A 124465-nucleotide genomic window follows, 5' to 3' on the forward strand; every position below is an offset into this window, starting at 1 on the left:
TAATAATAATTATAAAGCTAAGTATATTTTTAAACTTTATTTATTTAGCTATTATAGCTTTTTATACTTTCTTTATATTATTATATTTATAAAAGGTATAATTAAGTTTTTTAATATAATAAATATAATTAATGTAAATATTATTATAAAAATTATATAAGGAGTAATAATTAAAAAAGAGGATTATAATAAGAATATTTTTATTTATAATTAAGGAAAAGTTATAATTTATATATTTTAAGCAATACTTATAAGAAAAAGCATTTTAATAGTTATAAAAGGTTATAAGTAAAGCTATTTAATAATAATAATTAAAGTAATTATATATTATTATTATATACTTTTTATAAAAAGCTTTATTATTTCTTTTAATAATAATAATATTTATATAGCTTTTAATTAAATTCTTAATATTATTTAAAAATTACTTTTTTTATAGCTTATTAAGAAACTTATTAAATAATTCCTTAATTGCCTTTTTAAAGGTAAGATTAATAAGTTGTTAAGTAAGATATTAATTTTATTTAATATTAATAATTTTATATATATAAATACTTTTTATAAAAGCATTATAAAGAATAGTTTTAATAAATTAATTTTTATTAAGGATGCTTTTTAACTTAAAGAAAATATAAATGCTTTTAATTAAAACTTATTTAGCTTATGGGTTATAATAAATAGCTTAAAAAAGGGAAGGGGAATTTTCTTATATTAAATTCCTTAATCTTAATTAAGAAGGGTTTAATAATAAAAATATTATTATAAAAAGATATTTAAGGATAAAAGGATTATAATATTTTGCTTTAATTTTAGCTTAATTTAAAGGCTAATTAAAGTTAAGAAAATATTAAAAAAAGGAAAAAGAAAAAAGAAACTTAAAAAAAGAAAGGAAATTTATATATATAAAGTTATTATAATAAAAGAAAGTAAGTAATATTAATAATAAGCTACCTTATTATTAAAAGAAGTAATTTATTACCTTGCTTTTAATTAAGATTAGTTTATTGCTAAAAAGAAGTTATTTACCTTTAATTCCTTACTTATAAAAAAGTTATTTATCTTTTTATTATAAAGAAATTTTAATTAAATAACTTATTTTAATTTATACTTAATAAATTTATATATTAAAAAAGGAGTATTTTATAGTTAGCTGCTATTTAAAAAAAATGAAAAATTGCATACCCTTTTATTTTAATTATTAATAAAATAATAAATTAATGGCTTTTAATAATAACTTATAAGCCTTTTTATTATTCTTTTTTTTTAATTAATGCTATTATTTAATTTAAGGGTAGTAAATTATTAGCTTTTGCTACTTTAGCTTATATATATTATTATACTTATTTATTTATAGCTAAGCCTTTTTTTTTTTTTTTTTTTTCTTCTTTTTCTTTTTATTTTTATATTATTATTAATTAAAAGTTAAAGGTTAGCTATTATTTAATTATCTTAATAATAATATGCTTTTAATATATTAACTTTTTTCTTTATTTAATTTTTATTTAAGGATAAGTAATAATTATTTATAAAAGCTACCTTAAGCTATAATTAAATATTAATTATATTTTTTCTTTATTTTTAATCCTCTTTACCTTAATTACTTATATAGCAATCTTTAAAAATATAAGGCTTTTTTATTGCTATACTTTCCTTCTTTATTATTTAATTTTTATTACTTATTTTTTACTTTATTATTTATTTCTTTTGCCTTTTTTTCTTATAATTAAGAGCTAAGATATTTTTTAGCTAAAAAGGTAAGGTAAAGGAGTAATCTTAATTACCTTTATATTATAAAATACTTTAAAATCTTAATGCCTTAATTTTAATAATTAAGCTTATTAATTTAAGAAAGAATAATTTAGCGTTAATAATTATAAAACTTTCTTACTTTAATAACTTTAAAAACTTACTTAGCAAAGCATTATAATTCTTAAATATTATAAATATTTAAAATTAATAAAACTTTGCTTAAAAAGTAAGTATTAACTTTTTTAAAAATCCTTTTAAAATAAGAATTATTATAAATAAGGTTTATTTAAATAATATTTAATAATTTTAAATCCTTAATTAATTATTATTTTTTAATATAAAATAAATAATATTTAATAATAAGCTTATAAAGATAATATAAGAATATTTCTTAAGTATTAATTTTTATCTTAAGTTAAGAAAATTAATTAAGTTAATAAATTTAATAAAATAATATTAAGCTTTCTTTGCTTTTAATTTCTTTAATATAAAAGGAATGCTTTATAAATGCAAAGAATTAAAAACTTAATATATTATAGCCCTTATAATTTAATAGCTTTTTAACTTTTAAAATATTATATTTTTATTTAAAGAATTATTATATTATAATTATACTTTACTTAAGAAATATTAATAATATAAATTAATAAAGAATTATAAATTTATTATTATTTTTATTTATATACTTAATTATTAAATAATGATAATTTTTAATAAAATGGAAAATTATTACTTATTATAAAATAATTTTATATTAAGAAATAAGAAAAGTAAGATAAATAAGGATGTTAAAGCGCTTATTTATAAATATTTAATGGCTACCTTAAAAAATAAAATATAAGATTTTAATAAGGAGTTTATATTAAAATTAAAATAAATTAATAAAGTATTTTATAAATAATATATTATTAAGTTTATTAAAAATTACTTTAGAAAAAACTAAGGAAAGAATAATTAAAAAATATAAGATTAAATTAAGGCTTTTTTAATTAAAATTATATATTTTAAGATACTTAAAGCTGTTATTAATATTATTACTTAAATATTTATTATTTAATTAAAGCTTAATAAAATTAATAAAGCTATTTAAATATTTATATTAATTCCTTTTATTAAAATTAATAATATAAAAGTAATTAAAGTAAGAAATAAGCTTTTATTATAAAGAAAGATTATTTAGCAGTAATTATTTAAATTATAATATATTAAGATTGCTGCTAATTATAAGAAGGGCATAAGGGAAATAATACCTTTAATATAAATTAATTTAATAACTTAATTTTAAATATTTAATATATAATAAAATATAAACTTTTGCATAGTTTAAAATTAATTAAGCAAAACTTTAATTAAATAAGCTTTTAGCTTAAGTATTGCATTATAAAATATTTTAAAGCTAATAAGAAATGCTTACCTTAATATATATAAGGATTTTTTTTACTTATTTATTTTAATAATAAATATAAATAAAACTTAAAGTATATTAATTAACTTAAAATAATTAAAATAATAATAAAGTTTACTTAAGGATAATTTAAAAGGCTTATAAGTAAGCTAGCTAAGTAATTAAATGCAAGGCATAAATATTAAAAGCAAAAGTATTATAAAAAGCAAAAGCAAAAGCAAAAGTACTATAAAAAGCAAAAGTAAAAGTTAATAAAGCTAATATGCTATGCTTAATGCAATAATTAAAAGGAAGAATAAATTTACTTTTTATTTTATAAAGATATTTAAATCTTTAATAGCTATATTAATATTAATTATTAAAGTAAACTTTAATAGCTAGGAGGATATAATTAATAAATATATTATTAAGTAGGTTTTAAGAATATTTAAAGCTTTTATAAAGAAATAAAAGCTATAATAAGTAAGTAAGGAATTAAAAATAATAATAATAATTAAAATTATAATAAAGTAAATTTTAAAACTTAAAGGCTTAATTAAAAATAATAAAGTTTTATTTTAATGGTTTTTATAATATTATTATAAAGTGTTTAAAAAGGGGTATATTAATGGGTATAAGGAAATATATAAGAAATAATATTGCATTAAATTTCAGCTAGTTATAAAAAGCTAGCTTTTATGCTTATTTTAAATATTTTTTTAAGAAATTAATTCTTTTTTTTTCTTATATATTTAATGCTTTAATTAAGCTTTTTTTATTTTTAAGAATTTTTAAAATATTTATCTTTTTTTTTTTTTTTAACTTTCTTTTATTTTTATTTTTCCTTTTTATTGCATTAAAGCTTCTCCTTAAGTTATCCTTAAGAGGGTTTAGCAAAACTTGTCCCCTATTTGTTTGGGTAGCTTGTTTTCACTATTTAAATAAAGCTATAAGGTAAGCCCTAGGTATTTATTATACTTAAGTAGGGCATAATAATAATAAGATTTAAACCTATAACTTTATTTATATATAAATGCTTTTAATTAATTAAAACTTATTATATATCCGTTTAATAAATAAATTAAATCCTTTTTTTATAAAAATTAAGTAATATATTAAGTTAAAAGAAAACTAAGCTATATAATTAGTTTTTTATAAAGCGGGATTATATTAAGCATATTACCCTTTTAAAATTTCTTTATTATTATTTATTTAAGTAAGTATATTAAAAATGTTTAATTATAAAATTAAAAACTATAAAAGTTAATAATAAGGTTATAATAACTTAATAATAATAAAAATTAAACTTATAAACTTTTTATTTAAAAATAAAGCTTTTAATTACTTAAACTTATTATAATTATAATAATGTTGGCGGGTATAGGGAATTACGTAAGAAATGGTACTGCGTTAAATTTTAGCTAGCTATAAAAAGCTAGCTTTTATGCTTATTTTAAATATTCTTTTAAGAAATTAACTTTTTTTTTTTCTTATATATTTAGTATTTTAATTAAGCTTTTCTTATTTTTAAGAATTTTTAAAATATTTATCTTTTTTCTTTTTTTAGCTCCCTTTTATTTTTATTTTCCCTTTTTATTATATTAAAGCTTTTCCTTAAGTTATTTTTAAGAGGGTTTAATAGAATTTATCCTTTATTTATTTAAATAGCTTATTTTTATTAATAATTTAGCTTAAATATAATTTTAATTTTATATATCTTTAATTAATAATAAGAAAAATAAAAAGTTAGCTATAAGTTAGTTATTTATTAATTTTATTTCTTTTTTTATTTTTATATTAAATATTATTAAATTATTTTATATTTTATTTTAAAGCTTTAATTAAAGCTTACATTTATTTTTATCTTATTATAAAAAAAAGTTAGATATAATTAAACTTATAATAATATTATAAGTATCTTAAGATTATTTTTTAATTTTAAAATATTTTTTATACTTTTAAGGTTTAAATAAAATATTACTTTAATCTTATATTTATATATTATTAAGCTTTAAACTTATTTTAAGTTTCTTACTAAAGATTATATTTAAATATAATAATAATATAAACTTAAGATTAAAATAATAAATTTAAACTTTATGGATATTACTTAATATTAATTAAAGATGCTTTAAACTTTTAATTAATATTTATTATTATTATTGCAACCCTAAGTTTAAAATAAAAAGGGCTATAATATAAAATTAAGATACTTACTTTATTTACTTATAAGTTTAATAAATAGCATTATATTATACATTTTTATATTAATTAAATTATATAAAAGGCTTAAACTTAAAGTATAACCCTATTTAAGCTTTAATTAAACTTAAATTTAAATTGCTAAGAATTTAATATAATATTAATAAGTAAGGCATTAAATATAAATTTAAAAGACTTTTTTTATTATAATTTTATAATACTTATTTTTTAATAAAATATCCTTTTATTAAGTTTATTTTATTTATTATATTTATTAATACCTTTATTTTTTAAGTTTTAATTTAAATATTTTATAATAATATTAAAAATAAATTTTTTAAAAGTAATTATTTTAATTAAAGATATTATTGCTTTTAAGTTTCTTTATCTTTTTATTATTTTAATAAAAATTATTATAATATATATACTATATTTTTAAGCTTAAAGCTCTTTTAAATTTACTTTTATTTTAAGAATATCTTTAAACCTTAAAAATTATTTATTTTTTTTTACTTAAAGTTAAGAAAGGAATTTTAAAAAACTTATTAAAAGAAAAGGGAAATTTAATTTTATTTATTATTAATTAAAGCATTAACTTTATTTTAATTAAACTTTATAATTTATTATTAATAATAAGTTAAGAACTTAAATTAATATTTTAAAAGTTTTATTTTTTATTAATATAATAATTTTATTATAAATAATTTTATTTATAATTTATAATTTAAATATTTTAAAATTTAATAAAATTAATATTATTAAAATTTTAAATAATCTTAAAATTATTATTTATTAATTTTCTTACTTAAATAATTAAATTTTAAAATTACTTAAATAATGCTATATTACTTTAAACTTAATAAGAATAATTAAAAGCATTATTATTAAATAATTTATTTAAAAAAATTAAAAAAAAAAGCTTTTTACTTTTTATAAGTTTAATAATTAAACTTATTATATAAATTTAACTATAATTATTAAAGATATTATTTATAATAATCCTTATAATAACTTAAAAATATAAAAAAGAAAGATTATAAAATATAATTAAGAACTTAATAATATAAATAATATTTTTCTTATTATAACTTAGCCCTTTTATAAGGCGCTTTTATTATATTTAAAAAAGTAATTAATAGGGAAAAAGATTATTTATAAATTAATAAGGAATATTCTTTAGCTAAACTTTAAGTATATTTTATTAAAAGTTATTAATTAAAAACTTAAGTATTTTAAGTAAAATAAGTATTTATTTATATAAAATAATTTTAATTAAAATTTACTTAATTTAAAAAAGCTAAATTTTCTTTAAAAAAGTTAAAATAATTTTAATTTTTTAAATTACCTTTAAAATAAAAACTTATAAGCTTTATAATCTTTATTTAAATTTAATTATATTAATATTATTAAAAAATATAATTAAAATTTATAAAATATAAATAAATTTATTAAAAGGTTTATAAAATTAAAACTTAATTTAATTAAGTTTAAAGATAAATTTAAGTTATTTTAATAAAATATTAAAGCTTTTTTTTATAATAAATAAAAAAGTAATCTTAAAATAATTAAGCTAAGAGCTATAAATTTAATTTAATAACCTTTAATAAAACTTAATTAAAATAACTTTAATAATAATAAGGTATAAGCTATAATTTTAATGCTTTTCTTTAAAAAAAATAAGTTACTTAAAGTTTATTATAATTATACTTTTTAAAATTATAATATATATTAATATAATAAGCTTAAGTAACTTTCCTTAAATAGCTTAATAATAGCTTTTAAGCTAAAAAAGTTATTAATATTTCTTAGCTTACTTAAAAATACTTAAGCTAACTTTTTAAAATATTTAAATCTTATTTATATTTAATTATATTATAATTAAAGTAGCTATAATTTAAAAAGATATATTTATAGTTAATTAAAGTTTTTATTTAAAAAAAAAAGATTTAATTTACTTTATATAATTAAATATTATAAGTTTATTAAGGTAAATTCTTTATTTAAAAAAAAAGCTTTATTAAAAGCCTTAAAAGTAATTTAAAAGCTTAATAATTAAAAAAAAGTTAACTTAATTTTAATATTTATAAATTTTATAAATTATATAATTTATATTAAAGAAAAGCTTATAATTATAAATAATAATAAGCTTTTTTAAATAAATATTATTATAATTAAGAAAAAGTATATAACTAAAAATATTAAAAATTAAAATAAAGTTATAAAAATTATAAAAATTAATTATATTTAATTTAAAAACTTAAAAAAAAAAAAAATAATTAATCTTAAATTATTAATAATAAGTTATAATTAAAAAATAAAAAAAAAATAAGGAAAAGAAAAAACTTATTTATTAATTAAGATTAAATTTAAAAGGAAAACGCTAAGTTTTTTATGATAAAAGTAAGCTTAGCAAGTATAATAAACTTAAAATTAAAAAAATATATATAATAACCTTTATTATTTAAAGAAAAAGTAATTTAAATAATTTTAATTATAATTATTAAAATAAATATTATAAATATCTTAATGCTTAATAATATTAATTTAATCTTAATTAAGTACTTATTAATAATATAATTTAAGATATATATTTTATTAAAGGTATTTTTTAAGCTAATATATTTTAAGAATTATATTAAAAACTTATTTTTTAAAGTTAATATAATTACTTTCTTAAAAAATAATATTAAAGTTAATATTTTAATTAATTTATTATAAATTATTTAATATTAAGTTAACTTTATTATTATATTTATTATAAATATAATTAATTAAGAATATTTTAATTTAACTTACTTAATAATTTATATAGGAATAAATAATTATTTTTTATAGCTTATTTTTTTAAATATTAAAGCTAAAATAAATTTTTTACCCTTATTATATTATAAATATAATAAACTTTTATATACTTTATTTAATAATATAAACTTAATAATATATAATAAAAATTCTTTATCTTTAATTAATATTATAAAAAAATAAATTTATATTAATTTAAATAAAATTAAAGTTATATTCTTTATTATTAATAATAAGGCTTTTAATACCTTATATTATATTTTTTTAAAAATACCCTTTTTTTTAAATATAAATTTAATATTTAAATAATTAAAGGAATATTTTTATATTTATTTTATTCTTAATAATATTAAAGTAATATATAATTTAAAATAAAAGAATTAAAAGCCCTTTAAAGTAGCTTTACTTAAAAAAGCTTAAATTCCTTAAAAGTATTTATTAACTTTTAAAAGCATTTCTTTACTTTTTTTAAGCCTTAATTAAAGCTTAATATTAATTAATATATTAATTATATTAATTTATTTTAATATTAAAATAAAAAAAGGTAAAAAGGTTTTAAGCATCTTTTTAAATAAGAATATAAAAAGTTTAATTTTTATACTTATAAAAAACTTTTAAATTAAAGTTTAAAAAATTTATTAAGCTAAAAGAAAAGTTTAATAAATATTAACTTATATTTATAATGCTTATTTATAAAAAAAAACTATATATATTAAAAAATAAGTTAATAAAATTCCTTTTACTTTAATTATTATTAAATTAATTAATAAAACTATTTAACTTTTAATTAAAACTCTTTATAAATAAATAAGCATTAAAGTTTATTTTATAAATAACTATTCTTTTAATAATATTATTTTTAAGGGCATAATTAATTAAAAACTTATTTATAAAGAAGAAGTAAAATTAGCTATAAATAAGAATTATAAAAATAAATATAATGCTTAAATTTAGCTAAAATTCTTTTTAATTAATAAGAAATTAAAATTAATGCTTAATTAATTAAATACTTTTTTATAAAAAAACTATAACTCTTTTTTAAAGTAAGAAAAAGAAATATTTACTTATTTACTTTTTAATTAAAAAAAATCTTTAATATAAAATTAATCTTATATTATTTAAATTAATATTAATATAGCGTTATTATAGTTTATTTAAATAATTTCTTATAAAGCATATTAAGCAAAAATAATTTAGCTTTTAAAAGCCTTAAGGAATATAATTATTAAAATGCTTAAAAATTAATAAGTTAATAAAGTTATTAAGGAATCCTATATTACTTATAGGAATTAATAATTTCTTATAAAAAAGAAAAACTTTAATTATTAACTTATTAATAATATTTTAAAAGCTAATAAAGTTATAATTAAAAATACCTTTATCCCATTATTAATAAATAAGTTTACTAAAAAGTTTATAATATATAAAATATTATCTCTCCTTAACTTCTTCTTAAAATATAATTAAATTAAGTTAAATAAGAAAAGCTAAAATATTATAATATTCTTTACTTTAATTAAATTATTTTAATAATATAGCTTATTTATAAAAGCTATAAATTTCATTACTTAATTTATATAATATATAATTTAAATCTTTTATAACTTAATTCCTATAATATATAAACCCTTTCTTAATAATATTATAATTAAGAACTTAAAAATAAATTATAAAAATAAAAAAGTATTTACCTTATTAAAAGTTTAAAAATATATAGCTAAGTATATTAAGAATCTTAATAATATTCTTTATAATTTTAAGCTAGCTAAAAAGGTAATTAATATTATTAAATTAAAATAATATAAGTAATAAGTTAATATTATTAACTATATTTATAAAATATTTAATTAATCTTTATTAAATAAAAAAATTATTAAAATTAATAAATAAAATACTTATAAGAATATAATTAAGCTTAAATTCTTTTTAAGCTTATTAAACTTTTATAAAGCATAAATGCCTTTTTATAAAATTATTACTAAGCTATTATTTAATTTTTTAAGAAAAAATATACCTTATTAATAAACTTTAAATTATTAAAAAATTATAAATACTCTTAAAGCTATAATTACTTTAAAGCTATACTTAATTAATATTAATTATTTTAATAATAAAATTATTTTTATAATAAATATAAGTTTTAAAAAATAAAGCATATACCTTATATAAATTAAAAATAAATTGCAATACTTAATTTAATATAAAAGTAATATTTAAATAAGGGCTAAAAAGCTATATAATATAATAAAGTAAAAATATAAAGCTATTTTATATATAATTAAGTATTTATACTTTTATATTTATAGCATTTACTTTATTTTAAAAATAAATTTAAATATCTTAATTTAATAATTAAAGGGATTTACCTTAAATATATTAAGTACTTATATTATAAGGTAATTAATAATAATTAAAATATATAATTTTACTATTTATTATATTAAAGGCTTTAAAAATATTATTATAAATATACTTTTTAAAAAGCTATTAAAGCTATTAAATAAAATAAATTATAAATTTAAAGGAAATATTAAAAATTAATATAATGCTTTTCTTAATTAATTATCTTAACCTTAATTATTTAATTAAAAATTATTATTATTTAATAATTATTTTTAATTAAAAGAATTATTTAAAATTACTTAATATCTTTATTATAAAATTTATCTTAAAAACTTAATATTATAGCAATAATTATTTTTTTATAAAAAGGCTTATTATTTTTTTATTTATAAAGGAATTCTTTAAAAATAATTTAAAAAGGATTTATTATAATAATAAGTTATTAATAATTTTAATTAAAAATAAAAGATTATTAAGAACTATTATGCTTCTTTTAAGCATTATAAAAGGAATACTACTTATTTTTAAATTTAAGCTATATATTATTAAAAAGAAATATATATTAATATTAAAAAGGCTATTACTAGCTATTCTTATTATAATAAGTAAGATATTTAAATTTATAATAATAAAATTATTTTAATTATATTAAATTAATTATTTATTAAGATTTATATTAATATTTAATATTTACCTTTTAATTAAGGATATAATAAGCTAATTAAAAAATAATATAATTTAATAAAATAAATTAAAGCTATATTTTTTAAAATAACTAACTTAAAAAATATTAAAAAGTTCTTTATTTAAAAATTTCTTTTTAAATAAAGGCTTTTAATAAAGATAATAATAAATAAGGGATAAAAGAATATAAGTTAATTTACTTAATATTTCTTAATAATTAAAGTTAAAAAGATTATAATTTTAATATATAATCCTTATGCTAATAATATTATTAAGCATAACTATTTTATTATTATAATTATTATTAAAAAAATACTTAATAAAGGGATTAAAGGCTAAATATAAATATTATTTTATACTTTCTTTATTAATTAAACTTTATTTAAAAGATTTTATAAAAGAAATTCCTTTTATTTTTTTTATAGCTTTAAATTAATTATTTTAATTAAAACTATTATTCTTATATAATATATTTAAACCTAAACTTTAAATATATTTACTTAAAATGCTTTTAATTCCTAGCTTTAATTACTTTTTAATTTTTTATAAAATATAAAGATAATAATTAAATTAATCTTAAATTATAAAAAGAAAGCTATATAATAAAATATATATTATAATTTTCCTTAATTTATTCCCTTAAAAAAAAATAACTTAATTTTATTTATTAATAAATAAAGAAAAGTTAATTATTCTTTATTTTAAAAATTAATTTATTATTAATTTAATCCTTTTATTATTTATAAAATTTATTATAATAATATTTATAAACTTTAAATACTTAATAATATTTACCTTTTAAGCATATTTTTATTAAAATAATTAAAAAGATTTATTAATTATTTTAAGATATAAGAACTTAAACCTTATTTATTTTAAGAAATTAATTTTATAGCTATTATAAATAATAACTCCTTTTTAAATATTTTAATGAAATTTAATTCATTTAACCTTATCTTAAATAACCTTAACTTTAATTATTATTAAAATTAATTAAATATATCTTTATTTACTATTTAAATATATTAATTATTTATAAGCTTAAATTTATTAAATTTTTTAAACTTTAATATTTAAAATGTTAAACTTATAATATGCTTATATATAAAGCAAAAAAACTTAAGAAATAAACTTTTATAATTTATTAATATTCCTTTGCTTTAATTAAATAACCCTTAATATTCTTAATATAATTAGCTTAATAATACTTTTAATTTTTAGCTTAGGTATTTATTTAAGGGGGAGGGTTATCTTTTCTTATATATATATATATATATATTTATTATAATATAAAATTTCTTTTTATATATATTTATTTACTTAATTAAATTTAGCCTTGAATTTAAATAAGAAATATTGTATTTTTAAAAAATGTATTGTAAAATTTATTATATACTTATTTATTATTTTCTTATTAAAATTAAAAACTTTCTTTTTCTTTTAATAACTTAATTTACTTTTTTCTTTTTCCTTTTATTTTAATTATTATTTATATTTTATTAAAAAGCTTATTTTTATAATTAATATAGTAGGAATTTTATATTATAAGGTTATAATTATTAGCCTTAAATAATATTAACCTTTTTATTTTAAATAATATTAAAGCTAATTATTCCTTTAAGCTATGCCGTTTTATTAATAATAATTGTAAAGCTAGGTATACCCTTAAACTTTATTTATTTAACTGCTATTACTTTTTATACCTTCTTTATATTATTATATTTATTAAAGATATAATTAAATTTCTTAATATGGTAAATATAATTAGTATAAGCATTATTATAAAAATTATGCAAGAAGTGGTAATTAAAGAAGGGAATTATAATAAAAATGTTTTTATTTATGGTTAAGGAAAAGTTGCAATTTATATGCTTTAGGTAATATTTATAAGGGGAAGCGTTTTAATAGCTATAAAAGGCTATAAGTAAAGCTACTTAATGATAGTAATTAAAATAGTTATATATTGCTATTATATACTTTTTATAAGGAGCTTTATTGCTTTTCTTAATGATAATAATATTTATATAGCTTTTAATTAAATTCTTAATATTATTTAAAAACTATTCTTTTTATAGCTTATTAAGAAATTTATTAAATAATTCCTTAATTACCTTTTTAAAGATAAAATTAATAAGTTATTAAGCAAGGTATTAATTTTATTTAATATTAATAATCTTATATATATGGATATTTTTTATAAAAGCATTATAAAGGATAGTTTTAATAAATTAATCTTTATTAAAAATGCCTTTTAGCTTAAAGGAAGTATAAATGCCCTTAATTAGGATTTGCTTAGCTTATAAGTTATAATAAATGGTTTAAAAAGGGAAAGGGGAATCCTCTTGCATTAAACTTTTTAATCTTAATTAAAAAGGGTTTAATAATAAAGATATTATTATAAAAAGATATTTAAGGATAAGAGAATTATAGTATTTTATTTTAATTTTAGCTTAATTTAAAGGCTAATTAAAGTTAAGAGGATATTAAAAAGAGAAAAAAGGAAGAAAAAACTTAAGAAAGGAAAGGAAATTTATATATATAAAGTTATTATAATAAAAGGAGGCAAGCAATATTAATAATAAGCTACTTTATTATTAAAAGAAGTAATTTACTACCTTGTTTTTAATTAAGGTTAATTTATTATTAAAAAGGAGTTACTTATCTTTAATTCCTTATTTATAAAGAAGTTATTTATCTTTTTATTATAAAGGAATTTTAGTTAAGTAACTTATTTTAATTTATGCTTAATAGATTTATATATTAAGAGGGGAGTACTTTATAATTAGCTATTATTTAAGAAAAATAAAAGATTATATATTCTTTTACTTTAATTATTAGCAAAATGATAAACTAATAGCTTTTAATAATAACTTATAAGCTTCCTTATTACTTCTTTCTTTTAATTAATATTATTATTTAACTTAAGGGTAGTAAGTTATTAGCTTTTGTTACTTTAGCCTATATGCGCTGCTATACTTATTTATTTATAACTAAGCTTTCTTCCTTTCTTTCTTTTTTTCTTCTTTTTCTTATCTTTATATTATTATTAATTAAAGGTTAAAAGTTAGCTATTATTTAATTATCTTAATAATAATATACTTTTAATATATTAATTTTTTTCCTTTATTTAATTCTTATTTAAGAATAAGTAATAATTATTTGCAAAAGCTGCCTTAAGCTATAATTAAATATTAATTATATTTCTTTCTTATTTTTAACCTTTTTTATTTTAATTATTTATATAGCAATTCTTAAGGATATAAGGCTTTTTTTATTGCTATATTTTCCTTCTTTATTATTTAACTCTTATTACTTACTCTTTACTTTATTATTTATTTTCTTTATCTTCTTTCCTTATAATTAAAAGTTAAAATATTTTTTAATTAAAAAGGTAAGGTAAAGAAATGGTTTTAATTACCCCTATATTATAAAATACCTTAGGACCTTAATGCCTTAATTTTAATAATTAAGCTTATTAATTTAAGAAAGAATAATTTAATGCTAATAATTATAAAACTTCCTTACTTTAATAATTTTAAAAACTTATTTAATAAAGCATTATAATTTTTAAATATTATAAATATTTAAAATTAATAAAACTTTACTTAGGAAGTAAGTATTAATTTTTTTAAAAATTCTTTTAAAATAAGAATTATTATAAATAGGGTTTATTTAAATAATATTTAATAATCTTAAACTCTTAATTAATTATTATTTTTTAATATAAAATAAATAGCATTTAATAATAAGTTTATAAAGATAATATAAAAATATTTCTTAAGCATTAATCTTTATTTTAAGCTAAAAAAATTAGCTAAGTTAATAAATTTAATAAAATAATATTAAGCCTTTCTTACTTTTAATTTCTTTAATATAAAAGGAATGCTTTATAAATATAAAAAATTAAAAACTTAGTATATTATGGCCTTTATAATTTAATAGCTTTTTAACTTTTAAGATATTATATTTTTACTTAAAAAACCTTTATATTATAATTATACTTTATTTAAGAAATATTAATAATATAAATTAATAAAGGATTATAAATTTATTATTATGCTTATTTATATGCTTAATTATTAAATAATAGCAATTTTTAATAGGATGAAAAGCTATTACTTATTATGGAATAGTTTTATATTAAGAGATAGGAAGAGTAAAATAAATAAGGATGTTAAAGCATTTATTTATAAATATTTAATGGTTATTTTAAAAAATAAAATATAAAATTTTAATAGGGAGTTTGCATTAGGATTAAGATAAATTAATAAAGTATTTTATAAATGGTATATTGTTAAGTTTATTAAAAATTACTTTAGGAAGAATTAAGGAAAGAATAATTAAAAAGTATAGAATTAAGCTAAGGCTTTTTTAATTAAAATTATATATTTTAAGATACCTAAAGCTATTATTAACATTATTATTTAAATATTTACTATTTAATTAAAGCTTAATAAAATTAATAAAGCTATTTAAATACTTATATTAATTCCCTTTATTAAGATTAATGGCATAAAAGTAATTAAAGTAAGAAATAGGCTTTTATTATAAAGGGAGATTATTTAATAATAGTTATTTAAATTATAATATATTAAGATTATTATTAATTATAAAAAGAGTATAAGGGAAATAATACTTTTAATATAAATTAATTTAATAATTTAATTTTAAATGTTTAATATATAATAAAGTATAAATTTTTATATAGCTTAAAATTAATTAAGTAAAACTTTAATTAAATAAGCTTTTGGCTTAGGTATTATGTTATAAGATATTTTAAAGCTAGCAAGGAATATTTATTTTAATATATATAAGGATCTTTCTTACTTACCTATCTTAATAATAAATATAAATGGAATTTAAAGCGCATTAGCTAACTTAAAATAGTTAAAATAATAATAAAGTTTGCTTAAAGATAATTTAAGAGGCTTATAAATAAGCTAGCTAAGTAATTAAATGCAGGATATAAATATTAAAAGCGGAAGTGCTATAAGAAGTAAAAGCGAAAGTTAGCAAAGCTAATATATTATACTTAATATAATAATTAAAAGAAAGAATAAATTTACTTTTTATTTTATAAAAGTATTTAAATCTTTAATAGCTATATTAATATTAGCTATTAAAGTAAACTTTAATAGTTAAGAAGATATAATTAATAAATATGCTGCTAAGCAGGTTTTAAGAATATTTAAAGCTTTTATAAAAGAGCAAAAGCTATAATAAGATAAATAAGTAAAAAATTAAAGATAGCAATAATAATTAAAATTATAATAAAGTAAATTTTAAAACTTAAAGGCTTAATTAAAGATAGCAAAGTTTTATTTTAATAATTTTTATAATATTTATTGCAAAGTACTTAAAAAGGGGTATATTAATAGGTATAAGGAATTATATAAGAAATGGTATTACGTTAAATTTTAGCTAGCTATAAAAAGCTAGCTTTTATGCTTATTTTAAATATTTTTTTAAGAAATTAATTTTTTTTTTCTTATATATTTAATGCTTTAATTAAGCTTTTTTTATTTTTAAGAATTTTTAAAATATTTATCTTTTCCCTTTTTTAGCTCCCTTTTATTCCTATCTTTCCTTTTTATTGCATTAAAGCTCTTCCTTAAGTTGTCCTTAAAAGGGTTTAGCAGAACCTATCCCTTATTTATTTAGGTAGCTTGTTTTTAATAATAAGCTAAGTTAGTTAGTATTTATAATGCAAAGCATTATAGCTAAAAAAGGGTAAGTTTTTAAAGTTTTCCTTTTTATCTTTTTACTTTTCCTTTTTAAACTTATTATAAGTATAATAATAACTTATATTATAGCTATATTATTTAATGCTAAAGACTTAATTAATAAGGGCATTTAAGGCATTAATTATTATATTAAACTTCTTATAATAATAATTTTTAAATATATTAAAATGCGCTTAAGGCTGGGTTAATATAAATATAAAAAAAGGATAAGGAAAGTACTTATATTAAGAGTATGTATATTATTAATATAATAATTAATTTTAGCTTTTTAGTTATTATTAAGGGTTATAAAGGCATTTACTACTTTTTAAGTAAAGTAAGTTAGTTAATAATTATTAATATTAATATTATTAATATAATATATAATTATATTAATATTAATAGGAAATAAAAATATATTAATAAGTTATAATAAAATTAAAGGTATATTCTTAATAAAGTTAATAAGGGTATTAATTAAAGCTATGTTATAAGAATAAGCATAGTTGCTTAAGTAAATAATAAGGGTAATAAAAGGTAGCTTTATTAATATAATGTTTATAGCTTTATGAAAATTAATAATAATATAATTAAAAGCTAAAATAAATATAGCTATATTATTATAAGTAAGAATAATAAACTTAATTTACTTAAGAATAAGGATATAGCTATTATTAATAATAATTACTTTTTTTAAATAATATTATATATTTTATAATAATGATAAATTAATAAATATATATATATATTAAATATATTTATACTTATAATAATAATAATTAATATAAAATATATTATAATTATTAAGAATATAAATAAGTAGCTTATTAATTTTATAAAAAGTTATAATGCATAATTTATAAGGAAAAGGCAGTTACTTAGCAAGTTGCTAATCCTTATTATTAAAATCGCTAAATACTTAATATAATCTTATAATATAATATTCTTATATTTAATTAATAATTATAATAAACTTATATTAAGTAAGAAATAAGGTAATCTTAAGGGTTATATTGTTAAGATAATAAGGCGGCTTGTTATTATTATTATTATTAATAGTGGCTATATTAAAGCCGCTATATTAATTATTAAAACTTATAATAAAAGCTATTTCTTATTCTTCTTTTTATATAATAAGAAGGGAATAAATATTAAGGAAAATATTAAGGGATTAAAAGAGTATTAATAAGCTAAAGAAAGGATACTTAATAAGTATAATATAAATAAAAGAGGATATATTAAGAAATTATTAAAAAATTAAGAGGATATTAATATATTAAGGTAATAATTTCTTAATAAAAAAGGGTAGTTGCAAAGAAAGTATAATAAGCATAAGAAAAAATAGCTAAAGGATTAAATTATAAAGAGGTTAAGGGATTATATAGGTATTAATTATATTAAGGAAGGCTTTTTAGCTAAGGATAAGATAAAGTTAAGGGGGGTAATTAATATAAATAAAGAAATAATTGCAAGGATAGTAGAAAGATTATATAAAGGTAATAAAATAATGCATGCAATAAGTATATTATAGTAATAATATAATATTAAAAAGAAGGAATTATAAAGAAAAATGTAATTATAAGGAAGTTATTTTAAGTAATAATAATAAATATAATGTAAAGGTAATAGCTATAATAAGTAATATTAATACATTAATAAAAATACATTATAACTTAAGGCTAATAATATATATAACTTATATATAATTATAATATATTAATAAAAAACTATATATATAATAACAATATTACTATATTATAATAGCTTATAATATATATAATATATACTTTGCATTATATTATATTAAGCATAATATATAAATATAGCTAATATAAGAATGAAATGAATAATTATTGCTCCTTAAGTGGATAGATATAGCCTTAAAATAAGTATATAATAAGGGTAAATATATAATTAACATAAAATTATAAAAGCCCTGGGTTTAATCCTTATTATATATAATATAAAAGTAAAAAGGGAGTTATATAATAAGCTTAAGTTATTGCTTAAGCTATAATATATGCCTATATTAAGCTTATATTACACCTAACTTTTTTATATAATAAGGCATATACTTAAAAGATAGATTTAAAGTTAAGCCTTTTTAAGGCTTAATTTACTTCTTAAATATTATAATTTATAACTCCTTTTAAGTACCTTTTAATAAATGCTTAAGGCTAACTTATAATAATTAATAATATAAAATTTTTAATTTATTAAATTTTATAATATTATATTAAATAATTAAAAGTTTTTATAAATTTAATTAACTTAATGATAAAAAATATATAAGAAATTTAAAACTTAAAGAATTATATATTTATTATTAACTTAAATTATAAAAACTACTTAATAAACTAAGGTTTTCTTTAATATTTTATAAGAAATAATAATAAAAAAAAGCTATATATTTTTTTAAGAAATTAAATTAAAAACTATATTATTTAAGCTTAAAAAAAGAGAATCTTAAATAACTTTTAATAAGTTATTAAAAAAAACCTTAATTTATTAAGCTTTTAATTCTTATATTTAATTATAATTAAAGATAATATTTTAAGTATTTTTTAAAAATTTAATTAAAAAGTTAATAAAAAACTTATTATTTAAATATTAAATCTTTTTTTTAAAATTATTTAAATTTAATTATTATTAAACTTTATAAAAAGAAAACCTTATTAACTTAAAATAAAAAAGCTATAAAAAAAATAAAGATAAGTATTTCTTTATATTATTTTAATTAAAAAAATAATTTAAAAAAACCTTATATAAATTAAAATAAAAGAAAAGCTAAATTAAAAAGATAAAATAAGTAATGAAAATTATTATATAAAGAATATATTACTTAAAAAAAGATTTTATAATAATAACTTAATAATATATAAAAAAAGTAAATTAATATTAATAAAATAACTTAAACTTAAAAAGTATAATTAACTTAATTAATAATAATTAAAAGAAAAAATTTAATTTAAATAATAATAATAATTAAAATAATTAAAATAATTAAAGCATTAATTAAAAAAATATATTAATTAATTATATAATTAATAAAAATAAAACTTTAAAATTAAAAAATAAGAATAATAATAACGGCTTAATCTTTATTTAAATTTATATTTAATATTTTATTATTACCTTAATTATTATTAAATATAATAAAATAAATAAAAATAAATAAACTTATAACTTTTTAAAAATATTACTTTAATTAAAGAATTAATAATTAATTAAAAATGTTATATTAAGTTTATTAACTTAATATAATATTTAATATAATTTTAAAGTTATAAAGGGGTTAATAAAAGTTTATAATAATAATAAAAAACTTAAAGAAAGATTTTATAGCTTTTTATAATAATATAATTCTTTATAATTATTTTTTTTTAAAAAAAATTAAAATAAAAATAATTATTAATATTTATTTATTATTATTAAAAACTTAATTTAAAATAAATATTTATAAAGGTTAATATAATAATATAAGCTTTTATTTTATTTTAATATAATAAATATAATAACTTATAATTTAAATTAATATTAACTTTTTTCTTAATTTATTAATAAAAGTAAATTAAAAATAAAAAATATATATATTTATAATAATATTATTATAATTTAAGCTTAAGGTTTTGCTATTAAAAAAAGGGGGTTTATATAATATAAGCAAGGGTATTTAGCCTTTAAGGGCCTTAAATAAGTAATTTTTAGCTTTAAAGGTAAACTTAAACCTATTTAAGCAATACATACCCTAAATCTCTTAATCTACTTGCATTATTTCCAGTGCGATAAGTTTTCTTATACGGGTTATAGAGTTTCATAGTCTGCCTTATGCCTGTAGAAAGCCTCACCCCTGTCCTTCTCAGGGGGGCTCGTGCGCAGAGACGGTCCAAGCTGCCTGGCTGCCAACCTTGGGGGGCATGTTTCCAACACGTGCCAAACCGAGCGTCTCCCACGCAAAGCTTCTACTGTATCGCGTCTCGTTCAACAATGGGTATCACCAGCACTGTAAATCCACCTCGTTGCCATCTCCGGACCAACAGGCTTGGAAGCACCTGTAATTGCGTCCACGACATAGAGTGATTCTTCTTTGAAGTTTTGCCTTGTGGCCTGGGACCCTTTCAAACGATGAGGCGGCGCAGTTATCCTTCACAAGCAAGACGCAAGATGCGGATGAGACAGTGAACTTGGTAGCTCCAGCTCCAGCTCCAGACTCAGACCGTCGTGCCAGGTATCCTCCAAAACATCCTCCCGCCATCCCACCATGCGAGCGGGTTACCCTCCCCCCTCCCCACACGCCCATCTTCGAGGTTAAAGCCACACTTCAGGTAGAACGGCTCCTTGCCCTTGGAGCTGATGACAGATGCGCACACCCTTTCCTCGTCCGCACGGTCCAGCCCCCACTTCACGATCAACCGCCCGACCCCTCTGCCCTGGTGCTCCGGGTGCACGGCCATGATCTCCAGATTCCAGCACTCGGCCCTGTCGCCTGCCCACGAGTCTGCTACCAGCGGCATCGCCCGCTCGATGACGTCCTCCTCGGCCGGGTCGGCGGCGCGGTTCGGCCAGATGCGCGCATGGATCTTCATGGCTGCTGCCATGAGCGGACGGGCGTATCTTCCTGGTTGCGAGCGAGAGGTATCAGGGTCAGATGAGCAGATTGAAAGCGGGTGAATATGTATGCATGTGTGTGAGAAGTGAGTGTCGCTGACTTACGAGGGTCGAACCAGCCGTATCTCATGCCCTTTCCGCCGTCTCCCATCCTTGACCACTGCCCGCACCCAGCGATCACCTCCTTGCCCGCCTCGTCCTTGACCACGGCGACGATGAATCGCCACTTGGGGTCAAAGTAGTGAGGTCGCGCCATCCTCACCCAGTGCAGGTCGAAGTCATTGGGGTACTTCTGGCGACTGGGGTGCATTCGTTCGCCCTATCAGCTCATCATCCCAAAAGGCCAGGGAGTTCAGGCGGGCTATTTCGGGTATCTCGTGGAAACGAGCTTCACGAACGTGGGGATATAACATGGCACCGAAACTATTGCCGGGCAGAGCTGGAAAGAAGCATCTGGGTTACTGAAGGCCCTTTAAGACCGCTCTCTGCTGAGTGGAGGCACACTCAAAAGCAGAGCACAGAGAGCCTTGGGGAGCCACTCGAGGCGTCGGCGGAGCATGCATTAATATGGAGGCGAACGTGTGGGATTGAGACCCGCTCAGTGAAAAATGCTGCATAAAAATAAAACAGCAGACAAAATCGCCCCCGTGCCTCAGGCCGGTACGGAGTATGGCACCACTTCAAGCAGACCTCCCCGCCGGTCGACTCGCCGGTGGGAGGGAAGGACATGCAAGAAATAACGGACAACAAGTGCAGGGCCCACTCAACCGCATGCAGGTGTGTTTGCTCCGCGGGCTGGGCAGAAGAGGAGTTGCATTCTCGTCGTGTGGAGAACGGTGTGGAGATCTCAACAGTGTGCCGTTGGTTACCAACAGGTGCAGAGCTTTCCCTGTTTCGACGGTAGAGACCTTGCAGCCCGTCCCCAGCAGCACCTCGGAACGGCCAGGCTGTTGCAGCTGCGTGTGACGCGAGATTGCTTATCAGGGGGGGGGAGGCTTGCCTTCTGCTCATATAACAGAGAATCTACTCGGTCCACCGGGATGTCATTTTTTGAATTCCGGCATTCACATGTTCCTCACCCTCGGTTCTGACAGCCTCTCCTTTCCATTCAACGACGCCTCCATCTTTCGCTCGCCGTCTCTTGTAGAATATGTTTTCCAAAGATGGCGCCAAACCCGACATGCACGTCGGCCAAGTGCCAGTCGATGCCGGAGATGCCCATCGAAGTAGCAAAGGGGGGACCGCTGACGACCAAATCGACATGTTCAGGATGGGCAAAGTGCAAGAATTGAAGGTCTGCTTCGATCATGGCAAAAAGTCAAAAAGAATAACTTGTGAAATTGGCTAACGTCTTCTTTCAGAGGAACTTTCGATTCGTCACCATTTTTGGATTCACCATGATTACCATGGCGACGTGGGAGGCTGCTTTCTCGTCAGTTCATTCATTGTAACCATGCCTCTTGTTGCCCCTCCTAACAAGTGATCAGCGTCTCTATTACCGGTCTGGTCAACGGCGGCACAGCAGGCCTGATCTGGATGTTCTTCATCACTTGGATGGGCTTCATCCTAGTCAATACCTCCATGGCAGAAATGGGCTCGATGTGAGTAGATGCTTCAGTGTCTGCGGCGTCGCGGCTGGCAGGACGTTGACATTGGCGGGACTCTCAGGGCGCCCACCAGCGGTGGCCAGTACCACTGGGTGTCAGAATTCGCCCCAAGGCAGCACCAGAAGTTCTTGAGCTATGTCATGGGCTGGATTTGTGTGCTGGGGTGGCAGGCCTCCTGCGCATCCACTGCCTACATCTCCGGTACTATGATACAGGGGCTCATAGTCTTGAATAACTTGGACACCTACGTCCCAGAGCGCTGGCACGGCACTCTCCTCACCATGGCAGTCGCTGCATTCTCCGTCGTATTCAACACCGCCTTTGCCCGAAAGCTCCCGCTCTTCGAGGGTATTGTCCTCATCATCCACATTTGGGCCTTTATCGGCATCCTCGTTGCGCTCTGGGTCCTCTCCCCCACTGCGGACGCCAAGTCCGTCTTCACGACCTTCACAGACGGCAGTGGCTGGGGTAATACGGGTGGGAGCACGCTCATTGGTATCTCCGCCGCAGTCCTTACCTTTTTCGGCGCAGATGCTGCGGCCCACATGTCTGAGGAGCTGAAGGATGCCAGCAAGACCGTCCCCCGGGCAATGATCTCCACTACCGTGGTCAACGGCCTGATGGGATGGGTGATCGTCATCACCTTCTGCTTCTGCATAGGCGACACTCTGGCCGAGATCGTTGACTCACCTACCGGGTTTCCGTTTATCGAGGTCTTCTACAAGGCTACCGGCACCGTCGGAGGCGCCACTGGAATGACGGTGTTCATAGTCGCAATGAACATATCCGCCAATCTCGCCGGCGTCGCGACTGCTTCGAGGTGAGTGTGGTCTCCTTGCGAGCTCAGTGCTTGCCCACGACTAAATCTGACATCTGCCCCAGACAAATGTACGCCTTTGCTCGAGATGGCGGCCTCCCAGGGGGTCCATGGCTGGCTCATGTCTCGCCCACTTGGAACCTTCCGTTTAACTCCATCTTCGTGACGTTCATCACCACATCCCTTTTGTCCCTCATCAACATCGGCTCAGTCACCGCCTTCAACTCAATCACGTCACTTGCCACCAACGCCTATTTAACGTCATATATAGTCTCCATCGGCTGTATGATCTGGAGGCGGGGGACGGGCAGTCCCTTGCTCCCGTCAAAGTTCAACTTGGGGAAATGGGGCCTTCCGGTGTACCTTGCCGCCGAGCTTTTCCTGGTGTCTGCATTTGTTCTCTGCTTCTTCCCCATGAGCCCGAATCCAGGAGCTGAGGCGATGAATTACAACATTGTAATCTATGGTGGGGTGGTCATCTTTTCAATGATCTACTATGCCTTCCAGGGAAGGCACCAGTACGATGGACCAGTCGAGTACGTTCGCAAGTTAGAATAAGGCCTCCATACAGGCGGCGAATGGAACCAACTCATTCAGCTCGGGCACTTTCCTTCGTCCGGTCCCGAGGTCGGGTCCTGGGAAGAAAATGAATTACCGATAGGATCATGACCAAACACAAGTGTCTCATAAAAAAAATGACTACAGGATTTCAAATGCCGAGCCCCTGCATGTTGATGCCACCAGGAGAAGAATCCCCGTAAACTTGAGATGCAAGGTTCGATAGACTTCTGACAAGCCGTGCATCACCCCTGACACTTGAGGCACAGGCGGTCCACGGCCCATCTCCTTCGATGGGGACCACATACAGAGATTCAGCAGTTGGATCAATATCAAGAGTATGTTCCGCCATTGGACTACACCTTCCCCATAAACACTGCAAAAGATCGGGAGGGACCGATGAGGCACGTAGGCGACTCGGGAGGCATCCGGAACAAGGGGTTTTGACGATCATATCCACACAGTGAAGCCGACTGTGCTTGAATATCCCGGTGGTGCACCATACCGCATTGATATCCCGCCGAAGATTTATGGTTGTTGGCTCAGGGGTCCTGATAGTCATTCGCGGGTTGTCTTTGCGCTCTCCCCGGATATCTTGTAAAAGCTGTGCGGTGCCTTTGGCTTTATTGTGGGTCATCGCCTCTACGACCTGCCTCTCTCAGTACCAACCAGGTTGAGAAAGGCGACCCCCGCACGTACTTTTGCCCATGTCTTCCAGCGCGGGATCCTGTCACCCATGCATATAATGCCCAAATTTCGGTGAAGAACGGTCGAAAGGATTTATTCCCGGGTGTTGCTATGCCCACCTAAGGGGCACAATCACTTAGCGAGTCTCAACAATGACGAGAAATACACCGGTTGCTGGGGCCTGTTCGGTGGCGTTGTGTTGCGTTGAAAATCAAACACTCATACAACCCCGACCAACGACAGCAATCGTACATGTGATGTATCACTGGCATCAAAATTATTGAACAAGTACACGCGGAAAATCACCGTATGTTTTTTGGTGCCAAAGGAAGCAGGAGACCTGGTGACCATCGTGCGTCTCGAGCAGGGCGATTGAAGGTGCACGCCATTCCACGACCTGTGGTACCACTCAGCGCTGTGCTTGCCCAGCGATATTGACCGAATCAGCATTCTGAGCTGCCGCGAAGCATTTTGAAGAAGATCCACTATTTAAATTGAGAAACCGCTCGGTATTTCGATTGTCATCTCAACTGCAATCGCCGAGAAAGTTGAACTGACGCAGCCGTCTCTAACCAACACCTGCAAAAGTACCCTGTTTGACACAAGCCCCTTAACTTTGTTTTGATCAGGATGATGCCATATGCCCGCTCAGTCTAGATAAATAATCAATTTATGGGTCCATAGTCGACTGGGCCGCATCGCAACTCACCACTTAAGCCACGACTTCCGAGACAAATCCCTAAGCGTGGAAATCCTGATCCAGCCTCGTTGCCATTCCTCAGGCAGGCTCCTGTAATCGTCTTGAGAGCACCGAGCCATCATGCAAATCACCCCTGGCTTCTCCGCGATCTCGTCAGAAGACCATGCGGGGTACGTGTGGATCGTAACAACACTGGGGGCTGTTTATAGCTGCATGACAGTTTTGGTCCGAGGAAGGATCAAATGGGGTTTATTTGGCCTCGACGACTACCTCATCGGCCTCGCTACAGTACGTTAATCCATCAATGCAAACATGTATCATTGAATCTCATCTCAACAATGTCCGCATGTTTAGGTTTTGTACCTTGCGCAGTGTGGTGCCGTCTTCTATGGTCTCAAGAATGGTCTTGCGCAGTCAAGTCACACTACGCCATCAGAAAGACTTAGAGAGTCCGGAAAGGTAAGCATTTGGGTACTATCCCTCAACGCATCCAAACATATGGGATTTCTCTATCTTACCACATGTAGGCATTCCTTGCCTCTGAGACACTGTCCATACTGTGTCTTTGCTTGTCCAAATGCTCGTGTCTCGCCCTCATCATGCGCGTCTTGCGGCCGGCCAAGGTTGGGATCAATATAGGATGGAGATTCTGCATCGGCGCTTTTGTTCTCAGCGCAGCTTGGGGAGTCGGCTCCGCAATCGGCGTCGGTGCTGGATGTGAAGGCAGAAGTGTATTGTTCGTCAACAGCAGTTTGGAATGTCCGGAACAGGTAAGCCAGCCCGATACCTAAGATTTCAAACTCCACGTCCTCTGACATTGCGAGGAAACACCCCTCAGCACCTTCGATGGCAGATTATCACAGCACTCGACGTCATCACCGACGTGTTGCCCTCCCTCATTCCTGCAGCGCTGGTCATTCCTCTCAACATGCCGCTGGGAGACAAACTTCAGGTCTGCGTTGCATTCGGGTTCCGCCTGATCGTCATCCCCTTCTCGGTCCTGCACCTCTCGAGCATCGCGGATTTTGTGCAATCTACGGACCCGCCACTGGAAAGCACCGCGGCTCTGACCATGCAGCAGATCATGCTATTCAGCTCGCTCCTCACATCCACCATCCCCAACATGAAAGGCTTTATGAGTTCCTTTTCGATGGGCATGGGCGTCAAGCTGTTCGAGTCTGAGGCAAAAACAAACCCGTCGCAGCAGTCATATGCGCTACAGACGATCGGTGGCAGCTCAACCATCAAACCGCCCCGCAAAAGTGGCTACGTGAGCAGGGTGAGACCAGCCAAGAGCAGAACAGACGTTCACATATTGCCAACTGATGGATCTGCCTACGAAATGGGCCGCGCCGATTCCGACAGCCAAGCAAATGCTGATGGGGGCAGTAACGCTAGCCGCCGCGGGAGCCAAGAGCGGATCATCGGGAAGACGGGTTCATAGGCAGTTATCTTCTCTTTAAATTATCATTCTCAATTGAACTGGCAGGAAACTCTCATTAATTCCAGGAGAATCTGCTGCTGCGAAAGGACAGACTCTCACGGAAACCAAGAACTCGCGCCGATTTTGACGCAATAGGGGGAGCCAGAGTACGCCCACCCAGCATCCAGCGTTAGCCCACCCAGTATAAGGAAATTAGCTATATGCATTATAAAATATTAGTATTATAGGGTTATTAATAAAATATAGTTATAATTATCTTTAAAAGGGTTTTATAATTATTTCTTTATTTATAACTTTAAAGTTACTTTTGCCCTTTTGCCCTTTATGCCTTCTTCTACCCTTTACCCTCTTGACGCCCTCTGCCCCCTTGGCGCCCTTTGCGCCCTCTCTGCCCTTTGCCGCCCTCTGGGCGCTCTGGGGGCCTTTAGGCGCTCTAGGCTTTTTAGGCTTATATTTTTAAAGTATTGCTTAAATTAAAAAATAGCTATCCTAGCTTTTTATATATAGGGTAAACTTTATGCTTATTTAAAAAAGTACTTAATCTTATTAATATAATATTAAGAAAAGGAAGTATTAAGTAGGCCAACGCTGAAAGCTGGGTAGGCGTACTGTGGAAGCTGGGTGGGCGTACTCTGGCTCCAATAGGGGAAGCGCTCATCACCCCCCCCCCCAACCCTCCCCGGTGGACCTTGATCAAATTCAATGGAGAAAACCAAGTGTATCTGCAGGTTACGCATGACAGCATTTTAGGGTCGAGTCCATATGAGTGGGAGTAACATAGTGGTAGCATCCCCTGCATGGTCGATCCGGTTGAGCCCGGTGTGGTACGACAAGGTGTCGCGCACCCAGAGGAAGTAGATGTAGTATGAAGAGGTCACGGCTCATAATATGCTTGATCGTCGATTCGCATGTCAGCGCCCACTTTCGCGTAATCTCAGAACGGGCGATTTTCTGAAGTTGATCCATGAGCATCCTCTCCGGCCGGTGAGCGTTGTACTTCCTGTACAAACCGCCCAGCTACCTCGAGTGCACGCGGATGACATCCTCGCTCCCAAGCGGGTTTTCCTGCAGTTCTGCTTGTCGCATGGGGAAGCGCATGAACGGAAAGACTTCTGTAGCGTTAAGTTGTTCGGTATCTGAGAGAACAGTAGTCTAATTCCGGAATATCAAATACACGCAAGTCGTCGGCGTTGATCACAGAAATGGGCTACTATGGAACCCCGCGCGCGAAGAGGCGTAAAGATGTAGCTATATTGCCCAGCGGGTATTATATAATTGTTGACCGCTGTAATAAACATCTCACAACACCTTCTGCAGTTGTTCGCCATGCGCCCTCTTACCCTCGATAAATATAACGGGCGGCGTAAATCTCCTCCTCCCGTGGAAAAGGTACGCCACCACACTGATCAATATCACCGCGGCCCAGATGGCAGGCGCCCAGTTCGCATCAACAGCCGTAGTGGGGTTCGAGTACGGCAGGCAGCTGAGCACGACGATGAATAGTGAGTAACCCACGGCGAAGGCGTTGATGGGCAAGCCGAAACGTCCCAGACTCCACCTCGCCGGAGGCAGCTGGTGTCCCTGGATCCGCCGCAGGAGCACGCAGCCGATGGAGAGCATGTATGTCGACATGAGGGCGAGGAGCGAGACGGAGATGATTATGTTGAAGGCGGTGTCGGAGCCGAGGGTGATGAGGCAGAGCAGGAGGGCGACCAGGGATGAGAGGTAGATGGCGTTGAATGGCATGTCATATTTGTGGTTCATCTGTCAAGGTGATTAGCGTCGTAGGTACCAATATCTGTTGGCGGTGGTTCCAAAGCTTACGCGAGAAATCCAGGCGGAAAACGGAAATCCGCGATCTCTTGCAAAGGCCCAAACCTCGCGCGATGTCGTTGCAAGTGCTGTCACGTTACCAGCGTAGATGAGGACAAACAGCACGATGGCCAGGAACAGGGCCACCCCCACGCTCCCTGTCGCCGAGAAGAGGTTCAGATAGGGCAGATCGGCCTCGAGAATAGAGTCGATAGGTCCAATGGCATAGAGCATTGTGATGACCATCACGAAGGCCATAGAGATGTTGAATACATAGGACCACCACATAGCCCGGGGAACGGTCAACGAGGCATCGCGTACTTCCTCAGCTGCAGCTGGATGTCAGGTTAAGTCGATCCTTGCGTGTGGAATAGGACTTACATATGTGAACAATGGTGTCCGATCCCAGCATCGACCAGATGATAGAGACCTGATTAAGGAGGCACACCGTCCCATGATTGGTCCAGCCACCGTTGTTCTGGAAATCCAAAAACACCTCCCTGCCTCCGTTCAAAGGCCGACACATGCCCCAGAATATGCCAATAAACACAATAAAGCCCACAGTGTGCCCAATCAGACTGACCACCTCGATCGTCGGGAGAACCCGCGTTCCCAGCGTGTTCAGCACGATAGTCAACAAGAACAGCCCCAGAAGTATGAGGAAGATCTGCCAGCTGGTGAAGACGAGGTCCGGGTACGTGATGTTGACGCAGACGCGCACGAGGTCGGCGCACACGTACACGCTGCCCGCAAGACTGGCGATCCACCCCAGGCTAGTCATCCAGCCCGACGCATAGCTGGCCTGCTTCTGCCAACCTGCCGGCGCGAACTCGGACACCCAGTGGTACTGCCCTCCGGCGGTGGGGCTCATGCTGGACATCTCGGCGAGCGACAGGACGACCGAGGAGTAGCAGAGGACGGAGCCGACAAAGGTCCAGAAGAAGCCGCCGTAGCCGGTCGTCGCGATCGAGGGCGACATGGAGACGATGACGAACTCCCAGGTCGCCATGTAGATGGACACGAAGCCGAAGGTGGACCAGAAGGAGAAGTTGCGCTTGAACTGCTGGGCCTTGCCCAGGCGCACCATGTCGGCCTCATCCTGGGAGACGAAACCTGTTGAGGCTGTCGCCTCGGCCGCGGCGACGTCGACGTAGTCGTCCTTCATGGCGGAGGAGAGGAGTGGGATCCAACCGTCGGAGGCAGCCGGTTCTCTCTCTCGCTGGTGGCGTCTGGCCGTTGCAGACGAAGAGAAGAAGGGCGGACGAGGGAGGACGGAGAGGATGAAGTCGATGACGGGCCCAACGTGGAGCAGGGACATGCCCACATTTTTGTTCGAGTAGTTGGAGATGGAAAAGCCGGTTGTCCAGGCCCAACGGCGGATCCTCGGTCGTGGTCCGTATCAGGGCATCGAGGGCCGTGCCGGACTGTCTTGCAAGCATCATTAGCGCCGTAGATGCGGTGGTATCGCCAATTTGCCGGGAGCCGCCGTCGACTTGGCCTGCAGTCTCGACCCTAAGACACGCAGCGGCTAGCAGGGGTTTGCAGGACATTCTGGAGTAGCAGAGTTCCGGACCGTCTGCCCCTGTACCCAGTAATGCTTCTGCCTGCTGGGCTCGTCTAGGCCTTTGTACCTTTTTTTTTTTTGGGTCTACATTCCATTGCAACTGACGGTGTTGAAGAATGCTATTTGGATCAAGTTTACTAAAGTTCCATAAAGATATGTCGTAGCCCTGCATAGTCATGTTATGCACTGAAGAAGTACGTAGCAAAGCATAGGCACAGGATAGGGTACAGTTGATATGGGGAAGCGTATCCAAGTGGTTTGTAGGGTTCTACTTATTCCAGGCGTGCTGTGTAGGGCTGGCGGAGGGTGGAAAGAAAATCAGCCCCTCCCGCTGGTTTTCCCGTTAAAAGGAACAGGGAAGTGTAAGCTAGGAACGTCTTACCTAATGTGATACAAAGGTTCACATCGGGAATCGCAGCGCTATGAGGCTCGCATCACCTGCATTCTGCCTTGCTACGCCCCGCTTCCAGTAGCAGTGACACGTCAGCTGTCAACCTTTCTCTTGACCCTCAACTAGAGACACGCATTTCTTGTTCCGTTACTATGATTCATTGGCATTAATGATGTCTAGTATCGGATCATTTTCTTGGAAGACCATTTTCGAATCTACTTGACACCGGCGGAGGCAGCGTTTAGCGCTGTCTTTGGCCTGTCCCACGTGGTAGACCTTGACGAATATGTCTGTGGACAAGCTCCGAGAAGTCAGTTATTCGCAGTCATGGGATACCTTCAGGGCCTTGGCCAAGACAGCGATTTAAAGTGGAAAGCGGCACGAGACCATGATGAGGACGACCACCCATCGTCTGCTTTACGCAGGCTCTATGCCCCGAAGCTAGCGAACCTCGAACTACCCGTGAGACGACGATCAGTCTGTCCTCCACTGGACCTGCCCTCGACAGCACGCTCCGACTCAATGCCGGTACATGAGAGAGCGGCATCAGATGTGTCGACTCTGCCTGAAGATGCGAATCCATTCTATCATATACGGTCGTCGATGGGAACGATGGGAAAATTGAGCCTACAGGACAGTGGAGGGATGTCAAGGAAGATGGCTCTCCGAGTCATTCGTGAAAGCACTGCAGGAGAGCATATCCAAGGAGACAAAACACCATCAGAGTTGGAAAGGGATGGTACCACCAGCAGCGCTTCCCTTCCAGAGACAAGTCCCCCAATCTCGATTCGAAGCCATATCGCGGCGCAACTTAAGGGACCAGACCAGGACAGAAATGGCATGCGCGTACGTCATTCTCATGACTTTGGCCCCCCTGAAACCTCAAATGCAACGTGTCGGCACACAATGGAGAGGGGAATTACCGATCATTATTTGCCTACGATTGCAAAGGAAATGGAGAATGATCGGTCGCTTCCAAAGCACGGAAACATGGCCTCGTGTATTCGCCAGCGCAAACACAGACCAGTGTTTGGAGAGCCTCCAAAGTTTCCAGTACAAGACTTTCATGGCAGTTGTCTTCCGGGCCAAGATGCTCAGATACTTGCCGCAATTCCTCGGAACCACCACCGACAGGAAGCACTCGACTCTTTCAATGGGCATTATTTCCCTCCACTCTTGGCTAAGAATTATCACGCCAAAACCGGAGCCAAGGGCATACTACCCGTGGTTACCGAATCCAAACCACAGGACCCTTATGCGTCTATGAATGGTGGTTCGTTTTCGAAATTCAAACCCGCTCGACAGCATCGAGTGGATGATGTGATGACGTCGGGAGGATGCTTTGACAAGGGCGCCCTGACGACATCAGGAAATGGCCAGATGCCGCTGCTGCACACCGGGAATGGGAGGGCATCGACGTACGAGGACCCCTATAGGTCGGAGCAGAGACCCATGGGGTGGGCTGGCCGCCCCAATCCCGATCTTCACCCAGCCTTCGCTCCAGGAGGAATTAGAATGCCAGCGGCGGCCCCCAATGTGTCGTCACCTCCCCCATATATGGGGCTGCCACTGCCCCCGCCCATGGAAGGACCATTAAGCCATGCAGATGTGAAGGAAACAGCACTTCCTCGAGCGTCCAACGGGTCACGCAACAACAGTCCTCACCAGTACGGCAACCAGGGGCACGTCCGGGTGGTCCAAAGCAGGCCCAAGCCCCAATGCTGGGAGCATGGATGCAATGGCCGCCAGTTCTCGTCCTTTAGCAGTCTCCTCCGCCACCAGCGTCAGAGGTCTGGTGACTTTGAGGCGAGCTGCCCGGACTGCGGCGCCAAGTTCAACAGGGTCTCCGCGCGGAACGTCCACCTGCTGCACCAAAAGTGCGAGAATAAGAGGCAGCCTTTGAAGATTTCCAATACTATCGATGGTACAAAAGGTATCAGCTCTACCATATCAAAAGACAGCTCCGCCGATGAGTGTGTGAGGCAGGCCAAACTTTTGGCCGACATGGGTGAGAGAAACCAGGGCCCTGCGCCTGTGCCACAGCAAGCCGCACCCATGGTACCTCCCGCTCCAACCAGCCAGAACCCACCATTCCCCATTTCTCGGCCGGTCAGTACCCTCGAAGGAGGGTCAACCTCTCCCTACCTCGTTACTGCTACCGCACTTTGCTAACTTCAGACGTGTGCTAGGAGTTCGGCCTTGATTATGTCAACCCGCTTGCAACCAATGACGTGCTGAATGACTTTGACTTTGACTCCTTCCTCCACGATAACGAAGGTGACGCAGGCGGGTTTGACTTTTCTTCTGCCGCTGCAAACTTCATGGATCCAGATTCAGAAGTCGAGACAGAGACTTCGACCGTGGAACAGCAACATGGCGGCATACGGGCGGCGATACAGAGGGTGGCCAGCCATCTCGACCCCAACGCGCCCATTCGGCTGCAGCCAAGCCCTGTATACTATCCTCCGCCGGCGGACGGGGGCGGCCTTATGGATCCGGCTTCCGCCCGCGCTGGCGAGAGGTCATCGTAAGAGTCTGGTGAATGAACTTTGACAAATCCAACAGAGAAGTGCCGTACAACTTCACAATGATCTCTGGGAAGAGTGGGCTCCAGACAACGGCTCTTAGCAAAGATTTCACAACAGAATTGATGCGGAGTTGAACGATGTTGATCACAACGGGGATGGCGACATGCCAAAATCCTCGCGAATTGTCGTAGCTCCGACCGGGATGAAGGCTGCTTTGCCTGAGTGACCAAGTATACCGACTCAGCGAGGAGGGGAAGTCGGCTTGACGTTTGGAAAGCGGACTTAGAATGCAGACTTGGAATGACGAGGACGCGATTTATCTTGTCATCTCTACTAAATACAAAGTGGAGGAGTGAGATAGTCTTTGAATTCGGATAGCATCAACGAGCGAAGCCCATTTGCCGTACACCACGGTGTGTTTTAGGACCTCCAGAGTTCTCGTCATGAACGCCACGCTCCGATCTATTTGACAAATGTGTGGGGCTGTCCCTTTGCGTGTAATATTTGATCAGCCTAGAAGCTTACCTTTCCCCCTTGTCATTCTGCCGCTCATCTGCTGAAAATCCTTCGTGCAAATCCTTCAGATATTGGTCAAACTTCTCTGCCTCAGCAATGACGGATTGAAGGTGCTTGTACCCGAGTGGTTGTTTTCGATACCTGGCCAGTTGTCTCGCGGTTGAAATCGCATTCCGAATCTCTCGACCATTTAGCTCGGGTTTGGCAAGGTTCTTGATGTGGCTTAGAATATCCTCTGCATCAATCTCGAGGTCAACTCGATTGTCCCCGTCAGCAAGGCGTTCCAGTCGAGATATGAAGTTTCTCCAGATTTCCAATCGTTGGCCGGGGTTTAAGTTTTGGTAGCGGAGGTTGAGTTGGATTCGTGACTTGAAGGCCTCGTCGAATATGCCCACACGGTTGCTTGTCAATATTAATATGCCTGAGTCAAGTTATTAGAAGTTGAATTTTTCGATGAATAGCGATAATCATTATGCTTTACCGTCGTAATACTCCAGCATTCGTAGAAATACTGTAGATGTCAGGGACAAATTGCGACGCTAGGCCATAGTAATGAGACTCACCTGAAACCAATGCGTTCCGGTCAAGGTTGACAAGTGAGCGTTGCTCAAGGAAGACGTCCGCTTCGTCCAACAGCACAACTTGAGCCAATCAGACAATTTCATGAGGCAAATCACCGATGTCAGTTGACACTTACCACAATCCCAAGTCTTTCCGAGCAAGAAGATAGTCTCGAGATACTGTCAAAGTTAGTAGACCGCAAGTTGCCTCGTCAACCAAGGGTAAATTACCTTTTCGACCTCTTCAGCCTTCGTTCCGATGTCTCCGCACGTAACACGATACAGGGGTTTCTTTGCCACTTCGGCGACACTAGCGCATATCAGACTTGTAACTGCCTGTCAAAGAAGTCGTTTTGTGTGTCGTACCTTTCTGCCGTCAGCGTTTTACCAGTCCCAGGTCCACTAGGTAGTCAGTTAGTTGTCGGGTTCTTTTTCTCGTAAGCTCTGCCTCTCGTACCCATGTAGCAGCATGGTCAAGCCGCTTCCTTTGCCACGGATCAAATCGGTGCTTTCCGCAGCATGTATCTGGTTGGTCACCACCGCTTGCACAAGCTCTTTCATCCGGTCTTCGATGACCAGAAACTTGAAAGCATCTGTGTTCCAGACGACGTCTTCAATGAGGTCAACGTCGAGTGTGACTAGATTTTTGAACCAGGTTAGTATCTTCAAAGATTCGGTGCATTTTGTCGAGCCATACCCCACTCCTTTTTCTGCATGTTGAACCCAATGATCGTTGGGGGAAGGCACAGAATGAATTCGTCTTCCAGAGGAGGGTCCGCTTTTGAGAGGACTTCTGTGCCGAGGTCGTCACAGTTTGCCGCCTTGTGCTCGTTGGGGTGCATCTGTTGCAAAGTCTTGGTGTCGATCATGAACCTTGAGTCTGTCTGGGTTTCTAATCAAAAGGTGTTGTTTCCTCCATCCATGTGAGAACTCACAGCAGTCCTAATTCCGTCGTCTACAAAGCTCTTGTAGCAAACGTAGTTGCGACCACGGCATCTCCAGAACATCTTCCCGCGCTCTCTGAGATTCTCGGTGACTCCAGAATCCTCATCTGAAAACTTCTTAGGGTGCGGGTTCAGCTCGCAAATCTTAAAGGCATGACTCAATGAAGGCAGACCACCGATTGGTAGAGAATATTGATTCCTTTGAAACTTTCCGTCAAAACTCCAAGAGGCTGTCGGGATAGAGGCCGAAAATCTATCAGAGCTCAGAGACGTGACATTCAGCCAGTTTGTAATCACATAGGCCTGCATTTTGGTTTTGGCGCTGCCTTGGGGTGTGGAGACGACAATCTCTCCTGGGACCTGTAACGGTCAGCGGCTATGGCGACGAGCCTGGTCAGAAGACCTACGTATATGTATCTCATGTGCTCGGCGGTAATTTCCCCATTCAAAATCAGATTGTCGACATCGGCCCATTCGTCTGCCATGCGATTGTGGATATATCCACAGAAGACGTCCAGGTGCTCCTGATGGATCTCTTCCAGATACTTTATGGCTTCCGCTATCTTGCGGCGACGATGATAGAACCACAGATATGGATAGTATATACCCGAATTGCTACTGTCGCTGTTGTCGCTAGATTCGGATTCGTTGTCGTAGTGGTGTCCCATGTCGTCTTCGTCATCTTCAACACGGCCGAATTTGGGATGTGGAATTCCCTGGAAGACGGCATTTGAAAGACTTGCCAATTTAGACCGCAACTTGTCTGAAACAATTTCAATCTGCTCTTCCACAAGCAAGGAGTCCGTATCGTTTCCAAAACGAGATCGAGTCGAGGGGTAAGATTTCTCCGCACAGCATATATAATCACGGAGAACGAGGAAACTGACGTCCTTGTTACGTTCCAGATAGAGCTCCATATTTCCCACTTGCCGGCTGCCCCTGAGATGAGAACGGTATGGGCCAACACGAACAGTCCAGGGCTCTTCAAGATACATCACACGCTCCCCAGTATTTGCGCAAGAGACACGGTGGATTACTTGGCAACGTAGAGGACCTTGTTGTATTGCCGATTGATTCTTCACTCGCTCTGCCTCTTTCAATTTTGCGGAAGCCGTTTGAAGCTCGTCAAAGACTTCTTTGTCTGTTGCAGTTGGATCGAGTTGTAGGAAGTGGCATATTTCATGCCGCCAGTCGATCATTATCGTCGTTTTCGGCGTATGGGCTGTTCGTGCCAGGTGAGATGAGTCCATTGATGGTTCGCGATCTGAAATACATGATCGGTCAATACCAACAAGCTTATGTTCAGCAAACATGAAACCTACCAGACCTGTGCTGTGTTCCTTGTGTAAGAGTGGTTTGACGGATTGGCAAAGCGCCATCTAGGTTTCTCGGAGACCTAGGTGCTTGGCGATCTCCATTTGAATGTTGGGATGTCGTTCCTCGAAGTCTTTCACTATGGTTCCCTCGGCGGGCACGCGAACCGAAACGACGCTCCATCATGTCGGCAGCAATTGATCTTAGTTTCAGATGCAAGTGCAGTTCACTAGACAGAATTCCTCTGCACCAAGAAAGACAAAAACTAGAAGATGGAATTGACGCGGCTGTATCTTACCCATCTTATCTCAAGCCTGACCCCTCTTTTTGTGTAACCTCAGTCAGGTGACATTGCATTGAAATGGCTTCCGACAGTGGATCTGACATGCACCTGGACACGCTAGACGTCTTCCCAGTTAAGGCGCGGAATCCTGCATGCCGTGTCCCCCCTACCTTACCTCTTTGAACTTGTCTCATGCGGCTGAAATCCACACTTTTCATAACCTGGGATTTGCAGATATATCAGCTTGAAATGAGAAAGTTATGGGGCTGGTCCTGGTTTCTGAATTCCATGCCTCAATCGAGCGCCACCTGGAAGAGTCACGCAAGACATGGATGGAGACTGGGCCCAGAACAGCACCAACTCCGGGCACGTCAGCAAAATTAGCTTTCGAAGGGATGCCAGCGGACTACTTAGACGCACTTCAAGACCTGTGCAACAAGGTCTCTGGTCAGTCTGTTAGGTACCCCCATAGGAATTATGCCTGGCTGATGAGAAGATGACAGCTTGCCTCAAGGTGGATGGCCCGAATTCACTGCAAGAGCTAGACAGCCTGGCCCTTCTCTCTCCGGCGCTGCTCTGGATGATTCCAGCCTTTTGCTTCTCTCCTCAGTTTTTGGATCCTCTCGATGCCGAACAAAGATGCGTCGCAATTCAAAAGACCAGATTAGGCCGAGAGGACAGCTTCACGGATGACATCTGGGACAAGGACTTGATTCATGATTGGGCAGGCTCCGATGACTCTCGGTTATTAATGCTGCAGGGCAATTCTCGTACAACCAAGCGCTTTGAACGATTCGCCGTTGAGATTGTCCACGCCTTAAAACCCAATCAACCTCTTCAACCTGTGCGGCTTGTTTACGTCCTTAACCAGCCTCGTACTCGTGGGGACCCCACCCAGTTGGTGCCGTCAGACTTGTTGCAACAGGTTGCAATCCAATGCTTACAATACGTAAGACCAAAGGCGCCTGTGAGCTTTCTCGTCGGTATTTTCGGAGGTTTTAAAACAGCAACTACTTCTCGAGACTGGTTTGGTATCTTGCAAGACATTTGTATGTTGATACCAAGTCTGTATATCATCATCGACCTCGCCGTTCTCGGCCGAAACCACGAAGAGACACAGTCATGGCTAGCAATTATTCGGGATATGTTCGACAATTTCAAAGCATCGAAGACGGGATGCCGTTTGAAAGTTATGCTTCTTTGCTGCCATAAGCTTTGGCCGCAAGCAGATGAAACTCTGGTCATCAAGGGGCCACCCGCTAGCTTGGCATCTTCAAACCGGCAAAAGACTCGCAAACAACTACGCAGAATTGTGGCAGACTCGGAAGATACATCTGTCCGCCGTAATGAGGAAATTGAAAGTGCTGGTGTACCTCAAAGTTCGTCTTCTAAGGCCGAAAGTCCATCAACATTGGGTGGAAGTTCTTCTGGTCAAGTACTCAGTCCTACCCCTGAGGGACTTTTCCAGACCACCCATCTGGACATCGATCCGCCGTGCCCATCAGAGCCGGAGCATAGGAGTGATTTCAAGATCGCGATTATATGCGCACTCACCTTGGAATCTGATGCTGTCCAAGATGTATTTGACAAGCGATGGGATGAAGTCAAGTACGGGAAGATGCTCGGTGACCCAAACCAATACACAACAGGAGTCATAGGGCGTCACAACGTCGTCGTAGTGCATATGCCAGGAATGGGAAAAAGCAATGGAGCAAGTGTCGCAGCAAACTGCCAAGCCAGCTTTTCGAACCTCGGGCTTGTCCTAGTGGTGGGAATTTGTGGCGGAGTGCCTTTCCCCGGAAGCGGAGCCGAAATGATTCTAGGAGATATTGTCGTCAGCGATGGACTGATCCAATACGACTTTGGACGCCAGTTTCCGGATAGGTTCGTCCGCAAGAACGACACAATAGCCGGGCCTAACTCCGAGATGCGGTCCTTTCTCGCCAAGATGAAGGGCCGCCGGAATATGAAGACACTACGAGAACGGACTGCCAGACACCTCGAATACCTCAGAAACGCCACAGAAATTGGTGCAATAGCGGACTATCCTGGAGCGTGCAGGGACAAGTTGTACGAACCAACATACCGCCACAAGCACCAGGCTGCCTCGAGCTGCGAAGTCTGCAGTAATTGTCAAACGAATAATGACCCCGTATGCGAGGCTGCGCTCACATTGGACTGTGAGAGTCTGCAATGCGATGACAGCCACCTTATTTCTCGGCAGAGACTGGCCGTTCTCGAGGATGGGAATAAGAGCCAAAAGACCAATGCTGAGCCAATAGTTCACTTTGGTCTTTATGCCTCTGGCGACAAGGTCATGAAGTCAGGAGAAGAGCGTGACATGATAGCAAAGGAAGAAGGAGTTATAGCCTTTGAAATGGAAGGAGCTGGGGTCTGGGAGGGCTTTCCCGGGCGCTGTCTGGTCATAAAGGCTGTCTGCGATTACGCAGACAGCCACAAGAACAAGAGATGGCAAAACTATGCAGCTGCAAGTGCAGCTGCGTGTACAAAGGCTCTTCTCGAATCCTGGATTCCTTAATCAGCAAAAAGCATTTGTTTTCTTGTCCCAAATTTAGGTCTGTTGATAGATCCATATATATTCTCAAATAGTCTCAAACTAGTTCCGACAAAGACAGCCTGAAAGGCAACTTTCGTATTGTAGCATATACGGCCTGGCCAACACTTCGATAACGAATAATCGAGTTATACGCCTCTGGGAAAACTCCCAATTGAGCGGACTCCCCAATTTCCAACCAGCGTGGGTGGAAACACCCTATGCCAAAAGAACCACAAAAGGATTGTGATAGAGGTGACGGGGATTGAGACAGCCCAGTATATCCAGATCTTATTCGAAACTGCCCAAATACCCTCCCCGGCGTCGAAGCTAAAGAAAGACATGCTAAAGATGGCCGAGATGAACGTCGCGGGGAGGAAGGTCAAGGTCAAGAAAGCAACCGTCTTCATGGCCGCGCTGTCCTTTTGTGCTGCTCGCCCAATCTCGACAGATGTTCGTGCATCAGATTGTGCCACGATGTTGAAAGACAGCTGTATCTCGTTTTGCAGCCTGGCTTGGTTCGATGCAGATCGGTACTTGAGGCTGACGAGCATGTGTTCCAAAAAGAGCAGCCGGTTTCGTAGCTGCTTGGAGACGCGTCTTGTGCTCTTGTCAGCATCAGTGGCACCCATCACGTAGTCGGTATGCCGCTGCAGAATGCTATCTACCGTTTTGACGGTCGCATCGAGGCTCTCTGATACGTGGATGGCATGCCTCGCTATTTCATGAAGATGACCATAGTCGGGATTTGGGCGGGTTACAAGCGCTCGGTTCTTCTCTGTCGCCCTGACCTGGTCACGAATCATCCAGACAGACTGATCTTGCAGGTGGACGATCTCCTCGAGTAAGCCCTCATAAATCCAGAAAGGGTCTCCAAGTCTGCCGTGCTCAGGGACCTTGACCAAGCGAGATGGCAATTTCTGTTTGATCGGAGCGGGCGGATCAAACACAATCAGTGTCGTCGTTTCAGTCGAACGCATCCATTGGCTGAATATGTTGAGCTTGTGCCAGACGTAACTGTTGGTGTCTCCGTAGTAGAATTTGGTTTCGAAATATGCCCACGTGTCTGTTGTACGATCAGTATTGTCGTAGTCAGGGTGAGAGGAATGTCTACAGGGCACTACACACTGTACCCAGCCGTGTTTCCCACCTGGTCCTCTGTCTCCTCGACACCGAAGTAGCCATTCAAACTCCTGCGGGACCATTCCCACCAGATATCGGGTATCTCAAACGTTCTAGAGAAGTATTCTCGGCATATGTGGCATTTACTGAGTTTATCAGCATCTGCGATGCTTCGCATGCGATGTTAGTCTCGCCCGGATTTTAACTCAGATCGGTCAGGTTGAAATGAAAGTCTTACATGATTAGAAGGATGTCGAAGTCCGCACATATAAGCCCGTGAACATGATCCTTTTTTGTAAGGTCTTGGTGGTCGAGATTGACTTGCAATTCTCGCCAGGCAGGATCGCCTGTGGCTTCGTCAACAGAGTCCGTCGAGGTCTCGAGTCGGTTGGCCGGTTACCTCGCTTTCTCCATGCCAGTTCCAGCGGCGGACATGTTTTAGGACATAGCCTCGGCATTATGACTGGAAACGTTGACGCAAGGGCAACGCTAAAGTGTTACATCATACGTAGTGTGAAGGCAACACAAGATATGCGGAACGGGGCATCGCCTGGGTTGTGTTCTTGAATGTGGTTGCTGATATTTGACGCAAATCCAAGGTTCAGCTGTGGCTGCAGGCCTATATTCTTCTTGGCTTAGGGACTTGCCAGCCTGCATAATTAGTCACGAGACTTGACCCACACGCGATGTGCCCTGTACTACATCGGCATTGATCCGGAATATTTGGCAAGTGGCTCGTTGCGATGGTGAGCCGCGCAGCGATACATTTTCCGATTTATTCGAGACAAAGTTAAAAGTAACTATTGAACGCGGGCATCAGTATAGCTGCCCGTCTGGTTTCATACGTAACATTTTGCTGTAAGCTACGGCGTGTGATCACTGCATCTGCCAAGAGAAATACTAGGCAAAGTTTATCAGAGGATATCAGAATGCATATTTGTGGTATCTGTTCAAAATATCCGAACCCTCCAATGCGTCAAGTCAAGCATGCGGCGACAGTCTCTCGGGACGCGACAGCAGAGAAATCCTCAGGCGACCACTTCCTGCTTCTGGTGACAGATGGGACACCCGCCGCGAACGCGATCCCGCAACAACCTCGCATGCGTGACCTTGGTGCCAATCGTCCTCCGCCTGCTGCGGCTCTCCCCGTCCTCGAAGTTCTGCCCAAAGTCCGCCACGTCGTGCAACCGCGCGTCGTCGGGGTGCAGCACCTCGAGCAGGTGGGTGAGGTGGTAGACGTGGCCGCACGCAAAGCCGACGAGCGTCTCTGTCTCCCACTGAGAAAATGGCTCCAGGCACTGCGACGCGGCACAGTGGCCGGCGGTCCACTTCTTGGCCGGCTTTTTCAGAGACCCGCGCTCAGTAGCTGTTTCATCGCCGTCCTCGGTCGCTTTGCCACCGTTCGTCGTAGGTGCTGGGGCATTGCTGCCGGAATGGACCGAAGCTTGGTCAGACGGGACTTCCTTGGTCTCCACGTCGACGTGGTCGTCTTGCTTCACGACGACCTCGAATTTGATCCCCTTTCTCTGCCCGTTTCGCAGCGTCGCCTGTGCGGCCGCCACCTCGCTCCTCAGTACTCTTGCCACGCCTTCGCTGATAGAATACTGTATCTCGTGCTCCTTCATGATGTGTTTGAGGCCTTCCCTCAGGCCCTCGATCTCGAGACCCTCTGGGATGCGCCTGACTAAGGTAATGGGGTTGATCGCCGTGCCAACCTCCTCCAGCAGACCACGTATGAACCGCGGCTTGTCCATGCTGTACCTGAGGAGGTCCTCCCAAAGGTCAGGGTCGTCAAGGTCCCTAGCGAAGGCGATGGCTCGGGAAACGTCGCCAAGCCTGTCTATTATAAGGTACAAAGCGCGTTTCATCTGCCCGGTCTTGGAATACAGATAAACAAGTTCAGGGACATAATTGTGGTCCTCGCATTCTTGTACGGCCTGCCATTGCGTCAGCAACAGCCCTTCGCAGTCGACATGGGAAGCTTTCTGGGTATCTGGGTCTGGATGCAGGACTAACCTTTTCGAAAGCGTACGACGTCGACGACTTGAGAAAGTTCATGAGAATGGACTGGTCGAATTTTGCGAAGAGGTGGACCGCCAGGTCTGCGAACCCATCTACCAGGCTCTGGCTTTCCATTACCAGCCGATCGCGGTTCTCCCCAAGGTGCTCTTTAATACCTTCGCCCTTGAACAGCGCTCGAAGGTAGAAGAAAAGGTGGATGTTCAGCTCTTTCTCCTGCAGCTGTGAGATTACAACCTCTGGCCGGACAAGCCCATGCTGGGCTTCATCGACAAGAAGCGTGATGGCCTCGCTTGTGGCTTGCTCTAGTTCCTCCATGGACATGCTGTCCTCCTTGCCCGGAGGTATGCGCAAAGTTACAAAGCTGGGAATATCATCCGCTACAGCATCGGCGAGGTGGCTTTCTTTGATCAGCCGCATCGCCGAATCGGCGTCCTGCAGCTTGATGTAGCAGCGGAGGGCCTCTCTATGACGTCCGTCGGCTTCACACAACTTTGCAAGACTTCCCATGACAATGCTCCAGTCTCGGCCCCTGACCCCGTCTTGATATGTGTCCGGTCTGACATCGCGGTACTTGAGTTGATTCTCAAGAGCCGTCGTGATGGTGTTGACGTCGAACAAGTCAGGGTTCCACCTTTCTAGGAGATCTTTGAACCGCAGCTTATCGTTCTGGACGTAGTGGTTCAGCACGACCTCGTATATGGTGGAGGGAATCGGCGGTCGCATCGGCTCGATAGGGATAAAGTTGGTGATCTCGTCAAACCTGTTGGCGCCGGCGAAAATGTAGACCCACTTCTCCCAGCCCTCAGACGAGGTCAGGACTTTGCCAGCAACTTGACCGGCTCTCTCCCACTCGCTCGCTCCGACCAGTTGTTGGAGCCAGAGCTCGCCGATGCGACGCTTCTCTTTCTCAGCCAGGAGGTTCATGGCTAATCCATCCACTGTGGACGCGGTGTCATCATAGAAGTCGTCGCTGCTCTGCGTCGGATGGGAGCGGATTGGTGTCAAAGGCGACCCCGGATCCGCGATACTGTCCGCCGCACTGACAATCTCTGGGTTCTCGTCGACAAGTTCCCATGCGCGCTCATACTCATTGCGCCCCAGGATCCACGCGAGATGGTCGGCAAGATCACGCTTCGAAGCCAGAATACAATCATATGGGCTGTGGACGAAGATCTTGGTGCCGGGCTTCGCAAGGCTGGGGTGGACAGTCTGCACGGCTTGGCGTTGTGAGTATGGTCGGACACTGCCCGCGGTGCTGCCTGGTGCCATTCTGGAGCCAGAAGCTCCATCGTTGCTGTGCCCACTCCGGATGCTGGCCGCGGAGCTGAAGAGCGCCTTGCCAGGCATCATGGCGACGTTCCACATGTCTACGCCCAGGCCGGCCACGGCCTCAAGGTAGCCTTTGGAAGCGACAATGGCAGATGCCGTGTGTTGGGGTAGTACGCCGAGATGGTAGTCGTTCGACGTGAGCCGTTCGAAGCGGCTGATACTCAAGCTGTCCTTGTCGATCTCGGCTTGCGAGACAAGATCGATCAGTCTGAGCTCTGGTGGGGAATTGTTCTGACGCCGACGGACGCCGCCAGAGGGGCCGCTGCTGCTGGAACTCGTTGATGGCTGAGGTTTGTGGCCTTTTGCGGCGGCCTTGCCTTTGTGATGCTCGTCATCCTCGTCATCGGTGGCCAAAGGATACGCTAGGACCAGCAAGAGGCTCTGCGTGTATAACGAAATGCCGGATATGATGCAGTCCATGCGAAGACTGAACAGAGTTAGCGGAAAAATAGAAACGGTATAAGTAGCTGGGCGAGTCACTCACATTCTCACGATTTCTGCCCGACCAATGGTCTTTTCTCCTGCGTCCTTCCCGGCGCCAACACCGCCGGCGTGGACATGGATGATCCAGATATTACCGCCCCATCCGACCAGAAGCCTCTCTACATTTTGCTTCTCCTTGTTCAGCCGAGACTTCAGCTTCTCGGCAGCCGGCGAAGGCGGGGCGACCTCGTCTGGGTCCTTCTCCCTGTCAGCGGCGGGGACGGCCGCCTCGTCGATCCATTCGACACGGCCCTTCCACACTCCCGCCATGGTCTCCCACTCGTCGGTTTGAGGCCGGTCGATGTGGCCGATACGTTTCCATGCATCCTCGGCGTCATCACTCTCCAGGTGCAAGCTTGATCGCATGATCTTGATGCCATGCTCGTTGAGCCACACGACATATTTGCCGGACAAGGAGTACTTGATGGTGCTAATGATGCCTTCTCCGGAATGCAGGACAGTGTCCTTTCCGGTGTTTGACCCCAGGCCCATGGTCCCTAACCAGCCAGATGCCGTGGCTGCAGCTGTCCCCACAGTCGTGGAGGTACTTCGCCCGTGCGGTGCTCCAACCGTGAGGACAAGGCTGCCGGCAGTTCCACCGGACAGGTAAGTTCGATCGTTCTTGAAGTCGGGAGACAAGGCGACAGATTGTACTGGCCGTGCAAAGTTCCTCAACTGCACATCCTTGACATCTATGAGAGACTGGACGCAGACATTGCCGTCCATCGAGGACGTAGCAATGAAGATATTGTTGGAGGGCACATTTGGGACAGGATTCGGTTCTCGAGGCTTCCTCATTGTAGCGGCAGGGCTCGGCCCAGACTGTCTCGATTCTGGTCGAGAGGACGGGCCCCCTCCTCCCGCAGCAGCTATTGCCCGAGAGGCCACCTCGGGCCTGATGGGGTTCATGGGCGGTGGGTATGGCGACAAGGAGACGCTGGTGACCGAAGCGGAGTGCGCATGGTAGACTCGAATGGATTGGAAGGCAGGCAGTTGGATGACATGCTGTTATCGTCTGTTAGTCAGAGACGAGGAGACCGTCCGAGGGATACAAAGAACCTACGATATTGCCATTATGCGTGCCTATGACCATCTTGTCCCCTGCCACGAGGAACGAGCTCGTTGCATCCGCATTCTTGTAGACGCCGCCCAGATGCTGGGTCAGCCTGGCGTATTTGAGGCGCGGCTCTTCGTCGTCGTCGTCATCGTCGTCTTCTTCGCTCTCCTCAGACTCTTCCTCCTCCTCATCCTCGCTCTCGCCTTCCTCCGACTGGCCATCATCTTCTGTGGTCTCGCTGAGCTCGACACCGCCTCTGCTCCGTCCTGCCTGTCCAGGGCTGGCCTGCTCGTCGGCGGTTTGTGGAGGACTGGATCCGGTAGGCGCTGAGGCGGCAGAGGCGGCAGCTATGTCTTGAGGTTCATGATGGCTATCATCATGGCCTGCACCAGGCACAGGGTCCGTCATCTTGGGTCAGAGCCTGGAGGCCTGAACATGGCGTTCAACGTCGAGAGAAAGTGCGTGCTGAAGCTCATGCAGGGACAACGCAGGAGCTTTGAACAACTGGACCGGGGGGCAGCTTGGTGCAGCTGCATTGGAGCTTCGGCATGGAAACGTCAGAGGCTCCAAGCTCCCAGATCGCCGGCACTTGGAGCACCATTTGGGGGGAGGGGTGGGTCTAGAACCCCGCCTAGAAGGTGAGAGGAAAGGGCGTGTTATCAGTTCTTGGAGGTACTTATCAGCAACCGCGTCACGACGCGACTTCATTGACGGCACTCCTCCAAGGAGACATCGCCTGCCAACAGCATTGTTTGCTGACTATCCGGACAAAACTCCCCCCGCTCTTCACTCTGGCTGCAAGGCACAAAGCAAGGAGGTCATATCTGCCCCTGGAGCTGCGCGACACGACAGTCTCCCACTCGCAACCCTCGAAGCCTCAATGCCACAGACCAGCCGAGCCTGAGCCCGAGCCCGAGCCTCACCCCATGGAGCAAAGTTCACAAGATGGCGTCGGTCAAGTCTCTGGGCTTGCATCCGCCCCTAGGAATAGAAGGGCATCCCGTCGAGGGCAAGCACACGTGGGAAGTCAGCACCGACGAGGATGGCGAGGATGAGCTTTTGACGGTCGGGAACTGTGTCATCTGGAAGAGGGGTGGCTTGTTCCGCAAGAGCTTCAACCTCGACATCGAGAAGGACGAACCCATCCTCCAGGCCTTGTTGACCCGCTTCCCCACCACCGATACCGACAACAATGGCAACGCCTCCAACAACAAGAGCATGGGCCACACGGGACACACGGGACACACGGCACAGGGCAAGAGAAGGAACAGCGACCATGGCAACGGACAGGGCAGCAAGGACGAGCCCAAGCTGGCAAAGGCGCTGGTTGTGTTCCTCAAGACACAGGCACACATCTACTTCCTGTCAGGAACGAGCCACATCGTCCACATGCCCTTCGAGGTCGAATCTGCCTGCGCCGCCCCTGTCGGTGTTATCATCCAGCGCACACCCAAGACCCAGAACCTGGCCCCAGTCAGCCTCAAGTTTCCACGAGTCGCCGAACTCATTCGTCTCCTCATACATGTCGCCCCCACGCAACCAGCACCAGAGCGTCACCACTTCCTTCTCAGTGGAGGGGCTGGGCCAGCCAAAAGCCCTGCCGCTTCGCCTCAACGCCACCATGGAGAATATGTTCGAGACCCCGCTGGAGACGAGCGACTCGCACTGGCCGAGACTTGTCTGTCTGACAGACCCTTTGTTGGAATTGGGTCTTGTTGTCAGCCACTCCCCAGCGTTGGGACCTGCCGACTTCCGCAGCAGTTCTGCGAAATCACCGTTCCTTGATTTGGCAGAGGAGATCCTGCACATCGAGACAGTCCGAGGCAAATTGACACTAGCTGTGACAGCCAACCGGGAGGTCAATTTGTACACGGTCTGGCAGTTGGCCTACATAAAAAACGAGGATGTCTTCACAAAGCACCAGAAGAAACGAAAGGCAAAACCTGGCCGTAGGAGAAGCTCTATGCAGCCCAGACTTAGCAGCGAGGCCACAACACCCATCCTGCCATCTTTTCGAGAGAGCTTGGGAGCCCAGGCCCAGGCGCCCGCCAAGAGGAATCGGAAGAGCGAGAGGCTGGAGAAGGCCAAGCAAGATGACATCGCCCTGGCGCTTGGCGAGGAGAATGAGGGAGACAAAATAAGAAGGCAGTCCCGTAGAGTCAGCTCTCTGCTAGCTAGGGCAGATCTGTCGGCTTCTCACGAGAGGGCCACATTTGCTGAGCAGGCCATCCCTTCGTCCCACGCTGAGAGCCGTCGCATGACCGGGGCACGCGCCCGCCAGAGCGGCGGCCCAGGCCCCCTAAACCTGAGCACGACACACAGCATGCACAATTTAAGCCATTTTCTTGAGACACCCATATCCGACGACCTCCTAGATGAACTGGGAGGCTTTCATGATATGGGGCTCGACGACCATAGCTTCGACGGGCTCACCCGCGAAATTCTATTCACCAAGGTCCATAGCGTAGCCATGGACAATTCTAATGTCCGCTACTCACTCTCAAATCAGCCTGCTCGCGCCCAATCAAAGGTTTTTATCGTTGATGGGCCGCCTTTTGCAACTGACGAAACTGGGAAGCGGGACTTGCTTATATGTATACAAGATGCGCTGGATAAGCGACTGCAACTCCTGCCGCTCCGCATCGAGTGCCAACCAAGGCCCGAAATGTCAACGCGCGATGGCGCAGGGGTGAACGGAGACCTTGTGATATCCAAGATCACCCCGGATGTGTTACGGCGGGCTCACAATGTAGCTGACTCCTGCAAGGTTTTTGATGGAGATCAGGCTATGATCCTGATATTGTCAGAGAACACAGCGGGTCAAAAAGAACTGAGTATTCAGGCGCCATGGAGCGCAATGTCGACATTAGCCCTGCCCATTCTGTATGCTGACAACCTGGGAAGCTTGGAGTACGTCGGGACACATGTCAATAGGGAGGTCAAAGGTCGCCGTTCCGTTGGTGCCAAGCTGTCTGCCACCGATATCACCAAGATTCGGCATTCTAGAACATCCGGGGTGGTTGACCTCGAAGACTCCAGTGGCAAAACCCATCGCATTCAGATCCAGCTTCAACCGAGGAGCCCGCAAGCACGCAACGCGCTTCAAGTGTGCCAGAGCGTGTTACCAGTCGAATTCTCCGAAAAGCTGCTGGCTGGCTGGTGGCAGATTGTGAAATGGACTGAGGATCAGAACATTGAAACATCGGACTTGGAATGGTCGTCCCTGGTTATCGAAATTCTGAGCTTGTTCCTGTCGCTCTCTCCGGACCTGAGCATTACGACTTCGCGGTCAACGCCTCGCCGACGAAGGTCTGTTGATCCATCTGCGGGGACGTGGGAGAAAATGACCACAATCGCAGCCCCCAATGCTTCGGCCTGCCCGCCGTGGATGCAGTCTCACGCATGGCGCTGGATGCTCGAAACGGAGACTTCAAAAACCATACCAGCGCAGTCAGGCGTGGGCAACGAGGACTTCTTAACCAGTCACATTCGCCTTGCGAAACTTTTCATGTCTTCCGGTCCAGGTCAGGCTGCCTTCGGATCCGCCGGTTATCTTCCGACAGCCCCCAGCCAAGGTCTTGAGGACCGTGGCAGGGCTGCGTGGGGAATCGCGTACGGCCTGCATCTGTTGCTCGAAGAACAAAAGCTGGACGTCATGGTTCCAGAGTACTCCTCGCTCGGCCGGGCAAGTGTACGGGCACTCCTATGTCAAATATGCAGCTGGCTGGGATGGCACGACTTCGTGGCTCTGCATCAGTTGGGTGTGCAGGTCGACATCAATCCTAACAATCACCAGGGTAAGTGTGCAGCCTTCTAAAGCAGTCCTGCATATGCTGATACCAGTACAAAGATCTGTCAGCTCTGGGTCTGCCAGGCCCACCACGCCCAGTTGGAGTTTATGACTGGATCCAAGCACAACTGGCAGGCGATAAGAGCGTTGTATTTCCAACTCTAGCCGATGTCTACAGTGCTGTCACAGTCAGGAGCGTCAGCACGGAAAATGCATACCACAGATGGTCTTCGGTCATGCCGCGCACATTCATGCTCAAAAAGTTCCTGGCCTCGTTCTCGCCTTCGACGTCACATGTCGAGGTCGTGGAGCTTATGCACAGATGCGGTTTCACTGCCGACGTGCTTGAAACGCTCCCCGAAGCCGTGCTGACCCCACTGAAGGATGCTATTTCCATGTGCCAGGCAAGACCACCTTCTACTTGGTCGAAGGAGCTATTAGCACTTGTACACCGATCCGACATTGCCACGGTCCTCAAGCGGCACCACCCACAGCAGGCCTCGACTGCAAACGCGGCGCCTCAATCCCACAATGCTACAATGGACTACAAGGCGATCTGTGCGACGGTCGAACGATCCGCCGGATACGGCCATTTGCCCAACGAGTCCGCCGACCGCCAGGCAATTATACACGCATTATTCCGAGAAGATCGACGCCTCATTGAGGCTGAGAATATGTTATCCACCAGGCATCATAGAGTTATTCAGTGCATTTCTGAGCCCGGTTGGAGTGAGTCGGAGTATTTGGAGAAGCAAAAGGAACAAGTCACCGTTATCGCCACCAGCACTCTCGCCATACCCGCTGGCCGTGGCCTCATGCAATTTGGCTTGCGATTTCCCCTTCCGACCGAGAAGTACGATGTCATGGGCTTCAACCTTACTTGCCTGGTCAAGCCAACCAACATCCTTGTCAATGCGGACAAGTCCCTATTCGTGGAGGAGAAGGTCAACTGGGCCTTCTTCCACCAAGGTGCCGCCGCTGGACTCCAGGTCTCACCTCAAGCCAAGGGGATTGACAACAATTGGATTATATATAACAAGCCCAGTGGCGAGCCCAGCAACCGACATGCCGGGTTCCTGCTTGCACTCGGGTTGAACGGCCACCTGAGATCTATGGTCAAATGGGTAGCCTTCAAGTATCTGACCACAAAGCACACAATGACATCCATCGGCTTGTTATTGGGACTTGCTGCTTCTTTCATGGGCACCATGGACAACCTAATCACCAGAGTCCTGACCGTTCACGTCACACGCCTGCTGCCACCAGGAGCTGCCGAGCTCAATCTCTCCCACCTTACGCAGACGGCAGGACTCATGGGTATTGGCTTGGTGTACTGCCAGAGCCAGCACCGCCGCATGAGCGAGATCATGATGTCGGAGATAGAGCACGAGGCTGACGAAGACGAAGAAGATCCACTCCGGAACGAGGGATACCGTCTCGCGGCGGGCTTCGCACTGGGGCTGATCAATCTGGGCAAAGGCACAGATCTCAGAGGGCTGCACGACATGCGCTTGACTGAGAAGCTGCTCACCTTGGCGTCAACAAGCAAGAAGGTCGAACTAGTCAACGTCCTTGACCGCTCTGCTCCTGGTGCTGTTGTCGCGATAACCCTGATCTTCATGAAGTCTGAGGATCACATTGTCGCACGCAAGGTCGACGTTCCTGATTCTGTGCTGCAGTTCACCTATGTCCGCCCCGATGTGCTGCTTCTACGCACCTTGGCCAAGAACCTCATCATGTGGAGTCAGGTCGAGCCCACTGTGGAATGGATCAGGTCCAGTCTGCCCAAGGAATACAGATGGCGTCACATGCTACAGGGCCCTCGGTCACTGCGTAGCAAAGACATGCCCTTTTACTCCATCTTGGCCGGTCTACTGTTCTCACTGGGGCTGCGCTTCACCGGCTCCGGCAACACTCAAGTACGCGACTTGCTGGTCAAGTACCTGGACAAGTTTAGAGACTTGGCAAAGCAGCCAGCCGAGTGTTACGATGCCCAACTGGCGCGAAACAATGTCCAGATGTGCCAGGACGTCGTTGCGTTGTCTGCCGCGTCCGTCATGGCCGGTACGGGTGACCTCGAAGTTCTCAGGAGGCTGCGTTCACTACACGGCCGTGACGACCCGCAAACCTCGTATGGGAGCCATCTAGCTGCACACTTAGCGATCGGCGCGTTGTTCTTAGGAAGTGGCACCGTCACCTTCAGCACCAGCAACCTGGCCATTGCATCCCTGCTCATTGCCTTCTACCCCTTGTTCCCTTCAGGAATCCAAGACAACAGGGCTCACCTGCAGGCCTTCCGACACTTTTGGGTTTTCGCAGCAGATTCACGGTGTCTCGTCTCCAAAGACATGTCCACAAACGAGCCTGTCAGTGTGCTGGTCATCATCAAACTCAAGACGCCTGTCCGTCCGACAGGCAAACAGGAATCTCCATCGAAAACAAGACGCCAGGTTCGACACGCCTTAGCCAAACAAAAACAGCAACCGGTCATCATCCAAAAACACACACCATGTCTACTACCACCCCTCGAGGAGATCTCATCCGTCCGGACCGACGCCACGGCCCAGGGATACTGGGACCTGGAGCTCGACTTTGAGCACAAGCCAGAGCTGGCAGCCGAGTTCCGGACGAACCAGTGCCTGCACCTGCGGCAGAGGCCACTGCACGAGAGCGTCTTCGGCGCAACTCTGCGAGCCCTGGGACGCGATAGTCTCGTGGCTGATAACGACACAGCTGCCTCTTCCGCCGGGACAACCTCATTGTCGGGTGCAGGCAGAGACCCGCTCGAGTGGGTATTCAACCGGCCCGCGCTTTCCGGCCTCACCCACGCCGAAAGGGCGACGGTGCTCGACCGGCGGGGCGGCGAGGGCGGGAGCGAGGAGGCGGCCACGACGGAGGTGGACGCGCGCCTGGCACTGGAGAGTGAGCTGGACGGGTGGAGCCGGGAGAACCTCGAGGGCCTGCGGCTTTTGTTCGAGTGGTCCGAGGTGAGGGGTGTGTCCGGGGTGGATAAGCAGACGGCTGCGAAAGGCAAAGAGAAGGAGCCTACGGATGCTGCTTTTGGTGATGATGGTGCTGAGGGCGGAGGCTGGTGGTTGCGGGATAGTGTCATCGAGATGTTGAAGGGGAAGGCGTGGCTTGCTGCCTGTGAGGAGGGTGAGTGAGGGCAGCGGAGATGGTTCTATACTTTGGAGTCACGAAAGTAAAACACAATTTAATTTCAAAAAGATGAAAACTCAGTCAAGATGTCGGTCTGTCGTCGGTGTGGTAGCTCCGATGGATGTGACAGCAACGTCGGCACCACCCTCGATGTGCATTCTCAAAATAGTCTACATGGTCATCCCTGGTTACCTAGGTGGGTCTTCCGTTGCCAGACCATGGGCCAGCCCACAGTCGGGGACTCAAAAAGGTGCAGTTTTTGACCATGTCCACGGTCGAGTCTGCACCATAGCCGTGAACAGGAAATGAAGTCTTCTGTCAGTCGATTGAATTGACATGCCAGTCACGGCTAGGTAATATGTACAAGAGAAGGCCCCTTCAACTCCATCTAAAGCAGTGGTATATGTGATCCGCCGACCCGTTAAGAAAAAGCTCTCTCCAAAATGTAATTATATAGATGATTTTGTAGCAAGTCTAGTGTTCTTGCATGTGTTCTTGCATGGCGGCGACGTTTGTCCTCTTCAGCCTCAAGTTGCGGTCGTACTTGAACTCTCGGGAGCCGGTGTATGCAGCGAAAGAGAGCTAGAGACAGAGGGTTAGCAGGAAGCCAAACATTCGGATGGATGATGAGAATGTATAGTGGGACTTACCATGCCTACCGGCAGGATCAAGATGGGAAGCACCTCGACGGGTGGGGACATGGGGCTCTTTGCCAGCCTCTGGAGGAAGCCGGGTGCCGAGCGGGCGGCTTGTTGAAACATTGCTGGTGTGGGACGCATATTGGGCTTGGGGTAGTGTGAAACACAAAAGTAAACAGTGTTTGAGAAAGTGTCTTGATTCTCAATTGGCCGTGCCTGGAATGGTCTGAGAAGTATGTGTGTCTTGTGTGTTTGCAGCGGTGAGGTTGTGTGATGGTGAGACAGAATGAGGTGGCAAGCGGCATATCCTAGACCTAATATACATTGCACTCATCCGACACATTTTCCATTCCTGCCTACGAAATCTATCGAATGAGGCTCCTGTCCCGGTATTTCTCACATCGTGGCTCGAAGGTGGTTTGCTTTGCACGGTCAGGTGGGCGTGGATGGTGTGACGGTTCGCAGCCGCGCCTGGCAGAAGCATCCCACGGTGGCGTGATGCGCGTCCAAAAGCTGAAAGGAGTCGGCCCAAATAGGCCAGGCAGGTCAGGTCGGCAGGTCGGCAGGGCCTCGTCCAGAACCTGCCAGCCCCCACGGGCCGGGAAATGCAGGAAGGGAACCCCCTATGACTCGGGAATGGTTCGTCGGAAGGGCTTCGGGACCCACAAGTCATCAACTTCCCCGGATCTTGCTCGCCGTCACCAGATTGTCGGGTCGGGACCTGCCACCTGCCACTGCACGCCAACTCTGCATGTGGTGTGGAGGCCGTCACCAGCCGGCAACAGCTGGCAGCGACGACATTCAAGCATTTGTGAGTAGCTTTGGGCTCGTTATCGCCACGTCGTCGGCGTTGCCTGTTGCAGCAGGATATGCATGACAGAAATTGCACTAGGTGCGTCGGCAACACGGAGAGGCTTGCACCATGAGCTTCAACAGATCAAGCGTGCTCGTGCAACTGATCTGCATACGAGTGCTGGTCACCTTCCAAACTTCGTGGTCAATAACATGTCGAGTGCTTATCCGAGTTTGGGCTGGCCCCGACTGCCGAGTTGTGGAGACAATGCCCCCCCCCCCCCATTTGCCGGCCATGCACAGGGTCAGGGTTGGTGAATGGCCGACGGTTGACCTCGCCGTATCAGTCTGAACGGAGAGATAACGAGGGGAAGTGCAGTCTATTGAATGAATCCAGGACGTGGATTGGCATATGCATAAAATCCATGCACTCATACATGATGAGCTCCCACCGGCCCTTTACATGTAGCGTATGCTCGCAAACGTTTACCCGGAATGTACGTAGCCCATATCCGGCCTCCACCAGACTAACATATGAACCGCACCCACACCTTGTGTACCAATTATCTCGACTATTTGCTGACCAAGTTCGCCAAATCAAGGAGAACCTGGAACGACATGGACGGTCAAGTACGCAATAAGACCTACATTCCCCATTCCGTCTCCCACCGTGACCGTGCTGACCAGGACCAGAACATGGACTCGGCACTCATAGACCGTTCCAGTGCCTGCTCTGCCAGGCCAGGTTCTCCAGGAGCGATGTGTGCAAGAGACATGTAGAACGATGCCGAAGCGGAGGAAACCGTCGTGTGGGATATTCCCAGTCACAGTCTGATGTCCGCGTCCATGACCATGCTATTGGTGTTGAACCACCACCGGATACCGATAACTATGCATCAGGATCACTCGGCGCGCCTCCACCAGGACTCATCACCACTGAACCAAGATCAACAAAACCCAAGTCCCCCAATGGCAATGCCTTCCAGCAGTCCGAGCTCACAACCACAAGTCACCCTTGGAAGCCCTATCACTGTTCCAGTCGAAGGCCAGCCGTCATATATCAGCCCGGTAGATACTCGCTCGGGTCCTGTTCCGTCCCAATCTTCCCCAGGGAGCAACAAGACTGTGTACGTCCAATCCACTGCCCCCCTTACTTAAATCCAGAAATCTCTGTAAACTCATCTCGTGCTGTGTTAGACCGTCGTCAACAAGTACAGAGACTTACATCGCTGCCTATTTCGAGTGGTTCCACCCGTCGTTCCACTGCTTCATCAACCAACCTTTGGAAATGAGACGCCAGAGGTTCTGAAAAACATCGTCACCGCCATCGGTTGCCTCTACACGGCTCGAACACTCTCCGATGAAGGTGCCTCGTCATGTATGAAGCTGAGCAAAAGTCTTTGGGACACTGGGCGCAGGAGTCTCGCCCGCCTTGTACGTGTTCTGTGCTTCTACCTTTATGTTTTCCCCAGCCCTAACACAAACTTTTTAATTGTACTGTTTTCCCTAGGTGGGCTCTGACTGGAAAGAGTTACGGAGGACATGGACCATGCAGGCCTGGATATTACACATCATCCACGGTGCCTTTATGGGCAATGCTTCCCAGCATAAAGAGGCCAAAAAGATGCTCCGGACTGGCATTGACGTAAGAATTCTTTGAATTATTCGACACTGCTACTTGTTCCCAGAGATGATCTTGCGATTAATACTGACCCCACATAGGCTGCCCAAGACCTTGGTCTGTTCCGACAGACTGTAGCTACGTGTGCTTCTCAGCCCTGGATCCGGCCTCATGATGCGCCTCCGGAAGAGGGCGATGGGCGCACACTGCACGACCTGTGGATCTTATACGTCGACGAGGAGACGACTAAGCTGTCCATGTACACACTCCTCTTCCTGGACTTTCACATCTCGGCTCCCTGTAACGCCCGCATGTTGACCTCATCGCTCGACCTCGACTGGGAGCTACCCTTCTCCATTGCCCTCTGGGAAGCAGACACGGCAGCAAGCTGGTCCCAAGGCCTCAGCCAGGAGCCGCGTATCCACGCCTTGCTCGGACCAGACGACGCGGCTGAGCCCCCTTGCCCTAACACGAGGTCGTTGGCCCTGGCCACGCAGTCGCTGATGTCGGGGTCACCGAGCCCACAGCTCATGGTGGCTCTGGCGATGTCCCCAATGGCGACTCTGTTCGTCCTGACAAACATCGACGCCTTTGTCAGGGATTTTACGCGCTGCAACTATCAGATGCCACCAGCCCTCTCGGACCCGTCAGCCTTTCACATATTCACACAGTCGCAGAATAGGCAGGTCATTGCAGCACTACGGCATATCTCTCGGGTGGTTTCAAGGCAAGATTCTGGTGAGGGCAGAGGCTCGCCGCTGTATCGACCTATCTGGAGGGCTATCGATTGCATAGGTCTTGCGGTCAAGGTTGCCCTCTACAAGCCCGACGACCTCCTCATCGGCGGTATTGTCGATAGCAGCGTGGTCGCCGGCCTGGCAACGGCGACACACCTGACTCTGGGGCGCTACGCGGGCACAAGGCGGTCACTGGAGGCCTTGCTACAGCACAATACGGGCGACGACACCGTCATTATGATCCTCGATGAGGCAATGGCTTTACTATCCTCCATCCTATCCAGTGGCCCTGCGCGAACCGCCATGGGCCACTATGGCCTCCTACAGAATTGTCCTGGCCATCTGGCGATCGCTCAGGTGGGCCGCCTCGGAGATGCGTGCCCGGTCGGCGGATGGATCACAGGGACAAATCCGCAGGAGATTTGAGGCGCCCACGGTGATATTTCACGCGATTATGGATGTAGCCATGGAAGAGACCGCAGTGCCCGGCCAGAACCAAGGCCAGGAGGGGCTTGACGCCATGATGGCCGCCTCGCCGGAATTGGCCGAGGCGTGCTATGCGAAGCGGTGATGGGGTTCTGGAGGAAGAGGAGCGTCTGGCCCATTGGAAGCTCCATGGCCACTGTACTCGAGGAGATTATCTCTGACGAATACCCTGAGTCTGCAACATTTGGACGTAACCAAGTGCTCACGTACCTCGGAAGTCTAGCACTTTTTCCAAACTCAGTCCTAGGATGCAGAACATGTCCTTCTGCTCCAAGATTCGCTTCCAGCCACCAGGAGTGCCTTTAAGGCGCAAAATGCGTAAGTAATGAATTTCAAAATGGTGACGAGGACAGAGTACCTACCTAGTTTCTCTTATTCCTTGTACAGCGCCTCTCTCATGCCAGCAATGCGGGAGCTCATCGTGACGAGGTCTCGGTCCCACTGTGCGCGCAGCTGGCTGTCCCCGAGAATGGCCGCCGCTATTCGCGCACCAAAGGCTGGTGGGTTGGAGATGTGAGCCCGAGTTATCTGAGCAAGCCTGGACTCGACTGCTTTGGCTGAACTGGCGGATTTAGTTACAATGGACACATGACCAACACTCTCGCCTGCAAATCCCACCGGACCAGTCAGTATCCATCGGATTGCTGGCTCAGCCATTCTCTCCCAGGAGAAGACAGTCAACTTACCGTACAAGCCCATATTCTTGGCAAAAGACGCGCAGACGATCGTCTCCAGGCCCAGCTCGTCGACGAAATATCGGATGGCGAACGCATCGTCAGCATAGCTTCCAGATGTGATGCCCAGGTATGCCGAATCAAACAGCGGTAGGACCCGCCTCTCTTTGACGATATCGGCTATTTGCTTCCATTCCTCCTTACTTTGGTCACAGCCGCTGGGATTGTGCGCGCTGGCATGAAGCACAAGGACAGACTGCGGTGGCGCCTGCGAGAGGGCGTCCAGAACGGACGTGAGGTCCAGGCGGCCCGTCTCGGCCGAGTACTCTCATATGCAATCAATCGTTCCATTTTGGCGCTAGTGATGTGCAAATAACACACCACACCAAAATCTGTATGCACTTTTATCAACTTTTTCAATTTAGCTTTAATTTATTTAAAACTTATATGAGAAGAAAGTTGCTTCTTTGCTAATTTTTTTTTTATATTAAATTAAGTATTTAAAAGAGGAGGAATTTATGCTTAAATTAAAGTTAAAAATAACTTAAATTAAAGTTAAATTTAAAATAGTAAAAAGGGAATAAAATTAAGCATTTATATTAAAGTTATTATATAAGAGGGGTAAATATACCTAGATTTGCTAAAAAGCACTCCTCTTAAAAAATTTTAAATTTTTCTTTAAAATTAAATATTTAATATACTTTATACCTTTAATATTTCCTTTGCCCTTTTTAAATAGGTATTAAAAGAATTAAGAAAAAAGCAGCTATCTTTTAATATAAAGTATATTTACATTAAGGGTATATTTATTGTGTAGGAGGTAAAAATAGTTGAAAGACGAAGTAAGGTAGAAAAAACATAGGGTGTGTCACTTGCAGCCCACTAGCGTCAAAATGGAACGATTGATTGCATATGAGAGTACCACCTGAACTCACGGACCTCGAAGCCAGCCGCCTCAAAGACCTGACGGTGGTTCGACCAGGTTGGCTCGGTGATGTAGACGGGCGTGCCTGCAGGCAGCGTTTGGTGCAAAAAGGAGCCAGCCAGGGAGAGAGCACCAGTTACTGATAGGGCCTGGCATGCGGCGACCTGCGGGAGATTGACATTCATGTTCGCTAGCTACGAGACCGTGGTGATGCCGCTGCAACGCAGCGCTGACCCTTTCTTCACTGATCGCTGTTGACTTCTCTCCGTACACCAGCTGAGTAGCTAGAGCCCGGAACGATGCCAGCCCCAGGATCGGGAGATACTCGTGGTTCGCATCTCTGATCGTCTCCTTGGCTGCGCGGACTGAAGGCAGGATCCACGGGTTGCCCTGTTCGTCCTTGTATGTGCCCTGGCCCAGGTTGACCTTGCGGGCGTCTGGGTCCGCAAGATACAGTCGGGTCAGGTCGAAGATGGCATCTGGTGGGATGTATTCGACTGACTCGAAAGGGGAGGCATCGGACGCAAGAGAGCCCATGTTGATCTTGGGAAAGAAATAAGCCCCTGAGATCTCAGATAGCTATCTAGCACTTGGGCCCACGCGCAGTAGGCATCACAACTAATTGAAAGCATCAAAGTTAATTATGGGAGATATCTCAGTCTCTCTGGGCAATCACTTGGCCAATCACGAGACAGGCTGCCGTCGCTGTGGTCTCGCGCTATGGGGCCGGTCCCGACATCGTGGTAGACTGTCCTAGTCATGGTGGAGGTGGAGGCGGAGGCGGAGGTCATATCCCTGCCGAGCACCCGACGCACGACTGGCAAGCGGCAACCAAGTTGTGTGTGGACCATGACAGGTGCATGTGGTGCTCAACAAGGCTTCGGGTTTGGTCTGAGTGTGCGTGTCGAGATGGTGGTATCACACCGTTTATGATGGTAATTGTGATTCTGATTTTAGGGCTAGGGTCAATGGAAAGTGGACACCAAAGATCAATTCTCTCGGAGTATCGTCGAGCCCAGGTTGTCATAAAGTCAAGGTCTCTGAGTCTCGTCCCATTCGTAACCAGCCCTACCGCAACTCTTCTGCGAGAAATACAAAAATTATCGTTGGATATTTTGTGCTGCATCTTAAGTTATGGCATCCGCGACGAAGCCGCCATTTGGTGTGTGTACACCCCTCGTCACATTCTTCAACGATGACGAGTCCATCGACATCCAAAGCACAAAGACCCACATTCAGCGCATGGCAGAGGGCGGCGTCACGGGGCTAGTCCTGCAAGGCAGCAATGGGGAAGCACCGCATGTTACACACGATGAGCGGAGAGTCATCGTCCAGACCGCCCGCCCACATCTCGACCAGCTCGGCCCCCCCCAAGTGAAGCTAATCGTTGGCTGTGGCGCACCCAGCGTCCGCGAGACGCTGTCCTACATCGCCGAGGCAAAAGAAGCCGGCGCCAACTTTTCATTGGTGCTTCCTCCGGCATATTGGGTTGCTGCCATGACGCCACCTGTAGTGGAGGGTTTCTTCAGTGCGGTATGTCATATCGCCCGACGAGTTGCAAGTCGTGTTTGGTTGAAGGAAGCTGGCAATTGGTACTGATATGTGCAACAACAGGTGGCGGAAGACTCTTAACTTCAGATCCTCATCTACAACTTCCGAGGTGTTACCTCAGGAATCGACATCAGCTCAGACTCCGTCATCAGATTGGCAAAGAAGCACCCGGGCAAGATCGTGGGCGTCAAGCTCACGTGTGGCAACGTTGGAAAGCTGCAGCGCGTTGCGTCGGCGCTGCCCAGGGATGTGTTCTCGCCGTTCGCGGGCAAGTCGGACTTCTTCCTCCCCGCGCTCGTGGCCGGCTCCAAGGGCGTCATTGCGGAGCTGGCCAACGTGGCGCCCAAGACACACGTGCCGCTGTTGCAACTGTATCAGGACGGTGACCTCAAGGCGGCCATCGAGCTCCAATCCAAGCTCAGCCATGCTGACTGGGCGCTGTCCAAGGTGGGCGTGGCTGGTGTCAAGGCGGTTGTTTCGCACTTCTTTTCGTACGGGTCTGGTCGGGGCAGGAGGCCGTTGGGGCTGACCACGGTATCTGCTCTCCCTGACGATATTCTAGGGCCAACTAAAAAGGTTATTGATCTAGAGAGATAGACTAGACAAGTCCGCAATCATGAATATCGGCGACTTACTAAAACCACACACGAGTATCTTGCAGATAACTCACGCAAGAGATCTTTCACATAGTGTCCACGCGTCCTGGTGATGCGAGACATTTCCAGGATTGTGAGTCTGGAACGTCAGTGCATCAAGTTTTGTGAGATTGCGTGTACAGCTAGGCAAGAAGTGCTTCTTTCCGATTTGCGCGTCTCTGGGGCCGGTCTCACTTACACTGTATGCTTATCTGAGCTCTTATTGACGCAAAATTGACATCCCTGGATCACGACGACAATTTACGACTACCCGACTTGGTATAGTGCAGATCACCCAGGTCATAATCCTTGGAATAGACAAGATGAATCACACCCATAACTGGACAAGAGATAGGTGAAGGCCGTCGCGCCCTTCCAAGGTCGTGCTATCGGAAAAGGATGCCGCACCTGCAGCCTCGTGGCACCTGGGGCACGTGTGGCACTGCTCGCCCCGGCCACGCCATCTCGTGGCATCTAGACCACATTTATCGCGGTCGATCCAATGCACGCAAGATCGGGGACGCCTCGTCGCTTGACAGCCTCCTGGTTTTGGTCAGCAGGTATTGCCTGTTTGTCTCCTGCGGTGGTTTCTGTCCCGGAGCGGCACCTTGGCGACGTCTTGGGTGCCAGCATACAAGATAACGGAGCCTTCGAGCCTTTCGAATTTGCACTACGTGAGATTCTGAGTGGATGATGCAACTCAAAGCACGAACTGTTGGACGCGCAAGCAGAGTGGACCCTTCACAGCCTTGAGATGGGCTCGGATGCCAGCTCGAGAAGGCGTAAAAGTATAGTCGGGTTTTTTACAAGGTTACCAAGTTGGCCTTATTGTTTCCTTCCAAACACCTTATCTTCCAAACACCTTATCTTCCAAACACCTTATCTTCCAAACACCTTATCTTCCAAACACCTTACCCCGGGATTGTCGGTCAAATACCGACAAAATAGTGTTGGCGGACCATGACGGGCCTTGTCTAGAAAGAACCACAGCAAGTCCCGCTAATCAGGGATGAAAGATCAGGTCATCAAGATGGTGTCAGTAGTGCTCGTGCTCCACACTGTCGCGTAATCCTGGCAATGCCATGGTGAAACATCACAGTCATTGGTCAGCCGTTGACCCCCCACTCCCGTTCCTGTCGCCGAAAGGACTATAGGAGTAAATCGGACCTCACCCTCCGCTGTCACATCTGCACCGTCCGTCTTGGCGTTCCGAGTTTACAAGCAGCGGCTCTGTGCACTCCACTTGCTGTGTTGTTCTGGCCCAGCGATGCCAGCGGATAGATCAAAAAGCAAATATGGCGGCGCTAATATTAATCGTGCGATCTGGAAAGACTCAGTATAAGAAGAGTTGCGATGTCCGGGTCAGGATATTTATTTACTCTGCATTGTGCTGACATCACAACCGGCGATCTGCGAACATCATCTCGTCAACGGGTAAAGCAAGGATGCCGTCAGTCAAGTCGATCGCTGCCGCAGTGTGTGGCTTTGCCACTACCACTCTTGCCCACGGTCTTGTTTCAGGATTTGTTACGGATGGGAAGTACAACCAGGGCTACATCTGTAAGTTCTTCACGCCGTCCCGAATAGGGTCAAGTCTTCGGAAGCAGCTCCATGCAGTTTCTTCTGTGCCCGTGTTTATGCAACAGCAACTGATCAAGGAATTCTACTCTAGTGGACTACTACTACCTCGTGAAGAATGGAGGTACTCTCCCTGCGATCGCCGGATGGTAGGATCTCCCGCACCTTATTTTTACCCTGTCAGGCTTTAATTGAGACTCGCTGACACGATCCCAGGTACGAGGAGGCTACCGACCTCGGCTTCGTAGAGCCCAACAACTTCGGAACACAAGACATCAACTGCCACAAGAACTCGGCCCCAGGCAGCATCGCCGGCACCGTCAGCGCGGGCGGCACCATCGAGTTCCAGTGGACGACGTGGCCGCACGGGCTGGGCCCGATGCTGACCTACATCGCGCCCTACAGCGGCTCGCCCTCGTCCATCGACAAGTCCAAGCTCCTCTGGACCAAGATCGACGAGGCCGGCATCGACTACAACACGCAGGTCTGGGCCGCGCAGGGAGATGATCGACAACAATAACACGTGGACCATCACCGTGCCCAAGACGCTCAAGGCCGGCACCTACGTCTTCCGCCACGAGACCATCGCCGCCCACGGCGCGGGGTCGGCCAACGGCGCCCAGGCGTACCCCTTCTGCATCAACATCCAGGTCACCGGCTCCGGCACTGCTGTTCCGTCCGGGGGCACACTCGGCGTGAACCTGTACAAGGCCACCGACCCCGGCATCCTGTTCAATCCTTACACCAACATCACCAGCTACACGATCCCGGGACCGAAGCTCTGGACTGGTTAGGGGGACTGGTGGTTGATTGGCAATTTACTGTACATAGTTATCTTCCATAGCATTGCTCCGTACTCAAAGACGGAGCTGACAATGTCTACAACATTGCAAACGCGCGCAGTATTGACCAGTACTCACATATTGCACTTCTGGACATAATCTTAAGCCAGCCTTTTCGGACTTCCCACAGCGGCTGCAACGTTGTAGACTCATTCTTTGATCGATTCATAGGGTTTGGCGATTGATCGCATCTCGTCGTGGACTCGGCCTTGCGAATGTAAGATAGAGTGCACGGTTCATGGGGAGATTAACTGGTACTACCGGGACCGGGTCGTTGTTAGCTCTTTCGATGCAGCGCAATGTCTCCTGAAGTCGTCTCATAGATTATTTAGCTTGCTCTAGGGGCTCAATGCTTTACGCCGTTTCGTTCTCGGTGTTGAAGAGATTTTTGGCTCCGTCGGAGTAGGAGAGCCGGGTCTGTCCGTTTCAAAGTCTCCGAGACGGGACTCGGTCTCCCCGCCCGGTCGGGAAAAGATCCACTTCAACAGACTATTATCACAATGGTAACGCGTGCCGCTAAGTACCTGCTGTTCATTATGCATGGTTGATAACGTCCCCGGCCCAGATTCGGCCCACCCCCCGATTCGGCCCACCACATTTTGGTGCAAACGCACCAAAAACTACCCACTTTTCAACCCTACCTTATGAATTCTATATTAATTTTAAAACTCCCCACTTTTTTATTTATATATAATAATAATGATATAATGTAATAAAAATAATACAAAATCCTTTATTATATAATAAATTAAATATAAATTTTTAAGATTATAATTATAAAATATTAAAAACATTTAAAAATTCCTTATGTTTTATAACACTTATATAGTAATTTATAATTTATTAATTAATTTATTTAAAAGTTATTAATATTTTTATTTATTAATAAAAAATACGTTAATATTTCCCCTTATTATCTTAATATTTCTTAATATTAATAATATTTTCTTTTTAACATAATATATAATATAAATTAAATAAAGCATAATTTTTATAATATTTTTAAATGAAAATCCGTATCAAGTTATATATATAAAACTTTACATTTATTGGGATTAATTTAGATTTAAAAAGGGAGTTAAAAAGTGGGTATATTTTGGTGCGTTTGCACCAAAAAGGGCTGGGCCGAATCAGGGGGTGGGCAGAATCTGGGCCGGGGACGTTAAGCCGCTGAATAAACAAATGATTCTCATCATATAAGCAGCGCTTCACGATATCAAACTCATAATCGCCATTGGAGAGTACCTATTTGCAAGGCTTTAGATATTTAAGAGTTTGAAATCAGCCTGCAATTCAAAGATGTGGGAGAAGTTTCAACATGACAGGATACTCCTTTGTTTTCTTTCAATCTACTCAGCGGTCAAGGCAACTATTCATTTTTGGCCGCAGAATCACAAGTAATATTCCAATTAAACACCATGAATCAAGTGTTGAACCTTCTCGCACACCGGTAAGCCGGTAACAGTCCGCCTGGCCTTAAGATCCCGTCGACACCAATCATCAAGATGCTCCTGCAGCACAAGTCCGTCCGGAAGTTTCTCCCCGAAGCCCTCCAACCTAGCACCCTCAAAGCCCTCATTGCAGCGGGCCAAAGCCCCTCGACTTCCTCGATGTTGCAACCATGAAGCGCCATGGCCATCTAGGAGCCCCAACACAAAAGCGCCGTGGCACAGCTCGCAAGAGATCAAGACTTCATCCGCCAGGCCCCGCTATTCCTCGTCTTCTGCGCAGACCTGAACCGCCTGACCAACATCAGCGAGAATCACCAGATGTCCGGCCAGGGACTGAAGAAGATGGATCCGTTCATCATGGCCACGGTGGATGCTGCCCTTGTGCGCAGAGCGTCGGGATGGCTGTGGAGTCTCTCGGGCTTGGCTACTGCTTCGTCGGGGCTGTTCGCAACAACGCTCGCGAGATGGCGGAGGTACTGGGCCTGCCGCCTCGGACCTTCTCACTTGTAGGCATGGCGATCGGCAAGGCCGACGTGTCGGAGCCGGCCGGCATCAAGCCCCGGCTGCCGATGGAAGAAATACTGCATAGGGAGCGGTGGAATGAGAAAGATCACAAGAGTCTCATCGGTTCTTACGACAAGGCGATGGGCGAATTTTATGCCGAGCACCAGAAGCACGGCCGGAAGCCTTGGAGTCATCACATGGCTCGCATCGTGTCATCTGGAAACGCAGGATGGGAGGGAGATACTGCGACAGGTGCTGGAGGAACGGGATTTTGGTCTCAAATAGAACGCACTGGACAGCATAGTTAATACAAGCGTGGCCAGGACTATTTAGACTTGATTGTAACAGAGGTAGTTAGAGGAGCGGAGTTAGGTAGAAGACCTGTGCTTCGTCATAAATATGACGTGTTCGAGATAAAAAATTGTGACCGGGATTCCCATCGTTCTCCTTTCTGGGGCCATTGAGTGCTTCTCACGAGAAGTTGTGTAACATGCAGTTGCACTCGACACTCGGTCTGGTTCCCCCGACTGTATCACATCGGAACCCCGTTAATAATCCAGTTCAGGAGATGAGAACTCTCAATCTCCTTGGCGCGATCCATCAACTCTTGCACATCCCAATTGGACCAAACAAATTTGCTTTTGAGAAATTGGGCCTCTGGGGAAGCCAGCCAGACACAAAAGTGGCCAGGGAGCTCCGCTGTTGTGGGAGTGCTGTTAACGTGCGTGCTCGCATTCAGAAAAGGATTTGCTGGAGCACTTACGGTCATCACTGGTTTCGAACGTGCCCGGTGGACTAAGGTCTGTCTCAACTACTCCCGGCTGGACGTTGACAACGTGTATCTCTGGATTCTCAGCCGCAAAGAAGTCCACCATTTTCAGGTTCGCGCCCTTCGTGACGCCGTAGCCCGAAAGGCCGGGCCAAGGTGAAACGTGGGCCAGGGCGGTTGAGATGTTCAGCACCACGGCGCCAGGGGCTGCATGTGGGCGGAAAGCCTGCAAAGCGTTCAAAGTAGTCACCACGTTCATTTTGAACCCTTCCATGTAGTCGTCCGCCTCGTAGTTGAGGACGCTTGAGACTTTTGGAAAGAATCCGGCGTTGGAGACGAAAATGTTGATGCTCCCCACGAACTCCGCTATTTCTTTGAAAGCATCGCGAACCTCCTGGGCGTTGGTAAGATCCGCTTTCTTGCAAATGACGAGTGTTCCATGGTTGGCGATGCTGCGAATTTCGGTGGCGGCAGCCTCAAGACGATCGAGTCGTCGGCCAAGGATGGACACAGAGCTAGCACCGGCTTTCGCGAAGGAGAGGGCGATCGATTTTCCGATGCCAGTGCCACCACCGGTGATGACAACATTCTTGCCGGCTGCTGAGAGTTCGGGCCTGGAAGGGGATATCAAATCATAAGGTTTGTGGTGGTAGTTCTTGGTGAACGCCACGAAACCTCGCTGAGGGGCGTGTTTGCTACCGGACATCTCGATCAATGGTGGTGAATTGAAATAGCTTCTGTGATAAAGCTGTGTAGTGATTGATACTCTGCGTCCAGGTTCAAGCGATCGAAACAGTCTATTATATTTCCAGCCCGAGGACGCACCCGAGATCGCCGCAAGGATCGCGACCTCGGTAAAATTGGCCTTACTTCGCCGGACTTGAGCTAACTTGCCGTCCTCTCCAACCGGATCGACTTGTGGTTGGACTCGGAGATTTGACCGACGGGGACGGGAATTTAAGTTAGAGGCAGTAGAAATACGCTACCAAGCGCCTCTAACGCCAAGGCTTCACCGTTGTGTCATGCGAAGTCAGTTCAAACGCCGAGGCAGGGTGCTCCAAATGCCGACAGTTGACGGTTTGAGTCAGAACTTTGCATAATTGGTCATCATTCGCCGTCACAGACGCACAGATTCATAATATGGCTAGAGACGTGGGTGTATGGCTTATGTAAAAAGCAACAAGGCATTCGAGGCAATGAACCTCGGCCCATCATTTGTGTGCACATTGTACCCTCTTCGATTGGAGACGATCTTGAAGATTTCTCAGCGGCCGAACAGGGAAGTATGTATCAAAAACGATGAGCAGACTAGACTCAGCGAACTTAGACCTCGTGCTTTTGCCAAGAGCGCCAAGTAAAGTTTATTCGCCAACCCTAGCTTCCTCCATTTATTTATAGACTATTTGTATTCTTTGAGTTCCTCTACTAAGCCGGAGCGACAATGATTGTCCTAGTGGGACAAGAGACAATATACAGGGAAACCTGACAAAGAAGCCTAATTCGTGACCTCTGCGGCGTTGACAAAGGGTCCCCTAACTCTCTTGTCTTATTTGTGCGTGCCATAATAACAATACCAGCTTTTTAAGGCAAAATTATATGGAAGAAAAGTAGCTTTTTTATAGCATTATATCTTATATACGTTATAATGGTGTAAATTTAATTAAGAAAAATATAAATTAAGAGCTATAATTAGTTAAAATGGCGTTATATTTTTTATAAGGGTTGTATTAACATAGGTAAACTTTCCCGTGAAATCTTATAGGTTATAAGTAATTATAATTAAATTTGCTATGCAAGGCTTTAAATAATAATTATTTAATTTGCTTTTACAAACTAATGTTATGTTAAAAGCCGCTAATTTATATTAAACTTTAACTTTTATTTATTTATAATTAAATTAATTAAAATAAGGACATAAAGGCTATAAATATATCTTAAAGCATAAGTTTAAAATGTTTTAACAAACTTATTTAAGCAAATGCTTACCTTATTTATAAAATTATATCTACTTTTCTTTCCCATTTATTTTACCTTATTTTTCCTCTTTCTTAACCTTTTCCCCTTAAGTAAATCCCCCCCCCTTTTCTTTTAAAGACTTTTAAAAAAAATATAGCTAATATTTAATTAATTTTTTTTAAATATTATTTAAAAATAAACTTTAAAGAAAAAAAGAAAAAAGGGCGTAATTAAGATATAAAATAAAGAAAAAATATAATTAAATATTTACTTAAAATTTATATTTAAAGCTTTAACACCTTTAATAACGCCTTTAAAGGGAAATAAAGTAACGTAGTTTACTACTAAGTAATGAATATTACTAAATAGCGGATTTTTCTAATTTTACTTAACTTTTATTAACCATAATATTACATTAAGGTAAATAAATTAATAAAAAGTTAGCATTAATTAATATTAATTATATTTAATTCCTTATTTTTAATTAATTTTATTAATTTAAAAGCATTAATATAAATATAGTATTAATTTAAATTAATTAACTTTTAATAAGAAATATACATTTAATGTTAATTAATGTTAATTATATTATTAAAAATGCAGTTTGCTGTAAATTAATAAAATAACTATATTTATATTAATTAATGCTAACTAAGCTAAATTTATTACAATATAATTAAAATTTAATTAATTAAACCTTTTTTTATCTTTCTTATAAGTTCTTGCATTATGCTTAATTTTATTATAATTACTATAATATCTTTTAATTAATTCGCTATAAATTAACTCTTTTATTTCACTACTTATTTTATTAGCTAATTGCTTTGCCTTTTATTTTTCTTAAATAAAAGCTTAAAATTCCTTACTTATAAATGCTTTTTTAAATTATACTTAAGTTTTTTTAACCCTTTAATGTTTAATAAGTATTATATTAATATTTTAAAGTATATAAATTTACTTACTTATTATAATAAGTAAGTATGTTATTATTTATGCATTTTTTGCTAATTAATTAATAACCTTTATAATTAATATAAGGAAGCTTTCTTAATAAGTAAAAATCCTGCTTTTAATAAAACTTAATTATTAAATAATTTATTAAGCATTTAATAATATTTAAAACTTTTATTTTTAAAAAGAAATAAGGAGGGATTATATTAAAGTTTATAAGCGGATATTAAGCTTAAAAATTATAAAATTAAAGTTTTAAGGAACAATTTTAGCTCCTTTAAATATAAATTTAATATTTTTTACTATAAAAGTTTTATTATAAGCTATCTTAAATGCAAAAAAAAAACTTAAATTTAATAATATAATTAATTAAAACTTAAATAAAAAAAATTAATCTTATTATTATATATATATTTTAAAAATAAATATAACGCAATATTTAATAGCTAAAATAAATAAGATAAATATAATAGCATATTAATAATAATAATCTTATTATTCTTATAATATTAATTAAACTTAGCTAATATATAGCTTTTATAATTATTTATAATTAATATTTAATAATTAGCATTTTTCTTTAATTTAATATATTTATTAAAATATTAAATTTATTTTAAATTAATTTTATTATTTATTTATTTATTAAAAGTAAGCTTAATAACTTAATTATTTAAAAAGCTTAACTTTATTACTTAGCTAATAAAGTAATAAACGCCTTAAATAATTATAAATAATAAAATTTATAACTTATTTATATTAATATATTTAATAATAATTACTTATTTTTAATTATTAAGCTAAATTAATTTAATCTTTTTATATTTATTAATATATATAATAATTATTAATAAAATAATTATGCTTATTATAAAGTTAATTTTATCAAAGTTATAAAGATTATTATTAATAATTTAATATTTAATTATTATATTATAAAAAAGCTTAAATTAATTTTTAATAATCTTTAAATTTTTATAAAGGGCCTTTTAATAATTATAAAGATAATTAAATTTAATTTTTAAGTTAAATTATAAATTTATAAAGCATTAAGCTTAATGCTTATTTATAAGCTTATTATCTTAAAATATTAATAAAAGGTTAGCTATATTTTTTATATTAAAAAGATATAAAGAAAATCCTTAAGTATTTTAATTAATAATATATTAAATAAGCATTTACTTTTTAATTAAATTAAGTTTATATTATTTAATATATAATTTTTTAAAATTATATTATTAATTTATTTTATAGCATAAAGTTATTTTAAGAATATTAAAGATTTTAGCACCTTAAGCTATAAGCAAGAATTTAATATAATCTTTTTAAAGTATTAAATAGCTTAAATAATTAAAAGTATTTTATCTTCTTTAAATAAAGGATATATATCTTCTTTATTAATTTCTTATATATTAAATATTTAAGTAAGTAAATTAATGCAAAATTAATGCGAAAATTAAAGATATAATTAATATTAAAAATAGCTTATTTTATTAAAACCTTAATAATTTCTAATTATATTATAATACCTTTAGCCCTTTTAAATTAATGAAATTAATTAAAAATAAGGAATTAACTATAATTAGCATTAATTAATGCTAACTTTTTATTAATTTATTTATCTTAATATAATATTGTAATTAATAAAAGTTAAATAAAGTTGGAAAAAGCCGCTACTTAATAATATTAATTACTTAGTAGTAAACTACGTTATATAATAAAAATTAATAAATATTTTAAGTTAAATAATATATAGTTTTTTAATAATTAAGCTTATTTAAAATTAATTTTAATATTACTTTATTTAAAGGTTAAATTTTTTATATAAAAGATTAAGCATTTACTTAAGGTTTAACGCCATTAATATATAAATATAATAAAGAGTAGGTAGCTAAGAGGTAATAATTTATAGCTTGGTTTTTTCGATATTTTAGCGCTAAGAAATTTGCAGAATTGAGATAATCTGTATTTGCTTAAATACTCTCTAGTATGTCTGTATTTGTAGAGTCTAGAGCAGACTGTCGGGGAAAAGAGCGAGCCGTCGTGAGACAGTTCTACTATTTGGTTTAGGAGGCAGGAATTTGACAGCTTATTCTCGGCAGAACGTATGATGTGCCCGTCTAGTAAGAACTGTCATCATCAACCCGCTACATGATGGAGAATGATAAGGTGGCTGCAAATGAAACTATCTACCTGGATTTATAGTAGTATTTATGTGTGGGCCTCAATCCTATAGCGAAGAGGTTTCTCTACAGGCAGCTGGTCAGCCTGAGTAGTGTGCAAGATGATGCAACGTCCAAACCACTGCTTCATACAAGGTCATAGCTCCTGCCACAAATCTCCCCGCGGCGTGAAAGTGAGGAGCGGTCCATCGTGTGCGGTTGTGATAATATCAAAAAGCTGAAACTCGTCCTCCCTCTGCCTATCGGCATCGCCCTTGAACTTTGCATGCCCACCACTGCCCACTTCTCCGGCCGCGCCGGGAGCCCTTTCGAAGTCGAAATACCACAGCGTCTTGGCCAACATGATGCTGATTTCAAGGTAGGCCATAGCCTTGCCGGCACAACCCCGCTCACCCAGGGCGAAAGGTGCATGGGCCCGGCGCATTGTCCGCAGCCCGGGGGAGTCCTCTAGGCCCAGCCATCGCTCAGGCTTGAATTTGAATGGCTCCGAGAAATATTCTGCGTTGTGAAGCATGGCGTATGGGTTGATTCCGACTTGTACGCCCGGAGGGATTACATGTCCGTCCACGATGAAAGACTGCTTGGCGTTAGACGGGGTGGACATGTCCTGCTGGCGCCACAGAGTTCCTAGAGAAGAAGGCGCTATTCTGAGAGTCTCGTCGATAACCGCGCGTAGGTAGATACAGGAGTTAAGCTTGGGACCTTTGCGAATCTCGGTGCCAGAGGAGAACGTTGTGCGAACTTCAGCTGCGAGCCGCTGATACACGTCCGGATTACGAGAGAGGTAGAATGTAGCGCAGTCATTGTGGTCGATGTTGTAGTTCCCCCTAAAGGCATAGATCTTAGCTCCACGTCTCAAAACGGATGTCGTCCATCATCTGAATCTTACCAGCGGTGATAAAGAAAGTAGCTTCTGCCCACAATTCACTGCCGTGAAGGACGTCGTCGTCTCCCTCCCCAGTCTTATCACTGAGTGCCATTGCATAGAGATCGTGTTGAGCATCCTTTTCCACAGCCGTTCGTGCGTGGATCATAGAAAAAAAAGGATTTACGGAATTCTGCAACCCGCTTTTTCGCAAGCCATTTGATGAGTGGATCCAGAACAATCGACGTAGCGGGCCAAGACACAAAAAGGCTGACCCGGGCGTTGATAGCATCCATGGCCTCCAAGAAGGGTCGGTTGGTAGTCTCGGTCTGCGTATTGAGAGGGTAACCAAAAGCAAGATAGCAGATGATATCACCGCCTAGATGCAGACAGCGCTGCGACATGTTGGCGGTCTCATTCTGCTGGCTGGAGCGTAACAACTCCCGCAGGAACACATCGACTTGAGAGATGATCGTCGGTTCGAACGACTGCATGGATCGTTCTGATAATGCTTGGCCAATAGCTCTTCGTTTGCGACTGTGTTCGAATTTATCCAATGTATCGAAAATGTTTGGCTGGCCAGTGAGGCGTGCACCTAGATAAGCTTCTCCTTTGGTGACGCCCGAGTTCAGGTAAATGTCTTTAGAAGGTATTAGTTCAGTGTTCTCGCCGAGGCAGCAGGACGAAACATGGCGTCGGGTACCTTGAAGAGCAGTTACCGTATTGAAGCTCAAGCGATTTGGAGCCTGTCTCACAACTGGGCCTACGAATTTCTTATGTCAACGATTTTGCTTCCAACGGCAAAGTGGGATCTTGTACCATATTTCAGGTGGTTTTTGTATGTCTCAAGATGAAGTCGTCGCTTCAACGCGTAGAAACCGCCATAGCCATTTGTGATCTTTGCAGCAAGCGGACCAGGAAATTTCTTGAGGGGATCGAGAGCAATTCGCGATATCACTGCTAGGAGAAGCTGCATAAGAGATATTTTTAGCACATAGGACGGACTTGGAACCTGAGCAAGTGATTCAATTGTTCCATACCAGTGGACCTAACACTAAGGCTCCGAACCGGATCGCGTTGAGCAAATTGCTCTGTCCTATCTCATCTTGTGAAGCAATAGCCCAGTCCTCTTGTTCGAAAATTGTTGAAAATTTTCTGAAGCGTGGGCTTTGTTGGAAAGACTTGTTTTATCAGCTTGCTTCCTACATAATTCCGGGCGCAGGCTCTGCTTTCGTTAACACTTCCTGAGATCACATTAGATAAAGAGACATTTGTACCTCGGTAAGTGACACGCCACTCCAGACTGAGGCTGGTAGTTGTCTTTCCTGCAGTCGACCTCGGGACAAGGCTTGTGGCCCACTGCCCGTCGCTCTCACCTCGCCTGACACTACCCAGAACACAGTACCCAACGAGCCACCGAGAAATTCAGCAAGTGCAACCAACAAGGCATGATTTGCTAATGCTGTAGGCCCATCATCTCAGTTTTCGATAACATGTCCCCTGGAGAAGTGCACCGGGGCCACTCACCTCGCCAAAGGCCTTGTTACACTGACCGACGTGCAGGAGAGTGGCTCCACGGAAGGTGCCCGGAGTGTTCGGTGCCATACAAGGGGGATCCATTTGTCTTTTCATCACTCGCCGCAAGCTGTCGTTCGGTGTGCTGTCGTGCCTGCGGGCGCCTGGCCATCCACTGGCAGTGTCTGTGCCGCAAAAGTTTTGCAAGGCTCCAAGACGGGCCGAAATCTTGGGCCCTGTCAATATGATACATCATTCTGCTGCCAGTACCAAAGTCACAACTGCTTCACTGTGCACGGGAACGAGTCTGTACCGAAAGGCCAATGTGACTGGCCTTGGTTAGTGTTCAGCATCCGAGCACAGCAGCATAGGGCTTGTTGGCAGACTATCTCATTGGTGAACGTTGCATGGAGTGTTGGCTGCAGCCTCAATGGCTGAGCAGAACATAATTACTACAGTACCTGCACAATCATTAAGGGGGGGTCGATCTCCTGTTTTCCTTCCTGTGTATGGAGCCATGCGATACTGAGTCGCTGGTGGCACTGTTGGCGGACGAGAAGGGGGCCCTGGTTGCATGTCAGCCCCTGAACACTAGCTCCGGATTGGGCCGTTTCTCCTTGTTGGTTCTGAAGGTCCGCAAAACGTGCCACTTGGTCGCCGCAGCAATGCAGCAATGTAACCCGTTGGCGTTTTGACTGCAGTCCATCCGCCTCCCCCGTCCCCACGTAGACCGCTACGACTCAGTTGGTGGCGGCTTTCTCGGTCTGCAGATCGGTCCGCGGCCGACCAGCCTGCCAACCCGAAAGCTCTGTCTTTCCCGTCCCCCAACCACAACCCTATTTCTGAAGGTTCCGGGGTATGACTCAGCACTGAACCCGTGGGTGCCGCTGATCGAGGCCTGGGTCTTCACCATGTGCATCTGCGTTCCCATGGGAAATGTTTTCTTTCTGCTGTATAACCTCGGTCGTTCTGAGGATGCCGCTTCCGTGCACGGGGTATTGAACTTGTCCGTCAGGGCTGCCGGGCTGAATGGCACCGTGCTGCACGAACTGGATATTCTCGAAGCTCACGGTTTTCCCTGAGTCAGCGTACGCCCACCCAGCTTCTACAGTACGCCCACCCAGCTTCCAGCGTTGGCCCACCCAGTACAAAGAAAATTAGCTGCATCCGCACTAAAATGCAAGTATTGCGGGGTTCCTAATAAGCTAGGGTAGCTATTTTCCAATTTAAGCAATACTTTAAAAATACAAGCTTAAAAAGCCTAAAGGGCCCCAGAGCCCCTAGAGCGCCCCTGAGCCCCCAGAGCGCCCAGAGCGCCCCAGAGCCCCTAGAGCGCCCCCAAGCCCCTAGAGCGCCCAGAGCGCCTAGAGGGCCGCGAGGGCGCAGAGGGCCGCGAGGGCGTAGAGGCCGCAGAGGGCGTAGAGGGCTGCAAAGGGCGTAGAGGGCCGAAGAGGGCGCAGAGGGCGTAGAGGGCTGCAAAGGGCGCAGAGGGCCGAAGAGAGCGCAAAGAGCTGAAGTAACTTTTAAGTTGCAAATAGAGGGGTAGCTATAAGACCCCTCTAAAGTAGCTATGGGACCCCTTTGAAATAGCTATAGCTATGCTTTATTAATAACCTCGCAGTACCAGCATTTTATAGCGTATGCAGCCAATTTTCTTTGTACTGGGTGGGCCAACGCTGGAAGCTGGGTGGGCGTACTGTAGAAGCTGGGTGGGCGTACGCTGACTCGTTTTCCCTGGCTTCATTTCTGCTCCAAATCGGTATGCCCTAATACTCGGGGCGATGCTGTTTTGTTGCAGGCTGTCTTGGTCATACGGCAGCCACGACAGATTGTCGACAGAATTCTTGGGGCCACCGAACGAGCCCATCCGGACCCAGGAGCGCACAGATCTAGCGATGCGGCTGATGAATCCCTTTTGGCTGTCTTCGAAGGCTTTCGGTATCGCTGGTATGCAAAAGACCAACAAAACACAAGTCGTTTCCGCCATGGCCCAGATGAACGTTCTTCCGAGTGTATACGTGGCATCGCCAGACGCTCCATACGACTGGGTGATACAGGCATAAAGGCGGCCAGCGGCGCACGCGCACGCGCTGAGCGAGGCTTCTCGTCAGCGTCTTTGTTTGCAACATGCTTCATGCGCACCCAGGAATAGTAAAGCTCAACGTACAGTAGGCCAATGGAAAATACCAATGAGATACCAAATTTCCGACTCGCTGTCATTTGCAGCTTCCAAATGACCTTTTGTGGAAGGGGGAGGATTATGTCCGTTACTAGATTGAAGGTGGCACTGAATATATCGAGTGCCTTTCGGTCAATGCACTTTCCGGGCAGCCATTTGTGCCAGAGCTTTTCGAGAGGTATGCATGCTAAGAGAAGTTGCAATAATTCCGGATAGGTACATCAACACGTTAGCTAGCATTAGTATACGTGCCATCCAGAAGAATGAATCTTGAACGATGGGGTTAGCATAGTCCGAAGCCCAATTCAGGGAACGTTTCCTCGTGATCTCGTTATCGTATTGGGGGGGACACCGGGGGGGGGGGTGTCGAGAATGTTCTTTGGTGGCATTATAGTGGTAACACTTACTGCGTCTGCCCTGAGGAACGAATATACGCGTCCACTCTAGGAGAATTGCTGGCTTCATCAACAGCATGACTGAACCATATACAATTGGCAGGATGATGACCACCTGAAAGAGCCGTTGATGTGAGCAAATATGTGTTCACATGAGAGATCCTTACCTGAGATGTACGAGTGACATATCATGGTGGTTACAGACTTACGTATGAAACCTTGAACAAGGTTTTGACTTGGATGTCCCACTGGTGAACGAAGAATCCGCAAATGGTGTCATATGAAAAGTAAGTCCAAAGAAAGCCCCCATAAAATCCCTACGTCTGCGTTAGCTTGCCTGCAGTCTTTGATTGCCTCGAGTAGCTCTCCGGCTTACAAACGCTGCAAGGGCAATATCTATGTTCGATTGTCAGCCATAGTTAAGACACGCGCAGACATCACGCATGGGAGGGGAGTGGTAGGGCATTGGAAAATAACCGACGCACAGTCCTCAAGGTGGAGGCTTTTGGAGACAAATAAACGCGAGTAGGCTCGTAAGCAAGCCGCCACCAAGGCCAGCGATATGCACACAACAGCCAAAACAAGAGCCTCAGTGTTGTGATTAGTCGGGCTGTTGAAGTCTGAGACCACACCATCAGGAGGTGTTAGTGCTGGTCCGTTCAGGATTGCATCTTGCACAGCCGGGGGGTAATTTGGAAAATTCTCCATGGTGTTTGCTCCTCTGTCCCGATGGAGAATTGGCACAGGACCGGAAGTGCACAATACATTCAACTTGACGATTAATCAGAGCTGGTGGATGTTGCAGTGGGCGATCTTATAAGCACCAACCCGTCACGATGAATCGTCGTTACACCATTTCCAAAGCCTCATTGGTTCTTTACCCGCTTGATTCCTACCAGCCACTTCTTAATTAGGTGACGAGAGATGCAGATCAACTGCTTGGGCTCCAACGTGCAGGGCCGTCAAGTGCCGCAGCTTGCCCTCCCAGGGGCCCGAAAATGTCTTCAAGAGCTGCCCCAGCGGACGGACCAACGAGTTTGTTATCAACAAGGTGACATTCGAAGAACCATTTTCGTAGCTTCTGGCCGACCAACATTTCTTCTTCTACCACCTCTTTTCTCAGGTAATTGTTCCCACTACGAGTCGGGGAACATGGGAATCGGAATTGTTCCGTGTCATCCGACTTAGTTGCTCAAGCTCAATTCTCAGGGTGCTTTTGTGACAGAACCTAGGCCTGGGATAAGACTTTTACTATCTGAAACAACAGACACATCTCTGAGTCTCACTCATCATCATCACCATCATGATCATGACCACGCCTGTCACCCCTGCTCCTTAAACGGGATCTCGCATCATCTTGGTCCATCTTGGTTGGGAAGTCAAGCGGATTGTGCACGCATGAGTCTCTCCCGTCACCCATCCACAAGGGCGGCGGCATCTTCCTTTCCCACTGGTCGCGATAAACGCTAGTGTATTCTATGGGCTCCTCCGGGTCGACACGTTGCATATTGGTCTCGTCTGGGATGATTGGTAGTGGACAGGTAGACCCGGTGCCGGACGTATCCAGCAAGAAGTCGAGCAGGGCCATCTTCTGTGCATCCGTGAGAAGGCAGATCCGGTACGTGACCTCGTCACGGTCGGGGTGGAGATACACCGCATCCGACCCGGCGCTGCTGCCTTCCCTCGCTCCGCCCTACGATTAAAGAGAATCAGCCCTCCAAGCACCCTGTTCTCGGCCCAATATCCCGCCACGTCTGCAGCACCATGAGGGTACTGTGCACATTCGCGGTACCAGGTATGGCGGAAAAGCGTGGCAGGCGGCCCGTCGCGGTTGAAGCGCCACCATAAGCTGCCGTCGTAGTCATCCTTAGGCGGGGTCCGGGTGTGCACCAACTGTAGGGCTGATCCTGGCGTGGACAGATCAGAATTATTTTGGTACAGCAGCACTGCAACTTGATGCACTGAAATAGCGATAATCTCAATCAGCCGTATGCCGAAGGCTCTGGAACCGGGAGAGGCAGCCTGGAATGCCGACAAGAGCTTTCGGTATATATTTATTAGTAATCAAGCACAAGTAATCCCATACTCAGAGTGATAGAGCGCGAATAGCTTACCGGAATATCGAACTGGAGGATATTTGGATTAAATTCGTTACGGATTTGGCGGACTGTGTCTAATGTATTATCTTTAAGCTGTGTATGCTGGTGAATTGGGTGATCAAGGCAGATGAGATGGCCATGGACATCTTTAAAGACTTGTAGAAGTGGGAGGCCATCAACAATTTGGGCGTATGTGATCTCGGCTATCTCAGTGGACAAGACCCTTGAGATGGCGGATGCCACTGCATCGCGGTGAGGTTCGTTGAGAATAACGTCCCCGGCCCCGATCCCGGCCGCCCCCCCTTCCCGGCTGCCCTCGGCACCCATATACGCCTTCTCTTTAATGTTAATTGCCCGCTATTATAATGCATAATCCCTCTTTTATTAATGTCTTTAATTCTTTAAAGGCATTGCTTTCTTTTAATACCTTTCTTATCTTTATTTAAGCTTTATAAATAGCCTTAATATTAATAAAAGCTATATTTAAATTAATTTAAATTTTTTTTATAATTTTTTAATTAATTTTAATTTAAGCTTTTAATTATTAATTTTTTTATAAAGTTATAATTAATTAAGTTTTTTTCTTATTATATACTTTAAAAAACTTTTTAAAAAGTATTTATAATATAAAGCTTAAGTATTTATTATAATATTAATAAATAATTAATTAATATATTTTTTATAATTACTTAAGAGTTTTAAAATAAATTTTAATTATTAAAAAAGAACTTTAAATATAAAGAATTACTTAATAAAGCTTTTTATTATATTAAATTTTAATAATTTATATTAAATTTAATAATTTTTAAGAATATAATAATTTTTAAATATCTTATACTTAAATATTAATTAAAGTTTTATTACTTTTTACTTTAAATATATATTTAACTTTATAAATATCTTTTTTTATACTTTATAATAATAAAAAAGAAATCTTTTTTTTATTATTATTAATAAGGAGTTATATTACTTTATTAAATATAAATACTTTTAAAATGCTATTTTTAATAAAAAAATATTAATATATTAAGGGGTTATAATATATAAAAAATATATATAAGTAAAAAAACTATATATATTTAATATAAAAAGTATTTTTATATAAAGTTAATAATTATATGTATATAATATTTATTTATAATTAATAATTATTATTTAAAAGGGGTTAAGGGATAATTTAAAAAATAAATACTTTTTTAAGCTATTTAATAATTATTCTTTTTTTTATTTACTTTTTTTTATTATAATAAATTATTAATTATTATAATCTTTAAGGGTAATAAGAAATTATTATTATTATATGCTAAGTTCCTTAAATATAATTAAAGGATTAAAAAACCTATTTATAATAAATATATATTTTATAAAAAAAGTTTATACTTTTAAATTAAAGTTCTTTTATAGCAAAAAGTTATTATTTAAATAGCTAAAAATAAGGGCATTTTTTAAATAATTTTTTATTAACCCTTTCTTATTAATATTTTAATAATAAGTTAATTAAATAAACTTAATAATAAGTAGCTAAAGAAAATTAAATTAAGATTTAATATTTTTTTTAATAATTAATTAAAAATAAATAGCCTTTATATATTAACTCTTTTAGCTTTTAAAAATAAGGTAATAAAAAAAAAGGCCCTTAGCTAATTCTTTTTAAAGAAAGAATAATTTTTATTTAAAAAGGTTAATTAAGCTTTTAAAACCCTTATTTTAAATTATATTAATATTAATTTTAAGCTATTTTAATTAATTATAAATAAAGCTAATAAAGCCTTTTAATAATTAAAAAAAAGCCTTTAAGAATTAATAATAATATAATAACTTTAAATATTATTAAAGCAATTAAATAATATAGCTTAAGAAATATATTATATTTTAAAAGCTTATTAAATTAATATTTTATTTTTTATAATAATAAAGGCATTAATAAAATTATTTTTTAAGTATTACTTTATAATAAGGAAAATAATATTTAGGAGAAGTTTAATAATTAAAAAAAAATTCCTTATAAAGATATTAAGGAGTTAATATAGGGTGGGTATAAATGCATTTATGCGCGTATGCGGGTGTGGGCCGGCCGGGATTAGGGGGTGGCCGGGATCGGGGCCGGGGACGTTATTGATACTCGCTTTGCGGAATCTGATGTCGGTTTCGTCCGCACGGGACGGCTGCGAATCCATTGTGTTCTTAAAGTGAGGGGTAATCACTCAACGCATAGTTAGGGAAAGTTTCAGGGCTTCGCGGAGTTATGTGACATGAACAGGGTCGCATGAGCCAGATATGTGTAGTCGGGAAGCGCCTCCAGAATTTGTTGCTGGTGCCCGGTGATCGACAACCTAGGTTGAGTCACCTTGTGTTGGTTACAGGTGAGACTCGATCGGTTGGCCAAAACATGCCATTTTATAGCCGTAGCAATGGACCAAGGTAACTTTGGGCGGTCCAATTGCAGCTGTTCAATTTACAAGCCCGTCCAGTCGTCTCCCCGACCCTTCGCAAGTTGGCCCCTACAGAACCCATGTGATCAGTTGCTGCCCGTGGATCGCCCCGCGGCAGAGCAACCTGCCTGCCTGGGCCGCCCAAGCTCACGCGCAACTACCACCAGGTATTGGAAATGCAAGGCACTCAGACAGAGCTGGTATAACAGCCGGCACTCTCATTTCGAAAATAAAAGAAAAATAAAAAGAAAAGGAAAGACAAGAAAGACTTTTCTGCTTTGCACCGTGTTGACAGGAGATGGACAATGTGTACCAGACAGAGGCTAGGAGGCACTTGTGACTCCTTGGATGCTTGGCATACACATAGAAGCAACTTATCGCCTTGTATCCGTCGTGGAAACCATATCTTCCGTGTACTCAGCCCTCATGTAAACCCCGCCTCACTTGAAACTTTGAACCCACCAGGGACTCCCTTCTGGAAAATACCTTCTGGGTTGTATTTCTTGCTCGTCTCCCGCAGGAGACCTTGGTTCGCGGCACCATAGGAGCCGATCGGATCCTGAAAGTCAAATGCGTAGTTAAGGTACACGAAGGGGACCGCCTGACCCCGCGAAGCTGCATCCCGTTCAATGGTCTTGAGAATGCCTCTGGTGACTCTGAGAATGACTTTGTCTTCGCTAGCGTTATTCCAGTACAGCAACAACAACACCGACACAAGTGGGCCATCAGCGGGATCCAGGCCTGTGCAGTTACCTCCTTCAGAGATGCATTTTTCCAGCGGAGAGATGGGATATGGCTGCAGAGTAAGAGAACGGACGAGACCGTCCATGTGTTTGATACCCTCGATGGCCGAGGAGAAGGTGTCGGCTGCTGTGGTTAGGGTTGGAATATCAGCCTTAACCGTTGTGTTCATGTAACTGTACCGGGGATGTGGGGTCCTTCTAAACGGTTATTAAGCGGTGCAGTTATCGCTCAGGGGGTTTAAACCGCGGGCATTTAGGAGGGGAAGTTAAACCATTTATTCTTTTAAGTGGTTTAAAATTTTTAAGCAGTTTAAACTATATTAATAGTTAATAATTTAGCTATATATAACGTAGTTTATTAGTAAGTAACGAATATTAATAAGTAGCGGATTTTTATAACTTTACTTAACTTTAATTAATATTAATATTACCTTAAGAATAATAAATAAATAAAAAGTTAATATTAATTAATGCTAATTACTTTTAATTCCTTATTTTTAATTAATTTAATTAATTTAAAATAATTAATATAAATATAATATAAGTTTAAAATAAGTAACTTTTTATAAAAATTTATATTTTATATTAAATAACGCTAATTATATTATTAAAAATATAATTTATTATAAATTATTAAATTAAATATATTTATATTATTTAATATTAATTAAGCTAAATTTATTATAATATAATTAAAATTTAATTAACTTAATTTTTCTTTATCTTTTTTATAAGTTTTTATATATTATATTTAATTTTATTATAATTATTATATTATTATTTAATTAATTTATTATAAATTATTTCCTTAATATTATTATTTATTTTATTAATTAATTACTTTTCTTTTTATTTTTTTTAAATAAAAACTTAAGATTTCTTAATAATAAATACTTTTTTAAATTATATTTAAATTCTTTTAACTCTTTAATATTTAATAAATATTATATTAATATTCTTAAAAATATAAACTTAATCTTTTAAAATAATAAGTTTATATATTATTATTTATATATTTTTTATTATTTAATTAATAGCTTTTATAATTAATATAAAAAAGTTTTTTTAATAAATAAAAGTTTTATTTTTAATAAAGCTTAATTACTTAATAATTTATTAAGCATTAAATAATATTTAAAACTTTTAATATTAAAGAAAAATAAAAAGGATTTATATAGGAATTTATAAGTATATATTAAGCTTAATAATAATAAAATTTAAATCTTAAGGTAAGATTTTAATTCTTTTAAATATTACCTTAATATTATTCTTTATAAAAGTTTTATTATAAATTATTATAAATATAAAAAAAAACTTAAACTTAATAATATAATTAATAAATATTTAAATAAAAAAATTAATTTAATTATTATATATATACTTTAAAAATAAATATAATATAATATTTAATAATTAAAATAAATAAATAAAAAATAATAATATATTAATAAAAATAATATTATTATTTTTATAATATTAATTAAACTTAGCTAATATATAATTTTTATAATTATTTAATATTAATATTTAATATATATTTTTTATTTATTACTTAATATATTTATTAAAATATTAAATTTATTTTAAATTAATTTTATTATTTATTTATTTATTTAAAGTAAGTTTAATAACTTAATTATTTAAAAAACTTAACTTTATAACTTAGCTTATAAAATAATAAGTACTTTAAATAATTATAAATAATAAAATAAATTAACCTTTTATATTAATATATTTAATAATTATAACTTATTTTTAATTATTAAGCTAAGTTAATTTAACGTAATTTATTATTAAGTAATAAATATTATTAAGTAGCGGATTTTTTTAACTTTATTTAACTTTTATTAATTATAATATTATATTAAAGTAAATAAATTAATAAAAAGTTAGCATTAATTAATATTAATTATATTTAATTCCTTATTTTTAATTAATTTTATTAATTTAAAGGGGTTAAAAGTAATATAATATAATTAAAAATTATTAAGATTTTAATAAAATAGGCTATTTTTAATATTAATTGCGTTTTTAATTTTTATATTAATTTTGCATTAATTTATTTACTTAAATATTTAATATATAAAAAATTAATAATAAAAATATATATTCTTTATTAAAAAAGATAAAATATTCTTAGCTATTTAAGCTATTTAATACTTTAAAAAAAGTTATATTAAATTCTTGCTTATAGCTTAAGCTATTAAAATTTTTAATATTCTTAAAATAACTTTATATTATAAAATAAATTAATAATATAATTTTAAAGAATTATATATTAAATAATATAAACTTAATTTAATTAAAAAGTAAATACTTATTTAATATATTATTAATTAAAATATTTAAGGATTTTTTTTATAACTTTTTAATATAAAATATATAGCTAACTTTTTATTAGCATTTTAAGATAGCAAGCTTATAAATAAGCATTAAGCTTAATGCTTTATAAATTTATAATTTAATTTAAAAATTAAGTTTAATTATTCTTATAATTATTAAAAAGCCCTTTATAAAGATTTAAAAATTATTAAAAATTAATTTAAGCTTTTTTATAATATAATAATTAAGTATTAAATTATTAATAATAATCTTTATAACTTTAATAAAATTATCTTTATAATAAATATAATTATTTTATTAATAATTATTATATATATTAATAAGTATAAAAAGGTTATATTAATTTAACTTAATAATTAAAAATAAATAATTATTATTAAATATATTAATATAAATAAGTTATAAATTTTATTATTTATAATTATTTAAAATGCTTATTACTTTATTAGCTAAGTAATAAAGTTAAGCTTTTTAAATAATTAAATTATTAAGCTTACTTTTAATAAATAAATAAATAATAAAATTAAGTTAAAAAAAATATTAATTATTAAATATTAATTATAAATAGCTATAAAAGCTATATATTAATTAAGTTTAATTAATATTATAAGGATAATAAAATTATTATTATTAATATATTATTATATTTATTTTATTTATTTTATTTATTTTAATTATTAAATATTATATTATATTTATTTTTAAAATATATATATAATAATAAAATTATTTTTTTATTTAAGCTTTTATTAATTATATTATTAAATTTAAATTTTTTTTTTATATTTAAAGTAACTTATAATAAAACTTTTATAATAAAAAATATTAAGTTTATATTTAAAGAAATTAAAATCTTTCCTTAAAACTTTAATTTTATAATTTTTAAATTTAATATTTACTTATAAACTTTAATATAATTCCTTTTTATTTCTTTTTAAAAATAAAAGTTTTAAATATTATTAAATGCTTAATAAATTATTTAATAATTAAATTTTATTAAAAATAAGATTTTTATTTATTAAAAAAGCTTTCTTATATTAATTATAAAAATTATTAATTAAATAATAAAAAATATATAAATAATAATAAATAAACTTATTATTTTAAAACATTAAGTTTATATTTTTAAAAATATTAATATAATATTTATTAAATATTAAAAAGTTAAAAAAACTTAAATATAGCTTAAAAAATACTTATTATTAAGGAATTTTAAGCTTTTATTTAAAAGAAATAAAAGGAAAAGTAGCTAATTAATAAAATAAATAATAATATTAAAAAAGTAATTTATAATAAATTAATTAAATAATAATATAATAATTATAATAAAATTAAATATAATATAAAAACTTATAAAAAAAATAAAAAAAGATTTAATTAATTAAATTTTAATTATATTATAATAAATTTAATTTAATTAATATTAATTAATATAAATATAGTTATTTTATTAATTTATAATAAATTATATTTTTAATAATATAATTAATATTAATTAATATTAAATATATATTTCTTATTAAAAGTTAATTTATTTAAATTAATATTATATTTATATTAATGCTTTTAAATTAATAAAATTAATTAAAAATAAAGAATTAAATATAATTAACATTAATTAATATTAACTTTTTATTAATTTATTTCTCTTAATATAATATTATAATTAATAAAAGTTAAGTAAAGTTAAAAAAATCTATTACTTAATAATATTTATTATTTAATAATAAATTACATTAACCTTTTTATACTTATTAATAAATATAATTATTATTAATATAATAATTATATTTATTATAAAGCTAATTTTATTAAAATTATAAAAATTATTATTTATAATTTTATATTTAGCTATTATATTATAAAATAACTTAAATTAATTTTTAATAATCTTTAAATTTTTATAAAAAGCCCTTTAATAATTATAAAAATAATTAAACTTAATTTTAAAGATAAATTATAAATTTATAAAGCATTAAGCTTAATGCTTATTAATAGGTTTAATATTATATAATATTAATAAAAAGTTAGCTATACTTTTTATATTAAGAAATTATAAAAAAAATCCTTAAGCATTTTACTTAATAATATATTAAATAAGTATTTATTTTTTAATTTAATTAAGTTTATATATATTAATGCATAATTTTTTATAAAAGCATTATTAATTTATCTTATAATAAAATATAATTTTAAAGATATAAAAGATTTTAATGGCTTAAATTATAAATAAGGGTTTTATATTATTTTTTTTAAATTTTTAAATTATTTAAATAATTAAAAGGATTTTATTTTCTTTAAATAAAGGATATATTAATAATTATTAATTTTTAATATATTAAATATTTAAATAAATAAATTAAAATAAAATTAATATAAAAAACTAAGATATAATTAATATTAAAATAAAACCTCTTTATTAAAAGTTAATTACTTTAAACTTTAATATAATTACTTTTAATTACTTTAAATTAATTAAATTAATTAAAAATAAGGAATTAAAAGTAGTTAATATTAATTAATACTAACTTTTTATTTATTTATTAGCCTTAAGGTAATGCTAATATTAGCTAAAGTTAAGTAAAGTTATAAAAGTTCACTACTTATTAATATTCACTACTTATTAGTAAACTATATTAAGTAAGTTTAGCATAATTTATTTATTATTTAAGTAAAAGGAGGAAGTTATTCCTTTTATATTATTAACTTAATTAGCAAAGCAAAAGGAAAGGAAAGGGAATTCTAAAAAGAAGCTTTAAATATAAAAGCAAAAGCAAAAGTAAAAGGCAAAGGTAAAGGCAAAGGCAGAGGTAAAATATAGCTTAAAATTTAATTCTTTTTTTTTAAATAAGTTTAATCTTAAGGCTTTCCAAGGCTATTTACTTCTTTTAACTATTCCTTCCTTTTAAATATTTAAGCCCCTTTAAACCGCTTAATAAACCGCTTAAGGATTTTAAACCATTTAAAAATCTAAACGGTCCAACTTCCCCTCCCCATTTTAAACCGCTTACCTGCCCCCAGTCTGGCCGGTACAGAAGCGCACCTGTTTATGAGAGGTCAATGGCAAACAACTACTTAGAAACATCTTATACAAGATGGCAAGAGAAACGGTGAGGGTACCTGATTCCATCCATGGCCATGGACGCTTGCTCAGCAGCGGCATCTTTCATGTTAGTCATACGAAAAGAACTCATCAGAAGCTGCTAGTGATTCGAATAGTTGAATAGTGTGAGACGGGTCAACATACTTCAGAACTCCACTGGCATTGACAAAGATGTTGGCTTTGTCTTCGGTGATGGCATCAGGGTCGTCGCCCTTCTGGATCTTGACGTGCCACATCTGATCCTCCTCGTTCCAGTAGGCACCCACCACTCTGTGGTTTAGCCGTATGTATTTGTTCAAGTCAAACTTCTCCGCCACATCCTTGAAATACTGGAGGGTCTCCGGGGCGCCTGAATAGCTTCAAGAGAGACCAGGTTCAGTTCTCCTTCACCTTCACCTTCGCAAGTCCGCACGGAATATCTGGACACAGGAAGGAGCGGACTCACAAGGACGTCCACTCACTGGGCGGAGCCCATGAGAACTGATAGTTCACGGAAGGGATATCGCAGCCACACCCAGGGTACATGTTCTCATACCAGGAACCTCCGATGGAAGGATTCTTCTCGTAGCATACCAATTCGAGGTCCAGAGGGCTTATGTCAATCTCGTGGGCGAGGTTGAGCGCACTGGCGCCGGCACCCAGGCAGATGATGCGGAGTTTCCTTCCGCTCCGGCTAGGCTTCTCAAGGACCTGGGACTCGGGCTTGGCGGCGGCCATGTCCGGGGTGTAGTCGACGGAACCCATAGCTTATTCGTGTCCAGTTTCTAGGCACGGAGTGGGTTCGTGTAAATGTTGAGTCTTTTCAGAGTTGTCGTGGGATGACACAACAGACATACACTGAAGTTGAAGAATATTGAATAGGACGATGTGATAGAGTATTAAAGGGTGTGGGCGGTTGATACTCCAGAACTACTTGCAATTTGCAGCAGGTGGCTTTACTGGCTTCCTACAATATGAGTTCTATTTTCCGAGCAATTATGGCATCTTGCTGGCGGAGCTCCAGCTGTAAAGGAAAATCAGTCGTATGATAGCTCTTTTGCCCGTCCCTAATCGTAGATGCATAGACGTTGCCGACTCCACAAGGGGTCTCGCGTACATCACATACACACTCACCTCCACCTCCACATATATGCCCTGGTCTACGAGCAAGCACTTGCCAAGCCCCGGGGTCATTCAGGACAACAAGGGAACCACCTTATCTCGGACTGGCCCATTAGTCACTTGGGCAATCGATTGAACTCGATGACGCCTCAGTGTCTCGTCTCCCTGTCCTAAAAGGTCTCCACAAACAGCCGTAGCAGTGCCCGGGTGGTGCTCCCACTGCGTTGTGATTCCAGCCAGTCAGTCATGCAGGCACAACGATCTCGGGGGTAGCTTGACTGTCGGATATGATGTAGGCCAGCCCATCCATACATAGGGACATGGAGCCAAACATGCTCCTGTCAGAACTGGAGTACAACTGTCTTGCTGCAAGAACATTAGCAACATTGCCATGGCTGGCCCAACATTAGAAAGACCGATCCGGATATCCATAGGTAGGTGCCTAGATCAACTAGAGGGCGTGAACGAGAGGGTCTCCTAACACCCCCATCTCATAGACCGCGGCGGCACCTTTACGGATTGCGTAGCCGTCATCACAGGCCAGGAAGATATCGTTATCAAGATCCTGTCTGTGGACCCGCGCAACTACCCAGATGCGCCCACTGAAGCTATCAGACTGGTGTTGGAGAGATTCTATGGCAAGGCGATCCCACGAGGAGCCAAGCTGGACTTGAAGGACGTCGGTAAGCACCAGATCTAACTTCGAGAACGGTAGCGGGATAATATGGGCACTTATGCTAACGCTGATCGCAGAATGGGTTCGTATGGGCACAACCGTTGCTACAAATGCCTTGCTTGAGCGTAAGGGTGAGAGGACAGCCTTCCTCGTCACCCGCGGCTTTAAGGATGTGCTCCAGATCGGGAACCAGTCCCGGCCGTACATGTTCGACCTCGCCATCAGGCGGCCGTCTCCGCTGTACTCGGATGCTTTCGAAGTCGACGAGCGGGCCGTCCTCCAGTCATGTGCGGACTCAGACTTGCGGACGATGAGGCTGGAGCCCCCTGAGCCGCTGGAAACTGTCGTCGGGACCTCGGGCGAGACAGTCCAGGTCGTCGAGCACCTCGACACCGGGAAAACGCGCGATTATCTGAGGAGGATTTACGACGAGGGGTTCCGGTCTATTGCCGTCTGCCTGATGCACTCGTACATATTTCCCCGCCATGAGCTCCAGATCGCAGAGCTTGCCCGCGAGGTCGGCTTCGAACACATCACGCTGTCGCACCAGGTCTCCCAGCGGCCGAAGCTGGTGCCGAGGGGGAACTCGGTCGTCGTCGATGCCTACCTCACCCCGGCTATCAAGAAGTACCTCAGCCAGTTCTCAGCCAGCTTCCCGGGCCTCGAGCAGTCCGGCGCCAGGCTCGAGTTCATGCAGTCGGACGGTGGTCTCGTGCCGGCCTCAACACTGAGAGGCCTGCACTCGATCCTCTCCGGGCCCGCTGGTGGCGTGGTGGGATACTCGCAGACATGCTACGACGAGGCCGACAAGGTGCCCACTATCGGTTTCGACATGGGCGGCACGAGCACCGATGTGAGCCGTTACGACGGGAAGCTGGACCATATCTTCGAGACGACGACCGCTGGCATCAGTATCCACGCCCCACAGCTCAACTCGTCTGACAGCCCTGCCGTGGTGCCAAAGCCCTCCTCGGTGAATTAAGTATACTTCAGCTCTCTTGGATGGGCCGATACACCTGTGTACCTTTTTGCCTCGATAGCGGTCGGCACGGTCATCCATGGGCCGGCCCTGGTAGTAGACAAGACGCAGACTCTGCTGGTAGGGCCCAGCTCAACCGCGCACATCGTAGGCGATAAGCTTGTGGTAGACGTCAGCCCACCACAGGCACACAATATCAGCACGGCCGTGCTCGACCCAGTGGCCCTGTCTGTCTTCCGCCATCGCTTCATGGGCGTGGCCGAGCAGATGGGAAGGGTGCTGCAGAACTTCAGCGTCAGCGCCAACATCAAGGAGCGCCTGGACTTCAGCTGCGCCATCTTCACGCCCGATGGCTCCCTTGTTGCAAATGCGCCTCACGTTCCGGCCATGATTGGAAGTATGGCCTTTGCCGTCAAATCCCAGATCAAGAACTGGGCAGGCAGGCTGAAAGATGGCCATGTCGTTCTTTCCAACTCTCCCGGCGAGTTCCAGAGACCCCACATGTATTTCCAGTGGATTCGGCTGGCCTCAGAAGAATTGCTAACATTGCCGGCATCTTAGCCTTTGGTGGTACACACTTGCCGGACTTGACCATTGTCACGCCCGTTTTTGACGCACAAGGCAAAGAAATCGTCTTTTGGGCTGCGTCCCGAGGCCACCACGCCGATGTAAGCGCCACCAATCTGTTTTCTGTTCCATGATGGAGTCCCCTAACAACAAATTTTAGGTCGGTGGTATCCGTCCCGGTTCCATGCCCCCAAGTTCGAAGTTCCTGTGGGAGGAGGGTGCCGTGTTCGATTCTTTCCTGCTTGTACGCGACGGCGTATTTGCAGAAAAAGAACTCCAGCGCCTGTTGTGCGAGGAGCCGGCCAAGATGCCTGGTACAAGCGGAACCAGGTGCTTCCAAGACAACGTGACGGATCTCAAGGCCCAGGTTGCGGCAAACCACACCGGCATACGGCTGGTTCGTCAACTGATCGAGGAATATACGATGGATGTCGTCCAGGTATGATGAGTCTTTGCGCCTCTCCATAAACAATGCCATCTTCCCTTCCATTCGATGGCCCACGGCTTACATTGCTCGACTTAACAACAGATGTACATGGGAGCCATCCAAGACTCGGCCGAACTGGCCATCCGCAACCTGTTCAAGAAGCTCGCCGTAAAGACCCAGGGCTCCGGGCTGCACGCCATAGACCACATGGACGACGGGACCCCAATACAGCTCCAGGTGACCATCGACGCCGACTCGGGCTCCGCACTCTTCGACTTCACCGGCACGGGGCCCGAGGTCTACGGCAACTGGAACGCGCCCGAGGCCATCTGCAACTCGGCCGTCATCTACGCCCTCCGCTGCATGGTCGACTCGGACATCCCGCTCAACCACGGCTGCATCCGGCCCATGACCCTCGTCACCCCGGAGCATTCCTTACTCAAACCCGAGCCACCGCGCCGCCGTGTGCGCGGGAAACGTCCTCACCTCGCAGCGCATCGTCGACGTCATCTTCCGCGCCTTCGGCGCCTGCGCCGCCAGCCAGGGCTGCATGAACAACCTCACCTTCGGCCTCGACGGCGAGGGCGGCTTCGGGTACTACGCGACCATCGCCGGCGGCAGCGGGGCCGGCCCTTCGTGGCACGGGACCAGCGGTGTCCATACCAACATGACAAACACCCGCATCACAGACCCGGAGTCCCTCGAGCGCAGATACCCCGTCGTGCTGCACCGCTTCTGCCTCAGGACCGGGAGCGGCGCGGCCAGGGGGCGTACCGCGGGGGCGAGGGCGTCATCCGCGACGTCGGCTCCCGGGTCCCAATGTCGGCGTCCATCCCATCTGAGCGGAGGAGCTTCGCCCCGTACGGCATGGAAGGGGGCGGTGAGGGAGGCCGGGGTCGTAATACCTGGGTCCAGAGGGATGGCCGGCGCATTAATATCGGAGGCAAGAACTCGATCAAGGCTGACGCTGGCGACAGGCTGGTGGTTGAAACGCCTGGAGGCGGTGGTTATGGCGTGATCCAAGATGGAGGAAAGGAAGAACAGCCCCAAACCATGACATCCTTTGTTCCCGTTGCCGGAGGTAGTGTAGGGGCGACAAGGGATCTTGCAGAGCAGGTGTGAGGGCTGGGGGCAGCGTAGGATTACAAGCAGCTGATATTGATTTCCATTAATGATTCGAGATGTTATTCATGGACATGCCCAGGTGTCTTCCTACACACAGATATAGTTTTCCAGTTACACATCGAGGTGTCCACTCGACTCCCCTGCACCTCAATGTTGACCATAGCCGTGCTCGCTGTACAATTTCCCTCTGAGGCTGGCAGTCATTTTGAGCCAGTGAACTAACTGGATCTTTGTCTTGTGCGCCGTCTTCCGTGAGCCTGGCTATCGTCTGGTGATGAGTGTAGGGAAATGAACAGACGACGTTCGGCAAAGACTGTCAGTCTCCTTGAGCCCCGTCGAAGAGAATAGGGTAAAAAGGCGTGGTCACGGTCACCGATGGGCAACTGTCTGGGAGGACTCTAAAGTGCAGCTTGTATGGGAATGTTACACTGGCAAGTCACGCCAAAGGATGAATAGTTGGGCGCTCAGCTATCATGCGCTCGCACATCGACTAGTGATACTCCAGATTCCAGTGGTCAGCATCTGCAGTCTCGAAGACCCTTCCAGTTGGTCTGCAGCATCTGTAGCTCCCCATGAACATGCATGTAGAATTTTGCTGTGGCGGTATTTGGCACCTAGCCTGTTCTGCGCATGTCGAGAGCTGCAGCTGCAGCACTTGGGCACAAGACGAGGACCGAAAGCCAGGGCCCTCGGGATGCTGAAGAGGTATTTTGTCTATTCATTTCGACAATCGTGGCCCCTATTCGGAAATCCCCAGGGGAGGCCAACCCTTCCCTAAAACGCCTGCCTTTTGCCCGTACCTCGGAATACAACGCACAAAAGCTCCAACCGATCAATGTCAAAAGCCTGGTCATGCCATCATCCTGCCATGCTCTTGAGTTCCCCTCGTCTCCACGCCCTGATTACTTCGCCACCGCCGCGCTCAGGACTTGCGTCCTGAAGAAGCCTCCCTTAGTCCGCTCGATCACCTGCTGGTAGACGCTGCTGGGTGGGTGGTTCATGACGACCGTACCCTCGCTCGAGTCGATCTTGGCGTCCAACCGTGTGTCGCGGATCAGGTTGACGATCCACTTCTCGCCCGCCTCGTTGTTCAGGCCCAGCGTCGCGCTCAGGCCCTTGATGTCGATACGGGCGTGGATCTTGCAGTAACTCTCGAAGATCAGATGCCTCGCGTTATCCACAAATGCGTCCACGCCACCTGCCAGGAAGAAGTCGGCCCGCAGCACCTCCTCGGCGCGGCTCAGCTGCCGTTGCGCATCCTCGAAGTCGAAGTCGATGAAGAGGGCGCGCACAAACTCGGTCAGGGGGTCGGTGTACTCGTAGGCCTCCTGGCGCACGATGCGAACGATGTCCTTGAGCTGCTTCTGCTGCACACCAGAGTTGCGGGAGCGGCCGCGGCCGGTGATAACAGCGGCGACCAGATAGCGCAGCACCCAGGGGCAGGAGGTCTGGATGGTGTTGATGTAGGCGGGGGAGAAGAAGAGGTCGAGAAGGGGGTCGCGGGCGGTGTCGCTGTTGAAGAGGGGGAACAGGGCCCAGTGGATGAGCCATGTGCGCTGCTGCAGCTGGGCGAGGGGGTTGTTGAAAAGCTTGGTATCGATGTTCTCCTTGACCTTCATCAGCTCCTCAAGGGCCGTGTCCCAGCTGGTGGAGAGGATCTCGGAGGCGAGCTTGCCCCATGTCGCGGCCGAAACCTTGTCGTTGTCGGTGGAGAGGACACGGAACTGGTAGAGGAGATCCGCGGATCCGCCGTAGTCACCGCAGCTGTATTTGAAGTTGCCGAAGTCGTAAAGGGCGTTAACCATCTCGATCGTCACCTGTTCATCGCCGTGTCAGCATTCGAGTCATTCGCGTGTAGCACGTCGGCCTTGTCTGGGGGCGGGCGTGGCAGCACCACCAGCGGCGCAACACCATCATGCTAGGACTGTGCTCCGTGCCAGCGACAGCGTCGGTCGCGCGTTGCCGGCTATCCTACCAGCCTCCCCATCCGCCAGGAACGTGGCTGGTTCGTAGCATAGAAAGGGGCCGTGTGGCACGTACATCGTGTTCCTTCTTAAGGAACTCCAAGTTGGCAACCTTGTCGCTCCGCAGGTTTGTGACGACATCTTCCCTTCCCAGCAGCTCCTGGATCTTGCCTGTGGTGTCCTCATACTTCTCCAGGGTGTCGAGGACCTTTTGCCTCTTGTCGGCGAACTCTTTTGGTGGGTCCTGCAGGCCCTCGAGGTCGCAGTACAGGTTGGCGACGTAGTCGGTCATGTTTGTCTTGTTCAGCAGCTCGTAGGTGGCCTTGAGCAGCTCCCTCGACTTGGCCTCGTCCTTGGAGACGCCATCCTCGTTCTCCAGTTGGCCGCGACGGAACTCGAGGAGGGGGAAGATGAGGTGCCTGTCGAGCTTGGTGACAAGCGTCGGCAGCAGGTCGTACTCGGCGACGGTGGTGTCCTCCATCTTGGTTCTGCCTGTCGCGTCGGTCGGGCGAGGGGAAAAGGGCTCGATGGTTTTGGTGGTAGAAGGGGAAGGAGGGGTCCTGTCGACTGCAGCTCGGGGTGGGATGGGAGAGAGGGGAGTCAGTCTGCGAGGCTCTCCAGCTGTTGATCTGGCCGTCCGTGAAGGGGGTGGTCGGTGTTCGTTCGTTCGTCTGGCGGGGCTTGTCACCCAAAATTCGTTGTTCCCTCCTCCTGTCTCTTCGCTCTTTTTCGTGGGGTCCACCCAGGCTTGCGCCATTGGCTGCAGGATCCCAGCACGCCCATTTGTTTTGCCGAAGCCGGCTGGAAGTATCCTTGCACCCATGTACTCATGTACCCAAGTCCCTCAGTCATTCTGCGCCAGTGCAGCTTCCAAGCCATTGAGCTATGCGCCGTTCCTGGATACCTTTGCCTGCCGCCAACAGCGATTTTTTGGCGACGACCTCCAAAAGATCTACCGTACACTGCGGGAGACGACGACTCTCCCAGGAATCACTGTCGATTCTCTAGCAGCGCAACGGAGGAGGAACAGAAACAACATCCACAATGCTCCGTCAAATACCAATCCGAACGGCCACGGCCGCCCCTAGCCGGCTGCTCTTCCGACCCTCCTTCGTCGCCTCAGCACGCTTCCTGACCACCGAGGCAGCATCAACCTCACAAACCCCTTCTACGCCTCCACCCTCGTCTCCAGCATCCTCCACGGCCACTCCACCACAGCGAAAGCAACTGACATATCTCGTCGAGCGCACACCGACAAAGAACCTCTCCGTCTACAATGACGCCCGAGCCGGAGGCACGAAAAAACAGACCGTGGTCAAGAAGATCGTGGGGGATGCTCGGGCCCTGAGGGACGAGATTGTCGAGGAGTTGCAGTTCCCAAGAGACGACGTCAAAATAAATCCAGTCACCGGTCATGTAAAAATAAAGGTAGGTCGCCTTGTTCCGTCCTGGACGGCCACAGGCCATACGGAGTGGCGGGCGACGAGCTAACGGCTTCTGCAGGGCTTCCACGCGGACAAGGTGCAGAAATGGCTGGAGGCGCGGGGTTTCTGAGGTGCCAGTGGGATGTAAGACGTGTTCAGGAGCAATGGCCATGGGCCACATAGACCCGCGAAGCCGCCCTGACGAACATATACGCATGTACCAAGAAGAGCCAGGAACGGTGGCAAGGAGGGGCTTGTACGAGATTGTACTCTATGCCGCAATATACCCACGCTGATGGACGCGTTGACGACGAGGACACCGAGATATCCTCTACCCAGCCACCACCGTTGCCGACCTCGAGTGGACGCCTACGCTGGAACGGCGCATAGAACGACGCATGCGCCCCCTTCCCCTCGGCATGTCCAAGCCTCAGCCAGAGTTTTGCAAGTGGCATAGGAGCCCACGAACTCGTCTTATGCGTCTTCCTCGAAGTGCAGGTCGGAAGTGCTGCTCATTAAATGTACTATCTCGGTGTCTCTTTACCTGTTAATCATGATATGAGCAAAGTGGCATGACACCAGCCCGTGGGGCTGCTTGTTAGTGGAACGTGCTGGAAAATGTGCCGCACCAATGAATACAATCGAGATGCCGCCCTTTGGGATATCGCCTTCGTTACAATGGACAGGTTTTCCCGGGCCTTGAGAACACGGTCATGCTTCTCTGAGGCCATATTCCTTGACCAATTCCTGACCAACCTGTCATGAGGAACGACCCTGGAATTCCTCCCTCAACCTCGTCGCCATTCTCGGTCTCGTTCATACGGTCATCAATGTTTGCTTTGCGGCAGAGCCGGTGCCGCGCCGTCGTTGTGTTCCTTTTTCGACAGAGAGGCGTCGCCAGAACTCCTCCACTCGTCCAGCCTGGCAAGTGATGCTGCGTCCAGCCTGGCAAGTGATGCTGCGTCCAGCCTGGCAAGTGGTGCTGCGTCCAGCCTGGCAAGTGATGCCTCCAGCCCGCCCATGGAGCCACTGAGCTAAGTAGCATAGGTCGGGCGATCATCGACTCCGGTCGGGTCTCTCTTCCTCTTAAGCGGCGTGGCGAGGACTGGCAGCTCTCCCTTGTCGCGCATGGCAGCGATCTTATTCTTAACGGCGGAGACCGATCGCTCCATCTCCTAGAGGGCGAAATAGGGTCAGTTGGACACCAGGAAGTCAGGCGCGCTTTAGGGGGGAGGGGCGGGGAAATCACAAAAGACATACCTTGGCGATCTCGTCGTTGCTACGCCCCTCGTTGGTCATGCGCTTGGCCTTTTCCATCTCGGCGGCCGCCCACCTCTGCCCACGGGTGGTTTTGTTCTTTTGTGGGGTCTGAACAGTCAGCCAAGTTTGACAGTAATGCGTGGTTGCGTGGGACACGTACATCTGGAGCCACTGCCGGGACGGGTGTGTCGCCTTGTCTGTCTTTCTCGCCAGGATTCTTGGGGGCTTGCGCCTTGTCGCCGGCCTGCGCCTCCGGCACGAGAGGTTTTATCGGCAGATCCTTGGTGATGCCAAGTTTGAGCGCGAGGGCATCAACCTGGAATTTCGAACGGAAGGCCTTGGTTTGAGGAGTCCGCGGTGCCACGGTGAAACCAGCGGAAACGTATATCTTCTGGTGCGTTGAGACGTTGGAGTAGAGATTGACATCGTGGTTGGTGTGGACGTGGTAGTCGCAGAGGGGAAATGGACAGTTGTAGAACGCAAGGCTCTCATCAGGCAGCGACCTAACGCTGAAACCTTTGGTGCGCTCAGCCGACAAGACTGTGTAGATGGTCAAGAGGCAGCTGGGGCAGCGGACGGCATAGTACATCGACATCGTGGCGGTCGTTGTGGGCAATCACTAGTGGTGTGGCAATTGATTGATCGTTTGCGCTTAGAGTTGGGAATGACTGTGCTTCTGCAGTTTTCGAGGATCGAATGCTTCGCGTGATGAAGGAAAAGGTTTGGAAGGCAGATGTTTGATATTAGTCTGGTAATGTTGGTTTCCAGCTGTGCTCCGTACGGTCTGAGCTGGGTCCATGAGGAGGTTGGCAAGACTCGAGATGCGGTGCCTCAATTCACTCTGATAGAAATAGCCAGGGGCCCAAAGGATGGAAGCAAACATTGCGAAACTTCTTGTTCGGACTCTGGTTGGCTACTGGATGGATTCGATTATGATGCAGTAGAATGCAGTCATCTTTTGTGTCCGTCAACAGGCATGTAAAGTGGTCAACTCCAGATGTGGACTAGCACTTGCCATTTGCCCTTGTCAAGACAATGGTCCCATGTATGTGGATGCTTTTTGAGAGGGTCCTCAGCTGCTCTTTCCCTTGAATAACTCCATCGGCCAGCCATAATCTGGGCCCAGGTATGGCACTGCGGAAAGAACTCACAATGGAAAATCATGGAAGCATCACGGAGCAACGGTTATTGGCACAACTGACCCAGCAGCAGCATGATCCTAGTATGTCCTCTCTTGTTTGGACTTTCAATCATATTGCAATAAGACAAAAAGACACGGGTGATTCCAGAGCATACCCATGCCAGTGATGGAAAGCCAGTAAATTCAAGTCAAGCTCCTTGCTCTAAGTAGAGGATTCCCGCTGTGTCAAATTTAAATCAGCTACACAAAACATCTGATAAGGCACAATGATGAGAGCCCAGGATTCCAAAGGGAAAGAACGCATGAACACTTTCTAGTCTTCACTTGTTAGATCGATGATCTCTGTGACTGAGGATTTAAGTCGCTTGTGAGGGCGACTACGTCTGACTCCTCCGCAGTCGTCCTTCTCTGCCGAGCCAGAAACTCGCTTCGGTCCGGGGTTGAGCTCATACTGACATTAGCAGGCATTGTGACAATTGGGTTTTTTTGTTGACCTACCGGCGTTTTCCTTCGATGGCCACCACAGGCAGGGGGCCTGGATGGCCTGGGTATCCTGGGGGAGTGATCAGACACTGTGCCAGGGCGGCTTCGATCCTGTTTTGAGATGATTCGCTCCCGTTGCAAGTCAGCTGGCCAACGTCGGCTTCAGAAACAATCCTGAGATACCAAGGCCTCTATCCTTCACCTTGAGAGCGGTAATGGAATACAAACTCTGCCAGTGGGTGCTGGTCTGGCTTGTCCCAGGAGATCCACGGGCCCTGGAAGTTGTCGTCAAGATCCAAGGGAGGCGACAATCTTGATGGCACAACGTTGTCTTAGTCGTGGCTACCTGGGTTGGATGTATCGCAGCTTACTTGACTGTGTGGGAGATCATCTTCCCTTCATCTTCCCTCAGCTTGGTGAGCGCCTTCTCCGACAGCGGCACATCGAACTCGAGTTGGGATGCTTTGGAAGGTCGCGGCCTCGGCTTCTTCTTGACTATCCCAGCTCGTGTGACACGCCAGGCTCGGATCCGGAAAGTCCCCATAAGCCTGGCAAGGTTGAGATCTCGGGTCCATCGTTCCTTGGAGCTGTCCTCGACTTTGAAGAGCATCAGTGTGCAGGCAACTCTGCAAATGGTTGGAAAGACAGACCCGTTGGTATGGAAGCGAAACGGAACTCCCGCTGCTCATCGTTCGCTCTGTCTAGCAAGGCCCCGATGGTCACCGACGGCGCCCCAGCCTCCACGTGCTGTTTCAAAGATTCGAGTCCCTGGCGGTTATCAATATTGACTTCGAAAAGAATGGCATTCGATGGGCCGTTGATCCAATCCCTGGCCGGTGACTCGCCAGCCCTGACACCACAACGGAAAGCGAAGACGGCGTTCTCCCGGGACTGAATGTAACGCCGGTATACGGCGGTGGTCTCCGGGCTCTCATTAGAATTGGCCTGCCGGCACGGATACTCTTCTGCTGCGGCGTGGTTAACTAACACTTCAACCTCGAGGCCGACACCCGCAAGGATGCCCATTGTCATCCAAATTGTTCAGGTAAATGTGACCGGCACTAGACACAACAAGTTGGAGGGATGTCTTGAACGAGGTATTATGGCACGGTGGTCTAAAGCAGTGGATACTAATATAGTCCTGATGCTGCGCTTCCGCGATATCACGGTGCGGCTGTAGTCATGTTCCACCCACCACGTTATGCTTGGAAGGTTACATCCTCGGAGTGGTGCAGGGCGCCGCCGTTTCTACTGAGTACTTTCCCATCCGGTACTGAGGTACTTCACAGAAGGTACATGGCCAAGTGCGTGAACTAGAACATTTAAGCTCGGCGCAAAGCGTCACCATCTGCACCCTGGGCTCCAGATGTGACTTCGGCGCACAAAGCCATTGCTTTGGGAACCCCTGACCTGGTGCACGCTAAATGATACTCAAGAGTCTCTGTGAAGTATCCCGTTAACCTCCAATGTATATTTAGAGTTCCAGCTTTTTGTGCTGATTTCCTGGTAAATCTGGTGGGAAATCAACTTGCACAATATTAAAGAGCCAAGATACCATTCCGCAGCTTTTCCAGTGGCGGGTTTATATTCTCTCTACCCAACCGAGGACAGCGGAATGCCAATCTATCAAGGGCGTTTTCACAGGAATACGTGCGATTGACGACCAGTTTCCTAGAAGGGCACCTGCATAGTACTATATTACGTACACAGACAGTGGCACACCCTACTCAGTCTTGTCTTTGACCTGTCTCCCTCACATACTTGCCAACAAATCAATCCACCAAGATCCTACGCTCGGTTGGTGACAAATGGCCCACAATTCGGACGACACACCGCGCATACTCCCACTATCAATGAACATGGCATCCTGAGGCGGCCAAATGCTTCCTGGCGTTGTTGCCCTACCTTCTCCGTCTTCCAGGAGCCGGAATAAAAGTCCAAACGGAACCAAAAAGGAAAACCACCAGAGAGACCAGGTCTCGAACCTGGATCTCCTCAACAACATCAGTGCTGAGGGCTCTAAACCGATTGAGCTCTCTCTCCTGTGCCAATGTACTGGGATCGATACCATGATATACTGTGTCAGCTCTCAAATCACCGAGGCGAGGGGCCCCTGAGGCTAGGCCATCGTCTACCGCTCCTGAAGTCGTGCCTGAGACTGACCTACGTATGCACAGCGAGCCTCAACGGGCCGTGGTGAAGTATCGTGGAGCCCTCCGGTCTAATCATAGGCTGCTGCCGGGACACAGAACCGAATTGCAAAGTGTTCAATGCTGGGTTTGGCGCAGCCAGTCTCCTTGCGAGTTGGTAAAATGTCCTGCCCTCGTGGAGCCATCAGTGCCATTTGGAGACTTGACTGGCCTGCCGCACGTCGTTGCGTCCCGCCGGTTGTAGATTTAGCCCACTCTTCCAACGGAGGCATCGCTCTGGGACCAAGTCGCCGTGGGCACAACAAGAAGTCAGCCAGCAAGCCAGCGGCCACATGACGACTACCTACCGATGCATACGTTAGGCTGCCAGGGCCGAATTGTCCTGGCGGTGGTCGGCAGGAGTGAGCGCAGGCTGTGCAAGCGAGACTGACACCGTGCACCGCTTGACTGCAGATGATCATCCCGTCCATGATTTCATTCTCAACACGACGTGAAATGAATGTCAAATCACTACACACACATACTACAGACGGACAATTCTCTATCCGATGCTACCTTTCTGTTTGCCTGTTTCCACGCCATCCTGGCCCCATCCGTGACGGCATCAGAGGCCCAACGCCGCCGTATAAATCTCCTTGTCCCAAGACCCTGCAGGGCATCATCTGGCCTGCTCTGCTATGTGACCCGTTTCCCATGACACCACACCCACGCCTCAATTGCACCAATGCTTGCTTCATGTTCTATTCCCTTCGCTTTGCTCAGCCTATGTGTAATGTTAGAATGCGATATGCCTTTCACCGCCGGTGCGCCTTGTTCTATATCTGCAGTGAGCCTAGCGCAACGACGTGTTGGAGCCAACCGTCCTTGGAGAACTCGGGACTGCGCATCTCAAGGGCCTTGAGGATCTTGTCAGTCCTCGGGACGACGTTCGGCGGTATGCTCTCCGGGTCGTTCGGGTCACGGGCCTTGTGGGCAAGCTGCCGAAGCATGGATGTGCCCAACACCGCAATGTACAGCAGGTCCGGGTCCTTCTTCGGTTGGGCTCGCGGCTGGCCAGGCGGCTTAATCCTGGGCTGCTCGAACTCGGCCGAGAGCTCCCTGACCAGCCGGAACAGGTTCTGAGCAAACCCGTTCCCAGACGACAGCCACGTTCGCGTTACACAGGTGTCGTAGTCCGGTGCCAACGACGCCACGATGTTGCCGGCGAGGAGACCTTGCATGAGAATTGGCTTGCGCGCCTCGACCAGGGACGGCAAGCCGGTCGCGCGAACTTCGCGATGTTGATCTGGCACCGGTGAGATGGCTAGAGCAAAGGTGCGGGTTATGAGCTCAGAAGGTGGGGTATTCGAGGCATCGGCGGCAAAGATGCTCTTGTAATAGGTCCTGTTCGGCTCATCCCGGGCGAAGAGCTTGGCCAGCGCATCGATGGCATGCGGCAGGTACGGATGCAATATCGGCTCGAACGGGGCGAAATGTAGTTTGCCGGCGTCTGAGAGGTGCGGCGCAGGGCCCGGTGCAAATGCCAGGATGAACTGGAGCAGGCTCTCGGCCTGCTCCCGGGCCTGGATCTCCAACGCGTGAGCGATGTTGGACAGCAGGATAATCACGTCTTTGAAGAAGTCTAGGGTGTCGGCCTGCGTCCTCAAGAGCATATTACGCGTGCCGAGGTACCGGATGATGTCGCAAAGAAGCTTGACGAGCAACTCATCAGCTAGGATGGCATGGTTCGGTGGATAGAACGAGAGATTGCGGAGGATTGTGGTAGTGCACAGGAGCCGGTCGACGGCGCGATCGAGTTCGTACTCTTCGCTCCCTATCGGGTGGATCTTGCGAATTGCCAAGTTCTCCAGACGACATGCTCTGGACACATCCTCGTATGAGCTTATCACGATCTCGTCGGACAGCTCCTCTGTGTTCTCGACGAGCGTCTCGACCTGGTCCTCGGCGCACTCGACCAAGCTTTCCAAGAGCTCCTCGCACCTTGTCAGATCAATCTCCAGGCTGGGCCCGCCTACCAAGGGCCCTTGCGGGCTCGTGACGGTGGCCAGGGTGTCCAGAGCAAGTCGCACCTCAGCGAGTATGCCGCATTGCAGACTCTTGGTCAATGCGTGCAGGTCAATGTTGCCCAGATGAGCTGGCGGAGGGATGTCGGGTTTGAAGAACTGGTATTCCATGCCCAGCCTGGCAGTAACGTCCAACTCCACGCCGCCATACGTTTTTGGTTCTGGCACCCGAGAACAGGGAATGTACTCGTCGGGTTCCTTGGTCAGAGGCGCGGGAAAGGGCATAGTCGCCGGCTCCGCGGACGCGCCAGGGCCGTCGGGGTGTGCGCTGCTTGGCAAGGACATGCTGCCGTGCTTGCTAGCCGGCGAGGGGGCGGGGAACTCGTCGTGAACAGGAGTCGCTTGATGGCTCTTAGACATGGCATTCCGTGCGTGACCTTGTGCGGAGTTTGGCTGTTGCGGCTGGGGCGGTTGAGGTGTCTGGAAACCATTCACACTTGCTTGCGCGCCACCAGGAGGCATCTGTCTCATGGGCGACTGCATCTGGCCTGGTTGTATGCCGGCGTGCTGTCCTGCTTGCATCATGCCAGGCGGGGCCTGGCCTGGCGACATCTGCTTGTGGCCGGCCGCCATGGGCGTATTTGGCGCGCCATGCTGCTGTTGATGCTGCTGCTGTTGTTGCTGCTGCGGGTGTTGTTGTTGCTGTTGCGGGTGCTGTTGCTGATGTTGTTGCTGCTGGTGGTGCGGCTGCTTGGCCCGCCACGTCTCCTCGAAGGGCCTCAGGTTTTGTTCGTAGATCATCCTGAGCTGTTGTGGTGCCATCGGCATTTGTGTGGGGTTGAGGTTCAGGCCCATCGAGATCTGCGGCCAGAGGTTGCGCCCGGTCACGCTGTTGAAGCCGCCGGCCTTCATAACGGCCTGGAACAGCTGCATCAGGTGGATGGGCCTGTCGCCGATAACGGGATTCGTGTTAAGTTGCATCTGCTTCTGCGCCATGAACATGGAGAGCTGTTTCATGAAGGCATCTGGGCTGGAGTGGCCCCTCTGCCCCTGCTGCGGCACGCCCATGCCGGGTTGTTGGGGCCTCATGGCGGCGGCGTTCATGTTGGAAGGCACCTGGCCATTGGGCATTTGCTGTCTTCCCATCATGTTCCGTTGCGCCATGTTCTGCCCAGGCATCTGGCCCTGTATCTGACCCTGCATTTGGCCTTGCATCTGGGCCATCTGCTGCTGCCTCTGCATCTGCTGCATCTTCTGCATGTGTGCGACCATCATTTGCTGCTGTTCCGCAGGGTTCCTTCCCTGTGGCATGCCCTGCGCAAACATCTGGTTCGGCATCTGGCCCATTTGACCCATCTGGCCCTGCATCTGCGCCATGTGCTGCATCTGGCCCATCTGGCCCATGCCCATCTGTCCGGGTTGTTGCATCATGCCAGGTTGCATCTGGCCCATCTGCTGCGGCATCATCTGGCCGGGCATCGCGTTCGGATTCGACGGGGGCCGGGCGGGTGAAGGGCTCGCGTTGCCGTAGTTGGGATTGAAGCCAGGCGGGAAGTTGCCCTGTTGCATGTACGGGTTCGGCTGCGGGGTGCTGCCGTGTTCGGATGGGATCGGAGAGGCTTGAGGCGCGAACTGCTGGGCGGCGGGCGAGAAGGGGTGAGGCGACGTGGTGGAGACCCTCTGGGGCACGCTGCCGGGTCTCATCTGGTTGCTGCCCATGATGGGCGAGGGTGTCGCGTTCGCCGAGCCGTTAGTCTGCAGGTGAGGGTAGGGCGACGGCTGGCCAGAGTTGGGCTGTGGCATGCCGGGTTGCTGGCCCTGTGGGTAGTTTGGAAACTGGGACTGCTGTGGCGTGTCGGCGCGCGAGGTGGGCAGCATGCCGGGATTGGGTCGCGGGGATCCTGCGATGCTGTCTTCTCGCGGCCTCGGTCGCTTGGAGGGGATGACGGGATTGGTCTGATACATGGGGTTCGCAAAGGAGGGCGACGCGTTGCGCATCTGGCCATTCTGCTGCATGGCCATCATCTGGGCCTGAGCCTGTGCGAACTGGGCGGGGTTGAAGGGGGCGGCGCCAGGGTTTGCCATGAAGTTGGAGGGATCCATCATGCCAGACGCGGCCGCTTGGGCATTTGGGTCGAAGCTGTTGTTGCCATTGTGGTTGGGGACAGCGGCCTCGTTCATGCCCCAGGCGGACATGGCTAAGGACGGGAGGGTCTATTCGGAGGCGGAGGTGGAGGAGGACGGGGACGGGGACGAGGACGACGAGCGACGCGACAGAAGCGGGCGAGGGCGAGGCTGAGTGGGCTGTTGTTGATGTCGGAGCTGGATTTGGAGCCGGTGGGATGCGATGGTGGTGTCGAGGGTCGCAACGGCCATCTGGGTGATCGCCTTTTTGCTTTTATCGCAAAGTGGTGAGGCGTGCGAGATGCAAAGGTGCACGATGCGAGCTTCGAGGCTTGGTTGAGGCCTGTGGGGAGCGGGGAGCACAGAAATTAGAGACGGCCAATCATCAAAGGGCAATGGCAAGAAGCCATGGAGATGGAAAATAGTATAGAAGCAAGGAGCATGTGCGACGGCGACGTGTTTGGCGATGGGCAAAGAGAGGGTAGGCGCGTCAGGTCGCGATCTGGAGCGATTTGCCGGGTGTGTGATGCGATGGGGGGATTTTTTGGAAGGGGGCAGTAGGATGAACAGTGGACGGCAGACGGTGGTAGTGGACTTGGGACTTGGAGACAGAGAGACTGGGGCGGGATTGGCAGCTGGAGGCTTGGGTGTTGGGGGGGACGGGGTTCAGGTTACAGGGTCAGGTCAGTGGAGGGCAAGACTGATTGGGTGGGTGAGTGAGAGCGAGCAAGCGAGTGATTGAGTTGCCTGCTTGCCTGCTTGCTGGCTTCCTCTCTGTGCCCACTGCAGGGTTTATGATGCTGGGCCCGTGCAATTAAGAGATGGACGCCCTCTGCCGAGGGTGTGTCCAAAACGAGAGTGCAGTGTGTGAGGCAGTCAATATTGTGAGGAGAGGGTGTGTAAATAGAACAATGCGTCAAACAAAATGGGGCAAAACAGTGGAAGCAACGCGACAATGTTCATAATGGACCAAGGGTATACAAGAGGCCATTGAGCCAGAAAAAAGCAATGATTTTGGTGAGCAGGAGAAAAATAAACCAGAAACAACAGAGAGTACAATTCGGTGAAGTGAAGCGGAGGAGGATGGGATTGAGTTTGGATTGAGGTTGATACAGTTCAACTCAGCTCAACATAGCCGACGAAGGCGACACAAGACACAAAACAAGGTGGGAAAAGGCAGACCACAAGGAACTTTCCTGGCTCAAATAAGAGTGGCCAGTGAGCAGTGAGGAATGGGATGTGTGCTGTGATATGTAATGTGTAATGGGAGAGTGGTGAAGACGGTGTTATAAGTTGGGTGGGGGTGGATGAGCAGAGGCAGCCTGGCTGGCTGACTGACTGACTGACTGGAGATGGCAGCAGCGACAACAAGTGAGCAGTATCTATTGCATCAACACCATCAACACCAGCAACTTTGGCCAGTCCTCAGCAATCGTGTGTCAAACCGGGGCATCGGCACCAGGGTGGGATCCATCGAGGGAGAGGGACGCCCGACCAGGTGGGATTGCCTTACGAAGGGTTCGGACGTGCAGTGTGAGGACGCCCAGAGGGCCGGGGCCAGGGGCATGTGGGTGGCATGTGGCATGCGGCATTTGGCAGCAGAGGAAGTGAATGGGGGTTCTGGGTCTGGGTCTGGTCCAGTCGGTCATACATACGTACCGTATGTACCCAAGCAGCAACAAGCAGCAAGCGGCGACGGCGGCCGGCTGGGCTGGGCTGGGCTGGGCTGGGTTGGGTTGGATGAATTTGAGGGGGGCCCCTCGATTCGGTTCGTGATGGCCGAACGAACCGTGTGTGCGCGGCTGCGGGTAGGTAGGTGGGTGGGTGGGTGAGTGAGCGAGTGAGTGGACAGACAACAGGACAATCAATCAGACAGAGACTGGCAGGACAGTTTCACTGTCTAGACGAGCGTCAGAGAGGGCGGGCGGGTGACAGCGAGCGACTGAGTGGGCGAGTGATCCGTTCAGTGCTGCCCAGCCAGGTGGTGCGTGGGTGCGTGTCCGAGTCTGATTGTACGAGAGTGTGCGAGTGTGCAGGCAGGGTGTCAGTGCCAGGCAGCCAGGCGCAAGGCAGTCAAATCAATCAGTCAGACAATCTCTCTCTCGCTCTGCTGCGCTGAATGACAGGCCGACCAAGACAGAGAGGCTGAGGGCGGACTAGGACGGACGGACAGGAGGGACTGGGCTGGGGGGAAACAGGACGGATGGTCGAGTCGAATCCTGCTCCGGCCCTGCCCTGCTCCTGCCTCGCCTCGCCTCGCCTCGCTTCTTGCGCCCGCCCCACTCCCGCTCCTGCCACCTCGATTTTTCGTCCTCTCTGCCTCTCTTGCCTCGCTGCTGGCGGGCTCCTGCCGCTGGCGCTACCCCTGCCCGATGTCAGAAGCAGACTAGCGTTTGAGCTAGATCGTTTCCGGAGGCGGCCAATCAGGGATAACTGTACCCCTGCACTGGATCGGCAGGTCCCACGTTTTCTTGTGCCGAGCCAATCCGCCTGGCCTGATCGGGACCGCACCTGCACCTCAAAGCCAGGCCGTGCTGTCCTGCTGCGTCGCGTACCTCTGAATGGCTTCATTCTTCTCATCGACATGGGAATAAGGCCGCCCAGCAACCATGCTGGCCTTGATGAATATAGAGGTGACAGAACAGGAAAGGAGAGCAACCGACCATACAAACCAACCCTTCAAATTTATTTGAACTGACTTGAGTACTCCCTTCGCTGTTATGGCAACTTCCAATGTGGCGATGTCGCGTGTTATTCCATCTGTTGTCGTTGCTGCATCAGGGATTCCGAGGCGCAAGAAATTCCAGGGTCCTGAGCCCGACGTGTTCCCGTGATAACTGTTGCTGCGACCGCGATCCACGAACAGATCAAGACCATGGCACAACTGCTGACCTGACGATGACTATTGAACTAGAGCGCCAGCCACACCACGCGTCTTCGTCTTTGGACGTCTCCAAGCAGGGCCCAGCTGAGGGTTCAGAACCAGATTGCCAGTTCGAGCCGCAGATGAACAAGCGATGATGGTGAGCACCGTTGGAAATCCTCGGCCGTGGCAGAAATGTTGAGCTGGCCAACAGGCGCGGCGCAGACCAAGAGCAGGAGATGGCTTCTCCCTTGGCCAATTCGATACTGAAAGTAAACCACCCAAAAGGGGTGCTTTGGTGTGGTGTGGTGGCCGAGTAGCAGCTCTCTCGGACCTTGTTTGACGTGGGACGGACTTGCTCGATTCGGTCCTAAGACGGCATCCTTCTTGATGCTGCCGGTGGTTTCCTGACAATCCTCCCCAGTCTGCTGCGAATTTGTTGGCAGGCTGCTACAGTGATTCCGTCCAGTCCATCACTGCGTTAAAGCCAACTCATGGGGACAAATCCCTAAGTCTGGACGTTGTGAGGCAGGCGTGCAGAGACAGGGAGACAGGCTTCGGGTCCGATATGAATGCCTATCTAGCGCATGTAGCCTGCCGGATAGCGACATCGAGGGTATGCAAGGTTCACCGGCACGCGCCAGTAGCGCCAGACCGTGTGTCCAATGCATGGGGGTACCCTGTGTGTGGTGCGCAGCATGCAGGTGGCAGGCGGCAACAATCTGTCTGCCCCGTTGTGTTGCCGGTGGGTGGTGGTGGTGGTGCTGTTGTTGGCCTGGTGGAAATCGATGCCCGTTTCTGCACCACCAGAAATCTGGAGGAAGATGGACAGGCCAACTCGGCATTCCGGCTGGGAGGACCGCAGGATCGAATCGAGGTGAAACAAAACAATAACAGGGAGGAGTGTCCGGGTCAGCAAGTGAGAGAAAGCGAGAGTAAGAGAGGGGGCGACAAGTCTCGCTGTGTCTGGGCATCTCCTTTGATCTTCCAGCGCACTTTATCGAGGGCGGGCGCTGGCCAAAGCGTTGGTGGAGTTTAGGTCATGCCGGAGGTAAACTTGGCCTGATGGCTTTTCGAGTGCCCCCCCGCTCTCGCCTGTCAGTGCCTGCATTTCGTTGCTTTGCCAGTCGATTTGCATGCCGTGCTGTGCTGTGCTGTGCTGATCTGTTTTGAGGGTGTCCGGCTGCGGCTGGTCTTGGGTGGTCTGGCTGGCTGGGTCCGCCCATGTCATTCTCCCACACTTCCATTCCAGCCGTGGTGGCAATCCGGCGACTTTTCTCCCCCATGTGCCGGGATTTCAGATTTCAGTCAGGCAGACCATCGTTGTCTCCCCCATTTCTCAACCGTGAGAATCATGAGAGAGGCTTGAGAAGTGCCCGTCTTTTCCGTCATCTGGTCAATGTTGACTCTGGCCGTCGGGCTCTGTCATTTCGTCCCCCCGGCACCACAGGGCTGAAGGGGGGGGGGGTTCGTCCTCTGCTGCTGCTGGCTAGAACCGGTGTGCTGAATGAATCGGGGAACATGGCAGTGGTGGCAACAAACGGCAACAGAACAACAACGAGAGGGTCAGAGAAGGGCAGACGATGTGGGAAGAGGGCAGGAAACGATGACATGAGAGAAAAGGGCGAAATGAATGAGAGACGAGGGGTGGAAGTGGGCAGTTGGGCCGGTTTATGTGTCTCGAGGGCAGGTATCTGGTACATCGGGGCTAGTAGCAGCAACGACAACGAGAAGGCACCACCCATGTGCTGCTTGCTGCTGCTGCCGCCGCCGCTCTGCTCTGCTCTGCTCTGAGGCGTGCCTGTGTGCCTCTGTGTGCTCTTCTTTTTTTCCCACCTCCTCTCCATTCATTGACCACCCTTCATCTGTTGTTCCCTTTCTCTCGAAACAGACAGACCTGCTGGCTAAATGAGCCCCGTTTCCCTCCATTGTTCTGTCGTCATCTGCCATCTGTTGGGCTGTTTCGGCCGGCCCCTCAAAGCTGAAGCATCCATCCATCCCTCGGTCAACAGAGTTCGTGATCTCCATTTTTCCCTCGGCAGCTCTCTGGACTCGCTCTCTCTTTCTCTCTCTTGCCCTCTCCCTTCCCCACCCTCGTGTGTTGTAAATGCTGATGAGCTGGCTGCTACCGGAATGGCACAGCTTGATTGCCTTACTTTCTCTGTGATCCAACGGTTTCCAATACTCCCATGATCATCTCTGTCATGGCTGTTGTGGCTGCACCAACGCCTAATTTTACGCAGTAGTCTTCACACACACACACCAAACGTACCCCCGGCACCCCAGTCTCCATCTCACAGTACCCATCAGTCTCCTCCTCCGTCCCCGCTCCTGGGATCGTGGCTTGACGGACCCCACGGCTTTCCACCCTCAACCCAATTAATCAATCAATGGGCCTCTGGAAAAGGCCGACCTCTCCGAGAAACGCCATGACGAGACTCACCAAGACCACACCGAGTAATGCCATCTGCCCTAGGGATCCCACTGCATTGCGTCGTTGGGCAGACAGAACTGCACAGCACATGCATGTTCACATTCAGCCCATCCGCCAACCTGGTCCAACCCATCATCTTAAGACGCCATTTTGGAGCAGTGGCTCTGATTTGGAGGTCAACAGCTCGACTGGCCATTCTCTTGGCACGTAGACCACGTTTTTTAAATGCCAGTTTAACCTTCACAAATGTAACGCTTTCTTCTCCTACTGACCGCTTCTCTTCTTTTCCCTGAGGACTCATGCCCAACCTCGCTTTAAAGTGAGGCTATCCATGCCGCACCTGGACATGACCTGACCAGCTTGTTTCACCACACCGACAAGCATTTGTTTGACAGACGACCCCAAAGTTAAGGATCGCCAGAGGTTATGCTACATAACAGCCCGCGGAGAGGGGAGGAGATGGGCTGAAACGAAATATCAGCCTGTGATGCAGATCTGCTGTGCGTCCCTGGACCGGGCCCCACGGTCTTGAGTGCTTCGGTCTTGAGTCCAAATTCTGGGTGCTGCTTTTGGTTTTGTTCCCATTCCCACCCGGCTTCCAACCCGAACAGGCACGAGGATGGCGCAAGCGGTCGAGCCAGGGCGTAGGGCGCTTGTCTCATGCTATACCTGCTAGTTGATTCGCCTTTTCTGTCTGACTGTCACGGTACGGTATCGCAAATGTAGACTTACAAAGTCAGCCGTCAACCAGCCAAGCAGGGGCCCGTCAACCCGTGAAATCACGGCTTGTAACACACACACAGGGATGGGAAGGAGGGGAATGACTTCCATTGTCGTGTCACCAGCCGAGCACAGGCTCTTCTTCACAGTTCACAGTGTGACCCCCCGGCTGCCGGGCCGTCGACTGGTGGAGGAGCCCGCTCGTCCCTTGCGGGATCCTTGGATCTTGACCGTTACGGATAAAGCGAGGCAGTCGATAATTTACCGATTCATGGTATGACAATCGAGGTCTAACACGAGCTTGAATTAGAAGAGTTATATAGCGTATATTCTCCTGCCTTCTGAGAGGTCTCCATACATGGGTTCCGTACCAATGCACACCTCGAAAAGACTCCTCAGTGTGACCAGCCAGCGCAACGCGGAGCATACGCTGCAGACACTCTCAGGTGGATAGCATCCCATCTGATAACCTCAAATTTGTCAAATTTTTGAAATAATATCTATTGTGGAATACGTTCACGCAGGACAGCCTCATGCGTGTTGGAGGACAATATGCTAGAATGTGTCTAGGTTGTGCCCATCCTGCTTGTGTGGCCCAAGCTTTCACCAGGGATGTTGGCCCAAGGCGACCATGCAAGCGACACTACCTAGAGTGCCAGCTACCTAACCTTGATGTCCGTCAATCGACAGTGCTGCAAATTCGAAGCCCATACTCGCTGAGGAGGAGTAGATCATCTCAAAATGCCGCCGAAGAGGAAGTCCGGCGAGACAGACGGCACAGTGGGCGACGTGCAGCCTCGCCGGTCCACGCGTCAGCGCACGTCAACCACACAAGCTCGCGAGGCTGCTGCAGCCAGTGAGTCTGTGACGCCAAAGAAGGCCGGGAAGCCCGCCGCGGTGAAGAAGGCAGCGCCCAAGGCCAAGCAGAAGGGAAGGCAAGGGGACGAAAACGAGGATGACGCCGACCGGCAGCCTGCACCACCATCTGACGGCAAAACGAAGCAAACCAACGATGTCAGGGCTGTTAAGACACAGTCAAAATCAACAGCGGCGGGGGCGGAGTCCAAGGAAGTGAAGGATCCGGGCAAGCAGTACTGGCTGATGAAGGCTGAGCCCGAGTCGCGCATCGAGAACGGCGTGGACGTAAGGTTCTCTATCGACGACCTGGCGGCTAAGAGCGAGCCTGAGCCATGGGACGGTACGGTTCTCAAGTTCTCACTCACGGATTCATACAACTGACAGAGGAGTCTTAACACAGGTATCAGAAATTTCGTTGGTATGGATTTTTACCAAATCTGAGGCAGTGAGAAGATCGCCTTGAATGCATCGCTAACAGAACGCTGGGCCCCAACAGCCCGGAACAACCTCCGCGCCATGAAGAAGGGCGACCTCGCCTTCTTCTACCACTCCAACTGCAAGGAACCGGGCATCGCAGGAACAATGGAGATTGTGCAGGAGCACTCGCCCGACCGTATGTATTCTTTTACTCCTTGATATGACCATCTCCCAGTCTTGGGCGTCATCTAACGAACAATCCCTTCCCCTTACAGTCACTGCCCACGACCCGAAATGCCCCTACTACGACCCCAAGTCCAAGCCGTCCGACCCCAAGTGGAGCGTCGTGCACGTCGAGTTCCGCTCCAAGTTCCCGGTGCCCATCGGGCTGAAGGAGCTGCGCGCCATGGGCGGGCCTGGTGGGCCGCTGGAGGACATGCAGATGCTGAAGCAGTCCCGGCTGAGCGTGAGCAGGGTGAGTGCGGAGGAGTGGAAGCACCTGGTCGGCGTGGCGGAGGAAAAGGCCCAGGCTGGGGCGTGATGGCGGTTCAGACCCAGCCGCCGGGGTGGGGCGATAGTATCGGCACAGCTCGCAGGGACTGACTCGACCAGCCAGTCGTAGATTAACCCTCCAGCAGGACAATCTCCAGTGCGACCACCTCCTATGTCTTTTGTTATATCTTGTCCACAACTACACATAGGTATCTGCGCATAGATGGGTACCTGTCAAGCCTTTGCGGCCTCTGCAAGCTGGAATGAGATGGTTATGACAATGATATATGCCTAGATGCCTGGGACAGGCACGTAGGCTGCGATGCAAACATGCCAGTCGCATGTAGATAAGCGATGGTCGCTCAGGCATTATCAAGCTTGCGCTTGGTGTGTTCGAGTACGGTGCGGACATTGTCGTCCAGATCAGTCCTCTTGAGGATGGGCTTGATCCATGCCACTGTCTTGGCTGCCAGCTTGCCCTTGTCCTCGGTCGTCTCTGTCTGTGCCTTGAGTCTTGCCAGAACCTCGCGCAACGCCCTCGGGAACTCGACTGTCGTGACATCGACACCAACCAGTGGTTGCCGGACAACACAGCCACACGTGGCCGGGTGTCTTGGGTACTCGTCGACCATGACATCCAGGACGTGCTGGATGATGGCAGGCTGGGCCAAGACGGCTGTAAAGGTTGCGAACATGTCGAAGAAGGCCTCGGCAGCGGGTGCGCTGAAAAAAGGTTGTTTCCTGGCAACATCGAAGACGGCCTTGGGAATGGCGCCCTGTAGGGCGGGGCTCTTCTCGAGCTTCTTGATTGCCTCGTCTGAGAAGACCTTCCTTGCCTCCTTGGCTTTCTTGTTGTTCTCGTCTGCCATCGGGTCGGGCAGGATCTCCTTGTCTTCAAACTCTTCATCGTCCGACTCGTCGTCTCCGAAGCGCAGGACGTCACCGTCCTCGACTGTCTCCTCGGCGCGAGCTCCCTTGAGCCCCTTCTTGCCGCCCTTCTTCTTCTCCATCTTGGCCAGCCACTCCATCTCGACGCGGGCGTACTCCACCCACAGGTCGACGGTCGAGTTGCAGAAGCGGCAGCCCCTCATGAACATGCCTCGCGCGCCCTCCATGTCGCCGTCGCTGGCTGCACGCCTCCCAGCCCTGGCCCACAGGCCGGGGTTGATGGGGTGCATCCTCAGGGCCCTGGTCATGATCTTCCTCCACCTCTTGGTGGCCTTGACGCGCGCGGCATAATCCAGGTAGTCGGTCCACAGGTCGAGGCTCCCCGGGTGCCTGAAGACGGCGCGCTCGTAGATGTTGAAGACGCGGGCATTGCTGGCGTGGGAGGTGGAGTGCTTGATCTTCTTGCGGAGGCACCTCTTGGCGCGCAGCTTGTCGAGGGACAGCTCCCAGGCGACATAGGACTGGAAGTGGTGGGGCTTGCAGCCGGGGCCGAGGACGAGGTGCTCGAAGTCGGTGCGCTTGGAGACGAGGGTGCGGATCTCGTCCTTGGAGAAGATCTCCTTTTCCTCGAACTCTCGCAGCTGGGGCACCGCGCGCTCGAGGTGGAAGCGCGCCTTTTCGGCGACGTTGGCCATATCGGTGGGGTGTGTGAAATGGAGGCCAGCGGTGGTGTATGTTTCGTCCGTGAGTAGCGGAGGTGGTACTTGAAGTGGGAGTCGTGGTCGTGGTCGTGGTACCGGAGGAGTGTGGTATCGCGATGCTTTTTGGTGGTGTTGAAAAGTCAAAGTCGAGGATGGGCGTTCTGAACTTTTTAGTGGGGCTTGCGAGGTGGGGACCCCCGAGAGAGACGGACTGGGGTGGTGCCTGACCTAGAGGGAGCTAGCGGGCCAGAGGAGGGGGTTCCTGGTGGGAGGATCTGCGGCTTGCTGCCCGCTGAGTGGACTGACCGGTGACCCAGCCTGCCGAGGCTGGGCGGAGCTATGAGACGCGCCCGGCACCGATCAGCCTGCCCGAGGGAGGATCGATCAGCTCTGCTTACTTTTTGTGAGGCATTGTGCCATGTAACTGCGTATCCATGCCTGCATCCCTGTACCCAAGCACCCCAAGCTGTCGCTTGTTGACTGAATGACATTCCGTGATCTGATCTGATCTGATCCGACTGTTCCTGCGCCGCATTTCCTCCAGCCATCCAGCCTCTCAAACTCTTTTCTCCCCTCCACCCCTCCTCCTCCACCACGACTACTCTCCTGCTCTTGCTGCTGCTCATCTATCTGGTGTCTCTTTCTTGTGTCTTGGTTCCAATTGTACTCTCTGTCCCATGCCCCTCTGATCGGCGACCCCTCCAAAATGGCGACGTCCAGGTACAAAGACAAGGACGGCGGCGTGCTCTTCTCCTTCAGTGGAGTCTGGATCAGCTGGCTGCATACCATCCTCGCATACTGTACGCCCAGCCTCTCCCTCCTCTCCCGGAGCTGGAGCTGTCACTGATCCAGCTGGATGACTGGGAGACTGGTTGACTGACTCACTTACTCTTCCAGCTGCCTTCCTCAGCGCATTGGTCGTCGGCATCTCGCTCCACTACCACAAGATCGTCCAGAACGAATGGTTCGGATATCCGCAGGAGTGGTTCCCCTCCGTCTCCGCCACGATAGGCGACCGCTATCCCGAGCGATCCTTCTTCCAGCTGTTTATCGCATTAACCTCTGGTCAGTCTGCACGGAATTTCCGGTCCAAAGACACTCAATTGCGCCCAGAAAACCCCAGAAATTCACGAGACTGATTTGTTCCGGCAGGTCCGAGATTCGCCCTTGTCGCCTTCTGGTACCTCCTTTCGCGCAGGCCCGGCCACAAGCTGCCCGCCTTAGTCGCCTTCTGGGGCGTCTTCCGAACACTCACCTGCGGCGGCTGGACCTATATCACCTCCACCGACGACCATGACTGGCACGACATCTTCATGATCTCCTACCTGCTGGCCACCATACCCTGGACTTTTGGGTGCATCGCCCTCAGCCCGCCCAACCCGACTGCGATCAAGTACAGGAAATACGTGTCGGGCACGTTCTACGGCAGCATCATCCCCCTCATTTACTTCTTTATCCAGCACAAGGTGCACAAGGTGCCAGGAGGTATGTCAAGAAAAGAAATGTGCCCTGAGGAAAAGCCCGGCACAGTCTGGGAAAGAAAACAGAACAACCACTGACTGACATGCGCCGAACAGCCTACACAACCTATGCCTTCTTCGAGTGGTCCCTCGTCCTTCTCGACGTCGCATTCGACGCAGTCACCGCCCTGGATTTCGACTCGTTCGAGGTGGTCATCAGGGACATCAAAGGAGTCAGCAAGGGGTATGTCCAATGGCTTCCCAAGTAGATCTCAAAAAGATGAAAAGAGGGAGCAAGTACCAACGACCCCGCCTTGTTACTGTACATGTCAGCGTACACGTACACACTGCGGATGATGATACGCGTCCCGGTGACCGAGTTGGTTCTAAATGTCGTGTTTCTCTTCTAGTGCCAACTCCTCGTCTGTGCCCTCGGCTGTGCTTGAGAAGGAGAAGGAAAAGGCCACCGCTGGCGTCTCCACCCTGCCCTTCGGCACCAACGCCGCCCTCGACATTGTCGCCGACGTCTACCATGGCTTCGTCTTCTGGTCCATCCTCACCAGCCTGGGCGTTCTGGTCTGGTACTTCCCGCTATGGTACATGGGCATCTCCGGCTACGAGGCATTCGTCATGTCCACTGTCTCGCCTTTCCTGCTGGGTATAGCACCACTAAGGACGCTGGTCGTCCGCAACCTGCGCATCGTCCACCTGCTGTCGCTGTCTGGCCTGCTGGCCTTCCTGGTCCCCGGCCCTGTGGGCCGTCTCAGCGCTGTCGGTTTTGCGGTATGGATGCAGTGCCTGGCTTGGGCCGCCACTTTCTACGCCGACTCCGTCCACGAGGGCAGGCTCGAGTCCAGGATCATGGCCTGGATGGCCGGCCTGCTCGTGTCAAGCATCGCGAAATTCATGTGGCAGACAAACAACCCCATCTGGCCCATTATGCATGGAGCCAACGGCGGATGGAACTACACCGCACTGTTCCTCGCTGTTCCTGCTGCTCTAAGGTTCACCCGGCGTGGAGTCCTGAGCGGCGGGGACAACAGCTCAAGGAAGGACGGCTCGGCGGTGCTCTCAGCACTCAGCATAGGTGGTCTGCTGTTCGGACTGCATTCCCTCCTGTCCGACAGCAGCACCATGATCCTCTGGGTCTGGGACGGGTACCCCATCCGAGGTCCCACCGCCAACACGTCCGCCTGGTACACCATTTGGGCAATGACTGGAGGCCTGCTCCTCGGTCTATTCCGCCCACAGGTGGTCAACACCTACGGCTTCTACGCGTTTGGCTGTGTCGGCGGCGCGATCCTGACATACTCCAGCCACTGGTTTGGCTACCTCGGTGCACTTATCACCGCCACCTTCTTGATGGCCATCTCCCATCCCCTGATCACCAATGCAGCCAAGAAAAGCCCCGCCGTCACCTTTGGCCTGGGCTTCTTCGTCTACAACTTCCTGGTGCTCTTCCATGTCTGGGTTGTTGCATATGCCTTCGTGCCCGGCGGCCCCCTCGTCCGCGAGCATACCGACTGGGTCATGCTCACCACGTTCCTGCTGATTGGCGCTGGCTTCTTGGACATCAACAGAATCAACTCGTCCAAGAAAGCCGGAAAGCGGCCCATCAGGAACAACTCGTCCCCGAAACCCCATCGCAGGTACCATCTCTCGATCCTCGGCGTGTTGAACCTGCTCTTCCTCGGCGCAGCCTTCCTCCGCTTCCCCACCAACGACTACAAGCCCTATCATGGCGATGCGAACCTCATCACCGCGGGCATCTGGACCATTCATTTCTCACTTGACAACGACATGTGGAGCTCCGAGGTCCGCATGCGCAACCTGATCAAGGAGTTGGAGATCGACGTCATCGGCCTGTTGGAGAGCGACCTCCAGCGCATCATCATGGGCAACCGTGACACGACCCAGTACCTCGCCGAGGACCTCGGCATGTATGTCGACTACGGCCCGGGCCCGAACAAGCACACATGGGGCGCCGCCCTGCTGTCCAAGTTCCCGATTGTCAACTCGACACATCATCTTCTGCCCAGCCCCGTGGGAGAGCTAGCTCCCGCAATCCACGCAACGCTGGACGCCTACGGCACGCTGGTGGACGTCTTCGTGTTCCACTCCGGTCAGGAGGAGGACCCCGAAGACCGGCGTCTGCAGACAGAGTACCTGTCCAAGCTCATGGGCTCGACCGACCGGCCCTCCATTTTGCTCTCCTACCTGGTCACCAAGCCCGGCGAGGGCAACTACAACACGTACGTCTCCGATGTGAGCGGCATGCACGACATCGACCCGACGGACTGGGACCGGTGGTGCGAGTATATCCTATACAAAGGGCTGAAGCGGACGGGCTATGCGCGGGTGAGCCGCAGCACAATCACGGACACGGAGCTGCAGGTGGGCAAGTTCGTGGTGCCGCGCACAGAAGAGGAGAAGGGAGGATTCCTCGCTGCCGAAGAGGACAGGAGGGACAGGAGGGTGAAGGAGGCAGAGATCGAGGAGTCGAGGAGGTTCCCTGCGCTATTTAGGGGCAAGGGGCAACGCGGACACAGATACCACGTTTTCAACGAGCCGCGGTATTATAATTTCTAGACATGTAGCTGATGGCTTAGGAATGATGGCTATGACTTAATGAGGAGGATGGTTGTTGGAAATTGGCGGGGGGGAAATTGGCACCTCAATGAGGGCCGAGGCTTGAGATAAGCCTTTATTCTGTAATTTTGATGTATGGCAGATGATCAATGCTGAAACTTCGCACAGCGAAATGTGCCACGCTCAATGTCTTGCACATTCTCAGGCAGTCATGCCATTTTGACAATCATAAAAACCTTGTAAAAGGAAGCAGTACTACATATAAGTACCTAGAGATGCCACAATATCACTCACGAGCAGCCACTGGATAGTAAATACAGACTTAGCAGAGTTGACACCATGTAAAGCAACCCAAACCGTTGATTAATTACGACTAGAACTATTCCTGTAACGAAGGCGGCACAATTCTGTCTATATCAGAACAAAGACGCAGGCCGGGCAAAGGGCTTAGGCAGACTTCCTCCTGCGGGCCACGTAGCGTTCAATAACAATGTCGAGGCACGAAGCGCGCCTCGCCTCCACTGCATTGCGGTCACGGTCCAAGTTGGCCAGGCAGTCCTTCAAAGCCCGAACGGCCGGGGGTCTCTTCCCGCTCGGGCAGAGTGCCGCGTTCGCCCCGGGTATTGGAATCGGGGCGGCACCATTTGCAGTCTTCAACCAAGAAACAGACGCTCCTCGAGGGCTGGCGCGCGCTTCTGTCGGCCCTGGCCCTGTGTGTCTCTAGTGCCGGGCCCACGTCTTCCAGCTCGACACCTACCTCATAGGGGCCTCCACTGAAGTGAGTCTCCTCGGCTGTGGTGGTTGAAACGTCACGGACGCTGGAGGATGAGGTGGTCTTGTTGGAGCTCATACTTGCCGGTCTTTGGTTGAGTTGAAAGTATGTCTGATGAGAAGAGGGCGGTTGTATTAAAACGTGTGTCTTTCTCAAGTGACAAGTCAATCAACTATTGATGAAACAGCTGGAAAGACCAATACTCGAAGTCGATACGTGTGTGTTTTTAAATATTCAATGACTTGCATCTTGGTTGGTGCTCCTCACAACGCACTCATTGTCGGCCTGACAATGGCTTGTGTTGCGAGGTTTGTCCTCGGTCCATCTTTTGTTTGGAATACAAAGCTTTATTGACCGTCGCATGTTCCACTCTTTGTAATACTAGCTGCTCACTCAACAGACTTTTAAAAGACATGCAACTGCCCCTAGCATCCGAAGTGTCACAGTTAACGTCGACGCTATCTACTAATTTGCTCAGCGTCGAACGTAGGAGGGCACTAGATGCTTTTAACATTTCCTTTCGTTTGACACGTTTCCGCATTCTTATTGCCAATGACTTATACAGAAGATGATCTTGGAAATACAAGAGATGGAATCATGATCTGGATGAATTGCGAGAGCATTAAGTCCAGCGAGGGGAAGTGCTTATGGGAACATCGGGATTTTAGGCCTAAAAACAAAATAGTAGTGATCAGTTATTATCTTTATCAATTAACCTATAGGACAATCGTTATTGCGCATGGTAGACCGAGAGGATAGACGAGAGGTTGGGTGGCAACTGTTGTGGTAACCATTTGCATAGGTCTTGTTACGTTTCGGAGCCCCTACCTAGGTATTCTTCAAAGGCCACCCACCAATATCAGCAAGAGTCTGCCTAGCGATCAGAAATGGAACTTCAGTCAAGTGTTTATGGATACAAAGTAATTAACCAAAAGTCCTATTGAACTACCTACTGCTAAATCAAAATCCTCCACCACTAGGAGAACACCCAGTATCAATCCCGAGAAAACAGACCGCAAAATGCAACAGACTGTCTACACGTCTCCGCTAGAAAGAATCAAGAGAGGCCGCGGGACGCGAGGATCAGCGCCTCAGATCTGGCCGGGAAAGCTCAAACTGCACCACTGGCAGTGCTTGCCGTGGAAGCAGTCGTCTTCGTGCCCTCCCTCTTCGGGATCCTGGCGCTCCTTCTCCTCGATCTCAGCCTTGGTCGGAACGTCGGCGTGGTCTTCTGCGCGGCGGACGGCGGGCGAGGCGTCATGATTGCCGGAAGACTGGCCCTTCTTGGGCTGAGCGGTGGATACGTTGGAGCCCATGGCTGCTGGTGCTTATGAATGAAGAGTTTTTCTGTAATGTGGACAAGGTGAGTCTCGATGCTATTCCTTTTCCTCAAGCAGTAGATAGTTGTGGTGGCGGGGAAGGATGTGATCGATGGATAGGAAGGGAATCCTCATGTCTTTAAATATCCTACGACGAGTAGTCACTCAGCCCAGGCTAACAAGGTGTACTTTGCCCGTGTATCGTGTCTTTGGTCTTGAATTCGTTTAGACACAAAGCTTCGTTAATAGCTTTATTATTAAGTCTCCTTTACCACAGCTAAGTCCTCAGCAGCAAATACAATCACATTGTTGCTGAAAACAAAGAATTTTATCGCATTGAGCAGCAACCACTTAGATCTGCCCGTCCAAGGTGCACCAAGTACACTGCTTTCCATGGTAGCAGTCCTCCTTGTGTCCTCCCTCGGCATCCTGGCGCTCCTTGCGCCCAATTTCTTTGCTTAGTTCATACTGACACCCAGACAAGTGTCCACAGAGAAGCGAACCGGTGCAACTTAAGCCAATGAGGTTATTTGAAGCTGCATCACGACGGACTCGCTATTCCTGCTGTCCGAATTTTCCCGCATCGGGCCCGTCGATTCCTCCGCCTCACCAAAGTTCAAGCCGAGCAAACCAGATAGACTCAACAGATGGTGGGACACCCACAGCGGCCGCAATAACTTGGAGGAAAAGCCTGTCCACAAGCATATGACTGCTTGCAGTCACTGTCCTTAGTGCAGGGATACCAATTCCCGTGGCCCTCGTCGCCCTTTGCAGTCCAGCACCATGCTCCAAAGTTCTGACCTATTATCACATCGATCCCGTGGCAGTCTTTCCAGCAGTATCCGTCTGAGCACCCAGACAAACGGCCGCCGTGGCCGCCACAACCGCCACCGCGCTTGGCCAGCCCTGGGCCAGCCTGACGGCCTAGAGGGTGGTCGGCGCATTTCCGAACGTCGCTTGCATTTACGCCCGCGGGGAGCTTGGCCTCGTCCACCACCATCAGACCCAGACTGCCGCAATCGTCTTCGTCAGCGGAGAAACCCGTGGCGATGGCGGTGGTGAGGAGGATGGCCGTGCCGAGCTTCATCGTGTATTGGATGTTGCAGTGGGGGGGGGGGCATGGGATTGTGTATTTGTGTGATCGTGGGATCGTATGACCAAGATGCCAATTCTGGATACTTGAGAACTTGGAGAACAATATCGTACAGAAGTCAAGGATACAGCTTTGTATTTGTCCACTTGGGGCAAGTCGTGTTCGTGTGTTGCCTGAGCCACAGGGCGAAGGCATCTCGACACAGTGCTTGGCGGTGTCAAACTAGGTTGAGACGGTGATTAGAGATGGCTTTGGCCTTGATGGCATCGTCCTCGATGGCACGAATGCCACCGGAGACTAGGCACGGCCTAACTCTAAGACTTTTGGTGCGAAATGGTGGCCTCTAACACAACACTGGTTTGCAGAAGTAGATTGAATAGTCATTGTCTAGAGCCTTGCATAGCGAAAGTCACTGTTACCTACAACCCATATTCTCTCGTGTCCCAGTGGGGCATTTACTGTCGTTCCGGATTAGTAGAGGAACTTAGAGAATACAAATAGTCTATAGAATTCAAGTATGCAAGTTTGGATAGAACTTTGGGACTGCTACTTGAGACTTCTTTACTATCTTGGGAGACACAGCCGTGGGTTGACAGCCCCTATTTATGCCCATCTGGCGAGGTGTTGAGGCTCTCGCATCTCTACACTCGCTAACAGCTCTTTTGACTCGCCCGAGCGTGCTTAGGCAGTGGCGAATTAGCTATGATGGGTGTGCGGATGTCTACCTGGGTTTAGTGCTGCTGGTGTACCGGTGTACCCTCCATTTTTATAGGTGCGAATATCTGATTCCTTTTCCAAAAAAAAAAAAAAGAATTTCTCGCCCTTCCGATAGTCTTATTTGCCACTCCGAAAATGCATAAGGAAGATGTATCACTGGGTCCTGCTTGATCGCACCGCTCATGTTGGGTGTTGTGTCAGGGACTCACTCATACACACAGTGGTCAGTTTGTAGAATATTTTTGATTACTTAACGTGTTCTCAAATCACCGCGAGCCCATAATCTAGCTGGCTGGGACAATTTCAAGGAGTCTTTGACGGAAATCAAGTTCATTGTCATGCCTGGTGTTGTGTTTTGATTTCCCTCCCGATTTATGCCCAATACTTTCTCATTCGCGGCTTCAATAGCAACCAGAGTGAGCCGGGTAGATTGGGTCAAACTTGGATTCTGTAGACGTATGAAGATTCTCGAGTCAGTAGTCATATGGCAAACACGTGCTTATCCCTATTGCGGAAAATGCAAACATGCTCTCGCTTGACAGGGCCATCTGCTGCACCTCATATGAATCGAAGTTCCATTGTCGAGACCATGTTTCAAACCTTGCCGCCAAATCGGCAGAGTGGCCGGGGTATTTGAACGAGGCTTAGCCGGAGCGCCCGGGCGGCGCGCCAGCCTTAGGTGCAGCTCTTTTTAAGCTCAGAATCTGGAACAAGCTCATCTGCCGCTGAGAGCATCTGTCATGCCTGGCACCCAACTGCATGAGCTCCCAAACGTGAGGCTCAGCGGAGCTTAAATGGGTGTTCATGTCTGTCTGCGGGCATTTTGCAGCATTGCGATTGGGTTGGTGACCGACCCCTTGAGAAGAGTTAATCCACTTTGGCTCGGGAGGATCCGTTGCAATAGATTCGGTAAATAACCAGTAGCCCACGAGCTAAGCCACCGATCTGTGTTTGTTTCGCGGTGATCGACGTGAGATCTACAGCCTAGCCGGGCCAGCTACAGTACACTCATTTTATATCACGGCCTTGGATTCTGACTGCCACGATGCACTGGTCCACATCTGCTTCCAAGGCTCTCACATCACTCCTTCTTCTCATACCTTCAATAGATGGCCATGTTGTTGTTCGAAGACAGACTCCCCCGGCGGCTGGGAATGTCACCTTTGTCCCCTGCCCTACGGTAGACCCTTTCTTACCGCAGGACACCGCTCTGGGGCTGCAATGTGCCAACATGTCCGTCCCGATCCTGCACGACCAGCCTGGCGGCGAGCAAGTGCAGCTGAGTATCGTCAAGATGCCTGCCAAGGGCCAGCGGATCGGCAACCTGTTCATCAACCCAGGCGGTCCGGGTGCTCCTGCGTCGACGCAGATCCTGAACTTTGCTACTGGTGGCCTTCCGATCGGGCAAGCGATGGCCAACAATTTCGATATCATTGCCATGGATCCTCGTGGCGTGGGAATGAGCACACCGTCGAGGTGCGATACCACGATCGGGAACGAGCCGAGCGAGTTTGAAGTCACCACCGACGCAGGGCTTCAGCAGCAGATAGACTACAACCAGAAGCTGGGGGCGAGTTGTAGGGCTCTGATGGGCACGCTGTTTGATAACATGGACACCATTGCCGTGGCCAAGGACATGGAGCTTGTGCGAGTGGGTGAGTTGAATTAAACCACTGACCCTTCGGGAGACTGACCGTCCAGACTAACTCCCAAAGCAATCGGCGACGAGCCCATGAGCTACTTTGGCCAGTCGTACGGGACGCAGCTCGGGGCACAGTACGCCCAGCTGTTCCCCAGCAAGGTGCGAGCGATGGCCCTGGACGGGGTCCTTCAGCACACGGGCGACTACGCCTCCAACGTGCTGATCCAGACCAAAGCCCTGGACGCAGCCATCCAGGAGTTCTTCAACCGCTGCGAGAAGAACACGACAGACTGCGGAGCCCAGGGGCCACAGATGCGCCAACTTTGGGCCAACGTGGTAGACAAGGCCGCGACGGGCACGCTGCAGGCGCCCGGGTGCGACGACACGACGCAGACGGGCTGCCTCCGGAACGTCTCGGTACAGGACCTCCTCGGCACGGCGCGGGGGCTGACCGAGTCGCCGGGCGGGCAGCGGCGGCTGGCGCGGATCCTGGCGCTGTCGGGGACGGGCAACGCCTCGTTCGCCGACTCGTTCGCGCCAGGCCTGCTGAGCGGTGACGTTTTCAGCGACAGCTCGTCCTTCTCCATCGGCAACGTGCAGTGCCAGGACGGGCACTTTGTCGACGCCACGCTGGCGCCGTCGCCCGTGGGCCAGGTGCAGGAGCTGGCGGCCATGACGCGCAACGCGACGGTGACGCCCGGGATGGGCGAGTTCTTCCGCCGTACTATCGGGTGCACGGGGTGGCCGGTCAAGATCACGAACCCGCGCAAGGCGCTGGACGTCTCGGGCACGCAGAACCCGGTGCTGCTGGTGCACACCACCTTCGACCCGGCCACGAGCCCCGAGTACGCGCAGGGCATGCTCAAGGAGATCCAGGGCAGCGTGCTGCTGGTGAGGGACGGGCTGGGACACACGAGCTATTTCAATGCCGGGGCGACGGCGGCGGCGATGGATGCGTATCTGGTTAACCTTACCATGCCGGCAGTTGGGACGGTATTGGCCAGCTGATGCTACGTAATCAGTAAAAGCTGAAGGCTCAATGGAATAGTGAAATAATATACTACGAGAAGTGTAATGTGTGTGAGCCAGTCAGGTGGTGCTGTGACAAACCGACGGAAGAAAAGACATCCATCATGGATCACAATAGATGGTGGGTGGTATGCATCATGGACTTTTGGGTGCACAGATAATCGGTAAGAGGTGGCATATCTCTAATCTTTTAGTGTGTGTGTGTGCTGTGCAGCATTGGAGACGAAGCCGAATACACGGAAAAGGAAGGTCAGATTACAAGCAGTAGTGGTGGGCAGCCATCGCCGAGATCTCCATCTACAGTAGGTGCGGAATAATTCCAGATGCCCACATCTCTCGGCTTA

General features: G+C 44.0%; 32 protein-coding genes and 1 non-coding gene across 33 annotated transcripts; 14 read left to right on the top strand and 19 right to left on the bottom strand.

The window, feature by feature from the left end:
- Positions 1-21098: 21098 nt before the first annotated feature.
- INS49_007436 (uncharacterized protein) lies at positions 21099-21805 on the bottom strand (the record flags this gene model as incomplete). Its single annotated transcript, XM_043168201.1, has 2 exons — positions 21099-21505; positions 21601-21805. 2 exons carry the CDS (start codon positions 21803-21805, stop codon positions 21099-21101), a joined length of 612 nt encoding a protein of 203 aa, XP_043016877.1.
- Positions 21806-22892: 1087 nt separating this feature from the next.
- Positions 22893-24477, top strand: INS49_007437 (uncharacterized protein; the record flags this gene model as incomplete). Its single annotated transcript, XM_043168202.1, has 4 exons — positions 22893-22927; positions 22983-23096; positions 23164-23922; positions 23985-24477. The coding sequence occupies 4 exons, from the start codon at positions 22893-22895 to the stop codon at positions 24475-24477; spliced, it is 1401 nt and encodes a 466-aa protein (XP_043016878.1).
- Positions 24478-26463: 1986 nt separating this feature from the next.
- On the top strand, positions 26464-27308 carry INS49_007438 (uncharacterized protein; the record flags this gene model as incomplete). Its single annotated transcript, XM_043168203.1, has 2 exons — positions 26464-26634; positions 26718-27308. 2 exons carry the CDS (start codon positions 26464-26466, stop codon positions 27306-27308), a joined length of 762 nt encoding a protein of 253 aa, XP_043016879.1.
- Positions 27309-28607: 1299 nt separating this feature from the next.
- Positions 28608-30438, bottom strand: INS49_007439 (uncharacterized protein; the record flags this gene model as incomplete). Its single annotated transcript, XM_043168204.1, has 3 exons — positions 28608-29072; positions 29133-29449; positions 29502-30438. 3 exons carry the CDS (start codon positions 30436-30438, stop codon positions 28608-28610), a joined length of 1719 nt encoding a protein of 572 aa, XP_043016880.1.
- A 2218-nt stretch (positions 30439-32656) lies between these two features.
- INS49_007440 (uncharacterized protein) lies at positions 32657-33606 on the top strand (the record flags this gene model as incomplete). Its single annotated transcript, XM_043168205.1, has 2 exons — positions 32657-32932; positions 33265-33606. 2 exons carry the CDS (start codon positions 32657-32659, stop codon positions 33604-33606), a joined length of 618 nt encoding a protein of 205 aa, XP_043016881.1.
- A 518-nt stretch (positions 33607-34124) lies between these two features.
- On the bottom strand, positions 34125-36540 carry INS49_007441 (uncharacterized protein; the record flags this gene model as incomplete). The annotated part of the gene is made up of 10 exons (XM_043168206.1): positions 34125-34540; positions 34601-34630; positions 34683-34760; positions 34817-34859; positions 34911-34989; positions 35046-35081; positions 35137-35317; positions 35377-35563; positions 35615-35983; positions 36031-36540. The coding sequence occupies 10 exons, from the start codon at positions 36538-36540 to the stop codon at positions 34125-34127; spliced, it is 1929 nt and encodes a 642-aa protein (XP_043016882.1).
- Positions 36541-39033: 2493 nt separating this feature from the next.
- On the top strand, positions 39034-39759 carry INS49_007442 (uncharacterized protein; the record flags this gene model as incomplete). The annotated part of the gene is made up of 1 exon (XM_043168207.1): positions 39034-39759. One exon carries the CDS (start codon positions 39034-39036, stop codon positions 39757-39759), a length of 726 nt encoding a protein of 241 aa, XP_043016883.1.
- Positions 39760-39923: 164 nt separating this feature from the next.
- INS49_007443 (uncharacterized protein) lies at positions 39924-46195 on the bottom strand (the record flags this gene model as incomplete). The annotated part of the gene is made up of 6 exons (XM_043168208.1): positions 39924-40840; positions 40903-41066; positions 41992-42833; positions 42913-44674; positions 44732-45735; positions 45794-46195. The coding sequence occupies 6 exons, from the start codon at positions 46193-46195 to the stop codon at positions 39924-39926; spliced, it is 5091 nt and encodes a 1696-aa protein (XP_043016884.1).
- Positions 46196-46732: 537 nt separating this feature from the next.
- On the top strand, positions 46733-52741 carry INS49_007444 (uncharacterized protein; the record flags this gene model as incomplete). The annotated part of the gene is made up of 3 exons (XM_043168209.1): positions 46733-47260; positions 47331-49584; positions 49638-52741. 3 exons carry the CDS (start codon positions 46733-46735, stop codon positions 52739-52741), a joined length of 5886 nt encoding a protein of 1961 aa, XP_043016885.1.
- A 469-nt stretch (positions 52742-53210) lies between these two features.
- On the bottom strand, positions 53211-53515 carry INS49_007445 (uncharacterized protein; the record flags this gene model as incomplete). Its single annotated transcript, XM_043168210.1, has 2 exons — positions 53211-53318; positions 53387-53515. The coding sequence occupies 2 exons, from the start codon at positions 53513-53515 to the stop codon at positions 53211-53213; spliced, it is 237 nt and encodes a 78-aa protein (XP_043016886.1).
- A 2200-nt stretch (positions 53516-55715) lies between these two features.
- On the top strand, positions 55716-57095 carry INS49_007446 (uncharacterized protein; the record flags this gene model as incomplete). Its single annotated transcript, XM_043168211.1, has 3 exons — positions 55716-55811; positions 55889-56881; positions 56928-57095. The coding sequence occupies 3 exons, from the start codon at positions 55716-55718 to the stop codon at positions 57093-57095; spliced, it is 1257 nt and encodes a 418-aa protein (XP_043016887.1).
- Positions 57096-57382: 287 nt separating this feature from the next.
- Positions 57383-59370, bottom strand: INS49_007447 (uncharacterized protein; the record flags this gene model as incomplete). The annotated part of the gene is made up of 5 exons (XM_043168212.1): positions 57383-57615; positions 57697-58011; positions 58620-58773; positions 58844-59172; positions 59286-59370. 5 exons carry the CDS (start codon positions 59368-59370, stop codon positions 57383-57385), a joined length of 1116 nt encoding a protein of 371 aa, XP_043016888.1.
- Positions 59371-59743: 373 nt separating this feature from the next.
- INS49_007448 (uncharacterized protein) lies at positions 59744-60757 on the top strand (the record flags this gene model as incomplete). The annotated part of the gene is made up of 2 exons (XM_043168213.1): positions 59744-60142; positions 60248-60757. The coding sequence occupies 2 exons, from the start codon at positions 59744-59746 to the stop codon at positions 60755-60757; spliced, it is 909 nt and encodes a 302-aa protein (XP_043016889.1).
- A 1483-nt stretch (positions 60758-62240) lies between these two features.
- INS49_007449 (uncharacterized protein) lies at positions 62241-63167 on the top strand (the record flags this gene model as incomplete). The annotated part of the gene is made up of 4 exons (XM_043168214.1): positions 62241-62355; positions 62468-62522; positions 62590-62857; positions 62919-63167. The coding sequence occupies 4 exons, from the start codon at positions 62241-62243 to the stop codon at positions 63165-63167; spliced, it is 687 nt and encodes a 228-aa protein (XP_043016890.1).
- A 1897-nt stretch (positions 63168-65064) lies between these two features.
- INS49_007450 (uncharacterized protein) lies at positions 65065-65478 on the top strand (the record flags this gene model as incomplete). The annotated part of the gene is made up of 1 exon (XM_043168215.1): positions 65065-65478. The coding sequence occupies one exon, from the start codon at positions 65065-65067 to the stop codon at positions 65476-65478; it is 414 nt and encodes a 137-aa protein (XP_043016891.1).
- A 408-nt stretch (positions 65479-65886) lies between these two features.
- Positions 65887-66645, bottom strand: INS49_007451 (uncharacterized protein; the record flags this gene model as incomplete). The annotated part of the gene is made up of 1 exon (XM_043168216.1): positions 65887-66645. One exon carries the CDS (start codon positions 66643-66645, stop codon positions 65887-65889), a length of 759 nt encoding a protein of 252 aa, XP_043016892.1.
- Positions 66646-71165: 4520 nt separating this feature from the next.
- On the bottom strand, positions 71166-72009 carry INS49_007452 (uncharacterized protein; the record flags this gene model as incomplete). Its single annotated transcript, XM_043168217.1, has 2 exons — positions 71166-71856; positions 71951-72009. The coding sequence occupies 2 exons, from the start codon at positions 72007-72009 to the stop codon at positions 71166-71168; spliced, it is 750 nt and encodes a 249-aa protein (XP_043016893.1).
- A 4291-nt stretch (positions 72010-76300) lies between these two features.
- Positions 76301-76691, bottom strand: INS49_007453 (uncharacterized protein; the record flags this gene model as incomplete). Its single annotated transcript, XM_043168218.1, has 3 exons — positions 76301-76306; positions 76360-76379; positions 76469-76691. 3 exons carry the CDS (start codon positions 76689-76691, stop codon positions 76301-76303), a joined length of 249 nt encoding a protein of 82 aa, XP_043016894.1.
- Positions 76692-77265: 574 nt separating this feature from the next.
- Positions 77266-78409, bottom strand: INS49_007454 (uncharacterized protein; the record flags this gene model as incomplete). The annotated part of the gene is made up of 3 exons (XM_043168219.1): positions 77266-77676; positions 77709-78023; positions 78098-78409. 3 exons carry the CDS (start codon positions 78407-78409, stop codon positions 77266-77268), a joined length of 1038 nt encoding a protein of 345 aa, XP_043016895.1.
- A 2529-nt stretch (positions 78410-80938) lies between these two features.
- On the bottom strand, positions 80939-81427 carry INS49_007455 (uncharacterized protein; the record flags this gene model as incomplete). The annotated part of the gene is made up of 1 exon (XM_043168220.1): positions 80939-81427. One exon carries the CDS (start codon positions 81425-81427, stop codon positions 80939-80941), a length of 489 nt encoding a protein of 162 aa, XP_043016896.1.
- A 5344-nt stretch (positions 81428-86771) lies between these two features.
- Positions 86772-87447, bottom strand: INS49_007456 (uncharacterized protein; the record flags this gene model as incomplete). Its single annotated transcript, XM_043168221.1, has 3 exons — positions 86772-87060; positions 87149-87163; positions 87239-87447. The coding sequence occupies 3 exons, from the start codon at positions 87445-87447 to the stop codon at positions 86772-86774; spliced, it is 513 nt and encodes a 170-aa protein (XP_043016897.1).
- A 748-nt stretch (positions 87448-88195) lies between these two features.
- INS49_007457 (uncharacterized protein) lies at positions 88196-91575 on the top strand (the record flags this gene model as incomplete). Its single annotated transcript, XM_043168222.1, has 9 exons — positions 88196-88238; positions 88302-88487; positions 88558-89453; positions 89619-89856; positions 90021-90127; positions 90187-90465; positions 90556-90918; positions 90947-91174; positions 91198-91575. 9 exons carry the CDS (start codon positions 88196-88198, stop codon positions 91573-91575), a joined length of 2718 nt encoding a protein of 905 aa, XP_043016898.1.
- A 905-nt stretch (positions 91576-92480) lies between these two features.
- On the bottom strand, positions 92481-94023 carry INS49_007458 (uncharacterized protein; the record flags this gene model as incomplete). Its single annotated transcript, XM_043168223.1, has 2 exons — positions 92481-93395; positions 93619-94023. The coding sequence occupies 2 exons, from the start codon at positions 94021-94023 to the stop codon at positions 92481-92483; spliced, it is 1320 nt and encodes a 439-aa protein (XP_043016899.1).
- Positions 94024-94586: 563 nt separating this feature from the next.
- INS49_007459 (uncharacterized protein) lies at positions 94587-95096 on the top strand (the record flags this gene model as incomplete). Its single annotated transcript, XM_043168224.1, has 2 exons — positions 94587-94970; positions 95046-95096. The coding sequence occupies 2 exons, from the start codon at positions 94587-94589 to the stop codon at positions 95094-95096; spliced, it is 435 nt and encodes a 144-aa protein (XP_043016900.1).
- A 904-nt stretch (positions 95097-96000) lies between these two features.
- INS49_007460 (uncharacterized protein) lies at positions 96001-96821 on the bottom strand (the record flags this gene model as incomplete). Its single annotated transcript, XM_043168225.1, has 3 exons — positions 96001-96141; positions 96227-96334; positions 96387-96821. The coding sequence occupies 3 exons, from the start codon at positions 96819-96821 to the stop codon at positions 96001-96003; spliced, it is 684 nt and encodes a 227-aa protein (XP_043016901.1).
- Positions 96822-98217: 1396 nt separating this feature from the next.
- On the bottom strand, positions 98218-98876 carry INS49_007461 (uncharacterized protein; the record flags this gene model as incomplete). Its single annotated transcript, XM_043168226.1, has 2 exons — positions 98218-98447; positions 98501-98876. The coding sequence occupies 2 exons, from the start codon at positions 98874-98876 to the stop codon at positions 98218-98220; spliced, it is 606 nt and encodes a 201-aa protein (XP_043016902.1).
- Positions 98877-99814: 938 nt separating this feature from the next.
- INS49_007462 lies at positions 99815-99893 on the bottom strand. The gene has a single exon. It is a non-coding gene; the product is annotated as a tRNA-Ile (tRNA).
- Positions 99894-100815: 922 nt separating this feature from the next.
- INS49_007463 (uncharacterized protein) lies at positions 100816-104199 on the bottom strand (the record flags this gene model as incomplete). The annotated part of the gene is made up of 1 exon (XM_043168227.1): positions 100816-104199. The coding sequence occupies one exon, from the start codon at positions 104197-104199 to the stop codon at positions 100816-100818; it is 3384 nt and encodes a 1127-aa protein (XP_043016903.1).
- A 6686-nt stretch (positions 104200-110885) lies between these two features.
- Positions 110886-111960, top strand: INS49_007464 (uncharacterized protein; the record flags this gene model as incomplete). The annotated part of the gene is made up of 4 exons (XM_043168228.1): positions 110886-111342; positions 111403-111420; positions 111499-111615; positions 111695-111960. 4 exons carry the CDS (start codon positions 110886-110888, stop codon positions 111958-111960), a joined length of 858 nt encoding a protein of 285 aa, XP_043016904.1.
- Positions 111961-112273: 313 nt separating this feature from the next.
- INS49_007465 (uncharacterized protein) lies at positions 112274-113494 on the bottom strand (the record flags this gene model as incomplete). Its single annotated transcript, XM_043168229.1, has 1 exon — positions 112274-113494. The coding sequence occupies one exon, from the start codon at positions 113492-113494 to the stop codon at positions 112274-112276; it is 1221 nt and encodes a 406-aa protein (XP_043016905.1).
- A 712-nt stretch (positions 113495-114206) lies between these two features.
- Positions 114207-117549, top strand: INS49_007466 (uncharacterized protein; the record flags this gene model as incomplete). Its single annotated transcript, XM_043168230.1, has 5 exons — positions 114207-114300; positions 114398-114565; positions 114653-114985; positions 115078-115204; positions 115371-117549. 5 exons carry the CDS (start codon positions 114207-114209, stop codon positions 117547-117549), a joined length of 2901 nt encoding a protein of 966 aa, XP_043016906.1.
- A 1863-nt stretch (positions 117550-119412) lies between these two features.
- Positions 119413-120727, bottom strand: INS49_007467 (uncharacterized protein; the record flags this gene model as incomplete). Its single annotated transcript, XM_043168231.1, has 2 exons — positions 119413-119648; positions 120364-120727. 2 exons carry the CDS (start codon positions 120725-120727, stop codon positions 119413-119415), a joined length of 600 nt encoding a protein of 199 aa, XP_043016907.1.
- Positions 120728-122681: 1954 nt separating this feature from the next.
- On the top strand, positions 122682-124100 carry INS49_007468 (uncharacterized protein; the record flags this gene model as incomplete). Its single annotated transcript, XM_043168232.1, has 2 exons — positions 122682-123105; positions 123166-124100. 2 exons carry the CDS (start codon positions 122682-122684, stop codon positions 124098-124100), a joined length of 1359 nt encoding a protein of 452 aa, XP_043016908.1.
- Positions 124101-124465: the final 365 nt, after the last annotated feature.

The sequence above is a fragment of the Diaporthe citri genome (genome assembly GCF_014595645.1).
Source record: "Diaporthe citri strain NFHF-8-4 chromosome Unknown scaffold_20, whole genome shotgun sequence".
In the NCBI taxonomy this organism is placed as follows: Eukaryota; Fungi; Ascomycota; class Sordariomycetes; order Diaporthales; family Diaporthaceae; genus Diaporthe; species Diaporthe citri.